Source organism: Streptopelia decaocto, assembly GCF_964273445.1.
Source record: "Streptopelia decaocto genome assembly, chromosome: 15".
NCBI lineage: Eukaryota > Metazoa > Chordata > Aves > Columbiformes > Columbidae > Streptopelia > Streptopelia decaocto.
Genome location: NC_138670.1, coordinates 13,520,142 through 13,663,413, shown reverse-complemented (window position 1 = coordinate 13,663,413; position 143,272 = coordinate 13,520,142). Strand labels below are relative to the sequence as shown.

At 49.0% G+C, this 143,272-nt stretch overlaps 1 protein-coding gene across 2 annotated transcripts; it reads left to right on the top strand.

The window, feature by feature from the left end:
• The first annotated feature begins 44,156 nt into the window (after window positions 1–44,156).
• On the top strand, window positions 44,157–129,526 carry RTN4R (reticulon 4 receptor). 2 transcript variants are annotated; one of them, XM_082066003.1, is made up of 2 exons: window positions 44,157–44,248; window positions 127,480–129,526. In XM_082066003.1, the coding sequence occupies exons 1-2, from the start codon at window positions 44,227–44,229 to the stop codon at window positions 128,907–128,909; spliced, it is 1,452 nt and encodes a 483-aa protein (XP_081922129.1). In that variant the 5' UTR covers window positions 44,157–44,226; the 3' UTR covers window positions 128,910–129,526. The 2 variants fall into 2 exon arrangements, with proteins under 2 accessions (XP_081922129.1, XP_081922130.1); XM_082066004.1 differs by lacking the exon at window positions 44,157–44,248 and adding an exon at window positions 122,497–122,571.
• The last annotated feature ends 13,746 nt before the right edge of the window (window positions 129,527–143,272 follow it).

Here is a 143,272-nt window from a genome sequence, read left to right as displayed (position 1 = left end):
ATCAACAGCAGGAAAATGCAGATCAGAGCCTTAGAAAATTCAGGTAAGGCTGTGGAAAGAAGCAGGCAGGTCTGGGATTCCACCTTGTCATACCTTGTATGCTAAAGGTACACAGGGCCCCTCTGAAGTCCCCAAGGGACTATGCCTGGGAAATTTATTTGGTTTCTCCCCTTCTTTCACAGTTTCACAGTTTCACAGTATGTTTGGGATTGGAAGGGACCTCAAAAGATCATCCAGTCCAATCCCCCTGCTGGAGCAGGAACGCCCAGGTGAGGTCGCACAGGAAGGTGTCCAGGCGGGTTTTGAATGTCTCCAGAGAAGGAGACTCCACAACCTCCCTGGGCAGCCTGTTCCAGTGCTCTGGCACCCTTACTGAGAAGAAGTTTTTTCTCAAATTTAAGTGGAACCTCTTGTGTTCCAGCTTGATCCCATTACCCCTTGTCCTATCATTGTTTGCCACCGAGAAGAGCCTGGCTCCATCCTCGTGGCACTCACCCTTTATATATTTATAAACATTAATAAGGTCACCCCTCAGTCTCCTCTTCTCCAAACTAAAGAGCCCCAGCTCCCTCAGCCTTTCTTCATAAGGGAGGTGCTCCACTCCCTTAATCATCTTTGTTGCCCTACGCTGGACCTCTTACCGTCCCCCATAGTGGAGACTGGTTGGGATTTCCTACAGCTCCTTCAGGCAGCTCAGGCAGGAGGATGAGGAGCTACATCCCCACCCCTCCAAAAGACACGGAGGAGAAATCACAGCCCTGTGTGTGCTTATTCCAGAGACCTCGTGGAGTCAGGAGTCAAACATAGTTAGCATTGCTGCACATTAGAGACAGTAATTTTCTCACAGAAAAGGTATTGCACCCAACATGAGGTAATTTATTTTGGATCTCGTTATGATGGATAAAGACAAATTAATCACCATGCTGAATGTTAGTGGTTGCCTAGGGACCCATGATCATGACCTGATTATATTTAATATGGGCAAAGAGAGAACAGTCCCAACCAATTCTATGTATCTATAGACATACACACGCACATCGTGCTTTAAAAAGACTCATTTCCCAAAGCTGGGGAAAATTATGAGTGGAATTAATTTGGAGGGAAATTGTAATACAAAAAAAAAAAAAAAAGTGAATGAAGATGGGAAGTTCTTTAATGAGAGCTTATTAGGTCATAATTTCACCTCAAAGAAAGAAGACAATTTTGCCTAGAAATCCACACTGATTTAGTAGCAAAATGAAGGAGGCTGTTAGAAATAAAAGTGCAACATGAAAAGAATAGAGAAAGGGAAAGAAGCCACAGCTTTTTGCAACAAGGAAAGGTAGGAAATTTATAAGGAAAATTGAAGACAACAAAAAAATTATCCATGGCTGGCAGGTCAGTGAACCACAAAGTGTTTCTGAAGTGGTTTAGGAACACAAGAAAACACAAGTAGACTCTTTCCCAAAAGGGAAGAGTTACAGGATTTCGACCTGTAACTGGTAATGTGGCAAAGCAGAGCTCAATCAATAGGATGCCTCTGCCCAGGAGTCCCACACTTGCTGCCTTGTGAAGCCTTGGCCCAGTGGCGGTAACTCTTGACTGGCTCTAGCAAAGGAAAAGACCCTGGAGATGTGGTAGATGGTAATGCTGGACAGTTGGGTGAGCAAAGCAAAGTGACCAAGGGACTCCAGGACAGCAACTTCCCTTCCGATGGAAATAATGGAGACAGACACATGGGATCTGAGTGCTCAGGGAATGGAGATGAAACCATATCCATAAATGGTTCTTGGTGAAGCTCATTTGTTAAGTAGGGCTTCACTTCGAGGTGGCATAAGCCAGCATTGCTGCTAAAAGAGGCAGTCTTGCCTACCTCACACCAGGATGTATGTTCCAGTCTGGTGGCATCCTTGTTGACACCAGGATTTGAGGCAAACTGGGTCAGTTTCATTCTACGTGAATTTGACCCGAGAGCTACAGCTGAGTGGTTTGTTTTAAGCCAGTTCAACTCCTCAGTCTGGCAAACTGTCTTTTTTTTTTTTTAAATTTGTCTTTCCAGGAGCAGAACTTACCTACATGAGCTTGATTTGTTTCTCAAACTGAGAGGGTTTAACATTTTCTTGGGTGTTTGATTTACTGTCACGCAGTATTTTGTTTAAAAAATAGCTCCACAGGCAGCAGAAATGATCACGCTTGGCTTCCTGTGGCTGCCTCCTGTGTGCTTCCTCATGTGTCTGGCAATTTGGTTGATCTCAGAATGAAGCCTCTCTCAGAAAAGCACCAATTTGGGTCTGTTTGCTCCAAGCTGGTTACATACATTGATGGTATTTGTAAGAACACACATAGTAGCTCTACCTCTCAGCTGAAGTTGACGGAAGGTGGCAACAGCGGGACGGACAGGCAGTAGTATCACATAATTCCTGCTTCCTTAGGAAACCTGGCTGAAATTAGCACCAAACTGTATCAGTCGAGCACTTGATAAATGGACTAAAAACTGGCTGACAGCTCTCACAATAAGAGTTCCTGGAAAATCAGACTTTCTGTAGATCAGGATATGGATTAGCACTTATTCAACACTTTCCCTCAAGATCTGGGGGCAAATAAAAAATACTTTAAGGCAGGTGGATTACAATGACAGTGGAAGCAATGGGCCATATCAGGATCATTACAGGGTGATGGGAGCCCCTTGTTGTTTGTGCCTTAAAAAGCAAAAAATGTGTTTTACTATGGCAAATTTACCAACAGCCAGGAGTTCAGATCAGCTCACTGCACCTTGGAAGGGAGATGTTGGGGTGATGATGTAGGTGTGATGCCAGAAGAGCTCATATGTTTATGGTCAAGCAATGGAGGATGCTCAGGAGGAGCAGGGAGGACATATCCTCTCTGCCTATGCCACTGGGGAGACTGGCACTGAAATACTCCTCTTCTGGTGCCCTGCTTGGAAGACCACTTGCCCTTTGGTGGGTAGCAGGATGCACAAACCTACCTGAGCCCTCAAGGAGTTATGGTTTCATGAACACTTCTTATTCCTGCTTGCTGTGTTTGGTTGGCTGTAATGACATATTTGGACATCATCTACATTTCTGTGTCTTCCCGACTGGCAGCATTATTTTTACCAAGGACACTTTCCAGCTGGTGTACCGAAGTAGTTTCAGGCTAAAAGAAGTAGCCTTACCCAGAACTTCTGCCAATTTCTCCTCTTCATCCCCTGTACATGGTCCACTACAACCAACTGACCCATCACAAAGTCTCCTATCCATTTTATGTATATCTTGTCTGGCCTGAAGGCAAACTTTTCCTGCTTCCATTCTGCCAATCTGCAAGTTGCTAACCTCTCAGGGACTGTGAGACCACATCTCCCTTCCTGCATGCCCTTCTGAAATGGCTCATCTCCCTCCTACAGTCAAACTACCACAAGACATGGGACATGACAGAAGTTTGGCTCTTGAACACTTTGTATTGTACAAATAATCCCAGCCCTTATGTTCTGGGGATTACAACATGGTTTATCATGCTCCTGACTGGGACATGTGGAGCAGGTAGTTCCTGACAGGTCCAACCACTGCCTTTCCCTCCAGAAGCCCATGAACTGGTGCCATGTGGCTGTCAGATCGCTGCCAGATCTGGAAGCAGTCGTGTGGACCCTGTGACAGACAGGTCTGGATCCTTACTGCTGGACCACTGCTAGTGAGGAGAGACCAGGACTAGAGCAGGTGAATGCTGGCAGAGCAAATGGCATTTGGCAGCGATGCAGTGTTGGAGAAGGGTGAGACAAGGTCCAAACTCATTGCCAGAAAGTGCATGGTTCCAGTTAACTGTGTGTGCTGTGGACATGGGGTTATGTGCAAAGAGAGATGTGAGCCATCAAGGCTTGGTGCCCTGGGTACCAGAAGTGAAGGTGGTTTGACACCTGCAAGAGGGCAAAGGATGGGAAAGTCACTGCTCACTGCAGTGGGGCTCAAGAATGATCCTTTTTCCTAGTGGGGTTTGAAGGTCCCTTCCAACCCAAATTATTCTGTGATTCTATGATTCGTGCACACAACCAACTTCGGGCCTGCCCTGCAAACATCAGTGTTTCTGTGCTCCATGAGCAGCAGCTTCGGGACATTTCAAGTGAAACAGTGCTTTATTCATGACCTTGTTGGCTTGAACCAACAGCTTTACCCCTCCGCCAGCTGCAGCACTGACTCTGCTGCCAGCCCTGGGCACGAGACCCAGATCGGTCACTCAGAGCCAATTTATTCTGAAATGGCAGAAATGCACAGGGGTGAGTTAGGCTGGAGCGTGGAGGGCTGAAAAATGCTTGAGCCGACCCTGCTCCCAGCTCATGCTGTGGGCTGAGTGGGAAGGAACAAGGACTGTGCCAAGGTAGGGATTTTCCCAAGCGCGCTGGCAAATTGTACTGAGCAGAGGTGGTGGAAACTTAGCCCATGCAGCCAAAGCTGCAAGCTGCTACAATGTCCAGGGTGAGACATGGGAGTTCCTGGGAGAGATGAGAGCCCTGGGTGCAGCCCATACATTTACCAGGTCAATCAGTGACACTCAACTTGGCTGATACATTCAAGCACACCAGTCTGGACCAGTTCACTTCCAGATGTAGTAGTCTGGAATGATCCAGAGAAGCTAAATCCCAAAGCTGGTTGAGACTAATCCTGAACACTCTGAAACCATCTGCAATCTACCAGTTTTGTTCAGCAGATGGTGATCACAGCTACTGCCTAAGCAGGAGCAGTAGGGCTGGTCAGGTTGGGGTTGTTTCTGGCAGTTCTGCAATATTGTCTTAGTCAATAGCTGACAAGATGCTGCAGGCTGTGAATTGCCAATAAAACATTAATGAGCATGTTAAAAACTACAGGGCTGAATTATTCAAAGTATGTGGATGGAGAGACAGCTCCCAGAACATGCAGACACACACACCTGCACCAGCACAGCTTGGGAGATGTTAGCAGTGGGTCCTGGAAGCTGGAGAACAGACCTCAGGGGACAAAAGACAAACCCTGTATTTGCCCTGTGGCTCAGGGTCTGCCTGCTTCCTCCAGGCTGTTCTTAAGCCTGAAGTCTCATTATGGGCAAAAGGGAAGGCACCATACATATAGAGCTAAGTCCAGTTAATATTTTGGCAGTCTAATTGTCCAAATCATCTAATTCATACGGAAAACCCCATTTAGTAATGTAATCAAAATTGTTATACAAAAAACTCCCCAATGTCTGTCTTTTTCTCTGGTGCTATGCTCACCCTTTCAGTGTCCCTCTGGGTCTAAGTGTACTTAGACCTGGCCCAGAGTGCCAGGCTTCCTCAGGCAGAGGTGGTGGGGTGTCACAGAGAGCCTCCAGCATCCTCAGTCCTTTGCTGGGAGAAGTCTAATGCTCATGGCGGGGTTTCTTCTTCCTTGGGAGGCCCCGGTGCTACTCTTTGGTGCTCCTTCCTCATCAACTGCCAGATACAGTTTGAAATCTGCACAGTAGTCTCCCACAGCCCCACTTAATGTAAAGGGTTCTATTTCATGGATTTGTTATGCCATTAATGTGTGTGATATGCACAGAGTTTAGCTAAAATGGTAATAGTTCTGTAATTCCTAGGCAGTTGTTAAAACAAGCTAAAATCAGCTCAGGCTAAGGCAAGACCAGACCAGTCCTGAGACTCCACACTGTTAGGTCAATAAAGCACCTTTGGCCTTCTACTAGGAATGAGAAAAATTATATTTACTGGGCTACTCTGCCATCATGATCAGACACACACACAAATTCATGTTACCATGACCTGGCTGCTAAATTTTGTGCCACAAATGGATTAATGTTTTTCAGCCTCAGGCTATATAGAGCACCTATTTCATTGGCATTATAGACCCCATGATGCCGTAGCTCCCTGCATTTCCCTGCAGGCACAGGCCTGGCATAGGGTGAGGCCAGGATGAGGGTGATCATCACCAGATCAGGATAGGATGCTGCTGAGCCCATTTTCCTGGCCAGTTCATGAGTGGTGGGCAGGGATCTGCGATCTCCTGGTTGCACCAGGCGCTGGCAGATTGCTGGGCACAAAGATGTGGATGTGAAATGTGCAGTTTTCTCTGCCTTCCCTTCTCTCCACCCTTCTTTCAGAAATTCCCTATAAATCTGGTTTAGATCCTTGCTCAGACTATTAATGCTCACTTCAAACCCTTTCTTTGAATTGTACAGTACTCCACACATCTTACGTTATAATATCCAGTTCATTTTCAGTCCTTACTGAAGACTGTCCACCCCTCCCTTTGTCAAATCAGAAAGACTGTCTGATAAAAGCGTGTGCCTTGTATCCTGAATAATCCTTTCCAGCAAAACACCCTGGCCCACCTGTGAACAATGGGCTCCAGTACGACACAGGGAAGCTCAGAATGCACCGGTCTTGTAGGCAATTCCTACTGAAAAGGGCCCTCAGCTTCCCACTTGCTCACGACAGAGCATGAATTTCAGAGGGGAGATGGAGGTTGCAGAATAAGCCCATTTCTTGTCAGCATGGCAATCTCTGAGTCATTGCACTCATTGCCGTCACCTGAGGACACTGACCCAAGAGCTCTGCTAGCTTGAGGGCTCCCAGGGATGCTCTGGGTGAGGTGAGTGAAGGATGCGCTTCCTTTTCTCCATGCCATGTTTGAACTGGCTGCAGTGCCTTTTCTGCACAGCTGCTCTTTCAAGTTGCTCCCAGTCTGCTTCAGGTGCTGATGGTGTCTGTCCACCACACAGCCTGGCTGGCAGCGCTGGCAGAGAGTATCGGGGCACAGGAGGGGCAGGAGGAGGGAGCCCACAGTGTGTCACACAATCACAGAATCACAGAGTGTCAGGGGTTGTAAGGGACCTGGAAAGCTCATCCAGTGCAATCCCCCCATGGAGCAGGAACACCCAGATGAGGTTACACAGGAAGGTGTCCAGGCGGGTTTGAATGTCTGCAGAGAAGGAGACTCCACAACCTCCCCGGGCAGCCTGGTCCAGTCTCTGCCACCCTCACCCCAAACAAGTTTCTTCTCAGATTCAAGTAGAACCTCTTGTGTTCCAGTTTGAACCCACTACCCCTTGTCCTATCACTGGTTGTCACTGAGAAGAGCCTGGCTCCACCTTTGTGACACTCATTCTTTCCATATTGATCCCCATGAATGAGTCCCCCCTCAGTCTCCTCTTGTCCAGCTCCAGAGCCCCAGCTCCCTCAGCCTTTCCTCACACGGGAGATGCTCCACTCCCTTCAGCATCTTGGTGGCTGCGCTGGACTCTCTCCAGCAGTTCCCTGTCCTGCTGGAACTGAGGGGCCACAACTGGACACAATATTCCAGGTGTGGTCTCCCCAGGGCAGAGCAGAGGGGCAGGAGAACTTCTCTGACCTACTGACCACCCCACTTCTAATCCACCCCAGGTACCATTGGCTTCCTGGCCACAAGGGCCCAGTGCTGGCTCATGGTCATCCTGCTGCCCCCGGGATCCCCAGGTCCCTGTCCCCTACACTGGTCTGTAATAGTGTCCTTGTGAACGAGTCGCAGACGAGGAGTGCACCAGCTCCCTGCCCTGCTGTTCCATGCTGTGCTGGGCTCAGCCCTGCTGCTGAGCCAGGCTTGTTCTGCCCAGCTCTGCCAGGCCGGCTCTGCCCCAGCTCTGCCAGGCCCTGTCCTCACCCGCTCCCTGCCAGGCTGAGGTGCAGGGGCAGACGGGGGCTGCACAGACAGCAAGTCATGCTAAGAGCCACTAAATTCAATTCTCTGTCTTAATTTCAGCTCCTGCGATGCTGAGGTGTGTGGATGTGCCATGCTTTTTGATTCAACTCCTTCTACAACCTTTTATTGGAGACAAGCACTCTATCACACTAAAAAAAAAAAACCCATATGCACCAGCAACATATCAGAAACACCATCAGGGAACAGACACCGTGGACGGTGGCTTTGAGACAAGCCTGTCTACAGCTCATTATCTGATTGCAATGAATGTGGGCAGCAGAGCTCTGAGACACTCGGCAGCTCCCTCACCAACTCCTGGCGTCCAAAACACTTGACTCAGGTCTCAGAAAACATTATGCTGTCCAAAAATAATGAGATTTTAAAAATTAATAAACTCCAGCTCTGTTTATTTGCCTTCTATTTTTTGGAGCTATTAGGAAGCATGTTTCCAGCTTTTCTCTGCAGTCACAAGTTTGGCTTTGATATGATTTTCATTCAAGACCAAGTGTCTTGTGTAATCCCCTGACTCCTGCAGCTGGAGCTGTAAGAAAAATAACAGCTCTCTGAGGACTGAATCATCAGAGCTGCCAACCCTGGCCAACCTTTTCACGTTGGTGAAGTAGTGATGGGGATGAGGATGCTCTTACGGACACTACTGACTTTGACTTGGAAACTAGTGAATTATTTTACCTGTAAATGCTTCCCCTGTGGGATTCATGATCCTTCCTGGGACACAGGGGTCTTTTTCTGCTCCTTAGCAAAATCCCAGGGCATAGTTCCCCATGATGGGAATGGTTCAGAGCATGAGCACCGTACCAACTTGCTGAGCAGTGTTTGAAGCTCTCACAGGGATGTCAGGAGGACCTGGCTGGTGCCATAGCTGTGCTTGCAGAGAGGGAACTGGCTTCTTTGCCTGTGATGGCAAAGCATGTCTATCTCTGCTGCCACCTTTGCTGCGTTGTAGGGCTTGGTCTGGGTAGGTGCTTGGGAACAGCCAAAACCGTCACTGATACTTGAAGCTTGATGAATTTCAGTAAGTTTAAACATGTACCCAGTGAATAACATCAAATTCACACTCATTTGTCCTTTGCTCTTCTTCCACTGACAGTTCATTTTCTTACAATGCCAGCGATGCTGCTGTGAAAACTGTTTCTCCAAGGCAGCAGAGCAGGACTGGCTCCACAGCTGTCCTTCTGTCTGTCCTTATGTCTTGTGTTGGATCCAGGTCCAATGTCTTCCAGAGTGTGCACCAATCCAAATGACATAATTTAGTTCATGCACTTCTCCTTCAGCCCCACGTAAGACAGATTTGATGAAAAGTGCAACAAGTGAATGGATTTTTTTTTTTCTGAAGGCTTAAGAAAATGAAAACAAGGGCTCAGTATTCTTTACTGAAAAATTTGTGCATGCTGATGCTCCCCAGTGTCCCGCTCTCTGTTTGTACTCAAGAAACAAAGAGGCTTGAGGGGAGAAGAGAGGTTGCTACCGTCGTGGAGAGCTCTGCATTCCCAAGGTATTAACAAGGGTGTTCACCAAGGCTCCAGGGCTCCTGACCAGTGATAGGACCACCGCAGACACGCACCTTGCCTGGGAGCAGGTCTGACTCATCCTGATCTGGATCAACTCCACAATCTCTGCACAGTCACTAGAGGAGAGACCTTAAAGAAGAGGATCTTCAGTAAATGTGAGTGTTTGTGCACATATTGGTTTCCTGTTTTGTATCTCTGGCAAACTGTGAAATTGAGGTTTGATCCATGCTTTGATGGATTAAAGTAACTTTCATTCATCTTTCACTTTGCCCTGCTGTGAGAATGATTTCTAGGTAATGTGGATTCCCACACACCAGCATGTGCCTCTGGGAGAAGAAAACCCAACATCAGACAGACCAGCTGACTTTCAAAGTGCAACTCACTGCAAGGCAGGCAGCTGGCCAGAGCTGAAGCACTTGGTCTGAGGTCTTCCAGAAAGCAGCGCTGGAAAACCAAGGGTTTATAAACTCCATAGATCTTGCTTCTTTATACTGAGACCAGCTGGGGTGGATGAGCAATGGTCACCCTCTCATCAGCTGACGGACACCTTGCTGAAGGACACATTTGCACAGGAAATTGTCATTAAAGAGCAGCTGAATCTTCAGTGGGTGCACTCTGGGCATCAGCAGGTTGCAGAGAAGGGTGCATACAGAGAGCTGCTCTATTGCGTGCTGTAGCCTGTGATGCAACCTGTTGCACTGAATATTATCAAGAGGAGCAGGAGAGGCTTGCACAGGTCTGTGTTGTGCAGGGGGAGTGCCAGAACAGAGAGACAAACCAGCGCTGACAGGTCACAATCTAGCAAGCTGAATCCTGCTTTTCTGCACCCCGAGCTGCCAGCTGAGCCCTGCACAGCGTGCAGTGTGCGGTGCCAGCCCCATCTTGCCTCACATTAAAAAAAAAAATGTAATTTATATCACAGCTCAAATCAGTGTCTTAAAGGCTGTATAGGTATCTATGTATACAATACATAAACACATACATATATGCATTACATAAATTATATACGAGTATACATAATAACTCTGTTTCAGATATATGTTATTTCAATGAGGGTGAAAAAGAACTTTCCCTTCTCCTTCTTATTTTGCAGCTGATCAAGAAAACGAGGCGGGCCCCTGTCCAGCACAACCGCTTTCACTCCATAATGAGCACGGTACATGGGGCAAGACCGGGCTGGCACCGCACACTGCACGCTGTGCAGGGCTCAGCTGGCAGCTCGGGGTGCAGAAAAGCAGGATTCAGCTTGCTAGATTGTGACCTGTCAGCGCTGGTTTGTCTCCCTGTCCTGGCACGTCCTCCTGCACACCACAGACCTGTGCAAGCCTCTCCTGCTCCTCTCACTAATATTCATTGTTCTCTACAATGTCAGTCATTCTTTAGGTGAAGAAACTGAGGGTATATAACAATGACATGCTGATACAGGGCAAGGTCAAACAATTATTGTTAAATATTTTAGAGAGGACTTCTTTTGAAGACAGCAGCTTTTCTTAGATTTTTTTTTTTTTTTGTTCCCTCCAGCAGTTTTTTTGTGGGCTATTTTTCATTGTTTTTTATTCATTTAGGTAAAGGGATTTTGGTGTTTTTCTGCTTCTTCTAACTCTCTTTTTATCTCTATTTTTCTATCTGCTTTATTTTTCTTAAATCCAGTTTGTTGCTTCTGTTTTCTTCCAGTATGAGTTTCTGCAGCTAACTGCTTCTGTTGGCTGTTTTCCCAGCTGATGGGTCCCTCATTAAAAGGGCTTGCACCAGTGGTCTGTAACTGCAGGGAGAGGCTGATGCCTCTCGTGGGGCTGGGAGTGATGGTGGGGTCCTGTATGGGAGGTGGATGCCAGCTGAGATGCTGATTTGGCAGATGAAGGAGCTGTGGGGGCAAGGAGCAGACTGCACTTGCAGGGAAGATGAACACGAGAGTGACAGGGTCTTTACAGGGATCTTAAAAAAATGAAAAAGCCTGAGGTCTGCGATGCAAAGGAGGAGGGAGAGCAAGGGGTGAGGCTAGAAGGACTTGTGGATAAAGATTTCCTTGATGGGGAAGACTGGACACTTCTGACTTTATACATCATGGGAAATGACTTTCCTCTGCTTGCTGATCGGTGTCAGCAAATTGGTGCAGATCCTCCATAGCCAAGGCAGGGGACCAAGCCCCATGAAAGGACATTTCATCCAGACCTGAACAAAGCATTCGGAGCAGGAGGAAGCAGCTGGTGTTGGTCATCACGGGTTCCCTCCTGTGCAGAATGGAGGCACACATCTGCTGACCCAAGCTATGACGTAGATTTGCAGGTTGGCGGTGACCTGGGTCTTGGGTGTTCTGGAGATGCTGCTGAGGCTTTTTTGGCCTTCAGACTCTTATGCCTTGTTGCAAATCAGTATGGACACAATTGTGCTGCCAAGGGATACCTGTAAGAAATCAAGAATGACTGTGGGACTGCAACGGTGAGATACAAGGTTTCCAGAAGAACAGCTTTCAGTAGCAGAGGGGCATCCAGTTAGGAATCTTGAGAAATCTCAACCCAGCTCAGTCTAAGGACAAGGCAGGATGTGTCAAGGGTGCCCAGAAAGCCAGCTGCTGGCAATGTCAGACTGCTCTCTACCTTCTTTAAAGGGTGAAAGAGATCAGAACAGGTCCCCAAGAACCGTAGAAAGCCTTCTGCCACAGGCAGTTTCTGAAGAGAGGACAAAGGAGAACCTGGGAACTGCAGGCTGGTCAGACTCACTTTGGTAGCCAGGACAAGTGAAGCAGGATGTATAGAAGGTGGAAGGACCTGGTGAAGTTTGCACCAGCTGCCTCCATCTCTGAGCTGAGCTGTATCTTCCAGAACTCCACTAGGGAGGCAGGGGAGGACTGAAATAGGGGAGCATGGACACAGCAGTAAGAGGGTAAATGGCACCACTGGCTTAGCCTGGCTCTGATATGAGAAAGAAGAAAGAACAAAGTACAAAGCCTTCAGTTTATAAGTACATATGATATCTCTAGGTGATGGAAAAGAACCATCTGGGATTTGTCAGAAACAAATCATTTCAAATTAAACCAATTTTTTTGACAGTAACTGGCCCAGTGGATAAAGAGAAGCAATAGATGTGAAATATATTGACTTCAAGGCTTTTAACACAGTGCAACAGGATGTTCTCTGAGCAAACTATGGAAATATACTCTAGATTTCTTAAGAGAATGGGGGTGCAAGTAGGTGAAGGGCTGTTCTCAGAGAGCTCCTGACAAGCTCTCTGTCAAACCAGGAGGGCTGTTCAGATACGTCTGTCCCGAGACTGATAGTTTTTTGACTTTTGATTTACAGGACAGAATTGAGAAGATGCTTCCACTCCTGCAAATAATGAATTAATCTCGGCTGGAATGAACAGCACAATCAAAACTAGAGTGGCCATGATAAAATGCAGAGATGGCCTGAAAACAGTTACCTAAAGGGTGGCTCAGGACAGGATGGAGTCAAGCTCTTTCCAGAGATGCATAATGAAGATTAGGATACAATGGTCATAAGTTGAGAAAATTGCAATTGAGAAAATTCCCACTGAACATAAGGAAAATATTCTTTGCCTTCAGGACCAGGGAAGTGGGATCTCCATCCTTGGAGACTGTCAAAACACATCTGTGTGAGGTGCTGAGAAACCTGGTCCAGGTTTCGTGTTAGCTCTGCTTGGGGCAGAAGAGTTAACTAAAGATTTCCAGGAGGCCACTTGCAACCTAAATCTTTCTAGTATTTTATAATAATGGTTTAGTTGGTTGTTTGCCAATATCGGCTGTTCTGAGCCAAAGCAATGACTGAAATTCTGAGAAACTCAGGGGGCAAAGAGAAGATAGGATGTGCAAAAGCCAAAGAAACTTCAGAGAAGCTGATACAGTAAACACCAGTGCATCTGAAAAGGAACAATCCTTCAGCCTAAACAGACTGGCTGCAGGTTTTAATTTCCCTCCCAATGGCTGTGATCTTGGTCGCTGCTCTTTAACTGACCTTATACAGCATCACTAAATAGTACCCCTCATTTGGAAGGCAATGGCTGACTGTAAATGAAATTGTTACCCTGTTAGGAGACATTATCTAGCCCACTTGCTAGTTTTCACAGCTGTGACTCTTTTAAGCTCTTTGACCTATTTGCATGACAAATACCATGAAGTTTTTTGAAATGCCCAGCTGTAGCCCTAGATTCCTCTTCTTCAAGGCTGTGTGTGGTTGGTTGGATAGCAAAAATTCTCTCCCTAGTTCTGCTTCTCCCAGGGATTAAGCAAAGAAATTATCAATAATGTTCAGGTATCTTTCAGGTTTTTTTGTTTTGTTGGGTTTTTTTTTTGTTTGTTTTGGTTTGGTTTTTCTTATTTGTTTGTTTTGTATTGTTGTTTGTTTGTTTGTTTCACAGTGTCCAGGGTTGTTCACAGGGACAATGTAAGAGGCAACAGAGTTCCTCAGTGAGCAGGATCACAGGCTGCAGCTGGGTTTGGAAAGGCTTCCTGGGAGGTACTTTGGACACAAGACCTTGTGATGTGACATCTCTGCAAGCTGGCCTCTCCACAAGGTGAGAAAAGCACAGATTCAACCAGCTGCACTTGTCTTTGGGCTGTGGAGCACAGGAGAGACCCTGGAGATGGGATAAGTGCAGAGGGGGAGGCAGGATGTGGTGGATGAGTCCTGTGCTCAGTGCACCAGACATGGCAAATTGGGTAGGCAGCCAGTCCTGCTCCTTCCAGTGGAAATCCCTGGTCAGCTCTCAAAGGGTTCCCTAGGGCACAGGCACAGCCGGCACTGCACCTTTTAGCAGCAGGATGGACAGAAATGCCCAAGTCTGTGAGATTTGTGATGTTGCTGAGCTGATGCCAGAGCCAGGCTGCCTGTGATCTCATCGACCCCCCATCTGGAGGGCCGATACAAAGGACCAAATGCTCTGACATGTCCTCCCAAGAGACAGGTGGCCTTGATCCCTCCAGGAATCCACCCTTCTCTCCCATCCTGCACATGAGGCTCCAGGTAGCCATTGTAAACTCCCTGCCCCATCAAGTAACAAATCCCTATTGAATGTCTTTTTTCTTTTTCAACTTCTCTCTTGCATTTGGCTAAAAAGACAAGAGAGAGTGAATTCCCCAAGGTCTCAAGTCAAATCATAGCTGAGGGCTTATCTCCATTTCCTTCCCAAAATTAACAGCAGTGAGATAAATCCTAGACTTACCCATTGTCTCCCATGTTTTCCAGGAGCAACAGAGATGCAACACCACTCCATCACCAGCCTGTCCCAGGGAGAGCTTGCATAGCATGCCCCTCACCAGGGCTCTCAAAGACAGCCCAGCTGGGACAGACTACAGCAGCATTTGTTTCTGGACTGCAGATTACAAAAGGTTCTTAGGAAGGTTTTGCTATGGAAGTTTTTCTAAATCTTTTGTATTCTGCTCAAATGGTGCTTTCCTCAGAGCAAAGCAAGCTCCCTCTCCCCCCAGAAAAGGAAAGGTCAGGCCAAGCCTCTGCACAGATGAAATCCCTGAAAGAGCTGGTTTCATTGTGCAGCTCAAATGCTGAATTTGCCTGACTAAGACACAACCATTCCTGCTGGTCTTTTGCACTGGTCCCAGGAGCTTACAGTGGATTGCCACTAATGGCAAGTGCTGTAAGAGAGCCTGAAGTCCTTGAAGGGAGCATTTCACTAGGGCTGCAGACCAGCAGACACCTCCTTTGCCTTAATTGCTTAATTAATACTCTGTGCAGGCATCCAGCAGCATGAAAGCAAGCAGGTGTGAGGTTGTGAGCTGCCCTGCGGAGCTCCTTCCCATTAACATTCACTTGGCTTTCTGCAGTGAGAAGCAAAAGAGCAGGGCAGATAAAGCGTAATTAAAGGGCCATTCATTCAAATGTTACATTTCCATCTACTCGAGTGCTATCAGGAAGGCTCTGGCCTGGCGCGGGGTGCCAGCATCTTGATTAAATTTTCAGCCGTGCCCACTTGGATGGGCTGGCAGGGACTGGGTCTGGGAATGATGCTGACCCAGATGGGACTGGGACAGTGTGGGAGCAGCCTCCTTCAAAACAGCCACCGAGGGGGAATTACAGACCTTGGAAGGGAAATGTGTGTGCAGAGAGAGAAGTTTAAGATGATTTTGTTCATTTGTGGACAAAAGTGTAGCTAGCCTTTATGCCTAATGAAATTAGTGCTGATGAGAGGAGTCACAGTAGCAGCCGGGCTGTGCACGGGCTCTTCTCCTGCAGCAGAGCTGTGATGGGCAGCCTGAGCTCCCCAGCTTCCCCTTGGTTCTGCTCTGCTCAGCATCCGTGGTGGGGATGGTGAAGGGACAACCTGTCCCTGCACAGAGCATCGCAGTGACACCCGAGGGGGCTGACAAAATCAGGGAGTGCACAGGGGAGTGTCTCTGTTGCTCATTCACACTGTATTATGTGCTGCCCACAAGCCTGGCAAAGGAAGGGGAGTACAACCCCCACATCCTCCATGGGGCAGAGAGGGGTCTGGCTGCCGGCCCACACTATTGCACCCCTGCAGCCAGTTCACGCTGGCTGCTGGCCCAGTTTCATCTCTCATGAGCAAGTTCCAGAAATACAGAATCACAGGATAGTTTGGGTTGGAGGGGACCTTCCCATGAGCAGGGACGTCTTCAACCAGATCAAGTTGCTCAGAGTCTGCTAATTGCAGACTCTAGTAATAACTGGAATAACTGTGGCCATCGCAGTGTCCTGGTGGCATCAGGCCCTGGGTTGCTGGAAAGCAAGGCTGGATTTCTCTGAAGCTGATCTGTTGGGGCATGTCCACATTGACTGTGTGCCACGTGTGTTTGCAGGTGTGATGGCTGAGGGTCGCAGCCCAGAAGACATCTTTGTGGACACAGCTGGCAACTGCCTGCGAATCTCCCCAAGCTGTCAAATCAGAAAGAAGTCCAAAAGTAAGCAAGCACCTGCCTGACTGTGTCAGGAGGCAGAAGAGCTGCAGTTGTTGATATTTTTTGCTGAATAAAAGACGCTGTGGGAGTTTTCCTACCTACAGAACATGTTTTCCCACCTACAGGCTACATTGCAGAGATGCAGTCAGTGACACATTGCTCCCTTGAGTCTCTGCTGTTCCAGGAGAAGCAGCCCCACACAGAGCTGGATTAGCAGCAAATGCCCAGTTGGCTTCTTCCCTGCTGTCAAACACAAGATCGACAATTTCTGCTTGGAAGTGGCAGAAGTCTCTTCCCTGGAGCTACCTGCCATAGGAAAATGCTGCCTGTCCTTTCCCTTCCCCACCTCCTGGGGACCGAAGAATTCCAGAGCCACCCTGGACCATCTGCAGGCACAGGCCTCCAGGAGATGGGCAGATTTCTTCTCACTGCCCATGGAGATAGCTGCCTGTAGGCCAGAACCCTGACTAAACCTGATGGGACTGGGTGTCCACTGCCAGCAGCAAGGAAAAACAACCTCTTTCTTGGCAGAGGCAAAGACATTCCTCTGTTTGCCTTAACACTCTCAAAAGGGGATGGGAATGTGGCAGACTTTGAGGAGCACAGAAAAGAACTCAAAGCTCTTAAATAACCATCTGATAGTGCGATGTGGAGGAAAAAGGATGTGTTTGCCTGTCATGTGGGCTGGTCATCTCCAAAAGCTGCCTGTGTTTTGTCTGCTGGAAATACCACCTCCTGCATTGGTGGCCTTGCTGCGTGTCCATGTCATCTGTGAGAAGGCTGACTTTCAGCGTAGCGTCACAGGCTGCCTGGATGCGGCCAGGAGCCCTTTTCCTGTGCGGGAGAGCACAAGGCTCCACACGACCGGCTGCAGGACAAGGACAGGGAGCAGCTGTCACAGGTCCAAGGGGACAGAGGGCACAGCAGTACTGAGTGGGAAAGCTGGTGAGAATGAATTCACTGAGAAATGCAGTGAAATTAGAAGAATATTTATAAATATTTGAGTTAAAAATAAAATAAAATAAAATAGCATATTCCAAACATCTTTCATTTTTATAATAATTGTTCCTTTTTTTTTTTTTCCTGAAAATATTTTCCACTGATTCCTTGTCTCATAACCTTATTTAGTCATGCCTGTCTAGCATGGGAGCACTGAATGGACGATGGAGCTTTCCTTGGAAATACTGAAGATGTTGCCACCCACAGCGGCATGGGCTGTCCTGCTTCCCGCTCCAAGCACAAGGCACATTTCTGCACTTTGCTCCCTCTGACAGAAGTGTAGACATAGCTTGGAAATACAGACGGTTTCTCCTTGAAATACCAGGCTACACAGTCTTCTGCTTTGGGACAGGATGACAAGACCAAACCTACTGCATTTCACATTGCCTAGTGCACTGCTGGAAGGTACACCAATATGATTGGGAAAGGGTCTGGTGTAGGATTCAGCAGAAACCAGAGCAGACACAAGGGCTGCAATGTCATTTCACAGCTTCAGCCACCTCCAGACACAACCACCAGGCAGAAAAAGACAGAAGAGCAAGATGTTGTTTTGCAAAGGTAGGGAGTGCTTCCACCCCTTCCTCAGCACGGGCCCATTAGCGCAAGGCCAGGACTAAGGCAGCCGTCACAGATCACTGTTCAAGGGTGGAATAAAACAAACGGGCACTGTCTCAAACCATGGCTGCCTGCCTGCAGCCATAGGGGTTTCCACAGGTGTTTGCAGATCCATGAGTTACATCTTCTCACATGTGTGCACACAGAGATTAAATGCTCTCAAGGACCCAACAGGCATCTTTGCTAGGATCAGGAATCCTGGCTGCTGCAGAACAAAAACAAATCAAAACTGTTGAAGGAAGAGGGGAGGGGGCAGCAGCGAGACAGAGAGCGGCAGACACGCAAATGGTATCTCAGAACTCCCATCACTTTGCACTTACAGAAGTGGCCTCTTGCAACAAAACAGATGGTTGTGCTCTGCTTTTGGAGGTGCTGGGGGAACAGGCAATCTGGGGCTAGACTGGGGGAACTGTGTCATCTCTCACTTGTGGTCACACTTGCATGGATAACTTTGCTTTGGTGGTGACCATCTCCCGCACCATGTCAGTTCCAGCACTCACTGCAGGGAAACATTTCCCATGACCCCCATATCCCTCAGTCCAAGTCAGGAAAGACCGTGGGGCCTCACTGCAGAGGAAGGCGTGCTGTGAAGCCAGTGAGCAGCTGCATGGTGCAGGGGCACTTTAGTCTTTGAAAAGGCTAGCCAGCTTCCAGGAAAGTCTTGGGCTCATTTATGTGACAAATCTGCCAAGGGGTATTCGCCAATACCAATGCCTTGGTGTGCCAACTGTTGTTGAAGAACATTACAAGGATCATCTGGTGCCTGAAAGCTCTCCTGAAAGAGAAGGAAGGGGTAGAGGGGAATGGAGCTATTTTCAAAAGCATCTTACTCCCATTGCTCTAGGTGAAAAGCTTTCTTGATGGTCTCACATCTAGCAGGTCAGTGTCCTGCAGAGGCCTTGGACCACAGACAAAATATGTGTTGTTTGGTCTAGATGGTGGAGAGTCTGGCTGTCATCTCCAGAGCTGGCTGAGCTTCTGCCAGACATCACTGGTTCTTTCGTGTCCTGCTCACACTCAAACCAGCTGGCTTCCCGCCAGCTCCCTTCTCTGCTAAACTCTCCATCTTGGAAATGTAGTATTAAGGACAAACATCTCCTGGTGCTGGTATAGAAAGCTGATGCAGCCACTTTAGGTAGCTGTGAGCTCAGAGCGGCATGAAATCCAGGCCTGTGACCCAGCTGCAGAGTGCTCATGGCCATGTTTGTTCCTCTGTGGATGGGCAAACAGCACACTCACACTTCTGGCTCCTCCTTTGACTGTTGCCTCTGGCTCTGAGGCAGCAGGTGAGCACATTCACACCCTCTCCTTGTGCTTGGGAGCAGATGTGGATCAACCCTTTGAGGTGTACATCTGTATGGTGATCTCCATCAGTGCTTCCTGATTCACAGACCTGAATGCTAGGCAAGTCAGTAACAGATGTAGCAGAGAGAAAATACCTCTCTTCTCTCTCCTCAGCATGTCCAGCTCCCCAGCCTTGCCAATGAATATCACAGCAGTCTCCTTTAGCTCCCCCCTGCCTTCCCACCAGCTCCGCTTTGCCACCTTAATTGCCCCTGTGCAAACCCAGCAGAACAGTATAGACCCTGTACAGACCTGGGACCTGTCACGCCAGTCCTGCAGCCCACCCTGGGGTGAGGGAAGCTTTCTGTTCTGATTCCTTTGGGATTCGACACCTCCACAAGCAGTCCAGGGGCAAACATGGACTTAATGACTTGAAGAGCAGAGATCAGTCTGGTGAATGGCAGAGGATACCAGGAGTTTACCAAAGACCTACTACAAAGTGACAGACAGGAGAGAAACTGCTACCCCAGCTCTGGAAGCTGCATGGCCACGGCAGCAGGGCAGGGTCCACCACTGAGGAGCAGGTCTGTGAGATGGGAGAGCATTGCTCTGGTTTTGCTCTACAGCTCCCAGGGCCCCAGCCAGCTCTGCAGCCTGGGTGAGCCCTGTGTTGAGCTGACATTCACAGAATCCCAGAATGTCAGGGGTTGGAAGGGACCTGCAAAGCTCATCCAGTGCAATCCCCCCATGGAGCAGGAACACCCAGATGAGGTTACACAGGAAGGTGTCCAGGTGGGTTGGAATGTCTGCAGAGAAGGAGACTCCACAACCCCCCTGGGCAGCCTGGGCCAGGCTCTGCCACCCTCACCATGGAGAAGTTTCTTCTCACATTTAAGTGGAACCTCCTGTGTTCCAGTTTGTACCCATTGTCCCTTGTCCTATCACTGGTTGTCACTGAGAAGAGCCTGGCTCCATCCTCCTGACACTCCCCCTTTCCATCTTGATCCCCATGAATGAGTCCCCCCTCAGTCTCCTCTTGTCCAGCTCCAGAGCCCCAGCTCCCTCAGCCTTTCCTCACACGGGAGATGCTCCACTCCCTGCAGCATCTTGGTGGCTGCGCTGGACTCTCTCCAGCAGTTCCCTGTCCTGCTGGAACTGAGGGGCCACAACTGGACACAATATTCCAGGTGTGGTCTCCTCAGGGCAGAGTAGAGGGGCAGGAGAACCTCTCTGACCTACTGACCACCCCCTTCTAATCCACCCCAGGTACCATTGGCCTTCCTGGCCACAAGGGCCCAGTGCTGGCTCATGGTCATCCTGTTGTCCTCAGGACCCCCAGGTCCCTTTCCCCTACACTGGTCTTTAACAGGTTGTTCCCCAACTTATACTGTCCCACTATTTCTGCACACCCAACTGCCCTCCTGCCTGCTTGGCATGTACTTAAAGCTGGGAGAGGCCTCATTGCCCTGTGATGGCCACACACAGCCCCTTTCTCTGCCAGTAACACCTGGAGCAAACAAGCATCACGTCTTTACAAATGCCCTTCAGGATAAGAGAACTGGATACATGTGATGCTCTTTCCTCCTGTTTCCTAAGTCCAGCTGCAACATATTGATTGAAGCCATGACCCTCCTGCCCCGAGCACCACTTATAATAAATACACAAGTGCTTCGAGTGTAAACGTATTCCCTCAAAGACCAAAGTTCTCAACTTGCTGAAGTGTTCCCCAAATAAAAAGCAGAGCAATAATGGGATGGATGAGTTTGCATCAGGCACAGTCAGCTTCGTAATGAACACCTAGGGAAGCATGAGCATGTTAAACAGGGCTCGCTTATGCTCTATGGGGTCACTATTACATGCCCTTCATTATCGGAAACTTGTAAAAGGCAGATGCCTCCGTCTAGTGTGAATTAAGAAAAAAAAAAAGACATGACATTTATGCTGCTCACGGCACTATCATTTGGAACCCAAAGAAGCATTCTTTCAGCAAGAACTTATAAAAATAATGAGCAGGTGACTCTCCTTGCAATTTCTTGACATTTATTCTGAATGTTCTTAACTGCCTCATTTCCCAGAGCACTGACAGTAGCACTCACCTGCTCCAAGCAGGTATATTTCTGAAGCTTTTCTTCCCGGTGTCAGACATCCCATGAAAACCCTCCAAGAATGAATCTGAATGGGCCAAAGATTTCTGGTTTGCATGCAAACCACCAGAAACCTTCAGCAGCTGTGAGACACACTGCAGATCCCCTGGTACATACCACATGTAGCCAACCCAGAACCTGGCTTAGAAAAACTCAACCCCAGACTCTGGGCAGTGTGTGGATTTCATCAAACTCATCGTTACAAAACATCTGTGGGCACCTAACATACTGAGTCTAGCCAGAAGGGAAAGGCTAATGCCAGAGACATCTGAGGGATTTAGTTGTGAAAAAATTACTTGGCTTTAAAACCTGGGTTTTTAGCAATGTTTAGATATGTATTTCCAGAACATCATATGGTAGATGGCCAAGCCAGAGAACCTCTAGATCCATCATTCTCTTCCTGGACCCACTACCAACACTCAACACAACCCCATCTTTGCTCTTGTATTGTGGCAGTCATTGACACAAGACCTCAACCCCTGGCAATTTGCTATTGCTTTGCCCACAGTGTCCCTAGGACTTTCTTCTTGTCTTTAAGTGGAGTCAAATATCTCCCAATTTGTCCAGCTGACCTCAAGGGCAGCTCTCAGCCTTGACCGTCCTCTTCAGACACCCTACTGCCCTACTCCACAGGCCTTCATTCCATCTCCCTCCTCACAAGCACTCACCTTGGACTACTTTCTTGTTGGATTATACATCAGGTCATGTCTCCAAATTCACTGGCAATTGCCTCCTAGGCAGTGACAGTGAATGGCTTGGGTTCTGGGTCCCAATTTGTTCTGAGATTTTTCCTATTAATGGAATCAGTTCAGATCCCTGTTGAGGTCAATTAAACTCTACTGCTGTAACACACAAAGGAGCCACCCTAAAACACACCCACATGGCCACCCAAGCCCCAGAACGTGCAAACTCTGAAGTGCTTTCCAGCCAGCAGGGCTGCCAAGGCTCTTTGCCAGGTGGGTGCATTAAATGCTTCATCCCAAGAACTTACCCCAAGACATTGTTCAGCATTGGTCAGCTGGCTCGCTATCAGATATTCCCACCCTACAACACCTTCCTCTGAAAGCCTGGGCTACCCTCATTCCTGCTTCAAGCTCACTAAAACACACCATGATAGCTCATCTTAAACCTTATTGCTCCTGAAACTCAGTCCTCAAAGCTTTCCCAACCTGCTCCCCTAGGAGGGCTCAGATCCAAACCCCCTGTGGTCAGTCTGCTGCTGCCCACCCTCTGCTAACCTCAAACTCGTGTCCCGTACTGCTGCCCCTGAGTGCTCTACACTTAGTCATGTCCCAAAAACACATCTGCTAGATAATAATCATCTACTCCTTGCTGAATTCTGTCTTAAAACTGCAGCCCAGTGAACTGTCCTGGAGTGCTCACACCAGGCTGTTCTATCCCACCAAGTTTATTTCGGCCTGTCTGAGTGAGAAGGAACCACAGCAGCCTCAGCACAGACCTGACCTAAGGGGAGAGAAAGCTGGCGTGGGGGAGAAGAAACGTGGTAAGAAATAGAAAAGAGGAAAGGAGGAGATAGATTTGTCAACAGGAAAGCTGAGGAACTGAAAATAGGGAATTGTGTATTAAAAGGAGGGCAAATGCAAAGAAAGGTGAAAGGGGAACACATTTACCTGTGAAACATTTGTAAAAAGGATCAGTTGGCAACAATGGAAATTTAGAAAATAATACAAGCAAGTAAGAAATAAAAATAATGAAACACAAAATAGTTCTTTGCAGTTGACAGTCATGAGACAGCTTGACTTTTTTTTCTCTGAAACTTTTCTAGAGGACAGAGTTTATCTTTTCAGTCATATTTGTTCCTGCTTCTTGAGTAGCTTCAGTGCTCAGAACTTTCTGTTTCCACAGTAAACACTGACAAAATCACAGAAAAGGGATCCCCCAGCTTCCTCCTTCTGCCCTTTGTACACTCTGTGGGTTTAGGGGAGAAAGTGGTGCAGTTTTCTACAGTTTTTGCTGTAATATACTAGATGATAAGGGACAACAGCAATGACAATATTCAGTGTTGATTCTCTCTTGGGTCCCCACAGATGCAGCAGGTGTTTGCTTTCAGAAATCATGTCTTTCCCTTTCTCTCCTCATCCCCTGGACAAATAATTCAGGGTGGTCGGACTAATCTGTGAGTGGGTGTGCACCCCCAGGGGGAGGTGGGTGTGCAGGTTGTTCCAAGCTCTGGTCACTCCTCCAGTGACAAGGACTCCTGTGTTGACCCAAAGTCTGTGCCCTGTTGACAAAGAACACCTTAGCCTGGAGGAAAGGAGGCTGAGGAGAGACTTCCTCCCTCTCTACAACTACCTGAAAGGAGGTTGGAGCACGGAGGGTGTTCGTCTCTTCTCCCAGGTAACAAATGACAGGACAAAAGGAAATGGCCTCAAGTTGCACCAGGGGAGGTTTAGATTGAATATTAGGAAAAAAACTAAGCAAGGAAAGGGCTGTTGGGCATTGGAACAGGCTGCCCAGGGCGGTGGTGGAGTCACCATCCCTGGAGGGGTTTCATAGAATCATAGAATTATAGAATGTCCTCAGTTGGAAGGACCCACAAGGATCATCGAGTCCAGCTCCTGTCCCTGCACAGGACAACCCTACAGTTCACACCGTGTGTCTGAGGACGCTGTCCAGTCTCTTCTTGAATAGAAACAGATGCAGAGATGAGGTTCACAGGGACATGGTTTAGCGGCAGAGTTAGGTTAACGGTTGAACTCAATGACCTCGAGGGTCTTTTCCAATGAAAATGATTCTATTCTATGAGTCTATCCTACATTCCCCCAAAGCAGAGCTGACCACCGGGGAGATGTTTCTTCTGATGTGTCTGGCGGGGGTGGAAGCCTTGCTCTGGTGCCCCCCAGCCAGTTCTCATGGATCGAGCTGCTTTGCTGTACACGGCTGCTGATGGTCCAGCAAACAGGCTGCTCAGCTGCCGTGCTGCTCCGGAGCAAGAAATGAGGTGTTCAGCAGTTCCTGCACAGCACAGCGGAGAGGCGGTGACCTGAGTCATCGGTGTAATTTGTTCCACTTGGGACACTGGAGGCTCAGTCACTCAGCCGGGATCCCTCCCAGGGAGGAGCAGGATCCTGTGCCCTGCCAGGTCATGGACTCCAATTTGCATCAAAATTTACAGACTTACTGTATGCTTGTGAAAATGAAATGGTCCTCTAGCATTTACAGAACCATGGGTTTTTTTTTGTCAAGTTTAATATTATTCTGAATATTTCATTAGTATTTAGGATTGTAGGATCACTTCGTTGTGGAATGTACTCCTAGTTTCTTGCACAGAAATGGGAGATGCATAGATTTTGAAGGGTAAATACAATTTTTCTTTGCTATTTACCCAGAATTTTTCTGTTTGCCTTGTAAAAGCCTGGGAAACCTGAGAGTTCAAAAATTATTTTTAAAAAGGTCCTAAAAAATTAGGAACCTGACTTAAAAATAGTTAGATTATTTTTCAGAGACTGTTGCAAATTTCCTCGAGTACAGATTTTTTTTTTCTTCTGTCCTCTTTTCCTCATTCCTGCGACTTAGCCCTTCTGCCTTGACAAAAGATAAAGCAACTCCCCAATAGCCACAAACATCTGTAAATTTAACTCCAAGCTGTTCGGACTATTTGTAGTAATTGTGTTGACCCTCCTGATGGCGGCAACCAGGGCCCCTGAAGCAGAAAATGAGCAGCATGTCTGCACCACGCACCAGCTGGGGACTCGTTTCTGTGTGAGCCTGTGGAGGTCCTGAGTCCGTCTGGGATGACGAGGCCAGAACATAAAAGCTTCCTATCTGGAGACCATCCTGGATGCTGCTCCACTCCCTTCTTTCCAGACTAATGGTTGCTTTTTCTCACATCTAAGAAGTCCCCTAAATGCAGGAGCTGAGGCTTGGGCCCATATTTGCAAACTTATTTCAATTAATATCGGTCCAATTAGCTTCAAACATAAAGGGTTGTATTTTCTTTTTCCTGTCATTTTATGAATTTTCAATTATATTCCCAGTGGCATAATTTGCCCACAACTCTGTTGACTACTGGAAGGCATCTCAGGCAACATAGTCAGTGCTTCTTTCTCCCGAATTGCACAGTAAACAGCCCATTACAGTCACAGCTCAAACCAGTGCAAGGAAAAATCCTCCCAGTGCTTGCTATGCCAGGCTTGGGCACTTGCTCAGGTGGCAGCTGGCAGGTGGTTCCTGCTGGCGGCAAGGGTGCCAGCCGCTGAGCAGGGCTATTTGAGAGGAGCCTGAGGGTCACGCAGAAGAGCAGGACACCCAGCAGAGAAGTTGTGTCCCCATGGCTCCTTGTGCTGTCCCCTGCAGACTGACCACAGGAGTGAGGTGCTCCCCTCCCTTGGGTCCGTGGTCTTCTGAGCTGGGTGGGCATGTGCTGTCCATGTCTGACAGACAACAGCGGTGGCAGCGCCAGCTTTTCTTGGCTTTGACTCTCCCTGCAGCTCTCTGCTGCTACCATCAAGCCATCAGATGACAGCTGTCCAAAGGGCCTCAAAGTCATGTGCTTAGGTGGAGGCAATGCTTGTTTTTGCTCATTTGGGGCTCTGCCTTTGCCCCCTGCCATTAGGACATTTGACAGTCCAGTCTTCGGGGTTTTATAATAAGCCTTGTTCTAAAGAGCAAACCCCCAGAAGTTTTAGAAGAGTGGTGAGAAACAGCTGGCATCCCCTGGCTCCAGTCTCTGGAACTGCCCCAAATCTACCACAGTTCCTGCCATGTACTCTGGATACTGCTGGAGATCCTGGGTGACCTCAGCTGGTTTCAGGTTGGCTGGGTTGTTTATTATCAGAGCCAACCTGGTCCCTCCATTTCCCCTGCTCAGGATGTCACAGATGGTCAGACGTGCGGTGCAGGATCCATTGCCAGTGCAGGGCTGGTGCCTGGCAAAGTGGAGCAGCTGAGCAGGGAAACGCAGGATGCTTTCCCAGCTGGGAATCCAGTCTCACAAAGCATCCCTGAGATGCAGAAGGGAAAATGCAGGTATCCGATCCACTGCCAGTGGAAATCATAGCACAGGAGAAGCTGTTAGTGGGATGCACAGAGACAATGTCCTGCTTGGCACCATGAGGAGAAACAAGCCTCTGTGGGAGAAAGTCCAAAAACACAGAGAGTTCATAGCAGGGTCTAACTGCCCTCCACATCACTGGAGTGACCGTGTTGTAATGGGAGCTGCTCTTCCATGGAAATATAATTATCTGTTGTAGATAAATTAAATCCACTAATCCCTTAAATATGTTCATTCTTTATCTCAAGATGGCATGTTCTAAATGTGCACAATTTGGATCTTCACTGAGCTTCTCTTTGGCAGTACCAGGGGTGATGCTGCAGGTGAGATGCAGATATCCAGTGTGAGAATGGCGCAGTTGCTGTGACCCGGGGAGGACACACTGTGTGGCACTATGAACCAGCGTGCCACTGTAACACACTTTGCATCATTGCATGTGATGTGTGATTGTGGTTAAGTGCAGAGAGTTTGTATCTACACATTAGATTATTTATGAAGACTTCTTTTTTTTTACATATGGTTTCCTTTGTGCTGGACAGCTGTGGGGGAAAGCCTCACTAAGTTTGCTTAACCTCTGCACAGCTGTTTGCACCAATGTGCTGCTTCTGCTACTCGGTGTATCTATGGCAGTTGGATCTCTCTGCTCAAGCCTTTGTGCTCTGGGCATGGTTGCCCAGAGCATCCTCCTTTCCACATTTCAGCTCCAACTGCAATGAGTAAAGCCTCCACTGAGCCTTCATTGTTTTCTTGCCCTTAGTACACTCCACGGGCTTCATCCCCAGCTGTGCTCTGGGTGCATTTGTTCTTGGGTGTATTATGCAACCTGACTCTGAAAGGAATTGGTAGGAGATACCCTGTGCTGGGTTGTTGGTGCTCACACTGAGTTGGATAAACTCTCATCTCTTGCTTTGGTGACTGACAGTCTCTTCAGTTAAGTTTGCCATGAGGTGCTTTACTAGTTCATAAATGGCTGTTTCAAATAACACAGTTACTGAATGCTTCGGATTAGACCAGACAGCTTTTGGGTGGTGGTGGTGAGTTATGTTCTGGTTTAAAAATCACAGAATCACAGAATGTCAGGGGTTGGAAGGGACCTGCAAAGCTCATCCAGTGCAATCCCCCCATGGAGCAGGAACACCCAGATGAGGTTACACAGGAAGGTGTCCAGGCGGGTTGGAATGTCTGCACAGAAGGAGACTCCACAACCTCCCTGGGCAGCCTGGGCCAGGCTCTGGCACCCTCACTGGGAAGAAGTTTCTTCTCAGATTTAAGTGGAACCTCCTGTGTTCCAGTTTGAATGCATTGCCCCTTGTCCTATCACTGGTTGTCACCGAGAAGAGCCTGGCTCCATCCTCTTGACACTCTCCCTTTATATATCTGTAAACATTAATGAGGTCACCCCTCAGTCTCCTCTTCTCCAAGCTAAAGACACCCAGCCAAGACTACTTATGACAGAAAGGTAAGACAGACTGCTTTTCCTAGACAAATTCCTATACTCATTTCTATTTCCCGAAGCAGCTGAGAACTCTGCAGAGGAACCACAAGCTCTTGTTAAAACAAACAGGGAGTGTCCTGAGCCTGGAGTCCATCTGAGGCAGCACAGCCTCGCAAGAAGGGTTTTTTCTGCCCCAAGGATTCTCAGCATGGGCTGTCTCTGGAGATCAGAAGACCAGCAGAAACATGGGTGATGGTGCCATACCTGGAATGGGGTGCCATCGGGAGCCTTGGGGTGCTACCAGAGGTAGCTCACCATCAGGGATGAGCAGCCTACAGCAATACAACCTCCTTGGCTTGTTCTCTGGACTGCTGCACGGGAATTGTACCTTTTAATAGCTAAGAAGCCTTGTTGACTCTCTGCCCAAAGCTTCAATGAAGGAGGCTCCATCTTTCCGCTGTACCATCTTTGACAAATCAATACTGTCTGGGCATTGGAGATCCCCAGTAGATGAAGTGCTAATTATTAATTTAATAGTCAGAATAAAAATCTCTCAGGTCATAAAGATAAAGGCACCTCCGCCTCAAAGGTGAATACAGCAGAAAGCAGAAAGATGAGTAGATTAATAGAGCTAATATATCACCAAAGAGCTATACCATCTTAACAGTTTTTCCGAAAATGCTGAAGGCACCTCTTAGCCCTTTCTCTTATTTGGGTACTGTCTACATTTGGTTTCTTAGATCCAGCAGCTTTGTTGTGAAGCAAAAATTTATTGTGAGGGAGAATGTTAACAGCAAAAGTTCAAGTGATATGGTCAAAAATCTGTTTCCACTCTTCTTGGAAAGCCCATGCAAAAATACATACATATGTAGAAACAAAGCTAAGAAATACATCACTTGGAACCAGAAAACTAAAGCTAAAAGCTGTGGTTGCTCTGCATCTCAATCCAGATGCCTTGACTAAGGTTTTATTTTGCATTAGTGCATTATTTAGCAGCTAAAACATAACGGAAGATGTAAGCTGCAATGCCTAACGCAGCCTCAGAGAGGCCTGGTCTGGCAGCATTTACAGTGCTGTGCATGCAGACCAGCCACCTGGAAAGCTTACTCCAGATTTAATGAATCACCAAAAAACTAAGGCATACCTGCGCATGACATTAGAGATCCTGAACATGTGAACAGAGTGAGAAGGGACAGCCCAGACCTACATGAGTATTTTCGCTGTGTAAAGTCTTAGCCATGTATGGCGTGAAGCCCCCAGTGGAATCCCGAAAGCATTTTCTGTCTGTCCTTCCTGCATCTGAAACTCCCCCTGCAGAAGAAACTCCTTCTGCTGACACCTGATGTCCTTCTCTCCACGCTGCACTTCCCTCAGGAGCCGAGGTCTTCTGCAAAATGATCCCAAAGCAAAGTACCACCTACTGAACAGGGGAACAAATACCAGTGCTCCAACACGTCCTATCCGTGCTCACCTGGAAGAACCACAAACAGCCTCCATCCCTACACTCTCTGGCTCTCACCCTGACCATGACTGTGTAGTCATGGCTGTTGAGGAAAACCAGAGCCCCTGCACTTGGTTTTCAGTGCCTGGCATCTTCCCAGCCAGCCAAGAGCACCGGTGTTCCTGCAGTGTCTAGATGTGATGGTGAACTGAGCCACCAGTGCCAGAGCAAGACACACCAGTGTCCAGAGAGGAGGCATTGCTGGGCTCTACACCTGAACAGGTGAAAGGCACCAAGAGATTTTCTTTTGCATATTTAGCCCCTGAAATCTCTGTTCCCTGTCCGCTGGGCGTCAGGGCTGCCTGAGCTCTCCCAGCGCTGTCAGGCAAATAAAACAGCAGTGGCTGCAGTTGTGGATATTGATGTGTGCCTGTATTCATAGCTCCATAAAGCTATTTTATGGTGATATAATAACCCTAAATATAGGATGTATTGGCAACAGAGAGTTAGCAATTCTAAGTGGTATATCTATAGTGAAATAAATGCCTCCCAGTTATCAATAGAGGAGCTTGATGGAGTCAAGTAAACAGCCACTTTTCAATACTTCTCTCTGCTGCAGATTCACGAGGTATCAATATATCTATTGGAGTCCTTTGTGAGTATGACATAAATCCAGGCGTTTGTTTCCTAGGAACAAATGCTTTATTATTAGCAAATTGTAAAGCGGGGTCTAGGCACTTTGCTAACAAGTGCACGATCTGCAATTCTAATGGCAGTTCATCTCCCATCTCACATACACATGCACTCACACACACACGCCCCTCCAGTAAACACCTCTGTGGGAGTGATTAGTATCTTCTGATGACTGATAGCCAAGCTTTCTTCTCCCGCTTACACTGCCAGTTCAGCTGCTGAAAATAAGATTTGCAGTTGCTCCAGGCCTGGCAAAGGAACACGTGGAAGAGCTGGGCAACATTCTCCATGCAGAGAGTGGCAGTGGAGCATTTTGACATTTTGCCAGGTTTCCTGAAAAAGGAAGGGAAAAAAAAAATCCATTTCCATGGGTCCTTTTCTGTTCATTGTTATTAAAAGTGAATGGGTAGCTGTGTTTGTCAGGAGCCGCAAGCCAGAACGGCTGCTCATCACTCACGCAGTACAGAGGACAGACAAAGCCTGGCTGGGAGATGGACGTGGATGTCCTTCGGGGCTCTCCAAATGAGCCCACCTGCATTACCTGCTTGCAGTCTGGACACCCAAAATGACCTATCTGGGAAACCCCACAGGACAAGACTTCACATCTGGGCGGTAGCCACCATCATTTGTCAGCAGTTCCGGGAACTTCCCCCAGTCCCACTCCACTTTCACAAGTGCCCTTCAACTGGAGCCAGTAGGAAAACCCACTCGGTCCTTCTTATCCCTGTAAAGTGGAACTGGCCCAGGAGGTTGACACAAGATCCTGCCAGTGGATGCTGAGGGGTGTGCCATCTACTGTTTTTCTCTTTTCCCAAGGTATCACTATCCTTGGTGTGGAGGACAATCCAACTATGAGCTCTGCAGCAGCTCATCAGATACTCTATGTAATTTGTAAGGGAAAAAATGCTCTTGTGACCAGGAGTTGAAGGGCTGGTGGGATAATATTCAATGTGACTTAAAAAGACTTTCCTTCCTCCTGGAGCTCATCTTCCCTCTCCAGCAACATGCAGACTGCGGGGCTGTCATTTCAGGGACACTGAAGAAGTGTGGTTTGCAAAGCTTTCATACTCACAGCAGCTCCTTGAGAGCACTGCAGAAAGGCACCTACCACCCACTCCTCTTAGAGAACAGCAAACACATCCAGATATTTGAAAACTACCTTTGTAAAGCTTTGAAACAGTTTCTCAAGTAAATTTTGATAAACCTATCAGTGATTTTCCTCACTCTGGAACAATTTCATGTATTTCAGAGCACATTATCACACATGCACAGGAAGGTACCCTTCAGAGATGACTTCTCAGTTGCATTTGTGTGACATCAAGTTGTCTATGTGATTCACAGACCCTCTGGAGCCAGAAGAAGAGAACAGCACCAAGGTCTGTCCAGATATCAAAGGTCCTTCCACACCCAAGCAGTGGTGCAAGAACTTCCCAGCCTGCAGTTTTCCAGTGCACATGACTGACAGCCCTTCTCCACAAGGTATCTGTTAGGCCAGATCAGAGATGTTTGCCATGAAAACAGCTGTGGAAGGTTGAGGAGTGTTTACATGAGGACTTCCCCTGTTGCTTTGGTGGGAACTCAGCCAGGGTTAGTGTGGGCGAGACAACAAACAAGACCCAGATTAACCGCTGGGCAACCTGCTTAGTCCTGTGGACCTGCCCTCTTCCAACTTCGATGTAATTAGTTGCACAAGAGGAGCTAAAGATGGATGAGATTCATCCTCATACAGGCTCCTTCACGGATGCAATTGTTGTCCTTGGCCGCTTGCAGCTATGGGACTGCAGCAGAGGTGAAAACTGAACCAAGTGCCACAAAAGGAAGAGGCAGGACTGTGAAGTGTGGGAAAGGCATTGGGGTGGGTGTGTTAGCCAAAGGGGTCAGATGGGCTCTGTGCTTTGGGAGGAACGAGGAGTCAGCACCAAGTCCTTCCCTTCTCCCATGGCAGTAGCAGGGAGCAGACCTCCACCTCCATGGTCCCAGGTGTATCCATTGTGGGGTCTTGTGCCCCCAGGGCAGCTCCTCTCACCAGATGTGATGGCACAGGAGCAGAGGTAGATCCTCCCCCCAACACTCAGGGAAGGAGCTTCTTCTGTGCTGAGATGCTGAGGCTTTCCACAGAGCCCTCCCACTCCTCACTGCTCTCCTTTGCATACCAGCTTCTGCAGGGGTGGCTGGGGGTGACAAGGGCTGGTCTCCTCCACACTGGCCCTGCTCCTGTACTGCTCTCCTGCTCTCCTGCTCGCTGTGAGATGCAGCTCCGGCCATGGACAGTCCCAGGACCACATTCCTCTGCTCCAAGCTAATTCACAGGGAAGGTGCCTTCAGCCGTGCTCGTCATCTCCAAGATGCCCAGGACAGCAGCCCATTTTAACACTGCCTCCTGCCTCCAGCCCGTCTACCGCTGCTTCAGCTTGTGCCGAAGCCAAACCTGCAGTGTTGAGCAAACATAGTAAAAGTGGTTATTTCCATCAGACTGTGGGCAAAGCTGCTGCCCTGCAGGTACCACTCACGGGAGAAAAGAAGACAAAGTTGCAGCTCCTGCAGCATGGAAATGCTCAGGGCTGTCTTGCCTGGTACTTGCAGCTGTCTCTCAGCCTTGTGCCCTGCGGCTGGTGGCTTTACTTGGTGTCCCCATCCTCACACAGGTCAACACACACACACACACGATCCATGCCAGGCACCTGGAGACCTCATGCCAAGCTACTGAAAATGCTGTGCTTTGAAGGAACAGAGGCAAACAGCAGAGCAGAAAGCAATGTCCTGCCCTCATCCTGCCATCCCTTCTGCTCTGGGAAGGCCAAATGCAATTCCCGTTGTCACCGCACAGATGGCGTTGAGCTGTGCTCTGCAGTTGCTGTGTATGGCTGAGCAGAGCAGCACGCCCGCATGTGCATGGGTTTGTAAGGCCAGATACATATACATTTATAAATGAAATGTTATGTTTTGATAGTGATCAGCTATCAGTGATTTGAATGGTTTCTCTCTGTTTCATGCTCAGCTCTGCTGTGCTTAGAATTCACTTCACCGCTGTCACCCAGGGCTGTCTTCTGCTGCTTCACATCTCTCCTTTTTATTCCCTCTAATAAGGCGATATCATTTGTACCTCTGTACCCTGCTTAAGTGCAGTGATGTATCTCGCCTTTGTGCTGCTCACACCATGTGCCTGCACTGATGCTCTCTTGCTTTCTCCGCGGCAGCATGGTTGGATCGCCAGCACCCTGCCACGCTCCATTTTCTCTGCCAGCTCCCCCCAGGTCTGGCCCACTGTTTCCTTGAAACTTGTCCTGTACTTTACTTTGAATGCAGCAGGGAGTCAGAATTACGCCCACTGTTCCCTTCTATTCTTGGCCCTCTGCTTCCCTCACCTCCCAACCAAAATCTGTTCGCCTTCTGAAAATGGCTTATATTTTCTGACTATGAGAAAGCATCTCTCCCACGGGGGTTGCGGTGCCGTTGGCTGTCACACTCCGGAGCCAAGCAGCCAGGGCAGGGTCTGTGCTCTTCCCCTCCCTGACCCCTCTCTCCAGACATGCTCAAGAGGCAAGTGGCTGATCTGCCTTGTGGCAGCAGGTTTTGTGGCTCCTCCAATCACTGTTGCATTTATGGCTTGCTTTATGCCAGCATTGCTAAATTTACTGGAGTTGTCACCAGGAATTATTGGTGTGTCCGTATTTCTCTCCTTTAACGCTTGTGATTGCTGGGTGAGGCGGAACATGCTATTTGTCCCCTTTCCAAACAACGTCTCTGTCGAATCAACAAGAACAGATTACTCATCTGCTGCAGGAAGCTAATTGCAAACAATTGTAAAACAAAATATTATTTAATTGCAAAGTAATGGACAGCACTGTCTCTGTGCCATATGGCACCCTAGTTCAAACATGGCCTGATCTGGCCACCTGAACACAGCCCTTGTGCAAACCCTCTCCCACTCGCTTAAGGGGTATTCACCTAATGGAGCATTTTCCTTATCAAGGCAGAACAGAGTGATGTTGTTCACAGTCCAAGGAGAGCACCTGCAATGCCAGAGTAGGGTGACTTGCATCTGAGGAAAAGCAAGAAGCCCCAGGCTCACATCAAGGCACAGCTGTAGCATCTGCACCAGCTCACCAGAGCTTCTGAACTTCTGCCTGCAGCATGGGAGTGAGGTGCTCTCTAGTGCTTTGAGATCTCTGGAACAAAAAAAAAAGCCAAAACAGCATCCTTGAGTTGCACATTTTATGATCCTTAGCCAAGGGGCAACACAAACATCAGGAGTGAGAGCAAGGAGGAGCATCATGGAGGCAACTGGAACATCAAGAAGGAACAATATTTCTGATCCTTCAGTTCAGCAGGGTTTTGCTGGAGATGAGGTTTGCATGTCTCATTCTCACAGCATCCTCCAGTACTCATGGATGGACCTCACCTCTTATGATGCACTGTGACATCTACCCTTGACAAGCAGCTAGCATGGTGTGAGTGTCCCTGTGTGTCTTTACCTGGCCAAGAACGGTCAGCATGGCCTCGAGGAGTCTAGTTTTATAGGAGATGGGAACAAGAGACGTTGGTTCACAATTCTTACTGCTGCTGCTAGGTCTCTAAATCGAGCAGCTGGTTTTCAGATAGTCAAATTTTCAATGAGAACTGATTTCCATGGGACGCTGAGTCTTCCCACAGAGAAGCATTATGTTTACCTCCAGCCTTCTGTCTTTTCCTGAAAACCACTTTCTTTAGGAAACTACGTGGGCACTTTATTTTTCCTGGGGGCACACTATGCAAGAACAGGCTTTTAGTCATCTCTTCAGTCTCTTAACTGAGATATGAAAGAACTGATGACTGAGTGGTCACCAGATCAGTGGGGTTCACAAGGTGGCTTAACGATAGGACATCTTCTAGGCTCAGGTCACTGCCAAGACCATCACCTCTCTCTCACTGTACATGGCAGGGTTTTTTTTTCCCAAATGCTCACTTCCATGAGTTCTCCTTGCCACTTCTCCATTTACCCCTGTGAATCAGGCACCCAAAACTTCACCTGCCTTTTGTCAAGAGAGCCAAGCCATTGCCTTGGCAACGACATTTGTAAAGTCTTCGTTAAGAGCTGGTTAACAATGTTGCCAGCATTTTCTTTGGGTTACTTCTTAAAGCTGAAATGGTCTTTGCAAAGACTCAATAGCTTCAGCACACATCTTCTCCAAAAAAGTGGTGGTCCAGAGCAGCAATAATACAACAGTAGTCCTGTTGGCTTGGTGATTAGTGTTAGCTGGGCTGAGATAGGCAGCTCCGAAAGGACAAACACTGGCATTTGGGGAGATCATGGTACTTTCGAACAATAGTTGCCAAAATGGATCAAGGACAAATCCACCAGATTTGAGCTCTCTTTGCAAGTATTACTGTAGTTCCTCAAATACAGAGCAACTTTTAGGACAGAAAAAAGGTTTGAAAAAGTCCAGCTTGCTGCAGATTCTATCCAGGTGATGTCTGGGGTCACGTTTAATCTAAAACCTTCATATATTGTAAGCAATACATTGATCCTCAAGTCTTCTGCCCAGTTTGGCATGATCAGGGACAGAAAATTCTGCTCTGAACTTTGCTCTTCCACATGTCTGCTCAACGTCCCTCACACTATGGTTTCAGGAAAATGCACACAATAATTTTGTTTAATTGTTTGAGTCTAACAAAAACAGACAATAGTGCCTCACACCTGTGAAACACCTTAATGCACTCCAGTCCAGTCTGTTGTTTTACATGATGAGTTTTGAAGACTTGTGATTGCACTACAGTTTTTAGATAACAGAAGATCCATCCTGTGGCATCTGAAGATCCATGGGGCACCAACAGTCAAAATGACAAAGCTGCTTAAGCCTGGTCTGTCCCAGCTGAAGGTCCTGCATAGGGGGACTCATAAACAGCTCAAGACACTTCAAAGGGAGCAATCTTTGCAGATGACTGAACAAATAATCACTGCCATATCCCAGCTTCCTATCTTGCACCTTCCTCCAGCTCCATATGTTTCTCTTTACCATGTACAGTTTTTCTGCGCTTTAGCCAGTTTCTCATGCATCAAGGCATGCCAAGCCCTAAACTCATCAGAAAGAATGCATGGACATGGGACACTGAATCCCTCATGCCATTCAAACACAACTTGCTCATAGTCCTCATCGCCTGGGCAGTCTGCCTGAAGTCAGTGGTGTTTGTTTGGTCAGAGGTGCCCTCAGGAAAGCTCAAACTGCTCTTAGGGAACTCATTCTTCTTAAGGGCAAATTTCTTCTCCCAAGGCTGTTTGGAGGATTTCCAAAAGATGGCTGGGTGCAGTTCCTGGTTCAACACACGGATGGGCTCCAGCATCCAACACACATGATGGGCACATCTCTATGTCCCACACGGTTTGGTCCAGCTTGCAGTTATAATTTGCCTCCAGGCTGGCCTGCTCCTTCATCCCTCATCGGTTGGGCTCTCCTTCCCCCCCAACTCTCCATCCCACCTCTGTTTTGTTTCCTGCTCCAGGGCAATTCCCGTTCCTCCATCTCTCTCTGATGATGTCAGCAGGGAGAGGGGAAGAGTACAATTTTTGGCCTGGAATAGCCTCACCTTCAGTGTCTCTGGACAACCCATGAAGTTAGTTCATGTTTGGTAGCAAATCCACATTAGTTGGCACGGACAAGGGCTGGCCAAGTGGTGACAGTTCACCCCTCTCTGCCTCACCATCATTGTGTCTGCCCCCAGCACAGCACTGCTTATGGTACAGGAGCATCCCTGGAAATCTCTGCAGGCCCTGGAGGATTTCAAGTTAAGACATGAGATGGGAGAGTAATCTGAAATGAATAATTTATTTTGGTGAATTTTCTTTCCTTCTGTTTACAGATTGTCTAGGAGCAGATTGCAGCTTTCGCACCTCAATTCATTATTGGAAACTATTTGCAGATAGTTCCCGGTCTGCAACTCATTTGCTAACTCTGTTGGGAGTACTGCAGATATGAAATCAGAGCTGTTTTGATTGGTCATGTGGTACTGCCATGCTCTCATTCCTCCATGAAAAGTATGTGACGTTAAGAATCAGGCTGTAAGGGCAGATGCTCCTAGTCACGAATTAGATGTTCATTTTCTGCCAGTGCTCTCCAGTAGCCCTTCTGTGTGTCCCTACAACTGCCCCTGACAGGACACTCATCAACATCAAGAGAGTAGGAGTCAGCCTTAAAAAAAAAAAAAAGAGTAACTCCTTCTCATCTTAAACAGAAAAACAAACAAAAAACAAAAAAAAGCCCAAACCAAGTGGGAGAAACCATCTCTAGTAACTCAAGGCAGAGAAACAATATGCAGCAACATCCATCCAGGATTGGCACCGTCATAGTGGGGACACTGTCAGCTTGGAGGAAAATAAAAAGCTGACCTCTTTAAAGAATATATGAGCTACAGCCCACACTATCAGTGTGCTGTACCTGGGAACAGCAGAGCTCCTGACAGGCAGAACTGTGACCAGTTACAGGACCTGGAAGGTCACCCAACCTGAATCATACTGGTGTGGCTGTGATGGAGCTGCCATTCTTCAGCTTCTGCACTGGAGACTCTTCCCACTCCTTGGGCACTGTGTTCAACATGTGTCCTGGTGGTCCAGGGAAAGCCACAGAGTATGTGCAGGATCTGGTCACCAGGTCTTACTGAAGGGACACTGGGAGGGGTTACCACCCCAAATACCTGCTTGTTTTGGATGCTTTGCTCTTCTGGAGGATTGGCATTCATACAGGTGTGGATGAGAGCTGACAGAGAGCAGCAGTGCAGAAATGGAGAGGCCATGACTGTTGGGCTCTTCTGGGCCATACCATGCCAGTTCAAACCAGCCCTCATTCACTCTGCAGTCAACACACATGGGGAGCACAGGGGTCCCCTGCTTCACTTCCATGGAGGAGCAGGTTTTACCCTTGGTCCGTGTTTGGACTTTTGCTGCCCTCTTCCCACACCCCTTGTTTCAGTCTGATGCTGATGAGATTCTCCTACCCTCACATGGTCCATGCAGTCATGAATCTTATCCAGTTCATCATTTGGAAGGAAAAAAAAAAACATTCAGCTCAGAAATCCAGGGGGCAAATCTACCCCTTGAGCTGTTAATAAGGCCAAACACTTGGATGCAGATCCTTTCTCAGCAGAGCCTATAAGTATCCAGAGCCATCCTGGAGTACCATGCTTTGAATCAAGAATCTGACCAGGAAGACACTGAAGAAACCTCTTAGGGCTTTGTGTTTCCCCTTCTTCAAAGTTCATTTAGCATCTTTTACTGTTCCCAGTTGCTTCACAGTCAGTGCAGAGTGAGCTCAGGGCAGCTGCAAGACATGTGCAAGCTCTCATCCAGTTAAGTCCCCCTAAGGCTTGAAACTGAGCAGCTTTCTGCAAGGGATGTCTGAATAAATCTATGGTCCTTCCTGCATCGCCCCATGATGCTCTGAAGGATTCTTGGTGCATCCCAATCTCAGCAGCACCGCGAGGACCAGGTGGGAACCTTTTACTGCGTGAAGAGAGGGGATTGATGTGTCAGGACGAAGCGAGTGCTGAGATGATTTACAGGAACAACTTGTCCAAGCCGACCCTATTTCTCAGGCAGAAGAGGCCTGAAATCTGAGAGAAATCACGAAGCAGAAGCTATGAGGCTCATAATTCACCTTTCTGGGAGAGGCAGCATCCGTGGGGAACCGCTGGCTGTGCAGGAGGTGGATGCACTGACAGAGGGGAAGCTTTTCTCACTCTGCCTTGCTCATCCAGGCTCTGCAAGGCTCTGGTGCAGTTTTTCATGGCAATAGGAGCAGAACAGCACATAAGAACAACACAGACATTTAGTGCCTTTTCCTGAACTAACGTGATATGGTAATGAGCTGAGACAATAGACAGAGATGGAATGACATGCCTGCTGTAGCGGGGTGGATGGTTCAAGCCAGTAAAAGCTCACACCTCTCTTTGCAAAGGAGTCTAGGAGCAGCCAGCCATGCTTCAGTCTTCTGCTTACTGGGCTCTCCCCACAGCGTGATGTTTGCTCATGCAGCCATCTGGGGCATTCTGGTACCCAGCACACATTGCTCAGTGGGATATCCTACCGCAGGAGACAAATCAGACCTGATGTGTAACCTGGGACTGTTTATATAGATGTATGTGTATTTATATATGTATTTGATGTGCTGATAGGATGATCCAATATTCATGGTAGTCTTGTCTGCTGGAAGTATCACTCTGTCAACATGCAATTATCTGTCCACCAGTGTGCACCAGTTCAAGTCTTGAAAATGGAGCAGTATCTACTTCGGGTATCTAGTTAAATCATGCCAGTACAGCATAGTTCATCCTCATGTGTGCAAACCTGGCCAAGGAGCTTTGCTGATGTAGAGCTGCCCTGTGCCTCCATGTTTGGCCCATCTGCAGGGGATGTGTTTCAGCTGCTGAAAATGTCCAGGAGAGACCCATGATCTATGTGCCCTTCGTGTAAGACAATAGGTATAATATATAAACTATGTCAATAGACCCAGTGTTGGTGGGGTTGGGGAGCCCTTTCAAATTTGTATTCGAGGGTCTGAACCATTGCATGCCCATGCCTGTCCTCAGAGCAGGTGAAAACTACTTCAAGATAAGGTCTTCTTGGATCTCCAGAAGGATGACTTGTCCAGGGGTCCAGAGGAATCCTTATCTAGTGGAGCAGGTAATATTCCCTGACCTGCTGATTGCCTGTGCTGCATTATGCACCACGTGCTCAAGTCTGCTCCTGTCTCCTGCAAGCACAGGCAGTTCCAGCCCTGTCCCAGGCACAGCAGCAAACCAGCTGCTCCTTTAGTGCCCTTTTTTCTGCCTCCTTGTTCCTCCAAAAGGTATTTCCATTGGTCTTCTTATCAGCACCGAGTACAGCATCCAAGGAAAAATATGCAGGCAAAAACTCAGAAAAGTACAGCCACCTAGAAGAACTTAGCTGAAAGGAAAAATCACTAAAAGTGAACTGGTCTTGTTTTTAACAAAACCAGGACAGATGCTCACATCCACATGTGACACAGGACAGATGCAGTCACAAGGCAGTGGGGAAGAACAGTACAAAAGCTTTATGGGGGTAAAATTTTGGGATTCAGGAGTTAGGAATCAACTCCATTAGGTCTTATTCTAAAAAAGAGGTGGGCGTGAGCATGACAAAGGGCAATGGTTTCCCATTTTATGTGCCCTCTCTACCTCTCTGCATCCACCTCCCTCTTCCACCTTCTCTTCAGCACCCTTAGACCAAGGAATGTGCCCCAAACGCATGTTAAAGCCACTCTGCTCACAAAGGAGGGTTAGAGAGAGCAAGTCAACAGTTGACACTTTGCAAACAAGACTCACAACCTAAAGGAAGAGAATTGATCTAAGTGTGATTAAGCATTAGGTAAAGACGAACATGTAATTATCCAGTCAAAGCAAGGTGTCTCTTGATCTCAGTGAATGCTGGCTCCTTTCCAAGCTGCAAATGAGCTGCACAGAATTACTCACGCTATAATTGCAAGCTACCTTAGATCCCTCAGGAGAGGGATCCTGACTCCTACTTGGGAGACTCCTTCTCCTTCACCCAGTCCTTACTAGACAATGCTCAGATGTGTTGGGAAATGGAAAGCACAAATGTCCAATGTGAAGGAACAGGAGGAGAGCCAGTCTCCTGTACCTTGTAACATAAGCTTAGAAATCCAGCTGGTGCGAGGGCACCCACCATACTGTAAAGCACCACTTTGCATGCCAAGGTCACAGCTACCATGTTATTTCATGATGACCTGTATGTAACAAACTTTTGGGTCTGAAACCAGCCTGAAGTGGTGCAGAAATCTGCAAGAAAAGTCAGTCGCAGCCCTCTACAGATGTGTTCTCTCCATTTCAAGATTAACCTTTCAGAAATGTCAGCCAAACAGCCACACACAGCCAGCTGCCTTCCTGGTAGAACCTGTAATTTTCAGCCTTGTGACTGTAGCTTCAGTTAACTCCTTCATTGCTTGTGTTCACCTTCCAGCCCTCTCCCAGACAATTCCAGCTCCAGAGTCCTTTTATCTGCAGTGATTCTCTGCATGTCGGTGACCTCTCTCTCCTGATGAACCACTTGGGATGACCAAGTCAGAGGGCACTACTGAAACACGAGTGCTTGAAGTGTTTAAAAGTGAGGAGGAGCATATTCCTTACCTGTGGTACCTGGACTGTCACCGCAGAAAGAGCAGGGCATGATAGGATCATCCCCCCTCCCCAGAGGATGTCCACAAATAACACAAGGTGTGCTGCCAGCTGATTGCATCAGAATGCTTCTTGTCCCAGATCTCACCTTTCCTTTACCCCTGACACCCCCAGACATCCCTCACATTGAGCAGGTCTGCCACAGACTGGCCCAAGCATCCAAAAGAGACAGCTGTGTTCAAAGCCACAGTCCCATCTGAGGGTCCCAGCCTTTGACCTTGTGGGCACAGTGCTCCCTCAGCAGCAGGTTCATTAAGTGCTGCCTTGGGCTGTGCGTACAGGACTTGCAGAGAAGAGGGAGGCTGTGTGGTGCCAAGCTCTAGCACATGCAGGGGTGCAGCACACGATGGTTAGGGTGCAGGTATGGATACAGAATGGGCAAGGACGCAGCTGGAGAACGCCCTTATACAGAGCACATAGAGGCAACAATGCACGCAAGGCAAAAGGAATAGAGAGGTAAGTGTATGCTTAAGTTGGGATGCAATTAGGCATGAAGTCTGGAGGTATGGGAAGGAAGAGAACTAGGGAATCATCCCTGCACTCCTGCATTCTGTAGGGGCAGAAAGACAGTGCTCAGAGGAACAGGTATCCCCCTGCCTTCCCCAAGTGTCATCTCCTGTGTCACGGAATGTCCAGGGAATGAAGGAGAGGGGATCAAGGCATTAGGCTATATCTTTACATCTGGACCATGTTAGAGTGTGTCTATGTGGCTACAGTTCTCATGGATTATTTTCAGATGGGATTTCAAAGGTGGATGACTGCAAGTGGAAACTCTAGCAGAAGAAGTGGGAACCGGAACCGTCAGTGGCTGAGCAGTCTGGTGCAGGGGAGGGCGCACTGTCTGACAGGGTGAAAAGGCTTACAAGATTTGTAACGCAAGGTAACAAGGTGATGCATAATCGAACAGGCTTATTTGCACCCCTCTTCATGACCTGAACTCTCTGGGCTCAGTCAAACAGAAGACAGTAAACCATAGCCCTCATAACTCCTCCTTGATGCTTCCTCCCTAGCCTGGCTCCTGTGACACATCACGCTCTGAGACAAGCTCTGGAGGTAGCTGCCCCCAGACCCCCCACATGCCTAGTCCTGTCACCAGCACAGATGTGTGGGCATTCCTCAAAGCACATCCTGCTTCCAGCTGTTCCCCAGCAAGTCTCCAATATATAAGCTTCCAAGAAATGCATGTTATTGCATGAGAATGGGACTGCATTTACAATTGTTCTGCCCTATACTGAGAAAAGTTGGATTTGTCTCTTTTGTGATGGTGGCACTGAGGGTCCTGAAAGATTTGCAGGTAAGGCAGGTCCTGCCCTGACGCCCCGATCCCAACTTGGGGCCAATTCCAGAGCTCTGCCAGCTGCAGCCCTCCTGCTCTGGTCCTGGAAGCTCTGCATCTCAGCACTGCTCCAGCACACTGTATCTACTGATCTACCTATATATCCTAACAACAGCCTTTTCCCTGCTCTACTCTTACACTTCGGTTGTGGATGACTGATAAAATGTCAGCAAAAGATATCTAGAAGACATCTGGAAGCCATATCTCCTTGGTACCTTCGGACAGCTGAGGCCGTTTGCATAATTAAAGCCCACACTTGGTAAACTACTTCCATCTGGCTCAAATGTCCAGTTAGGCCTTCCTTTGGTTGCATTTCTTTTCCATAGTTTATTGGGGTGTCAGCATGAAGTACCCCCAAGATTTTTGGGTGAGATTAGATGGGTTGTTGTCCATAGGAGAAATGGTTTCCTGGCTCATCTTGGAACAACACCTACACATAAAGATGCAAACTGGGTAGGCCTTCAAGAGATGTGGTTATGACACAAGCCCCGAGTGTTGCTCTGGAGATGGTCAATATTAGGGGGATAAGCCATAAGAGAGGAATGAATGTTGAATAGCATATGCGTACAAAGATTTATACACGTATCTGACAGCAGTTTGAAACCCCTCACTAGCAGGGACAGAGCCACCATGTCTTCCTGATCAAGATGTTCGGCTTTCTCTGGCACCATCCTTCCCTCCTCCCTTCCCCACCGAGCAAATGAGTTCACTTAATAAAAATCCCTCTTTCTGCTTTTCAGGACAACTGCAGATGGGAGCTGCCTATGCAGTGAGCACTTGTCCGCTGCAGGACAGGGAAGGAGGGAAGCCTACGGGAGGGCTGAGGAGGATGGGAAAGCCAGCTTCACTCCGAGTCATCTATAACCACTGTATACCTCATGCTTTTTGGGTAAACTGAGGTAAGCTATTGTCCTTCCTGTACACGGGAGGGTGATCCCAAACGAGCAGGGGTGGGAGGTGGTGAGAGGGCTCAGACATGCAAGATGGGAGGATGAGTTCTCTCTTTCGGACAGGCCTCTGTCTTTACCAGGCTTCCCCCGGGAAGGCAGAAGCAGAACCTGGCGATGGGGCCTCGCCAGTGCAGCGGGCAGAGACACGGCGGTTTCAGGTGTCTCCGGCCACCTCCCCAGAGAGCAGCCCAGCTCCCGGGGACCGCAGCAGGGGAAAAACCACCCGCCGAGGCCTCCAGCACCCGGGTGCCCCCCGGGACCGCCAGAACTGGGCAGCCCCCGGGGACCCCGCAGCGCGCCGGGCCGGGCCGTGCGGGCGCGGCTGCCGCGGGAGGCGGAGGGGAGCGGGCCGGCCCGATGCCCGCAGCCGTCCCGGCATCCCTATCCCCGGCTTCCTTTAGGTGGCACCTCTCCTCCAGGAATGAGCCGCCCGGAGCCGCCCGGCCCCTCGCAGCCCTGCCCGGGCCGCGTCCGCGCACCACGGGGGCTCTGCCGCGGAGCTGCCGCCGTCGGAGCGGCCCCTGCGCGCTCCGTCTGCCCCCGGCGCGGCCCCTCCCTCCATCCATCCCGTGCCCGTCTCCCCTGTCCTCCCTCTCACTCCTCCAGCCAGTAAATCCGATCTAGGCTGATTCCTCTCACGTCAAACCACATGATCCCATAAAACATTCATCGCCTCTCCATCCTTCGCTCGCTCGCTTCCCGGGATACAGTGCAGCAGGCTCCGCGCTCCCCGCCGCCGCCGCCGGCTCTGCCGCCGCGGGATCCGCCGCAGCCCCGGCCCCGTGCGTGCGGCGGGCGGGAGGGAGGAAGGAAGGACGGAGGGAGGAGGCAGACAGGCAGGCAGGGAGGGGGAGCCTCGCCTGGATGCTGACTCCAGCTCGGGGGCTGCTCATTCCCCCGATGAGCGAGAGCGCCGGCACAGGGAGAGCCCCCTCCCCGTGCGCCGCCGCTCCGCGCTCGGGCTGAAGTTTTGCACGAGGATCTGCCCCACTTTCGCAAGGATTGTACCGCTGCCGTTCGACTTTGCGCCTCCAGACGTGCCTTCCCCGACCCCTAAGATGAAGAGGGCGATAGCTGAAGGTAGGTGCATCCCCGTCGCCGTCCGCCCCCCCCGCCCCCCGCCGGCGCTCCCCCGCTCCCGGGGGGCGGCAGGGCAGGGCAAGGCGGCCACGTCCCCAGCTTCGCACCGGACCGGGAACTTCCCTCGCTGCAACTTTTTTTTTCCGCCAGGTCTCGTCGCGGGGGAGAGGGGCCGGGCCCCGGGCCCTGGGCTGGGCCGGGCTGAGCGGGGCCGGCGGGGGCCGAGCGCTCGGCCCGGGAAAGGATACGGGGAGGGCGCGGGGGGAACGGGAGCGCCGCGTCTGCAGGAGCGGAGGAGAGGCGAGGCCGGAGGGGGAGCGAGCACGGGGCTGCGCGCCGGCACGGCACGGCACGGCACGGCACGGCACGGCACGGCACGGCACGGCACGGCTCCGGCCGCGGAGCAAGGTAGCGGGATGGAAGGAAAACAGCGGGCTTAGCCCCCTCCAGCCTCAGCCCCGCGGGGGGACCGATCAGCCACCCCCTGCCTCGGCTCGGCCTTGGGGTGCCCGGGCTCCTCCCGAAGTTGGAGCAGGCAAAGTGCCGCCGGGAGAAGCGGCATGCCGCGCTCTCGAGCCCGCATCCCGCGGGGGAGCGAAGCTGCTGCCCCGGCAGAGGGGGCCCGAACCGCAGCTCCCGCGGGGAGCGAGAGGGGATGCGGAGAACCCGGCTTTCCCCCCGCTCCCAGCCCGGCTGGCGGGGGAGCCCCGGCTCCCGAGCCCGGCGGAGGAGCCCCGGTCCGGCTGCCTGCGGGTGCCTCAGGCCGGGATAGTTTGCGGAGGCTCCGGGCGCCCCGGGGGGACGGCGATTACCGGGATGCGACGGGTGCGCCCCGCAGCGCCCCTCCCTCGGGGTCTCCCCTGCTGCTTCTCAGCCCGCTAGTCCTTTAGCCAGAGGATGGAAGAGCTGGGAGTTCAGAGGGGGACCCCACATCTGCTGGCCCCAGCGGGGGAAAGGCACAGAGCATGTGGCGGGGCCGGCCTGGCAGAGCCTCCTCAGGCTGAAAATAACCCTTTTTCATCTGCTTTGGCAGCCCTAGCGATAGTCTTTGCTTCTCAGCTCCCGGTGTGGAGGGATGGGGCTGGGTCAGTGTTGGCAGCAGCACCCGCGGGCTGCGGCTGCTGTTAGAGCTGCCCCGCTGTACGGTCATGCCCTTTTGCAGTTGTTCTGGGTGAAACCCAAAATAAAGACCTACATTTGGAGAAACACATGCTCTCACGCTGCAGGTTCAGACCACTTGGAGAAGCATGTGCCACCCAGGTGTGTTTGCTGGAAACCCAGCCCATGGGTTGCAGTTTTTAAGTTGAGTGATCAACCCATTGTAGAAGCTCCACCGCTGTCCAGGCTGCTGGTCAAAGGAGTGTTTGGCATTCAGAGCCTCTTGCTGCACGGAGTCTTTTTCTGTGTGTGCCATCCCCAGCTTGCTTCCTCTCTCTATCAGTGACACAAATATAATCTTCTTTTTTTTTTTTTTTTTCTTTCTTTTTTGGAGGGCACTCTGGCTGATTTATTTGTGATGATCAAAGGACAGATCCAAGCTCTGATCCAAATGGCACACCGCCTCCTTTAGAGAGTTTGTTATTTTTAATTCTGAAATAGCCAATTTATTTCTGTTTAGGAAACACCTTGGGAGCAGGTTGCAGTGATGCCTTTTCCTGTGGGCCCTTAGGGGATACTGATATCTCAGCATCCATTTACTATGTGCTGCAGCGTAGCCTGGTGCATGGTCACCCGTTGATTTGAACCCAGTGGTTGTGTGCTTGTGCACAGACTCACGGTGCCAAGCTGGTGGTGCAGGCTGTGTGTCTACCGTGATGCTGTAGGACGATGTCAGCTGTGCAGAGCAGCATGCAGGTGATGGGTGTGGTACAGTCACCCAGGATAGTCCCTCCTGCGCTGTTCGCGATCCTGCAGCACAGCACTTTCTCTACACTGTGACATTCCCGGCTGCTACCAGCATCATGTGAAACAACGCAGAAGATAATGAAATATAAATACGGTGTTACAACAGCTTTATTTATAGAAGAAGGCTTTGAGGGGTTTGGGTTTGAATAGTTTTTTTTTTTCCTGCAGTTTATGAATTGCTCCTGTGAGAGGCTGGGTAGCCTGGATTGCTGGTAGGTGTGACTGTAAAGTCCTTACGAACCTTGGGAAATCATGTTTAGGTGACTGACCATCCTGCTGTATCTGGACTACATTTCCCACTATGAGATGCCAGGATGCTTCAAGTGCCTTGTAAGCCACAAATAGCCACCAGGGGCAGATCGACAGGTAGAGCTTTCACCTGGTGTTCTCAGCACTTACTGCCTTATTAACACAATTAATTTATATTGAAAGAGGTTTTTCCATGTTTATTTTTTTTTTTTATAAAATCTATTAAAAACAAAAACAAAACCACCCAAAACAAATGCAAAACCTTGTAATACGAGAACCTGACCAGCCTCAGAGACTACCTGATATAAGAGCAGTTCTTTCTTTTTCTTGAGAGAAGACACCATTCATCTGTGTATTATTTTATATTTCCTTTCTGTATAATGTTCATTTGTATCAAGGGGCTGCAGCATTTCCTGGGCTGGTTCCCCCTTCCCCATCACACAGCACATACCTCAGACCGACGTTCTGTGGGACCATCAAGGGGTATGTTTGGAGAGGTTTTCTGAAGAGGAATATCATGGCAAAAAGCTGTAGGTGCTATTGCAAGCTCCATGCCTGGGCTCTGTGTCTGCAAATGTCATTGTGTCGGTGCTGGTTCTGTGATGTGTTCCCTACTAAGAGCACTAGAGAAGGCTGGTCCAGAAAATAACCTAATTAGAAACAGCGAGAAAGCCACCGCTGCTCTCTGAACTGCTGTGGCTTGTGGGCAGCATGTGCCTGTGCTGCTCACCACTAGCACGGGGAGCACGGCAGTCCTGTCATAACAAGCCACATCCTTCATTAATTACCTCCATCCCATGTTCAGATGCTCTTGGCTTTGCTTGAGTAAAATCCTCCTGGGAGCCTCTGCAGAAGACCGTAAGTGTGAAGCAGATGGTGGTGGGAAGGAGCAAGAGGAGGAAAAGGGCAGTTTGCTACACGACTGAGATGCCTCCCTCTGCTTTCATCTGCTACCTGCCCTGTTCAGGAGACTCATAAGGAGAAGGCAGGGAATGGTTGCCCATCCATACACTTGGCCCAGTGGCTCACTGGAAGCTGGCCGGGGGTGTGGGGCTCCACAACTGACATCCCCACAGATGTCTTGATTACTCTGTGCCAATCAGTGTGCTAATAATGAGGGCCTTGGGTCTGTGTAATCTTTTTCTGATGCCAGCAATGACTTTGGCCATTAAGCCTTCCAAAGGAATAAGCAAAATCTGCAAAATGCAGCAGGACCTATGTGAATTTTCCACCCTCTTTGGCTCAGAATCAGGAAGGAAGACTGTGAGATGGGGGCAGGAAAGGGGAGGGATACTCTAAAGGCAGCTCTTGGGCACGCTGCTGTGCACCCTGCATGCACGGTGACCATGGCTGTGGGGAGCCGTTGCCTACCCTGGAAAACACAGTGTCTTCCTTCTCTTCCCATCCTCCTGAGCCTTGAGAGGGAAAATCAGTTGAGCCAGAGCCTCAGCACACAGCAGGACAAGGAAGATTGCGAAGAGCTGAGCTCTAATCTCCGCTCTGAGCCTGCACATGGCTGCTGTGCCAGTTGCTCACGCAGCTCGGCGGGTGCATCCCGGAGGAGAGGCTGGAGCTGCAGCCCTGGTGCAGGATTCATGCGGTGCAGGATTCACCCGGTGCAGGATTCACCCTGCGCATCCAGCTGGAGGCGGGACCGAGAGAAGAAGAAAGGAGTCCTCTAATTAGGTGTGCATTCTCTTCCCCTTGGATTTGTGATGCTTTCTGCTGCTGTCACCTTCATTAAGACATATCTTTGAGTGCCAAGCTCCTCTTTTGATGTTCCTAAAGAGGTTTTTTATTTTTTTTTTATGCAGGAGGCACGCACACAGTGGAATAGGAGTATCCTGTACCACTGCAAAGAGGTGCTATAAGAGGCAGCGTCACAGTATGGTGCCTGCAAGGGCTGGGAATTGCACAAGGGCTTCTCCCTCCTGTCCATGCAGAAAGCTTTGTGCTGTGTCCTGGAGCCAGATGGATCTCTCTGGGATTTGTGAGTAACAAGGTTTCAGGGCTTCTCCATTACAGATGCACGCAGAGGTGTGGGAGGGAGGAGGGAGGCTTGTGATCTACAAAGCCCAGCCTCTCCTCCCCTTTCATGCTTGTGGTTGCAACTCTTGGAGGTTTCCAGAGACTGAGAGAAAAGGGAGACAGCTGTACTGAAAAGACACCATCAGCAAAAAGAAGCAAAGGCTGGATCCTTCCATGTTTGTGCAGAAATGCCAAAGCAATTCATAGAGGCTTTGCTAAAATGGGCAAACTCACCTCAGCCTGCTCTGGTATTTCATTATGGCTATTGGGATGCACAGCAGCATGAGTTTTGGGTGGATGATTATTCATTATAGTGGTGTTCAGTGATGATATGTAGGCTCAGAACAGAGTGCCATGAAAGTGACACAGATATTTCCTATGGGGTGTGTGCAGCATGCCTGGATATAAGGCAGAACACACCTGGGTGGGGTGTTGTGCAGACTCTGTCCATACTTACTTCGCCCTTAGAGAACTGGAAGTCAGGGCTTCTGGAGTTCGGTCTTGGTCCTGCTTCTTGTATCCTTGAGCAGGTCGATGAGCCTTTCTGTGATTTAGTTTCAGCTTTTCCAGCCCTAACACTGGGAGAGCGATGCTGAGTTATCTCCTGAGGGACCCAGAATATGCTTAAAGGTCAGTCCAGAGCTAAAACGTGCAGGTCTGTGCAATTGCCAATCACTTCTTTAGCAGTGACACAGTGTCAAGGGACAAGACTGATGATGTTCTCCTTAGGGGTGTTGCTGCATCAACAGCAGGTTTGTCTCTCCAGCCTGGATTGCCTTCGTCACAACCTTTGCATTGTAGCTTGGATCAATAGCACCAGCAGATTTTACAGTATTTTTTGTCTCTCAAGTCTCTGCTCCTGGAATCAGGAGATTAGAAAGGCACGAGCATTTTATTTTGTAGCCTTCCTGGTCATCAAGAAAAGCAGAAGCATTACACAAACATGTGCAAAACACTAAGGAAGTTGGAAGCAAGAAAGTACTACCATACTGTGATTTTTAGTGCAGTTCTTGGTAGCTCACTATGAGGCATTAGCCTGATGACTGGCCAGCAGCCGGCTGCAGCCCTTCTCCCCAGGCAGCCAGCAGTGCAGGATCCTCTACACAGGTCAGGCAAGGCAGGGGTTACAGAATATTTGCTTTCATAAGATCATAGAACAGTTTGGAACAGACATCTGGAGGTATCTAATCAACGTCCTGCTCAAAGCACAGCTAATTTAAAAGGTAGGTCAAGCTGCTCAGAGGTTTGTTCTGTCAACTTTTGAGTATCTCCAAGGGTGGAAATATCCTCTCCTCCTCCATAGCTTCTTGGCCTGCCTGGCCAAGGCTGCTCAAACCCTTTGTCACTTGGCCTAGGTCAGAACCATGAGTGGCTCTTGTCCCTTTGGTATGGTCGAGGTGTCTCTGGTCCATCACTAGCCATGGCCATGGTGGAGCAGGAGTGATGGTGCACATAGTGCCTGGGTCCATGCTTGATGGAAGTAGATGGTTGTCCCTGTGAGTTCAGGAGCAGGCACTGAGGGAGATGCTGTGGAGGACCTGAGAGTGGGGTCACGGTCTGGGTCCCTGGCAGGAGCACTGGAGAAAGCACAACACTTCCAGACATTCCTGCCTTGCACCTGTGTGTTTGCTTTCCTGACTGCCTTTGCAGGTGAAGCCCTTGGATATATTTTCTGTGTACTGGTTACAGGTCTCCCAGCATGGTGTCCCACATCAATGTTAGTTAAAGCAGAGTTTCCCAGGAACTCATTAGTTCTCGAACACAGTCTGGGCTGGAAGCCTTTCCTGGACACCGGGTAGTGGCAGAGACCTCTCTGAAGACATGGTTTATAATGGCCAAATACCAGAATCCTGGAGGTGCTTGTGGGAAGGACCCTCTGGAGGGTCCAGACTCCCACCCTCAGCAGGACTATTGCTAACGCAGATCAGGTCTGCTGACACTTTCTCTAGCCAAGCTTTGGAAACCTCCAATGATGAAGACTTGCTGGCCTTTCCCAGAGCTGGAGCTGATTAAGAAGCTTTACCTGATGTCTGAACCAAACCTCCCAAGCTGCAGTTCTTGGCTATGGCTTCTTGCTGTGTCATCTGGCCTCACAAATGCTTATTTGGCTCTGTCACCCTTATAACTGCCTTTGAGTAGCTGTAGGCTGCAAATGGATTTCCACTTCACGTCCTCTTTGCCAGACCCAACCAACCCAACTCACTTTACCTGAGTAGGACATATACTGTAGGCTTCTGATCGTCTAGCTCACCCTCCACTGGACCTTTTTGGTTTCCCCACATTAATTTTGGATTCAAGGGTCCACAACTGGGCACAGTATTTGAGGTGCAGCCTCCACAGTCCTGACCAAAGAGGGGCAGGAACTTCCACCACTCTGCTGCCCACGCTCCTCCTAGCACAGCGCAGGGCATAGTTACTGTATTCATGGTAAGACCAACCATTTGTTCATACTCACCTTGTTGTCCACCAGGCCATTTACAGCTCACAGTTTTCAGGCTGGTATTGATGAATGGGGTTATTCTGCCCCAGGTGCAGAACTTCATGCACTTCTTGTACCAAGTGAGTGATTCTTAATACTATTCCTCTTTCACTCATTCAAAAAGCTTGGTAAACAGGTAAACAGATGCCTAACTGCAAATGAGTTTATTTATTTACTGTACTGAAGTGTAATTTAGCATTGAGTTAGAAGCATTTGAAGAAGTTCAAGGTTCCCATCCTGTGCTTGGCTTCTCCAAATCACCCTGCTGAGTGGTCCCCCATGCTGCTGCCCAAGTTCCACCATGGGCAGCTAAGGAGAAGCTAGTCCTTGACATGAGTTGTCTTCCTTCCACCATCAACATCCTCAGGTGATCAAAGTCCTTTTGTCGAATGATGCTCGTTTTACTGCTTACTTCCTGGAGTTGACTCAGAAAAACTTTCTTGTCCAGCATATCTGTACTTTATCCAAGGTCTCTATGAAGATCTGGAGAATCTTTATTGTCAGCTATGCTTTGATCCCCATCCACAGCTGCAATTGCACATGGAGATTAAAAAAAGACCCATAGAAAGCAAATGCAAATGCACCAGTACAGGGGGGTTCACTGCCTGGGTGGGAGTGTGCAGCCCATCACAGCTTTGCTCCATCTCGTGGGAGTTCGGCACATCCCTCAGATGGCTCTTTGAGCCTTGTTGCCTTTTTAACAGTTGTGCTTTCTTTTATCTCTCTGTGTTGCACCTTCTGCTGGAAACAAAGGAATGTTTGCATTCAAATTTGATGCTTTCTTTTCTTCCCTGAGTGCATGGGATAATTACAGTGCCTTGTGTGGACTCGTAATAATTGATCACTTATTAGTGATAATTATAATTTACACAACGGGCTAGGAAGAAGGGGCATTTCTATGGTAGAAGTGACGTTCCAAGATAACAGTTTGGAATTGCTTGCTGATGTGTCAGGTCATCTCCTGTGTGCTGCTCATTGGGGAAAACTGGTTAACTTTTTTTTTCTTTTTCTGTTAAGAACAAATCTTTTGCAAGAACCATCTGGCTGCTAAATTCTTTTCCTGAAGCTGTGCAGTTTGCTGGGAGTTCATTTGTGTCTTTAGCTACTAAAGAGAAAGTAAAAGTGACTGATTAGTCTAAGACTGAGACCATTCACATCAAAGTGACAGATTTTGTGAGCTGGATTTGGGAAAGTGTTTAAAACTGGTGTGTTTTCATTAAATTTTGAAGGCTGTGGGCAGAACTATGCTCCCGGCACTCCAGCACCACTCTCAGCTCTGCACCCTACATCGTTATGTCAGAGTGAATTGTGTGGCTGTTAACATTTGTGTGTGCTTGTTTGATGACTTTAAATATTGATTTTAATTGTGTGTCTTTCTTATGGCTGTGAGTGATGATCAGAGCCACATACGACACCCCATGTGCACAACACAGCAATGTGCGCAGGGAAGGGATCAGAACTCAGTCTCACTCTAAAGCAGAATGGAGGAGGGAAAGGAAAGGAAAAATCTTTGGAGGCCATAAATTCATCCTTCCCTGCTTCCAGGCACTGCAGGGGGCTTGGTCGGAGAGATGGCATCAGCTGCTGGGCACGTAGGGATTTCAGAAGCCTTTTGCGAGTGCTGGTGTCAGCCTGTGAAGGCCACGTGCTCTCCTCTGACAAAAGGCATCTTTTGAAATCCCCAGAGCAAATAGTGGGTTTGTTAACACTGTGTCTCTGCAGGGAAAAGTAATCACCTGGAACCACCAGGACCTTTAGCCCTTGCACGTCTCCATGGTATCCGTGTGTTTTGAGGGGTGGTGGGATGCGGCCAGGGAGCAAACCCCTCTCCCTGGGCACAGGTCCCTTCCCGAACACATGCATCCAACGTGGACCTGGCCGTGATTAATGCTTCCCGTGCAAGCATGGTTAGCATTGGCTTTACACTAGAGGGCTGTCTGTCCCTTTCCCTTCAGAGAAAAGGCACGAGTCTGTGGCGCTGCCAACGCTCTTGTCATTCATGGTGTCCACACAATGTGACAGCGGCCGGCTTTGTCAGGTGGGTAACGGCGATGCGGGTTTGTATTTACTGCTCACCGCCTCCCTTTGTGCCACACAGGAACACCCGTGTCCTGGTCTGGAGGGCGCTTTGAAGCTGTTTGTCTCGAGTTACATGAAGCCTCTCTAGTTTTCTCTGTCCTCCTGCACAGGTCAGCAGCCTTTTTGCAAGAACCAGCAGGCTTCAAACTGGCGGTTGTCTTCCTCTCCTGTTCATTCAGACCACTTTTGCTGTCAGGACTAATAGCACCGAGCATTAGCACAGAAGCTTGGTCTGTGAGAGTGGCATCTCCGCTGCTGCCCTGTGCTTGCAGCCCTGGGCATTTGTAGATCCAAGCTCTGGAGTGCACCCCGGTGGGCTGGGAATGGCTACTCTGAGGGCAGGAGGAGGGTCTTCGGTGTCCTAGGGATCAAAGAGATTTGGCAGCTTTTGTTCCATAAGCTCAGGTGGGGCGGCTTCCTCTGTCTCTTCTGCTAACAGCAGGGCTGGGACCTTTGTGGGGACCTTGGCCACCACGAAGGCCAATTGCTTCAGGTCTTCTCAGGCAGTCATACCACAGGTTTGTGGTATGTCCCCACTCACCTTCATCCAGACTGGCTTTAACTCAGGTGAAGATGAAACCAGCTGAGGTTTGCCTCCACTTAACAAACTTGATTTGAATTCAGACCTTTCCTTAAAGTGGTATGGCTGCCCGGAGAGGTGCAACCACAAACACAAGCCCGCAGTGACTTTCAAGTGTGTTGTGCCAGCTGCATTCAGGACATTTGTTTCCATTCCTGGATGCCTTTGCAGTCAATGTTTGGCTTGGTTTGAGCAGAACTGGTGTTGAGAGCAGCGAAGTCCCTCAGATTTGCCAGCAAGGGTCTGGTTGAGTGAGCAGGGCTGGAGGTGTGGGAACATGTTGAAGTGGCCGGGAGCCAAGGCAGGGGGCACAGAGGGAGGGAGCGCGGTGCTGGACATGCTCTGGGGCTGCGTCTTGCACACACTGAAGCACAGCCATTGCTTCTTTGTCAGCAGCTGTTTTATCAAGCCCTGGGACTTCTCTCCCTCCTTCTTTTCTCAATTTGCAGCTAATATATCCTGAAGGGAGGGGGGAATTAATAATTGTAATAACAGCAGCTCACAGTCCTGAGCAGAAGCATTATCTACATGCATAGTGATGGATGGTGAGGACTGCTCTGCCACAAGGAAGCTGGACATGGATGTGGCCTGTTGAACTTGCTCTCCATCCATGAGAATCCATGGGCTGGGATGGCAGCTGCTGCCAGATGTGAGGTTAAAGGGGATTGGCAGTGGGAGCAGACTGAGATCTGGTGTCACCTGAACTCAGGGCAGGGATGTCCCTGGGCTGAGCATCAGGGATGACCCATTTGCTGCTCAGGTCTCAGCTGCTGCGGGCAGGCATCGCCTTGCTGTCTCTGCTTCTGGCCCCTCTCCTGCTGCAGGTGGGCAGGAGGGCATTGCCCAACTCCTGATATCACACATCTGCCTTGCCTTTTTGCTCTGGCCCTGCTCATGTCCCTACCATTCCTCTGCAGACTTTGCCCTGGGGTCTCCATGGAGCACGTAAAGGTCTGCAGAGCAGCACAGCTCTTTCCAGAGACCAACAGCCGTGCATGACCAGCATGGGATTTTGGTGTGAGAAGGCAGCGTGCTGATGCTGCTGGTCCCTGCCTATGGTGTGGGACATTCCCATACCCAGACTGGTGTGCGGGGCAGTTTGGGAAGTCCTGGGGAGCTGAGCTGCATCGCTCCAGACACATTTGAACTGCTCTGTGGAGACCGACAGCTACCGAATCCCGCACTTGGCTGGTTCAATTTCAATCCACAAAATTAATTTTAGGCCCTCTGGGTGAGACAGCATTAGCAAAGGGATTCTGCCAGACAAGCCTGTCCGGGCATTATGGGGGTGTTAGTTCTCGCAAGCTTTGACATGTTGTCTTTAAGCCTCAATTTCTGACATCGTCTGGTGAAGTGAGACTAGAGATGGGGCTTGGAGGAAGAGCCTGGCCAAAGCCCTGTGGCTTGCACCTAAGACTGGAATAGGTAACACCTTTGGGTTTGATGTTATCCACAGGATAGATGAGCTGTCTCTCCAGGTCTTTTCAGGAACAGCCATTTCTGACACAACATGCTGTTTGCTGCTGGGGCACTGGCTGTGGTCCAAGGGATATCACAGAATCACAGGCTGGCTGGGGTTGGAAGGGACCTCTGGAGATCATTCAGTCCAACCCCTGCTCACGCAGGGTCACAGAGCAGATCACACAGGTGGGTCCAGGTGGTTTGAATGTCTCAGAGAAGGAGACTCCACACCCGCTCTGGGCAGCCTGGGCCAGGCTCTGGCACCTCCCAGCAAACAAGTTTCTGCTCATGTTCACATGGAGCCTCCTGTGTTTCAGTCTGTGGCCGTTGCCCCTCACCCTGGCATTGGGCACCACGGAACAGAGTCTGGTCCATCCTCTGACACCCACCCTGAGCTATTGATCCATTGATCAGATCCCTCTCAGCTTCTCTTCTCCAGCTCAACAGCCCCAGCTCTCTCAGTGTCTCCTCATCACAAAGATGCTCCAGACCCCTCAGCATCTTCGTAGCTCTGATGCAGTGTCTGGAAATGAGTGATTGTTCAAACTGTGTCCCCACGTCAGTGGGCACTATTCCCATTTTCCTGAGGCTGCATCCTCTCTGGTGTGCAGCAGGGTGGTCCCGAGTCTTGGGAAGGGGCTCTGCGTGGGGCAGCATTGCTGCTGTGCCTGGGCTCTGCTCTCTAGCTCAGGGAGTGTTGTCATGTCTGAATCACAGTCCCTTTTCTCCCAGGCTGGGAGGAGCACCAAGGGAGCAGCACAGCCAAAGAGAGACGTTTATGTGAGTGGCACAGTAAATGAATCTGAGCTACCTCCTGGGAACCAACCCAGAAGAGACTGACTTTGCTTGGCCATGGCTTTCCAGTGGGAAGTTCTCTTGTTTTGCTGTATTTATTTTTGGCTTTCCTAGAGTTTCGCTAGGCTTACAATTAATCCTAAGCTTCTGGGTGGCCAGCTGGGTTGTGGGGACAAATTCTTCAAAGCAATTTGCTTGGTCGTTTCCTGAGGACCTTGTATTTACTATGAGCTTGGGAGAGCTTGACCTGGGTCCAGATGGGGCATCTGCAGACACCGTTTTTGGTGGACAAAAGATAGAGAATATATATCCATCACTGTAGCCTGCACGGGCAAGCAATTGGAGAAGCTGCTTATTACTCTCCCATCAGACGGATGGGGAATTTTCTCTCCCTTGGGAGAGCTGGCAGCCAGTGTCTTGCTCATGGGAGCTGGCACGTGGGGAAGGGACCAGCTGTGTGTTGCTGTGTGCATGGGCTGGTGGCAAGCTGGCACGGTGCGTGATGCATGGGTGTTAGAGCTGAGCTTGCTTCTCAGCCAGGTGCACCTCGCAAGTTTTTATTGTCCTGAGGATCCCCCAGAACAGACTTTGCCTGCTCTTGCCTTGCCGCCTGTGTAGCATTGTGTGAAGTGTCTCGGGATCGTGCTGTGATGGATGGGCTGCAGGACTGGCAGGCACTGAGAGGAGCTGTGCTGGGCTCCTCAGGACTCCCTGCACTGCACGGTCTCTGCTTTCGATGCTGGAGGGGGATCCCAACCCTCTGACGTATTTGGTGCCTGCCTTTTGAGCTTGTTTCATTGGCAAACACCCAGCGAGTGCCAGCCAAGGCAGCTCTCTATGTGCTGTGGACTTGTTTCCTTGCCTGCGCCCTCTTTCCTCCTCTTGCTGCAGCTGAGATGGAGCCTTGGGAAGTGTTTGAGCTGTGTTGGTTTTGGCTACATTTCTGAGCCTTTCTAGTTTGCTCCTGTTATCCTAAAATGAAGGTTTCGTTGCTGCTCATCTGGGCATGACTCCCTTGCCGTGCATATTTGTGCCCAGTTTGCTGCTCATAAAGACACCCCGCAAGGCATAGGCTGAATGTGGGGAAATTGCTGATGTCAAGACAAGTTTGGGGTTTGCTCTGCTCCGTGAGTGCTGGTGGGAGGTGGGTGTAGTTGAGTTTGGGCGTCTGCTGCTGTCTGCTGCAATGCAGACAATGCACAGGCCACAAGCAGAGCACGGAGCCCAGCTCTGCTGGTGACCTGCCAACAGGTGAATGATTTAGTGTGTGACATACAGAGAACACGGGCCAGTGGCTCCCACCACCTTGTGTGAACAAGACATGTTGTCCCTCCTGATAAATCCTCATCACCATCTTGTGGTCCTTCTGTCTGGGAGGAGGATGACAGTCACAGAATCACAGGATCACAGAATGTCAGGGGTTGGAAGGGCCCTGGAAAGCTCATCCAGTGCAATCCCCCCATGGAGCAGGAACACCCAGATGAGGTTACACAGCAAGGTGTCCAGGCGGGTTGGAATGTCTGCAGAGAAGGAGACTCCACAACCCCCCCAGGGCAGCCTGGGCCAGGCTCTGCCACCCTCACCGGGAACAAGTTTCTTCTCAAATTTAAATGGAACCTCCTGTGCTTCAGTTTATACCCATTGCCCCTTGTCTTATCATTAGTTGTCACTGAGAAGAGCCTGGCTCCATCCTCGTGTCTACCTGTCCCTTGCCTGTTCCCACATGTTCAGAAGAGACCAAGTTCAGACTGAACATCACCGAGGAGGAGATCGGGCAAACTGGTGGCCAGCAGTAGTGCAGGTACCAGGTTCCAGCCCGGGGAACACAGCACTGGACTGCTAAAAAGACATGTGAGCTCTCCCTGCGTGCAGAGCTGGGTCAGAGCAGGTGTTTGCTGCTCTCTCTGAACCTGAGAGTTACTGTGAATTAAAAAAATGAGCCTGACATTTGGCACCAGGAGACGTGGGAAGTGATAATGGGAGAGAGGGCTATAATGGCACAGGAATCTCAGTATGATGGGAGCTAAATGACACACTAAGGAAAATTGCACCTCGTCGTGAGTGTCAAAATGAAGAAAAGGAGCTGAACAGTGTTTTCAAGTGCACCCCAACAGCTCCTGTAAAAGATCCTTGACCCATCTCTAGCTCAGGCTGGCGTCAGCCTGCCAGAGCAACTCGCATGATCCCCAGACTCCCCTCCCGCTTCCCCCAAACCTCTCGTGCTTGGGAAGGGTGAAGTGATGGGTGTCATTATTTGGCCAAGTGCACTCTCAAACAGCCTTGCAGGGGGCCCCGAGCTGTTTCTGGATCGTGAGGCTGTACACATGGTTGTAAGAACAAAATGCCCATCCCAGCATGGGGATGTGGTTGGATGCATGATAATGTGTGTGTGTGGGGCTGTGTAAGCAGAAGCCATACGTGTGTTTGGTTACTCAAGAAGGGCATGGTGAGTGCTGCACAAGGGGCTGCCTTTGTTCCTACCATGGGCTGGAGGTGAAAATCATCGCTGGATGAGCACACGGCTTGGGAAGGAGAAGACGCTGCAGCTTGCTGTCTTTTAAGAAATGGGAAAACCAGAGAAACGGAACAAAAATAATTGAACAAATGGCTGTACTGAACGCAAGCTGATGACAGGCTCTGCCAAGCACCTGGGCAGCGGTCTGCATTGCTGTCTGTTGCTGAGCCCTGTGTCATCTGGTGGTGTTGGAGCTGACGAGGCAAGAGGCTCAGTGCTGAGAAAAGCAGAGCAGAGCAGAGCTGCCTGTCCTCTCTGCCTGCTGGGTGCTGGGGGAGCTGCATCCCACTGCACGTCTCAGTGGGGAGCTCCGGCAGCCAGAACAGGAGCATGTGTGAAAGGGGATAAAATTGGATGTGGAGAAAATGAAAGGTCTGTACATAAATGAGTGGTGCCTCCTCCCTCGGAAAGTCATGGTTCCTTCCACCTCCGTCTCTCCAAAAAGAACTAAATTAGTGAGGACACAAAGAAAGTTTGACATGAAGAGAGCTCAACAGCGCTGGAGCTGCTTGATGTCAGAGAAATGGAAAAGATGGGCCAGTATAGAGCAGAAAGCACAGTGACAAATGGCATAGGAGGATAGCTTGGCTATTGCTTCTGATACAACAGCCAGATGGCAACACACTGAAAAGCGTAGGAGGAGAGTGTTTCACTAGCAGGAGAGTCCTCCGGAGCTGCCTCCCACGAAGTCCTGCTGAAAGTCCATGGAAGGTGCAGCAAGGGCCATGTATTTCTATTTTCAGGAAAAGATCCAGCAATGCCAACCTGCAGGCTCTCCCGGCTCCTGGCAGGGATGGAGGAGAGCTGAGGCTATGAGATAACCCTGCTGCCTGCAGAAATGAGGAGAGGGGCCATCACCAGCCAGAGCAGCCCCTTCTGGAAAAGCAGCAGCTGGTGCCACTGGCCTTGTCAATTTCCCTCTTTATACCCTGTTTTCTCCTCACCTGACAGTTCTGCGTGCAGGTGGATGCTCACAACCTGCTCCCTCTTCAAGCATTGCCACCTTAGTTTCTTGCTTCAGAGGAGCTTGCTAAGGAGATGAGAGAGTGTATTGTTCTTCAAAGCATAGCACCAACATCTGGAGGTGCAGAAACAAGGCCTGGGAAACAAAAGGTGGTAGGTAAACACGAATACTGAATAACACACATTTAACAATGGTGGATATGCGTTGCTCAATGTACCAAAGGGCTGATGCTGAGCTACGTGGGATTGCTGAGCTGGGAAACTGGTACTGCAGGTGGTCCTGTGCTCACACTTTGGGGAAGCCCCCTGTTTCTCCCACCATATGTGCTGCCAAAGAGTTCCTCCCTGCATTTTAGTTGCTTGTGGCTGATCCTGAGCCCTCTCCCACTGAGAGCCCTCCTGACTGCAGCTTTGCTTCTGCTTAGCTGAAGCCAACCCTTCCCTGTTGGGTGATTCACTGGCGGCTTGTTCATTTGAATTTGTAACAGTCCTTCTGCACACACTATAAAGAGTATTTAATGTGCAGCATTTTGCTGAGCCTGTAGTCTTTGGAGCTTTCTGTTGAGACTCTTTGTGGCCTCCCTGGACTCATTATTGGAGTGATACAGTCCCAGGCACACTGTTGAAAGCAGATGCCATGCTAGTTAACACAGAAGTGCCTCCATTGCTTCTTCCCAGGATGCGTGCAGTCCTGGCCGTTCCTCAGATGGGGTACTGGAGGCAACGCTGGCTTCCCGCTTGGTGCCCTGGGCTGCTCTACAGATGGGTGGCTAAAACTTCATTCTTTCCACTGCTTGTGGTCCTTGGGTTTGCTTCCTTTCAAAACTAAAGGAGAAGCTGCATGGTGCCACCCGAAATGAGTCCCTTGGCCCTGGTGGGCACAGGGTGTTTGTGGTCCCTGTGCAGCAGGTTGGCAGCAGTTCATCCTGAACGACTGTATGGCTCTTTAGAGCAGCACCGGGAAATATGCAAATTTAACCTTTGAATTAACTGTGCTGTTCTTTTTCTGGGAAATGTCACTTGGGGCATCAAGCTGGGATCACCTGGTCTCAGGAGGGCAGTGGGTGTCCGTGGCAGATGGTCTGTCTCTGGGGATGCATCTGGACGGCCCAGAGGATGGGACGCTGGGTGTCCAGGGAGACTTTGGGTGCTCCCTGTGAGCAGAAGCTGCTGTGCCCGGGAAGTGTTGGGAGCTCACATGCTCTGCCTTGCTGTCAGCAGAAACCACCCCAAACTGATGTGATTGATGTGATGTGATGGGTGGAACATGCTTCGGCGACTTGACCTGGCTCCTGAGTGACGTAAGGAGGGTTATGTCCCCATCGCTGGCGCTAGGCAGGGGAGCTGTCAGCAGTGACACCTCTCACAGCAGTGAGAGGGCCTCGTGGGAGCCAGTGCCAGGGACGGCTCCTCTGCCTCAAGGGAGGGCAGTGCTCACAGGGTCGGATCCAGACGATGCTGCTACGGCAGGAGCTTGGGTGGATGTGCAGCAGATGAATATCTGAAGGGAATCCCAGCTGTCAAAGCTAGCAGTGAACGATACAACGGTTTTAGCTCAGGCCAGAGGTTAAGATGAAGGGTTGAGGCTACAGGCTGCCCTGGGAAGTATCTATGGAGCAAAGCAAAGGTGCGATGGCAGTGCGGGCAAGAGTGACTGTATGAAGAACATGGATTTCAGCACAGGTGAATAAGCAAAGACTGTGTCAACATCCCTGGAGGGCTTTGTCCTGGTTGCTGGACTATCCATGTCTAAGCCTTTCCTGCCACATCAGCTCTGTTGCTTTTATGAGCTACTGCCAGCACAGATATGCCTATCTCTGCAGCGTTTCCACCATACTTATGTGGGCTGTGCCAGCTTCAAGTGTGGCTTTGCCAGGGCAGAATATACCTGAAGAGGAATGTGAGTGGCTCTGACTTTGTGGCACTGGTGCAGAGTGTTCCCTGCAGCTTTTTGCAGAATTATTACAGTTGCCAGTTCAGATCTGTCTTTGTTTAGGACAAATGCTTCAGGATCAGCAGAGCAGGAGCTCTCGAAGAACAAGCCAAGGTGTGTAGCTGGGCTCTCCTCCAGGACCCTCTGATAACAGCCAGTGTGGGCAGCTCCAGGCTAGCAAGACCCTGAAATAACTGAGCGGAGAGCAGCCTGCCTTCACAAGCATCCCTAAAAATAGCGAGGCAGGATGTCCATGTGATGGGCTTCAGTAGGAAAATAGATTCATTTCCCAGCTCCCAGAGGGGTTTTTGGAAACAACAGAGAGTAAATAAAGGTTTTGAAAGTGATGACGAATACCTTGGAGGTGCCCTTCCAAGCAGCTTTAACTGTTGAGATTACACTCACATATTCAATGGCTCTGGAAGGGGACTGTGAGGCCCTGGAGATCTCCAGATCTAGCGTGCTTTTATTTGCTTGGATGCTAATTAAGAGAATGTCAAAGCTCTGCTATGTATTCTGCAACTCCCTGTAAATTCAGATAAGACCCATTACAAATCCATCACAAGGTGTTTTAAAATCTCCCTAATTAATAAACAACCAGCACAGCAGTCTCTGGGCTTTGAGCACTGCAGAGGAACGACAGGGGTGGACACCAAGTTGTGGAGCAATGAGGTGAGGTGGGGACGATACTGCCCCCTCAGTGCTCATCCCCCAGGGGCAAAGCAGCACAGCGAAGGAAGTTGTGGAAAGCTCTGCAGAGGAAAGATGCTGGTCCCACAGCTGATAGCTGAGGGCTTGAGCTACTGCCAGAGCCCTTCATTTCCCTGGGGCTGCTTGGGGACCAAAAAAGCATCAGTCTTTGTCTTGGCAATGTGGATGGAAAGATGAGAGCACTGCAGGGACGGATTTCCCTGTCCTGTGCAACTTGAGAGTGTATGGCCAATGACAGGTGTCACCCAAGGGACACTAGGCCAAACCCCTGTGGCAAGAAGAGGACCCTGTGCCAGATGTGGCCAGAAAAGAAAGCCCGCCCCAAGGCTACGCAGGCTTTCCAGGCTGAAAGATGCTGGATTAATTACACAAAGAAGAATAGCTCCAAATGGAGATGGGAATTAGGGTGTTATCACCTCACAACAATGGCTTGCATGGAGCATGTTTCTTATCTGAACTTCCCCAAAGCCTGGATGAGCGCCTTGACTACTAGTGCAGCTTTGGACTTTGTGCTCCTTGAGCAGAAGTACTTTCCTGCTCCAGAGACCCTCCTGCTCCAGAAACCCCTTCCTGATGAAGTTTTTATGAAACTAGCACTAATGTGTGGAGCTTCCACAATATTCACATTTTCTGATTAAAAAAATCACTTCTCAGAAGGGGAGTCCTCCCTTGCCTGAAGAGAAAGAACATTGGGGTTTGAGCTGCAGGTGTGGTTAATACACAGATGCAAGAAGGAGATGGGTTTCTGGATAGGGAACTCAAGGCCCAAGTTGCAGTGGGTTTATGTCCCTAGAAAGCTATGCAAAGAATTGCTCTACTTACAGATGGAATGGTTCAAGGAAATCTCGTGGATTGTCCTTTCAGGGAACTTGGTGCCATCCTCATCTGGGTGTTCCTGCTCTGGTGGGGGGATTGGACTAGAAGATCTTTCGAGGTCTCTTCCAATCCCTAACATTCTGTGATTCTGTGAACTTAGGTCCTGGGAACAGGGGCTTTATCATCCACTTCTCCTCTGAGACCTGGCGAGGAAGGTCCACAGGCTTTCTGAGTGACATGCAGCAGTTTCCTTTCCTTTGTCTCCACATCTTTTTGCAATACTTCACTGAAGAATATTTCCATTTCAAGATGCATTTCCTCCCCCAGATCTGGATGCTGTACTGATGTCACCCAATTCTCTGATATGCTGCCTCTGGGAATATAGCATTTGAATTCACATTACTGTGCCCAGACCTTCGGGAGAAGTGTCAGACCAGGACAGACCTACTTCTCTGCCCCTCTTCTGCATCTTTCTCTTCTACCAGACAGGCTGGTCTTTTCTGGTCTCCACTGTCTTTAGGACATCAAGGGCAATAGCTAAGAGGGACATGGCATTACTACTGGGTGGGAGTGAAGCCAGTAAATGGAGGTAACCTGCTCTTACTAAAGATATCTCAATTCAAGTGTTGGCACTGATGGTGCAGTTTCTTCAGGAGCAAGAAGGAAGTTGTGTCCCTTGCTTGGTGGGTTCAGAGGTCTGAATGTCCCTGACAAAGTTTATTACTTGGCTGATCCTGATAATGTGATGTTTGAGCCCATTGTGAAACATGCCTTGTCCAAACTGCCTTTCACTCCCTGCGGTACTCCCAATTTGTGTCAGTCGAGGGTTGATGAGCCGATGTGTGTGACAAGCGTCTGGGTGCTGCACTCACAAATCAGCAGGGCTGCAGAACTCACTAGACAAAGATGCAGAATCTAAATATTCCTCAGATAGCATCTTAAAGCCCTGACAGGCTCCAGATAGATGGTTTCCATAACAGACTCCATTCTCCACCTGCCCTGGGGCAGAAATACTGATCTGTTTTCTGCTGGCTGTGCCAGCAGACTGTTCATCTCCTCGTGAACCCAATGGTTCCTTCCTCCTGGCACCTGTACCCTCTCCTGACCATTCCCTGTCCCGGGTGAGCATGTGTTCTGCTGCCAGCTCTCCTGGCCCCACGGCGTCTTGCAGGGCAGCTCCAACAGCCACAAGTTTGTCCCTTAGAGACAGAGGTTGGGACCTTGGAGTCTGGCCTGAAAATAGCAAAGTACGTACAATAGCTGTGTCTCTGTAAAAACAAATCTGTCTGGCTTTGGGCTTCACTGTCTAGATGGACAGCGGTCCAGCTGGAAAGAAGCAGGAGGTTCATGCAGTGGTGACACTCACAGGTACCACTCCAGCTGTGCTGACTTGGCCGTCTCCAGCTGTTCCCGAGGCAGCCGTGCAACCCGCTGAGTGCCCATGTCCCCTACCCCTAGCAAGGGGACCCTGGGAGGTCACCCCAGCCCACCTCCTTCGTTACCTATGCTAAAGGCACCACTGTCTATTGTAAATCCCTTTCCAGGGAGGGTGACAGGTCCAGTGTCAGTGACCCAAGACTGGGACACTCGCTGTGCTTGAGAGCTGTGCTGTGGCCTCACTGCAACTGCAGCAGCATCAGAGGGATGGAGGAGGGGTGGCAGAGGGCTTTGCACAGGGGCTGCACATGCTGATGGGGCTTTCACAGATAAAGCACTCCACAGTGTCCTGGCACTGGGTGATGCTGCCACGCTGTCTAAGAAATTATTTGAGCAGCCTGTGGCCAGCCAGGCAGGTAGGAGCATCTCTTGCTCCAGCTGCAGCTCAAGGGCTGTCTGAGGAGTGCTGGGGCAGCCATTAAACCTGGGACAGCAGAGGATGCACAGGTTGGAACAGGGAGTGCAGGGTCCTGTCTGGAAAGCTCTGGCTCCTGGATGTGCCTCGGGCTGGCAAGAGGACCTGGATGTGCTCCAGAGCAAGCTGGGGGAAGCCAGACCCTGGGCAGGGCCAGAGACTCTCCATCCCATGTGCTTTGCTTCCTATGTGCTTTGCTGCTTTAAAAGTCTGTCTAGAAGTTGGATGATCACCCATACAACCTCAGAGGTTGGCTGTGCCACCAGGGCACCCTGTACAAGCCAAAGTTGTTTCTTGGACATGCATCCAGCATCAGAAGCTGTGGGGATGAAGGGGTGTCTGTCCCTATTCCCATCTTCTTCACGCTGCATTGCTTGGCTCCAGAGATAGTCTGCTTCTTCATGTCTGCTGTGTGATATCTGATCTGTGCGTAGTATCAGCAGGTCCTCTGCTGTTTGAAGAGACGTGGGGCTGCTTAGTTAAAACCATGAATACTAATTGCTTATCCTTGTGCAACTGTCACATTCATCTGAATTCAGAGAATCCCAGAATGTCAGGGGTTGGAAGGGACCTCAAAAGCTCATCCAGTCCAATCCCCCCGCCGAGGCAGGAACACCCAGATGAGGTTACACAGGAAGGTGTCCAGGCAGGTTTGAATGTCTGCACAGAAGGAGACTCCACAACCTCCCTGGGCAGCCTGGGCCAGGCTCTGCCACCCTCACCACGAAGAAGTTTCTTCTCATCTTTAAGTGGAACCTCCTGTGTTCCAGTTTGCACCAGTTACCCCTTGTCCTATCACTGGTTGTCACCCAGAAGAGCCTGGCTCCATCCTCCTGACACTCACCCTTTATATATCTGTAAACATTAATGAGGTCACCCCTCAGTCTCCTCTTGTCCAGCTCCAGAGCCCCAGCTCCCTCAGCCTTTCCTCACACGGGAGATGCTCCACTCCCTTCAGCATCTTGGTGGCTGCGCTGGACTCTCTCCAGCAGTTCCCTGTCCTGCTGGAACTGAGGGGCCACAACTGGACACAATATTCCAGGTGTGGTCTCCCCAGGGCAGAGTAGAGGGGCAGGAGAACCTCTCTGACCTACTGACCACCCCCTTCTAATCCACCCCAGGTACCATTGGCCTTCCTGGCCACAAGGGCCCCGTGCTGGCTCATGGTCATCCTGTTGTTCCCAGGACTCCCAGGTCCCTTTCCCCTACACTGCTCAGTTGCCACAGAACTGTCTTGCACCTCCAGAGACAAAGGACCTCAGTGGTGGCCAAGCTACATGTGACACAGCCCAGTCCTGGCAGAGAGCAGGGTAACGTGTTCAGTTGAGATGGTGGCTGGGTTTGCACCAGGAGTGTGTGGAGTCTTTGCAGCCACCCTGCCCCTGGGGCTGGCTGGTGCCTGGGAGGAGAACAGGGTGCTGTGCCTGCTGCTGTACCTGTAAGCCATCAAAGGCATTGTGGGTGAAGTAATTCTTCTGGCATTCACCTGAGGACGAACAGGTGATGATGGAGCCAACTCCTGGCTCATCTGTGCAGTGGGAGCTTTGTGGGGAAGTTCTTGCATATGTTGTGTGTTGGGGTGCAGACATGGGGACGTTTGTAACTTCTGTGCCACAGCCCGCGTGTGCACAGTAGGACTGTTAGGTCTCCTGTATTTGACAATATATTGTGGTTGCACATATCCAGAGCTGGAAGACATTTTAGGTGAGAGCTGCAACTGCAACAGAGCCTTCTGTGCTCTGGGGTATAAGCAATTCTTCCAAAATTCATTTAAGAGCAAACGTGTGAGCTGCTTGTGCACATGTCTAACTGCAGCTGTAAAGGAGAGCAACAGAGATTTCAAATGGCACTGCCTGTTTTACCATTTCAGGAAGAAGTGTGTCTTATTATAATTGCCTTGCTTATTTGGAAGAAAAAACCCACTGTAGTTACTAGAAATTCAATATAGAAATTACCAGTTACTACCCTCTGTAGACTAATTTTGAGGGTAGAAGAAGAATGAGGAATTTAATGCACACTATAATGAATGTCAATCTTCTCTCCTAATGAATAGGAATCACAGTTTGCTGCACATTGTAGGGAAATGAAAAGCATCCAAAGTTCAATTCACTTTTTTTTCTTCTTTTTTTCTTTTTGAGAGAGATAATATGGTGCACAGCAGATGGGAACATTCATTTGTGAATGCTAAGGATTTTTATCTCTCACTGTACAAGTCAAGCTTTTCCTTCAACTGAGCTTTGTAAAATTTCCTATACAAGCCAAGGCATGATGCCGTTTACAGAGATGGATCCTTGAGAGCAAAGTGGTTTTTTGTTTTGGTTTGATTTTTTTTTGCCTTCCTCCTGTAGCAAATCATCCAGACAATTAAAAGCAGAGATGACCCAGCTTGTGCTTGATATATGCTTGCTATTCTCAGCTGTGGCTTTACCTGCTGCATTTGCAGGGGAGTGTGTGTGTGGGTGTGACTCTTGTGTAATTAGGTCCCTTGGAGGGGGCACAAGCCCCATCCTATCACAGCACATGAAGGTGTCACCTCTGCTTCTTCCTGAGCTGCTCCCCTTGCCAAAGGATGCAGCCAAAGGATGAGTTTGCAGCAAGAGCTTTAAATTTGACAAGGCTGATGCAGTTAGCATGGAACAACCTTGTTCCTGGGTGAGGAGACTGTGCAAGAATTTGTGTTGATTAGCAAGGAGATAGTGGACTCTTCTCCATGGTCCGGGTCTGTGGTCCACAGGACCTTGATTTGAGAGCCCTGAGAGTCGTATCTCTGAAGGAGCAGGGCATCTTGAACTCACAAGGGGCAGGATGTCTGTGGAGCAGTGGAGCCCATCCTTGTCCCTGCATGTCCCCGTTGGTCTTGTTTTCTCAGAAGCTGTGTCATTGTGGAAGAACCACCATCCGGTGTGGTTCAAAGGACCTCCTGTTTGTGATCTCAGTTAAGCCAGGATGGATTTCTATGTGCCTTTCTCTATGGCTCCATTAATGTCATAGCTAGCTTGGAACCAGTTTTAGGAGACCTTGCTGCAGCCTGTGGCTAAAGGCCAGCAGCTGGCTGTTGTGACTGGCAGCAGAGGACCTGGTGGACATTTCTGGTTGTGGGGCCAAGGCCCTCAAGGCCTCTGTATGGTGCAGCTGGGATGGCTGAACAGGTCTTGCTTGTTATTATTTCTAAACAATGGTGGGTCATTGCTAGTGGTCCTCTGGCTTGTTAAGAGTAATTCCCTGAGCCTGGATGGCCTTTAGGCAGTAACTGCATTTTCAGATTTCTCCTTGTATGTCTCAGGGTTTTGAAGTCACAGCACCTGTCTGCATGGGAGAACCATGCTCACCTGAGGACCAAGCCAAGCCCCATCCTGGCCTGGGGGGACACCAGTGGAGAGTGCCTTAAGGGCACAGACCCGTGTTACAGCTAAGCTGATGAACTAAGAGCTGCAGAAAGGACCTGTGCCTGCCCTCTGCACTCTGTATTTATTTCTTATAGTTCCTTGAGCTGAACTGCCTCAATAGTCTCAGGTAAGAACTTTATGAGAAACAACCCTCTCAGATGACCCATTGGTCAGCCTTGCAGGTGGGGCAGTGCACGCTGACCTGCTCTGAGGGTTGTGGTTTGGCAGGTGGGACCATGTTCCTGCCTGTTCCCCTGTCCCAAGCCTTGCAGTGCAGCCTATGGTGGGCCAGACTGGGCCAATGCTGCCAGTGCAGTCTACCTGCTAAGCCAGTGCTAACTCTGCACTCTGAGACCTTTCTGTGGGAAAAGCCAGACCTTGTGGAGTGGTGTCTATGCAGGAGTCTTGAGCAGAGGCTCATGAGAAGGACACTGAAGACTATGGTTCAGGTCCTTTGCTCAACCTTGTCTCTGCTTGACAATGTGCAGATCTTTGTAGAGGCTATTAGTCTGATCTTTTTCTCCCTCTCCTCTGCATGGACAGTGATTCATGAGGGTATGGCTGGCTGTGATGTGGATTGCTTCTTGTATGCTGCGAATTTATGCTATTGAAGGTGGTTTTAAGGAATGAGCTATGTGCTGCGGTCACAAGCTGGAAGGTCTGAGATGGTCCTGAACTCTATGAAGGTCCCTTCCACAAAATCCCATGGTGTATGTCTCCTGCTCATTTTGTGAACCCCCTTAGGCTTGAGAAAGACAGAGCTAAATATTTTTTCTGGCACTAATTCTACCTGTCTTCTGCTTGAAGGCTGTGATTTCCTTGGTTTACCCAGGCAGCTGCTCAGTGACCTGGATTTGCTGGACCAAATAGTAGGGGAAAGAGGCTTTGGGATGTATGTGAGGGTTGGGGGTACAGGGGTTCTCCCCCTGCAGATACAAGCACCCAGGGCTTAGGTGTGAAAGGGTGTGTGGTGTGTGGGCACAACAAGGGAGAAGGGGAATTTTTAGGGGCACCTGGGGGGCGTTGCTGAGAACTTGGTGCCATCAATCCAGGGCTGAGTCCCATGAAACATCCCTGGAATAGATGTGCCAGCAGAGCCTGGTTAACCCCTGTGCCAGCCCAGTGTGCAGGTGCAGACCTCAGAGGAGGAGCTGGCTTGCAGGGCCACAGGAGCCCCTGTGGAAACTGCTTTGGGGGCTGGAGGAGAGGGACGGCGGCTCCCACCAGGCAGAGATACTCCACACAGGGCTAGAGAGGTTCCTTGCTGATGTGGTCCTGGGGATCCGGAAGGTGGTTTTCCGTCTCTTTTCTCTCATGTACAAATACAAACTCCAGCTGAGCAGATCCCGGCCCTGTGCCAGACGAGTTTAGAGTTCCACTGTTTTAAAATATTTATTAATGTGAAGATGTAGTTAGCACTTAAGCTGAGGCAATACAGTAGAAGTCTTTTTGTTGGAATGGAAGTTAGTGATGCTGAAAAGCCATTAAGCTGTAAATATAAACTATATTAAGTGCTCAGTAGCAGCCTTAAATATCCCTTTGTTGGTTGCTTTTCTTCTGCAAGGCAGAGTGTCTGTTGAGGGGATTACTCACTGCTATCGCTCCGCAGCTTGCCCAGCTCTGCCCGAGAGCTTTGAGAGGGGCATGAATGGCTTTGCAGATGAGATTTCCTGAGCAGCACAGCACAGCGCTGGGTTTTCAGTGACTGGTTATTGAACAGAGCGATGGCAGAGCAGCTCTGCTCCCCCTGGAGAGGCTGTGCTGGGATGCTGCGGGTGTCTGCAAGGCCTGGGCTCCCAACTACAGACTAGTGCCTCGTTTCTCTCTCCTTGGTTCCTGGCATGTTGCAGCAGCTGCTTGCTTGCCCTCCTGTCTGGCAGATTCCAAGCTTTGGACATGAACTGGCAATGTGCGTTCACAGCCCAAAGACCGATCGCACCCTGGGCTGCATCCCCAGCCCTGTGGGCAGCAGGTTTGGGGGGATCCTGCCCCTCTGCCCCACTCTGGTGAGACCCCCCTGCAGTGCTGGTCCAGCTCTGGGTCCTCAGCACAGGACACACATGGACCTGCTGGAGCCACAGAAATGATCCAAGGCTGGAACAGCCCTGCTAGGAGGACAGGCTGAGAGAGTTGGGGTGCTCAGCTGGAGAAGAGAAGCTCTGGGGAGACCTTAGTGTGGCCTTTTGGGACTCAAAAGGGGCCCATAAGAAAGATGGGGACAGACGTTTAAGCAGGGCCTGTTGTGACAGGACAAGGGGTGACGGTTTTAAACTAAAGGAGGGAGATTCAGGCTGGACATGAGGAAGAAATTGTTACCCCTGAGGGTGGTGAGAGCCTGGCCCAGGTTGGCCAGAGACGTGGTGGCTGAACCATCCCTGGAGACATCCCAGGCCAGGCTGGACGGGGCTCTGAGCAACCTGAGCTGGTGAAGATGTCCCTGCTCATGGCATGGGGGGGTTGTACTAGGTGAGCTTTTAAGGTCCCTTCCAACCCAAACCATTCTATGATTTTATGATTCTGTGATCCCAGGCTCTGTTCCCACCTTGCCCTGCAGGCACCAACACCAGGACAGGGTAAGTCCATGCAGAAGGAGGGCTCTGAATGAGATCCTGCACTGCCTATATGAGTGCAGCCCATGGACAGGACTCACATTCAGCCTGTGCTGAGGAGCTTCTTCCCATCCAAATGGGCTCTTTGCCTAGAATGGGATCAGCTCTGATCCTCTCGTCCTTGTGGATAAGTCAGAAGAGATGGGCTTTTCTCAGAAAGTGCTGGCAGAGCTCAATGAGAGTGTCTTTTGTAATCACACTGGCTCTGAGCCTTCCCCTGTCTCCTCCTTCTGTGCAGGCTACGCATGGTGAGAGCAAGAAGGGGAGGAATGGGGTGATGGTGGCCATCCTCGGTGGTCTGTGGGTCATGACTGTGCTCAGCTCTTCTGCTGCTGCATTTTAACCCTCCTGTGTGCCTGGTCCCTGCTGCCATGCCAGCCCAGCTCTGCTGCCCGGAGCTTCACAAACCTTGTAATTTCTGCCTGAGCAGGGGCTTGGCTCTTCCTTGGACCTTCATCCCAGTAGCTGGTTTTAACTGTGTTACCCCAGCCAAAAGGGCTGTCTGTGCAGCCTGTTCTGTGTCCTTCACAACCATGGACCTTCTCTGCACCCTTCTCAGCCCTCCCATGGACCCTCTGACAACAGGGCACCCTGTGAAGCAAAGGGAGGCAGCCTGGCCGTGCAGACCCTGCCTGCATCCACTGTTTGGCCATGTCTTTTTGTGCTCCCAGCCCAACAGTGACACTTGATTTAGTAAACTCCCCGTACCCGAGAGAGCTTATATTTCAATATTTAAGACCAACCTGAATATAGATTGCAAAAATAAGAAACCTTCACTCTGGCTGCTGAGAGCACAAAGCTATATGGATTTCTTAGGCAATTAAATTTTACATAATAGTATAACTAGATTGTGTAAATTTAAAGAGCACCTGGAATATACAGGCATATTCTGAAATTTCTAATCCCATATTTCAGCCCTAGACCATTAATCTGTCACATTTCTTGCCTCTATTTCTTTTCTATCCACACTGCTTCAGAGTTGGGCTATTGCTGGTATATGCAGCTTTTCTACATTTACCTTTATCTCCTGTTCTGTCAGGTGCTTCTCCCCTATGCAGTGGGCATGAGCACCCTCTCTTCAGATCTTGTGCTTGCTATTGTGTTTTGGTTTGTTTTTTTTTTTTTTTCAGGAGAATGGAACGTAGCTTCTCAACATAGCTTGTCACTTTGCGTCTACCTTGCTGGGAAGCAGTCCTGCAGCAGAGCTGGGACAGATGCTTGGGGATGGGAGCACCATTGGCAGGCACAGCACACACCTTCCTGGGAGGAGGGGCTGCAGCCTTGTGACACAATCACATGTGGAGCTGGTGTGCTGCTGGGGGGCATGGGCTGGGTAATAGAGGGGATAAGCAGGTGAGGGTGGGCAGGTCACAAGAACCCACATCACAGAAACCTCTGACAAAACCCACTTGCTCACTTCCTGCTGTCTCTGCTGCCTGGCTGCTTGGTGGCTGAATGTCACCACCATGCGTGCAACCATGTCTCCAATTTGCATACCCTCCTGTGCCCTTCAGAGCTCCCTGAACACCCTGCAGACCTCTGGGTATTGTAAGTAAAGGTGGTTGCTTCCCCTGGTGACTGCAAATGCCCAGTTGGGCCGTGGTCCATGCAAGGTCTGTGTCCTCCCCTTTGCACCAATCCCTGTGTAGCACCTGCCACCTGCCAGCAGCACCTGAGCTGGGATGATGCTGCAGAGCCCCGTCATCCCTAGCCTCTGGGCCCAACCATGACTTCTTGATTCTTCCCATCCCAGCTGTCTGTTCCCTGCCAGCCTGGCTGCTGGCTTGCCCTTGGGACATGCTGGAGCGTGTAATCCCCTTTCCATTGCACAGCTAATTCTGGTGTGCTGGCCTGTTCCCTGCTGCTCTCATCCCTGTGCTTACCCCTAAGCTGCTTTCCTGGGTCAGGCTGGGAGCAGCAATATTTCTGCTTGTTCAGAAAGAGCTCAGAGCAGGAGGGTGCTCTGTGCCTGTGTGGAGGTCTGTGAGTGTGAGCTGACTCCAGGAACTAGAACTATTGGTTATTCTTGATGATTTAAGGCTTGAGAGGCAGCCAGTGGGATCTGGCCCCTGAGCCTGGGGAGAATTGTGGGGAACATCTGGATGTTTTTTGCCTTCCCCAGCGTGGTGTTAGTGGCTGTGGATGTCTCTCCTTCACGGGGGCCCTCTCCTGCCTGGCATTAAAAATTCCTTGTTGACAAACAGTTCTAAACAGCCCAGCTATATGAATCCTGCTGCTCTGAGGGCTCAACAGGCTGCATGGCCAGTGAGGAGACTGCTTTGGCAGGCTGATACCCCAGGGACAGTCTGCATTTATTTGTGCAGTTGCAGGTTTTCTCCCAACTGTTTCCCTTTTGGGTCAGGCAGATTATTCCCTTTACTCATCACAAGACCATCCCCCCCAGCTCTCCAAATGGACCCTTGCGATTTTATTTGGGGTTGCAGATGCTCAGATCTGTTGGAAACAGTGGCTGGTGTCGTTTTGTGCATTGCTTGCGGGAAACCAATGTTCAGCAGTAGACTTTATTCTAGCAAAACAAAGGGCTGAAGTCGTGGTTATAAAGTTGGAGGCTGTTTGCCAGAAGATCATAAAACAAACATGAATTGCAGGTCATATCTGTTGTTAAACCTCACCCCTTGTTTCTCCTGTGCCTTGGATAGCTGGACAAGTTGGCAATCTCACCCCTTTGGCACCAAGCTGCCATGGGAGGTCTTGCCATGGTAGCAGTGCAGTACAGCTCCTGCTCCATACCCTCTTCCTGGGATTAATACAGCTGTTTTTGGTGGGAATTGTGTCTGTAGAAGCACTGGACATGATGGGGGCCTGACTTCGGTTTGGTACTCTGGCTGCTTGTAAAATGCTCATGTTATTTAAACGAAGAGACCCTGTCAATGACCAAGGGAACTGAAACCCTGCTCAGCTTCATCTAAAATAGGTCACAGGCTGAAATGATCGTGCAATGTCTCTGCCAGGCATTTCTGGGAAAAGCCTGTGGGGTAGCTCTGAATTAAAGGATCTTAAAGGATCTTCAAAATGCTTTGGCTTTTTTTTCCCTTCTCTGCTGGGGCAGGAGAAAGGTGCCAGCCTGGGTTGGCTGCAGCCCCGTCCCTGAGGTGCTTCTGGGGGCTCTGGGGAACAGGACACATGGGACAGCAGGTCCAGGAGGCCGTGACACACATCCTACGATGCATCCAGATGTCTCTGTGGGCTCAGGGTCTTTCCAGCCCTTTGCAATGAACCTTCATTCAGCTTCAGCTGAAACTGCATCTACCTCTGGGAGCTCATTTGAAATCCAGCCGGAGGGAAAAGGGGAAAAAAATATAATTGACCTGTTTTTGTTTGCCTGTGTGCAGAATCCAGGCTCCTTTGCTGCTTTAAGGTCCTGGCCTAGATTGTAAAAGACAGATTATTTTCACATGCAATTGTTGGGGAATAAAGACAGGTCTGGAACATTAATTTGCTCCTTGTTGTTGGTGAAAGAACCAGGGGGTTTTGGAGCCTGGTCGCTCTGTGATCAAGACAGGTAGGTTTGTGTTGTTTTATTTTTAAAACAAAGTTGGAGGGATCTACTTTGCAGAGCAAAACGAGAAAGAATGGAAGAAAATATGTGAATGCCACCTCTGGAGAGCGTTAAAAGTCTGAGTACTTCTGAGATGCTTTAGAAATTCAGAGCTGACCTTGCTCACTTTGTTTAAAAAAATAAAAAATAAATAAAATACCCCTGTCCCCCCATCTGCAACGTTCTTTGTGTGGACTTCAGAAAGACTCTGAAATGCGCTGGCTGCTGAATAAATTATAAACACACTTCCTCTGGTAGCACACTTGTTTCAGGCTGCACATCCAAAAGCAAATTAAATACTCTTCGGTGTAATTTCAAATGGAGCTGTTTGCTTCATTTTGAAGATTGTGTATTCAAATTATTTATCTTTTTCTCAGGCTGCTCAGGAGGGGGCTATCTCTGGCGGAGAGCCTGGATGCAGCGCGGGCTAGAGGGATGCGCAGGTGTGAGATGGTGTGTGCCGAGCAAGGACCGCTCCTCCTGCCTCGGGCTGCTTGTGTTTGGAGAGGGCTCAGGAGGCAAATGTTTAAATCATGCTGCTTTTTAAAGCAAGGAGAGCCCAGGTCCCGTGCTCCCCAGTGCTTCCCTTGCAAGACAGGGGTGCAGCACAGAGATGCTGCTGTGTGTCTCCACAGCACAGGGGTTGTGCTGTAGGGAGCCAGGCCTGTTAAACAAGCTCTTCTTGGCTGCTGTACTTTGCAAGAAGCCTGGAAATGGCTCAGCAAAGAATTGGGAAGTTCTTGCCAGAGTGGTCCGTAAGGAACCTCACTGGAGGGACGTGCATTTCACAGCCAAGCACCTCCTCAGTGGGATGGAACACTTAGAAGCAGGGTGACATTGTCCCTGTGCCTTCTCAGGGCCCCAATCTGCCCACAGCTGCACGGAAAGGTGATGCTTCATTTCTGAGTTTGCTGAGCATGGAGGAGCAGTGCTGGACACCTCTGAGCCGTGTGTGAGGCTTTCTGGGAGCCCAGGAGTGTGAAATGCTTGGAGGAAAGTGGGTCCAGGGCTGCTCTAACTGCTCTAATTCTCCACGGGCGACAGGAGAGTCAATAACCGAACATTCATACATTAAATTATGTAAGGATATAATAGCACTTTATGTCATAGAGCAATCCAAACTGCACTTCATCACCCCTTCTGCTGGCCTCCTGCCTGCAGACTGGATGCATGGCATGTCAGTGCCAGTCTGTGTCTGTCCCCAGCATGAGCTATCAGCTCAGTTTCAGAAAAGGCTTTAAGTATATTTGAAACATAAAGGGGAACAGAATCCCCTTGTATCTTCCCCATGAGCAGAGTCCAGTCAGAAATATTACAGATTGATCCGTATTTTATCTGAGAAGGAGGATGGCTTCTTAACATCATTAAGTGGTGACCTTTAAAACTCATATTCTCCTGCCAGCCAGATCAGGCAATGGATGGAGCAGAGACGGATGGCGGTGGTGGGGAACAAAATCAATTGTTTGCTGAGATCAGTGCGTGTGTGTTTTCAGTGGTGTGGAGGTCCCTGGGCCACTGTTCACCGCCTCTTTCTACACATTTCTTTTTTACAGCAGAATAAATTCTGTTTGGTCCCCAAGATGAATTTTCAGAGTCATATGTCATGTTTTACAAGGGGCTGACAGCACAAATTGGGGGAGAATAATGGTGCCCAGCCCTAACTCACCTCAATGACTTTATTAGATTTCTCATCCAGAAGCAGATGAGCAGGCTGGGTTCTTGGGGCTGTTTTCTGTTGGGAAGCTTATCTGCTTAGTTTCAGCTTTAAATTTTGGAATGTGTTAACGCTCTGCCTGGATGTGGCTATGAGACGTGCTGTGTGGCAGCACCAGAGCCAGGCGTGAGGCTGCTCATGGGGAGCACACAGTGGCTTTACAGCTGGCTGCTCCAGCTGTAGATCTGGGTTCTGTCCTCTTCACCCGTTGTGTCACCTGCCTGTAGCTTGGGAAGGAGAAGGTGTCAATCCCATGCGGATCTGGGCAGGCCTGCCTTGAACACTCCAGGTTTATGACAGCCCACGGCAGCACGGCAATGGGAGTCTGCTGTGTCCTGCCCCGCAGCTGGTCATGTGTGTTTTAAGATCATGCACGTACATTGCTGGTGCTGTGAAAACGAGACCTCCTCAAAGCAGAAAGCTGGATCACAGCTGGCAAGTGTTGTGGCAGCGCATGGCAGTGCAGTCCTGCCTGGCACAGGACATTTGTCACCTGAGCACTTGCAGATGATCTGGGAGGCCAGCTGTCTGTTGATGTGTGGATTGTGACTTGTCCCCGAGTTGTGTTTGCTGCAGCCTTGGAATCCTCATGCAGCCAAGATCTGCATCTCTGCTGGGATAGCAACTTAAGACCCATGGCAGCACAACCCCCCAGGAGTGCCTGTACCCCTCTGCTCCCCCCAGCCTGGTGAGCCCAGCCTTCCAGGGGGGCAAATCAACCTTACATGCCATATGTTTGGAGGGCTCAGTCTGCTGTGTTCCCACAGACTTGGGCTCATGTAGGCTAAGGTGGGTTCTGTAGAAGTGGGCCTGGCTCCCACGCTTCTGCTCACAGCCTCACACAGCGCCTGGCAGCAGGAGAAATGCCCCAAGGGAAGGAAAGAGTAAAGTGAGAAGGAAATATGTGAAGTCTCGTGTAGAAGGGGTGTATCGCTGTGAGGGATTTCTGCTGCCCCGGGGCAGTGGGTGACCCGTGGGTTGTGTTCCCATGGGACTCTGGTCAGAAGCGTCACTCCTGCCAGCAGCCTGGAGCGGGATCCAGTGAGCTAAATCCCAGTTTGGTGTTTCCATTTCTGTCGCCTGCAACCCTGGAGGTCCCAGAGCAGCCTGAAGCATCTGTGTGGGCAGCAAGGATGCGGTTTGGGATGTGGGGGTGGAGGGGAGGATGAGACAGGGCAGAGTGAGCTGGGGCAGTGTTGGTGGGGTGAGATTCAGCTGTATGGCCGGATCCTGAGCACCGACACATGGGAGTCATGTCTGGTGGAAGAACAGGCTCTGTGCTAGGCCAGAGCTGCCTCCGCTCCTGCCAAGACACAGTGCAGAGTCACTACAGGGTAACATGCTTCCAAAGATGAGCAGGGAAGTGCTGCATCATTTTTATAGCCCTCTTCTTTGACCTCTGAGAGGTGATGGAGAGGACTTGGTGCTCATTCCCATGCATTTGGTGGAGCAGCAGTTTGTTGTTCCACAATGAGACAGTTGCTCATCCAAGCTAGAGGCACAGGGACAGTGGCAGAAAGGAGCTGCATTGAAAGGAAGGCGACAGAACTTAGGGGCAGCAGAAGTGGCACAGAGACCAGCTTTGGTCTCCCATCTGAGGACAGAAATTGGGGTTCTGCCCAAGCCCTGAGCAAATACAGCCATTGGCAAGGCTGCTCCGTGTCCCTGAGCTGGGATGTGATTGCTCCTGCCCTGGGCCACGGTCTACCAGGGAAGTTAGGACAGAGTACTTGCGTCTTTGGTGAGGATCTGCCTGACTTTGGGATGTCTTTGCAAAGCTCAGACAGCCCTTAAAGCAGAAGGTTACCCTAATTTATAGTCCCTGAATTTATGGGAGGTATATATCAAGGGAGGCTGTAATAGCTTTCATGTGGCCCATCAGCAGAATGTGGCCCATCAGACTGTCCTGAAGTCGCTAGGAGCAGGGACAGCAGTGGGATCATTTGCCAATGTAGCTGCTTTAACTCTTTCATGTCCGGAGCTGGGAAGAGGCAATCCTGCTGCTGCCTCGCAGCGGCGTTGCAGCTTGCTCCGTGCACTGCTGGTGAGCAGATGTCGGGTCTGTGCTGGGAAGCAGCAGAGGTGGTATCCAAAGCTGCTTGGCTTCTAGCAATGGGTGGGGAACTTAAGAAGTGGAGATTTCCCAAAGCTTCTCCAATGCAGCACGTGGGGCCAGAAGTCTCTGCAACTCCCAACAGACTCCCTGCCCTGACTGGGAGACTTTCTTGCAGATGCCCCGTCCCACCCATTCTCTGTGCTCATATCCCCCACCATGGGCATGTTTGCCCTTCCTGACTCTCTTTGCATCCATATGCAGAGCTAGTATTGCTGTTGCTGGGCTCTCTCTGCCTATTGCCCCAGCACTGGGGACATGCCCCAAGTTGTCCCTTCAGCCAGCATCATTTCTCGGTGCTCCTACCTGTGAAAATGGCTTCAGTCTCCCTTGGTTTGTCTGACTTGAGCAGAAAGCTGAAACAGCATGTGAGCTCCTGTTTTGCTCCCCACAGCTCTTCTAAGCAGAGAGTGGGAATAAAGCTGTGGGGTTTGATCTGTGCTGCTTTCTTTCCCTGGCGCAGTGCCCCATTGCTCCCATCCAGAGCTGCCCCAAGTGATGCCCTGACTGTTGAGGTGACCTAGGCAGAAGAGAGCTGAGCTGCTGGTAGGTTGAATCTCTCTTTGCTTTATGTAGCAGGAATGCAGGGTCCTGAGTGTCAGCCCCATTTGTAGCATGCACCAGATCATTCATATCTGGAAGTTATCTGGGAGCAGCAGTAGGCAGCCTCGAGCTCAGGGGTGAGAAATGTCTCCTCTGGGTTGTGTCTGGTAGTGCTGGGGCTGGGAGAGCTGCACGGACTGAGCTGAGCTGGAGCAGACTGTATTCCCTGCAGAGGGACCAGCAGAATAACTCCCTTTCTGACTCATTCCCGAGGCTGCAGGCAGGGCCTGAAGCAGCTGTTGGGTGCTGAGGCACTAGAAGGAGCGGGGAAGGGAAGGGTGCGAGTGTCCGGGGGTGTAAGCAGGGTCCCAGACACTGGGTGCTGCATCCATCAGCACTACCAGCCCCACGCAAGGTTGAGAGCATGAGCCTTCCTCATGCATCCCAAAAAGCATAAGTGGCTGGAGCATCTCAGCTGCCTGAACCTCTGCTCTTACTGTGCAGACTCTTGAAAACAGGAGGAATCATTTGGGTTTTCCTTATGGAAAGTGTGGGGCAGGCTGAGCCCTTTGCAATCCAGCTGATGCCACCAGCTGCAGCTGCACCTTTAGGGCTGCTTTGCTGTGGGCGTAGGTGGTTACAAAGCTGCTATTCCTGGGGCCCAGGCTCTAGCATCCTTCTTCCTCCTCTGCAGTCCCTGTGTTGCCCACTCTGGAAGCTGGCATTGCTGCTAGATGATGTTCTGCTTCTTTAGCAGTTCAAGAGCTTCAGCAGTTACAAAAACTTCTCTTTAAAAATTCATGCTGTTCTGTATCATGTTAAATATTTATTCTTAAGGAACAATGCGTTCCCCCCTCCCCCATTCTGCTATGATACCTATTTTGCATATGAGCTGATTAATAATTAAGCATCTACATTTATTTTGACTAACAGAAGATGTGCTCCAGCCAATTGGATGCCTATTGTGTTCTGCTGAGCTGTGAATTCACCTTCCTCCTTCAGACTGAGCGATCCTCTCGGGTCGTGTTTTGCAGCACTCCCATGCTGGGAAGCCACTTTGGCCATGGCCAGTCCTGGGCCACCTTCATGTCTATAATGGTGCAGGGTCCAGGCTCACCTGGTCATGGAGATGGCTGTAGGATTTTCCCTTCCGTTTACACCCAGCAGGAAGCCAAGGTGGTTTCTTCAGCTACAGCTGTGTTTTCTCCCTGCCTTGTAACTTTGCTGTCATCAGTTAAGACAGTGCATTTTTTCTGATGGAGAGGTTTCCTTTGGGCTTGGACAGGAAAAGATCGGTGCTGCTCTGGCCAGGCAGCCAGCGTAGCCCATGGCAGTGGTGAACGCCTGGGTGTAAACTTTAACCTGTACTGAAGCAGGAAACGGGGGAAGAGAGACGGCATCTGGAATATTGTGTCCAGTTGTGGCCCCTCAGTTCCAGCAGGACAGGGGACTGCTGGAGAGAGTCCAGCGCAGCCACCAAGATGCTGAAGGGAGTGGAGCATCTCCCGTGTGAGGAAAGGCTGAGGGAGCTGGGGCTCTGGAGCTGGAGAAGACTGAGGGGTGACTCATTCCTGGGGATCAATATGGAAAGGGGGAGTGTCAGGAGGATGGAGCCAGGCTCTTCTGGTGACAACCAGTGATAGGACAAGGGGTAATGGGTGCAAACTGGAACACAGGAGGTTCCACTTAAATAGGAGAAGAAACTTCTTCATGGTGAGGGTGGCAGAGCCTGGCCCAGGCTGCCCAGGGAGGTTGTGGAGTCTTCTTCTCTGCAGACATTCCAACCCGCCTGGACACCTTCCTGTGTAACCTCATCTGGATGTTCCTGCCCCAGCAGGGGGATTGGACTGGATGAGCTTTTGAGGTCCCTTCCAATCCCTGACATTCTGTGATTCTGTGATTCTGTGAAGATATTGAGCAACCTGGCCCAATGTCAGCCATGTCCCACCTGGCTCGAGCACAGAGCTGCTGCTGAACCACTGAACATCTCTGTGATAAACACGGGATGGTGGCATGAGATCTCAGAGGACAGTCTCCTCTGGCACAGCTTTGAGCTCCTGTGACCCCCTCTGGGGAAGCCACTGCTGAAACTGAGACCCAAACTCCCTATAAATATTTCCCCAGCATGGAAGGGGAGACCTGTGTCCTTGAAACAGGGACCTGGTCTGGTCACGGCAACAGGGCTGCTTAGTCCCTTACTCTACTGGATGCACACTCCTTTGGAAGCGGTTGGTGGGTCCATCTCTGTAACTGGAGCCTCCCTGCATAGAATTTTGTGCAAGAGGGATGCGTAGTGTCTACAGCTTACTGTGGCTGGGCACACAGCAACGGGACCTCAGCAAACCTGTGCAGGTGGTGCGTATGAGTCCCCTGACAGGCATGGGGCCCTTACCCTGAAAATCCGTCTCCAGGAGACAAGGGGTAACTGGAGAAAAATAACTTTCAGCAACCTGGGACCGGTCCTGCTGCAGGGGCAGCTGCCACTCCGGCACTGCTAAGCTCAGGAACAAGGGTTGAGGGAAGGGCTGACACAAGGGCAAACTGTACCCTAGGATTATGAGGAATTAATTCTGATAAGAAAACTGGATTACTATTCAGGAGAGATACTGAAAAAAACAGCATTTGTATCCTGTGGGAGATTTCAGTGTTAGCCCCCTCGTCTCTCCGCCCCAGGTTTCCCAAATAAGAACAAAAATAACCCTTAATTTTTCCCACGGAAATACAATGCTGGCTGCTTTGAAAACATGGGAATGTCTTGTTTTCTGTAATTCCCAAGTAGAGTAATGTATTCTCTTTTCACCAATAAAAATGAAGCTACAGGATCCATTTTGGAATAGATGTTTGAGTGTTCGGGCAACGAGGATATTAAAGCAAATTGTGTTGAGGTGTTTGTTTAGGGAGCTCTGGCAAAACAGATGTGATTCAGGAGTGCTGCATTATCTAAATGCTCTGTCAAAAGCATCTCAACTGGGTCAGCCCTTTAGACTGGAATTACAAAATGAAGAGCCTGCGCAAGACTGAGATTTACTAAAGCACATGGTGCAGATTCACATGAAATCTTTGTCTCAGGCTGAGTTTTAACAGCCTGGGTTGTAAGCGCTGTCATAAAGAGCGAAGATTGCCCAGGGGGCTGTGAACAGTGGGTGGCGATGGGGAATGGCAGAGCACAGAGTGGGGCGTTGGGGCTGTGCGTGGGGCACGGGGGACGCGCACGGCAATTGGTGTTTCTTATTTAACAGCTTCATTAGCGAACTGGAGGCAGGCACACACAGCATGGTAATGAAAGGCGCAGATGGTGCTAAACCGGGAGGTGTTGCAAACAACAGTTCAGCGTGCGACGCAGAGCGCCTGGGAGAGGCTGCAAAATCAGGCACAAAAGGGTGATGCTCAGCTCAGGAACAAGTGGCCCAGGACAAAAATGGCCCAGGGCAAAGCTGACAATGAAACAGCAATGAAGGCCAAGGCAAGAGTGTGCTCAGGTTGGGTGGAAGGTTTCATTTGCCACATGGTGCACATGCTACAGAACCCTCCTTCCCTCCTGGAGCAGGGGGAAGCTGTGTGCAACACTTTGTCTCACTGGCCACACTGAGTTCAGGGCATGGTTAACAGCAAAATCCTGAAAACCTGGGAGCAGAGAGGGCAGCAGGCCCTGGGGAGAAGTAGCTGTGTGCTCTTTGCATTGCTGGGGTTGCTATGTGCCCCTGCATGAGTGTGCATGTTATAATCTGCTTTTAGGAGGGGAAGGGACCATGAACTCGCTTTGAAAGAGCCAGTTTTGGTGGTGTCAGGCACTGACTGTATGATACAGGGCTGTAGGATCATCTTGAGGACCTGAAGCTGGGGCATCTAACTAAAGAGTCACAAGTGTTAAGTGCAGCCTGGGCCTGCTATGTTGCAGGGACTGGCTGCCATGTCACTCACATCAGTCAAACGAGGCTGTTTACTATGGGGCTTTGCTGAAAGAGAGATGCGCATTGGTTTATAATTATACCGTAAATAATAGTTTCTGCAATATTACGTATTTCTAAGTCTATATCCGAAGAAAGTTCCAAAGTTTGGGGAATACTTTCAGTGCATTCTGTGTAGTCACTTCTATAACTTCTTCAACTGGAATTCCTTTAATTTTGGCAATATATTCTGCAACAATGTAAATATTTTTTGGTTCATTTCTCATCTGTTTTTCAGGCCCTGGAGCAGGAGGGTCAGTTTCTAAGTGGGGTCCCTCAGACATGTGGTGGGAGAACAGGAAATACTTGCAAGGGCAGGTCCAGAGCCTTGTCTGCCTCTATGCCAAGGCTGTGTGTATCAGCAAGAGCTCTCTAAGAGAGCAAGAACTCGTGTTTCGCACTGGTAAGGCTCAGGAGTGATGCACTGCGGGCTGGTACAGGCCTTCGGCCCTGCTATACCTGCAAAATTGAGTGTGGGAATGCAGCTTGTATTCTGGACACTCTGACTTTGAAGGCACCAGTAGGTGGAAGAGTGCTGTTTCCCTCTGCTGTTCGTGGTTGTGGTTAATCACTGTGACTCATTTCTAATTTGAATTCTCTGGCTGTAACCTTAAGCCACTGGATCTTGCTTTGCCGTTCTCTGCTAGATTAAAGAGCCTTTGAGTACCCTGTAGCTTTCTTCCCTGAAAGTGCTTGGGTGCTGTTATCAGGTCACTTCCTTAGCTTCCCTTTAGAGGAGAGGCAGACCATGTGTCTTCAACCTCACACCATTTTTCCTGGCTGTTGGTGTTGTTTTAGGGTCTTTGCCACTGCTCCCCCTCTTCACTGGGAGTTGATCCCCCAGCTTGTTCCTCTCTCTGACTCACTTGGGATGGTTTTGCACTGGAGCAACACTGCAGTCCTGCCTTCTTTGTGTTGCGGTATGGGCCAATTCCCTCCTGGATTTGCAGAGGCCACCGATCTGTGATGACATTTATTGCTGGCGTTCAACTCCAGCACTTGTGACGAGCTATGACACTGTCTGAATGCTGCTGTTTTGATGAGCAGTTATTGTTTTGGACATGCCCTGGAAGATTTGCAGGCCTAGGGAACAGGGAGAGCTGGATCTGGTCTGTTTGGACATGGACAATGAAGTTTTGTTTCACTTTATTCCTCTCTGTGAGAAGCTGTCTGGCCCTGTGCCAGCCACTCTCCCATCCCACCCTCTGCCTGGACAGCAGCCTCTCTCCCTCCTTCCTCTGCAGTTATCGGCCGCTCAATGCCAGCGCTGGGTGCACAGGATGGAGATTTCAACCCTCTTTCCTCCCAACCTGGAAGGAGGCCATGCCTGCAGCCTCCACTCTCTCACTGGGATTTCAAGGTGTAGCTAATGCCTGGGCCCAGGCCTTAAAAGAAGGTAGTTGAAATGGTTAAAATAGAGCATCTTCCTTATGAAGAAAGGCTGGAGGAGCTGGGTCACTTTAGCTTGGAGAAGAGGAGACTGAGGGGCAACCTCATTAATGTTTATAAATATATAAAGGGTCAGTGTCAGGAGGATGGACCCAGGCTCTACTCGGTGACAACCAGTGATAGGACAAGGGGCAATGAGTATAAAATGGAACACAGGAGGTTCCATTTAAATTTGAGAAGAAACTTGTTCCCGGTGAGGGTGGCAGAGCCTGGCCCAGGCTGCCCAGGGGGGTTGTGGAGTCTCCTTCTCTGCAGACATTCCAACCCGCCTGGACACCTTCCTGTGTAACCTCATCTGGGTGTTCCTGCTCCATGGGGGGATTGCACTGGATGAGCTTTCCAGGTCCCTTCAACCCCTGACATTCTGGGATTCTGTAGTTAAAATAGAGATGAACTGGCTTTAGTCATACACATCCTTTCTCTCCAAAGGGAGGGAAATATTATTCTCCAGAAGAGGTCAGAAAGAAGACATGTCAGGGCCATTGACCTGGTTTTGTTAAAAACATGTTTCTCTTTTAGTGAATTTGCCTGTCAGCTAAAGCCTTCGTACTAGCTGCATTTTCCTGGAAAGCCAGATACATATTTTGGTAAACATAGCAGTGGAATGCAAAGTTATTGATGACGATGGATGCACCTCTTGCGAGAGGGGCAGCGAGAAACAGGTGACCAAGAAACTGACAAACAGAGTATAACATCCCATTCATGTGAATACCTCATATAAAAGTGGGAGATCATGAGGATCTCGTCCCTTTTCCTTATAGACGACATTAGGAGAAGACCTTGCTAGTCACCCCTGTGAACTGAGGCCTAGTGAGAGACTGAATCCAGCTCCGGTTGGCTGCAGAGTCCAGTCCAGGACTTTGGGTGCCGGCGCTGCAGTTGCTGGGACTTTCAAGATTGGTTTTGTATATTTTGTGTTATTTTCTCTGTTCTTATTAGTAGTATTAGTAAAACATTTTTAATTTTTCTAATTCTCTTCTCTCTGTCCTTCTTTCTCTCCCAATCGCCTGTCCTTAGCAGGAAGGGGGGAGAGGAAGGGGCTAAAGAGGGAAGCGGGGGGGAGAGGAGGTTAACAATACATCTGCCACGGTTCTATTGTCACCCCACAATCAAAACCTCGACAGCCATATACCTCCTAAGAGAGCTGGAGACTATGGCCAAACCAGGGGACCAAGCCAGCAAGACAATGACCCTGCACGCTGGCACTGTGCATCCCTGACAGTCCTGCTGGGCTGCGTCTCCTCCTAATAGCCCAGCGTCTCAGCTTATTTGTCCTGCTGGCAGAGAAAAGCCAGCTGAGACTAGGATGATGAGGATAATAGAATAACATGCCAATGTCAAGGGAGAGCAGCACCAAGACTTGGACCAGGACTGACCTGGGACCTGCCTCCAACTTGCAGGGACCAGGGTTTGCCCTGGCATGTGCTCAGCCACCTACTGCTCCCTCCCAAGCCAGTTGTCACTCCTCAGTTTTGTTCTTGGAGCGTGACTGCCCTTTCCTCTGCCACGTGGACTGCAGGATCAGACTGATGGGTTAGCAGGTCCCCCTGTTTTGTTTCATCACTGGGAGCTCTGGTAGGTGCAGGAGAATTTCCCAGTAGCCTGCTGGACATGGTTATCCTGGGATGTTGATCGAGAACCATGAGTCCTTCACTGGCCCTGCATTCATGGCAGTGACAGTTTTAATTGCCAGTTTTAAGTAGTGGGTGCCTAAATTGCAGAATCATAGAAGGAACTGCACACATGGCATAAAGCAAAGGCAGATTTACATGTGCACAGAAGTTTGTCCCTCTTCTTTCCCTGCCCTGCAAGTCTGTCTCATGGAAATCCCTCTGGTTCTGCTGATTCTTCCTCCTTTGTTCACACTGTGCTCCCTGAGTTCTGCAGAAATGCTCCCTTTCACTGCAAAAACACGGGCAAAGTGAAAAATCTGTATTTTCGTAGCACTTGGAGTGGGGAAGTGGAACATATGAGCAGGGTTGGAGGTGATCAACACCACTTCTTTGGCTCAGGACCATTTGCTGAGATTTCAGATGCTGTCTGTAGCAAACATCAGTGAGTGGACGACCTACCCTTGGCCTCCCAGGAAGGCCAGGACCCCTGCCTGTTACCTGACCCTCCCTCTGCTGCCATTGTCCTCCCTAGCCAGCAGTGGACAGGCTGGGCTGCAGTTCCCTGTCTGCAGGGGGTGAGCAGAGGCATGAAGGTGCAGAGGTGATGGCTTTGCAGACATCTGAATGGAGGCAAAACCAGGGCAGCTGGGCAAGTGTTTGATTTTAGACCAAATGGGCTCAGATTATATAAAACCTCCATCCCAGGGGGAATGACACCCACACACCCACAGTCCACCCATAAGAGGTTGGTGCTACTGTCCTCCTACACTGAGCTTCTTGCTACCTATCTCCTTCCCAAGGCACATGGTGACTCTGAGCTTTACCTGCCCTGCTGTCCATGTCCCTATGTAGATGGTCCCATGTTGAGCTCTCCCCATTGTCCCCATCAACAAGGGGAGCAGCAGTGAGTAGAGGCACCAACAACATCGTGGCTGGTGCAGAAAGCATCAGTGAACCTGAGCTCAGCTGGAGGGATCTCAGGTCCATATCTCCCTTCACCAGGAGCTTGTTCCTACTCCAGCTGACAGATGCTTGGGTCTGCACAATACCTCCAAGCAGGCACTGCTTGCTCTTCTCCTTTTCAGTACTCAGCAACACTTTCTGCAGAAGTTTACCCCTCCACAGAGTCTGCAACACACATTTCAGGCATTTCCATGAGTTTCAGGCAAAGCCAGGCCAGGGCTATGCCAGCAGCAAAGCTCTCCTAGACAACGTATAGGAAGACTAATATAATAACTCCTTCCTCTCCTATTCTCTGCATCAAGCTTGTCTCCTGGGAAAGTCCCCTCTTTAAATAGCAGGCTGAGTGTTTTTAGGTTGCAGAGTGGTTTTGCAAAGAATTACATCAAGGACTCTTAGTGCTCGACCTTTCTCATCTTGCTGCAATTTCTGAGTGTGAGGCTTAGGCTGTGAAATGGCTGGAAACGCCACTGACCCCACACAGCCCATTCTCCTCAGCAGAGACCAGAGCTGCAGCTGCCTCCCAGCAACCTGCCCTGCCATCCACAACTGGTGCTTGTGATGGGGCTCATGGAGACCAGGACCAGCCTTTGCATGGGTCGTGCCAGTGAAAAGTGCTGTGCCTCCTGGGAGGGCTGTCAGACCACAGCCCCAACACATGGTTCCTACCATGTTGCTGTGCTTGTGCGGCTTCTACTCTGGGAAGACACAGCATGATGGTGCTGGCTGGGGTGCACTGCTGTTTTAAGGTTTGGGTCTGTATGTTCCTCTGGCTGAAGTCAGCTGAGCCAAGTGGCACTAGGAATGCAGACAGTGTGAGCTGGAGGAGGCAGAAGGCACTCTGAGGGATTCCAAACCAGGGGACAAGGTCACACCAACACCATGCAGGAGATCAGACCTGGGACAGGCTTCTTTCCCGTGGTCATCTTCAGAGGGTCTTGCACAGAGCTGTGGATCCCATGCCCACCATGTCTACACCAACCCCAGCTCCGATACCTGTCTTTGAGTTGGCTGCCTGCTGGAGTGGCTCACGACTGCTAAGGCCCACATGGAAGACAACACCTGAGTGAAAAGGGCTCTTCAGGCTGGTGTGAAGAGGCTAGATAAGGGTTGGTGTCAGGAGCTGGAGCTAAAGTCCGTCTTGTTTCATGAGAACAGCACCTTCTGTGCCAAGGCGGGTGGCAGGTCTGGTGTCACTGGAGGGTTCAGTGGACAGGTTTTGCATTTCTCTCTTGGTCAGCTCTGAGCTTGAAACAGAATTAAATCCAGATAGTGTTATTGTCTCTGCAATTCAGGAGGTTGGAGAACATGGTTGTCTCCTAGGCCTTTCCAGACAGCGACTGTGAACTAGGAAGGGATGCTGCCTTGGGGAGGGTTTATTCACCCTTTAGTTCCCTAACCTATCTCCTGCATGGCCAGATCCCTCTGCTCACCCCACAGAATCACAGAATCATTTGGGTTGGAAGAGACCCTCAAGATCATCGAGTTCAACCGTTAACCCAACTCTGGCACTAAACCATATCTCTAAGAAACATGACACATACATTTGCTGGATATCAGTGACCAAGCTTCTGGACTCCATCCCTTGCCCTGCAGAGGATCGCAGGTGACTGCAGGTCTAGAGGAGGAAGATTCTCAGTAAAGGCACGTGAATTGCCCCCAACACTGTTTGTAACCTTGCTGGAGGATCTGGTCCAAATGAGCACAGATCTGCTTCAAACCCAGCACTGCAGAGGAGGGCCAATGTGTGTGTGAAACAGCAGTGACTGAGCTGTGGCCAGGGGCTGTTATGTGCAGAGAAATCAGGGTAAGCACAAAGCAATTGAGGAAAAAAAAAAAAAAGACATTTTTAAAATTTAAATTAGTTTTATTTCTTTTCATGTTGTGGATCTGCGGTTTCTTTTCCTCTTACAGGCTTGTGCTGCTAAAGTGGTTGTTTTGTGCTTGTTTCTTTAATTAGTTTCTCAGCAGTTTCCCAGCTTTTCCATAGAGACTTTCTTCTGAAGAAGTTTATTTTTTAAGGTTAGTCCTTAAAATGCTCATCCATATTGAAAAGCAGTGCCAAAGCCCAAGGAAAAACTTTGCTGTAGGAATGATACAGACACATTTGCTGAGCAACAAACTCAGCTTTCTGATGCACTGAGGAGTCTCTCAGCGAGAGAGCCAAGGGCCTTTAATTTGACCGTATTCCATCATCAGAGTTTGCAGGTTTATTGGGACTTTGTCTCCTCAAGCAGTTAAATGCTTTAGAAAAGCCTTCGTAATTCCCTGCGGCTGGGAGCATGAGGCTAATTTTATACCACTTTGTTTGGAAATGTCAACTTGCGTGTACAAGAATTTTACAGCAACTTTGTTCGTGCATTGAAAACTGAGATCGCTTTTTAATGTTAACAAGGAATCAATTTGTTTTGAATGCGCAAAGATTTTATGCCACTAAGAGAGAAGATTTTTTAATATATATGTAATAAGCCCATGGTATTGCCCGTGTTTTGAATAATCCATATCTATCTTGTTGTCCTGCCTCAGAAAAGATGCTGTAGTAAAGGAAAAGCCTGTGTGAAGGACAGCCAGGATGACCAGAGGTACAGATAGGTCTTGGATGGGGAAGGACCTGTGTAGAGGTTGTTACACTTTTAGAGACCTTTTTCACAAAGGTCTCCAAAGCAATGGATGGGGCAGGGCAGATGGGCAGACAGTAATTAGTCGCTATTTTTAACACTGGCAGCACTCAGTAAAGTGATGAGTCTGGAGTCTCAGAGCTCATCCATCACTTCTGGAAATCTTTGCCCCAGGATGCTGTGGGAGTCAAAAGAAAGTGTGAGTTTAAAGAGAGGAAAGGCAAACTGGATTTCCAGGATCCATTGGTGGCCATAAAGTGGATGGATTTTGGAATTCTCCAAGCCACTGACTGTAACCTCTGACAGTGTGTCAGCGGAAGTGTTATCATGTTCCTGTCCTGTTCCTCCTACTCTTACCAAAGTGGAGGCTGCTGGCTGTGCCAGAGACAGGATGAAAGCTCTGATGATCTTTGTCCTGGTTCAATATGCCAGGTCTTGTATAAAAAAAAAAAAAAAATATATATATATATATATATAGTAAAAAGGGTTCACAGGATCAACTAAGACCCAGAATCAGAGCTGTTTCAGCATTGCAAGAACAGGGTTTTAACTTTTAGAAGCTTGAGATCTTTTATCTGTCTTTTCAATTTTTTTAACAGTTTTCTACAATCACAATAAAGCATCCCATGGTGATTTTTTTTTCTGGTTGGTTTATTCTGTGTTTGTGCCTGTGAAAATCCACAGTACATTGGTGCCAACTGCTTAGTTTTCAAAGACAGACAGACCATGCAGCTGCTTGGTGAAACGTATATAAATCACACAGCGAACATAAGTAGCGTAAAACATTGCAAATATTCTGAAACAGGATGAATTATTTTTAAACAAAAGCTCCCAAATAATAGTTGAATTGGCTTTCCTAGTTTGTTGAGCTCTGATCTATCAGAAGGAAGTTTTGCTGTGAGTGTGATGGGAACGGCAACTCACTCTGTGTCCAGGCTGCAGGGCCCTGGCTGTCTCCTCCCAAGGACATTTATAGTCACGACATCTGATGTTACCAGTTGACAAACGCCTCTTGGAAGATGGTGACAAGTGTCTGCCCCAGATCTCCAGACTCATTGTGTGTGCTGGGGCAGGAGCTGGTCTGACTGGATCACCAAGTGCCTTTAGCAAGACACCATCACCATGGGACCGCTTGGCCTGGAGGTCACACCTGCCTCTTGATGGGGGTTAAAAGAATAAAAGTTTGGCTGATTTCACTAAATACAAAGGGATCGTCCTAATGTCAGCCTTCATGGTTAAAAGATGGGGGTTAAAAGAATAAAAGTTTGGCTGATTTCACTAAATACAAAGGGATCGTCCCAATGTCAGCCTTCATAATCCCATTACAAAGAGTTAACAGAACATATCACATAGGTGACACCAACCAGCAAACCCAGCTCTGTTCCTCGCTCTCAATCTGGATGAATCCCTCTGGCCTCTGCTCCACCACAACCACCCATCCCAGCATGTCCTCCTGGACACAATGGGAGTGGAGACACCAGGAGCCTGACTGGGCTGGCAAGATCCAAAGATGTCCTGGGGACATCCACACCACAGACATCATATCAAGGATCTTTTTATTCAGCTACTGTTGGAGCTTCCTTATATTGGGGTCTTGACAGTAGCCATTGAGCATCTGCAGGCCCACTAACAAAGTGCTCTTAAACTGATTTGGGAAGAAACCTCTTTGATGAACAAAAAGGTACCCTTAAGTGCTGATTTTCAACCCATTTACCTCTTCTTGCAAGAGGTAATTGAACTTCAGTCATAAGAACATATTGTGACAGTTTGCAGGTTACACACCACAGGAGGTCCTTGGTGTCCTCTTGCAGTTTGAACTGGCATTTCCCTCTCCTTACCGACACATCCTGCAACAGGGAGGTTTACGGTACTTCACAAAGAACTTACAATAAGAGTATTTCAGGAATCATTGTTTATTTGATATTCATGACAACTCTGGAATTCAAATCAAGTTGCAACAAATGAGCACACAAGTGGTTACTGTGTTATTACACAATGTCTAAATTACCTTCCTAGAACTCTTACTTTTCATAGTTTCATAGTCCCCTCATTACAAAGCTCTGGTGTTGTCTTATAGCACTGTACTTCAACACTCACCCTGATTTTTATTTCCACACATTTCCTCAGTGCCTCCACCAAGAATGTGTTATCCCCTCACCTCAACTTGCCACAGTTTGAGCAGGAATGTGGTATGCTGATCTCTCCCAGGTTTCTGACCCAGGTCAGCAAATAGCTTGACATCTCCAACATCTTGGAGTGCCCCCGGGATTTAGCAAGTCAAATCTGTCATTTGGATACAAAGTGTCATGGTCTTTAGGATATGTGTAGATATCTGTACAAGTGATCTCAGCAAATTCTTGGTCTACACATCACCTTCTTAATTCCCAGGCCCAGCAAAGCCTGGTATGAATGTTGGGCCATTCTCTCACCTCCTTGATCTCCTGTAAGCAGCTACCACCTTGCTACAAGACCTTCAGGATTCTGTTCTCCTTCTTGTCCCCAAACACACCAGGCTGGGTATGAGCCCTTTGTTCAGGGCTTCCTGATGTGTCACCAATGGAGACGGCACCCTCTGATGCCAGTGTTTGCATTCTCCAAACCAGTGCTTGCATCATGGTGCTTGTGATTAATACTGGGTTGAGAGGTGTTAGAAGATGCTCACCTACTCTGTCCCTGCAGTTACCTACATGTGCCGGTCCCTTCCAGAGGTCCAACCTATCATTTGCCAAAGCAAAGAGTAAAAGAGCAGGTGTCTTTAGCTTAAACTGGGCAGAGAAGAACCTAATGAAATTAAACAAGGGCAAGTGTAGGGTCCTGCACCTGGGGAGGAATAACCCTAGGCACCAGTACAGGCTGGGGTTGACCTGCTGGAAAGCAGCTCTGCAGAGAAGGACTTGGGAGTTCTGGTTGACAACAGGGTGACCATGAGCCACCAATGTCCCCTTGTGGCCAAGAGGCCAATGGTACCTGGGCTGCATTAGGAAGAGCAGCAGGTTGAGAGAAGTTCCTGCCCCTCTACTCTGTCCTGATGAATCCACATCTGCTGTACTGGGTCCAGTTCTGGGCTCCCCAGTTTAAGAAGAACAAGGAATTACTGGGGGAAATCCAATGGAGAACTACAAAGATGCCAAGGGGTCTGGAGCATCTTTCTGACAAGAACAGACTGAGAGAGCTGGGGCTGTTGAGCTGGAGAAGAGAAGCTGAGAGGGATCTGATCAATGGATCAATATCTCAGGGTGGGTGTCAGAGGATGGACCAGACTCTGTTCAGTGGTGCCCAACACCAGGGTGAGGGGCAACGGGCACAGACTGAAACACAGGAGGCTCCATCTGAACATGAGCAGAAACTTGTTTGCTGGGAGGTGCCAGAGCCTGGCCCAGGCTGCCCAGAGCGGGTGTGGAGTCTCCTTCTCTGAGACATTCAAACCTGCCTGGACACATTCCTGTGTGATCTGCTCTGGTCACCCTACATTAGCAAGTGGGTTGGACTAGATGATCTCCAAAGGTCCCTTCCAACCCCAAACATTTCATGATTATGTGATTCTGTAATCCTTTGAAAAGTAAATCAAGTAAAAGCTGTGTTTATGGCACCAAAACTTTGCTGCCTTCTTCTAGACCACTCTTCTCTGGAAGCTGGAATGGCACACAAACCTAATCAAGATTTAATTCAGCCTGTGACTTGGGCATGATCTCTGTACTTTGTTATGCAGCCCTTTCCCTTCCCCAGGAGACAGTGACACTTTTACTACAAGCCATCTGCCACCCCTGTGTGCATCTCAGCATGGGACCAATTCCAGCTAGTTGGATGTGGTGGAGTTGCTGCACAGGCAGGGGCCACGTCTTGGCTACTTTTTATTGCTTGAACATGCATTTGTTCTATCAGGTGGTGTGGAGAAGGAGCAGCTGTAATGTACCCCTGTCCCCAGTTCCACTGTGCCCTGCTGACCCTGGGAGAGAGTCAACCCTTCCCTGTGCTCCTGCGGATGATGGGTGCATGGTCTGTCCTGGGTTTGCAATGTGGGTGGAGGTGCCTGACTAAGAGTTCTGGACACCTCTCTCTGCACTTGCTCAAGCTTGGATAACATTTTTTGCAGTCCCCCAAGCTTGCACTTAAATAATTTACAGCAGATTACCAACACATTTATACGTGCTATGACACCTCCCAAGCACTGCTTGTTTTCTGCCTTGCTGAAGCATTATGCAAAACACTCATGACAGCATTTAGGCTGGGGCTTTTACTCTGGGCTGCTGCCAGGGACCCTGTGGTGTCACAGGTTTATCCCTTCCCCTTGCCCTTGAGCAAAAGCCTTGGGATGCCTGAAGGTTCACCTGTCAGGTGAAAAGCAGCTCTGCAGAGAAGGACTTGGGAGTTCTGGTTGACGACAGGTTGACTGTGAGTCAACAATGTGCCCTTGTGGCCAAGAAGGCCAACAGTACCCTGTGGTGCACTTAGAAGAGTGTGATCAGCATGTCGAGGAAGGTTGTTTCTCTCCCTCTGCCCTGGTGAGGCCACATCTGGAGTCTGTGTCTAGTTCTGGGATGCCCAGTTTAAGAAGGACAAGGAATTACTGGAGGGAGTCCAGCGGCAGGCTACGAAGATGATTAAGGTCCTAGAGCACCTGTCATATGAAGAGTGACTGGGAGACCTGAGTGTGTTCAGCCTGGAGAACAGAAGCTGAGAGGGGATCTCATCAATGTTTATAAGTATGTCAGGGTGGGTGTCAGAGGATGGACCAGACATTCAAACCCGCCTGGACACCTCCCTGTGTGATCTGCTCTGGGGAACCTGCTTTAGCAGGTGGGTTGGACTGTATGATCTCCAGAGGTCCCTTCCAACCCCAACCTTTCTATGATTCTGTGATTCACCCACCTCCCTCCCTTGCAGTGTTAGCACTGGGCACACAAGGATGTGGACCCAGGTGTGGCAGCCCCTGGTCATGAGGAGATGGAGCTCCCTGGAAGGCAGCAGAAGCCAAGGGGGTGCATTTCCCCCTCTGCTGGTGTACCTCACCATGGAGAAGGTGCTCTTCCCTCGTGCGAGCTGCAAAATCCATCTTCCTGGTGCTGAACCTTGTCCTTGGGTGTGAAGGGCTCAATACGATGTGCTGGCATTGCAGCACCCAGCTCTCTGTGTTGACACAGGCTCCTGGGGGAACAGCATCAATACTAGGTGGATATTAATACTAACATGAAGAGACAGAACCATTGTTTACCTTGCTTTTGTTAATCAGTTTGTTTCCATTCGTGATCCCAAAATGAAATTAAAAGGCTCTGTTTACATTGCTGAATTATCATCTGCTTCAGCAGGTAAAGCACTTTGGCAGAGAATTAATGGAGCCGCGGACAGATTTGTGTCAAAAATATGTGCATATTTTCCCACTGAAGGATTTGTTTGAAATGAGCTGGATTCTCATGCCTTTGTGTTTAAATAAAACATCATCCACCAGCCGCCCACACGTGCTGCTGGGGTGCTGTGGCCCTGAAACAAGTTCACCTTTAAAACAGCTGAGTTGAAGGCTTTTCCTGTGCTAGATTCAAAGGCGATTTTCCAAAACGAAAGATGGCCTTGGAGGGTGGCTTAAGGATTCAGAATATGCTTGAAGGAAAAAGCCAGTCCTGATGCCAAAGAAAGACAGGAGAATGTGCACAGGGGTTCAGTTTGTCCTCAAGAGCTTGTGCTAAATTGTGCTGGGGGGGGAGGATGGGTATTTCTGTCTCAACAGCAAGAGCCAAATTGTCTTCTCTGATGCCGCAGTGCAACCCAGCACAGAATGGGGCCCTTGCACCTGCCTCAGAAGGCTGAAAAATCCAATTCTGATCATTTTTGCTCCAGCAGCACTAAATTTATAACCCAGCACAAGGTAGACAAGATCTAAAAAACAATTTAGCAAAAAATAGCCTCTGCAACTAAAAATTAATGCTTCGAACGGCCTAAATGAAGCTTGAAAATAGCTTTTTTTTCTGCTCCAACCGATGATTCACGTGCCTATTTGCAAACAATTCAAATGCAGTAAATTGAGAGGAAATATAAATCAGGTTCCTAAGTGAAGCTGCATAAATCCAATAAATGATTGATGAGAGAATCCTGTTTTAAGACGCTGCTGTCTGTCTCCAGTGCTGAGGCAGAAGATAATGGGGCCTTTGCTTCTTTGGGCCATGTCAAATGAAGCGAGTTTGCGCTGACCTCTGATCCCCACTCAAGGTCAGATGCAGCTTTCTCTCTCCACCTGGCCAAGCTGCCCAAAAAGAGAGCTGCAAAATCAGGCAGTGCTCACCCAGGGACCTGGCAGAGATCCTTACAGCCTCTTCCCCAATGAGGAGGGGAATGGACTCACCAGCTGTGCTGCAGAAAAGCCAGAGCTTGCAGTGTAGCCCTGCAAAAGTGGCCCCAAGGAATTTTGGCCACTGTCATGGACTCGCTCCTACAGTGCACCAAAAGCAGGGCTCAGGCCAGCCAGGAGCCCTGCATCTCCACCTGGTTTCAGGGCAAATTTTGGCTCTGCAGTAAGACCATACAACGCTCCTCTGCTCTTATGGCAGTTCTGGGACTGGACGTGCCATGGTGAGAAGCTCTTGTCCCATTTGTGCTTTCTGCTGCTCTCTGCATGCGGGGATGTGTGTTCTGGCACAGGGGAGGTCTCAGCTCTGATCCTGGAGTGCAACTTCCATGACAAGGGAGCCTGAAGGGTGGCTGGAGTTGGCGTGTTCCCAGAGCTGGTAACTGTGGCAGAGAATGGGAGTGCAGAGACCTGAAGACATACCCAAAAATCTACCCGAGAATTACCCAAGTCCAGCCGAGGCTCCTGCGTGCTGCAGGCTATCCCGGGGCTGCTGGTGCAGTGCGGCATCCAAACCTTTGCTTGGAGGAAATAACCCACTGTACGTGGGAGCTGTTCATCAGGAAGGGGATTGTGGCCAGAACAGGTTTCTCATAGGAAGTTCTTGGTTTTCATTCCTTGTTTTCCATGTGAGCAGCAGCTCCAGTGACTGTGTGGGGTGCTGGGAGGTGGGTGCTTTTGCCCTGCACTGGTCCTGGCACAGAACCACCCATGCGATGTGCAGGACAGACAGATGGCAGAGCCTGAGACTCCGAGACAGCAGCTCCTGATCGGGTGACTGTACCAGACTCTTCCCAGTGATGAGACCAAACTCTGTTCAGTGGTGCCCAACAGCAGGCACAACAGGGTGAGGGCCAACAGGCAGAGACTGAAACACAGGAGGTTCCATCTGAATATGAGAAACATCTTTCCTTTGAGGTGCCAGGGCCTGGCCCAGGCTGCCCAGAGCAGGTGTGGAGTCTCCTTCTCTGAGACATTCAAACTCGCCTGGACTGACCCCATGTGATCTGCTCTGTGACCCTGCATGAGCAGGGAATTGGACTAGATGGTCTCCAGGGGTTCCTTCCAACCCCAACCATTCTGTGATTGATTCTGTGATTCTGTGATTCTGTGACTGATGTGAGCACTGAGCCCATGGTGAGTGATGAGTCTTTAACACACCAGCACCTCACTTAGCAAACTCCTGAGGGAAACTGTCTGAGAAATGGAGGGGTTCAGGGTACACCATCCAGCGTCCAGCGGCCTGCCTCCAGCACAGAGCTGGTGCTAGAGTATTCCAACTCCCCTGAAGGGCCGGTTGCTTGTCCTGCTTGGATTGAACAACTCTGCAGGCATTTGCAAACCAAGCTGTGTCACATGCTGCTGATGCAGCCCGGAGGGCTGGCAGTCACGAGCAGCTTTTTCCATCCACAGACTGATGGGTGCATTGGGATAAACCTCATATGAGTTGCTCTGCAGCTCTAGAGTGGAGTATGATACTTCTGGGTGCCATCTTTCCCGTCACTTCTAGGGATGGAGAACCTGAGAAACAGCAGGATCCTGGGAAACACAGAGGTCCCCCACTGTTCCTGCTTTGAGTTTTGTCAGCTTGGGTTGTAGCAGAGCAGATCACCCCTGAACAGACTTTGCATTTCACCTCAACCATTGCCCTCATCCTGCCCCACCATCAGGCTGCCAAAAATGTGAAGGAAGATGAACGGTTTGCTTAAGGAGGCAGCAGGGCACCCAGCAACATGATGCTCAGGCTGACAAGGTACTGTGAAGAACTTTCATCAAAAAACAGAGCCATGTGGTTCCCCGCTTTGCACTGGGGTTGGGATGTTCAAGCCCTTTTTTCTGCACCTGACAGGTCAAGACATCTGCCACCAGCTCCTGCTTCCAGGCAGCCTGGTATAAATCTGCATCACGGGAATGAGGTGGCTTGTCTCCGCTCCAGGTTGTTCCTGTTTGGATTTGGCTCTGACACAGTTTTCATGAAAAATTTATTTTGTGAGAAAATGAATTTTCAATCAAACCAGGCATTTCTGCATAAAATACTGTTTGCATTGACATTTTCCATTTTTTTTTTTTCCATGATACACTTCCCTTCCTTTCTTCTCCCACCCTCTTCCAAAGAGACAGGCACAAAAATAATTCAGAAACGGTGTTAATTTTTCAATGGAAGTGTCTGGGTTTAGGTAATGGAGGGCTGCTTATTTTCAGAGAAAATCAAATATCTTTCATCAAAACAGAAGAAAAGTCAATTTTCAGAAGTGAAACCAACAGCTGATAATGTAGTGGGGAAATTATAACTATCTGATGAATACTTTGCAGAGGGAAATTGGGGTCTATAACTGGCCAGTCTGTGGCACAGCAGGAGGGTGCTGTGTCCCACCCAGGAGAGGTGGGAGGACAACAATGTCAGTGGCTTCAGGTTCCTCCTCTTGCTCATGGCCAAAAGCCCAGGATGACCTTTTCCCTGATGGGACTCACTGTGACCACCCTCCTGCTCTCAGCAGACTCTGCCCAGTTCTGCTTCTGATCCTAATGAGGCTGGATCAGGCACCAAATTAACCTGCTCTGGTGATAAACAACATGTTGTGCACAGGAACAAGGAGGCCGTGCTGGGGTCCTGGGGGACACCTGTTCTGTAATGGAGCTGATTTCTATGCACCCCACATGAGCTGAGGAGATTTCCAGCCCCCACTGTATTCAGTTTCTTTCTGCCCTATTTCTGCCTGGCCCATTGACGGGCTGAGTAAGGCTCAGCTTCCTAAAAGCTCCATGTGACAAAAGTCAAAGGCTTCATCAAGCCATGATGGACCCACTCTGCATCCACCTGGTCAAAAGGGAGCATCGGAGCATCCATCCTTCAGCAGGGGCTGCAGGTCCTGCATCCTTTGGGTGTTTGGCTTGGCTGATGCAGGGCTTGGGGCCAGCACCGGGGAGCCCAGTGCCTGGGCTGTGGCCAGAGGGAAAGGTCTTTTGGGGATCCCCAGCTGTCCTTGCTGAAGTTATCTGCTGATAATTCATAATCTGTGACCCCACAACAGCCCTGATCTGGCTTTTCATTCCCACTCCCTGAGGTGGCTCATCCTGGGAGCAAAAGGTGCTGGTGCAAGAGCGGGGCCATAGGTATGTAGGGCAGCTGAAGGTTTCAAGGCACTGTACTCTACTGCATGGGGGATCCTGCTGGAGCCCTTTAAAGGAGCAGAGCTACCTCTGGAGAGGCCTGGGTGAGATTCACCCTGACAGCTGTGGCTGGCAGCTGGCTAGGCACGCAGCCTTGGGAAATTTGTGCCATTTTCCAGCTCTTGCTCTTTTGCAGGACTAGCAGAAATTCTCAGTGTAGAGACATTTGTCAATTTGCATAATTAAAGCACTGCAAACTCATCCAGATTCACAGATCCCTGCGCTGGCTCCCCTGAGACTCACCACTTCTCTCCCATGAATTATTTATTGGCAGCGCTGTTTCAAACAGGCCCCTTTGTCTGCAGCGTTTGCTCCAGATTTCATCTCTCCCGGGCAGAGACGATGCTGTGGTCCTCGGAGGCAGAGTGTGGGGAAAGGAACAACTCCATTTGCCACAGCCTTTCCTTTTACTCTGCCCATCACGTGAGAACAAGGGAACTCCTGCAAAACCGTGGGGGCTGCCTGTGGAGAGGAGCTGAAGGAAATGACTGTGCAAGCAGCAGAGATTCCCATGGAGCTGCCTGTAGCAGGGCAGCTGCAGCCTACGGCCAGGGCCAGGGTCTCCACACCGCTTCACACCTCTGGGTACATTATCAGCAGGGGCTCGGGGTGCCCAGGTATCCCTGCGTGGGATGTGGGGGCTTTGCGTGGGCTGTGATACCTCTCCAGCCCTGTGTGCTGTGGGGAAGCGAAGGGGCAGCCTGTGAGCAGCTCTCCTGTGTGCTCCCCACCTCCTGGGTCTCTTTGCCTCTAGTGAGAGCATCCATTATCTTGCTTGCTTGCCAGAAACGACATTTCCCCACTTCAGGCACACAAAAAACAGCCAACACAAGAGAGAACACCAGAGAGACAGAGGAAGACAGGAGCAAGTGGTAAGTACACAGAGACCTTGCTCATGTTTGCAGGGTTTCCCTGACAGAGCTGAGTGTGTGCTTGTAAATCCCACATCAGAGAAGTACAAATATTTGTGCTGCGGAAACACTTTCAATGAAGTCCTGGAGCTCCTCTTTTCAATTTGTTCTAGCCTTTCAGAGGCCTGTTTGCTTCTTGGTCCATGGGAGCCCTGCAGACAGGAAAGCTAACCCCTGAACACCCGAATGCTGCAGCTCCTTCCTTGTGTTGTGGCTGTGATGGCTCCATCCACAGCACCAGGAGCTCAGTGCTGCCCAGCAAAGATGGGCAAAGATGCAGCTGCTTTCCCTGCATTTCCCAGCAGTGTCTGAAGATCAGAGTGGGGGCCAAAGCAAGAGTGAAATAAAAACATAGCGAGCCCAGTGCTGAGTAAATCAGAATAAGTTCAGGTGTCAGCCTCTGCGTATAGCTTTGCTAAAGTGGTGCAAAATGATCTGAGGAAGAAGCAGGAGAACATGGGATGGTGCTGGGGTGAGGACTGGTCCAGCGAGACCAGAGCTGTGCTCTCCAGTCTGATACGCTGGACGGACGTGACACCCGGGACCTGGTGAGGGAGTTTGCAGTTGCAAATTCAGCCCTAAAAAGTTGCAGTCTGCCAAAATTATAGATGCTTGTGCAGCTCTCATCCTCTCCCCACCCATGAATATGTATGTATAGCGATGTGGCTTTTAATAACATAAGCACTTGCTATTTGATCTCCTGGAGCTGTGCCAACCCCGAGGCTGCCGGGGGAGGGAAAGACAGTAGTGGGGATGAGCTGGAGGTGCAGGGGTTGGGTTCAGGTGGGAGGTTTGTGGTGCTTTGCCATCACGGGCCCTTTCACCACCCACTGGGCAGGGCTGGGGAGGCTCCTGGTGATGCTGGTGGTGGCTTCACTGGATGTACAGTGGGAGGGTTCGAACTGGGAGGCTGGAGCGTTTATTCTGGAGAGTCCCAGCTCCAGCAGCGCTCATCAAAAGGTGTGATCACGCCTGCAGCAGCAAGGCCCACATGTGTAATTTTCAGCTCCTATCCTCTTCGTTAAATCAGACGAGGTGAGAAATGGTACAATGCAGTTGGGGGCTATTGTGAAAAACCTCTGCAAAGGATTTTCACAGTGTGATGGAAGCTAGAATATTCATCTGGGCTTCTTAGTTTTTATTTATTTATTTATTTATTTATTTTCCTGAAGACTGCTGTTGCTGATGTATTATTTATACAGCAGGAAATTAGACTCTGAGGACTCAAGTATTCTTCAAATAAGCTTCCTAATTCTGTCAATTAAGAATGCACAGGCTGCTGGGTCTCTGGCTTTGGAAGAGATGCAGAGGAGTGAAAGCTGCCCCTGGTCATTGCTCTGATGTTCCTCATTGACAGCACACTACCGATATTTGCGCTGGAGGAAAAAGATCTTGGTCCCAAAATCAAACAGATGAGATGCCAGGAGCATTATGTACAGCAGCTCTTCCTGATTCCAGTGGGACAAATAACTTCCCTGTGCTCTGGCAGGAGAATACTGGAGCCCTGAATGTGCGCTCTTTCGTTGTTGTGTTCTGTAATGAAATCTGGTGCTTTTCATTGCTGTTAACAAATGGCTGCCAAAGCTTGGAGATCACTGTTAAGAGTTAGGGGTCATTTGCTCTCTAATTAATGCAGTAATTCTTCATGTGCTCCCGGTGTAGTTCTAGAGCAAATTACTTGACATGTAATTAATACATGAAAGAATACCTTCCCTCCTTTACAGCCTTCCCTTAACAATGGGCATTTGTAAATGGGTTTGGAAGTCCATTCCTGCACCAGGGCATGGGGATTTGTTCCAGTCATCGATGAGGTCTTGGGCACAGGGCTGCAGGACAGGCTGTTCTCACCTCCCAGGGGAAAGGGAATGCCATGGGGCAGAGGAACGGAGGGAGCAGCCCGTCCCCAGAATGCAGCTGGGCACAGTGCCACACCATGAGCTGCTGGCACCAAGCTGGGAAACAGTGTTCTCTTCTACCTGCAAAATGGTCAACCCTGATCTGTGACTGAAGATGTTCATTTTGTAGCCAGGAAAAAGCAACGGGGGGTTGAGGTGATTCTTGCCAGCACATTTACAAATGCTTTGGTGCATTTTCTGCACAGGGATGTCAGGCGCAGGAAGAGCTAAACGCTTGTCCTCCCTGCAGTGTAGTGAGACCTCTCAGAGGACAATCCCTTTGCTCCTTCTTGTCTCTTATGGGCTGGACAACATCCCTTCTACTGCCTCACAAGCACTGTGTGCTCTCCGGCTGAGGGAAGGAGGTTTATGGCTGCAGCACAGTTTTTCTTTTTTTCCTTTGCTACAATTTTAATGTCCACCGCAAATGCAGATCTCTCCATCTGGAGGAGGAATAAATGCCTGCACTGTTTGCTCTGCGTAGATGTGATAACTCATTCTGGAGGACAGGGACACATCGCTCTGTGCAGCTCTTGCAGGAGTCGTGCTGAAGGGTTCTGGGGACAGGACTGTCACTGCACTGAACACTGTCACTGCTGCAGGTCAGGGCCAGACGGGTGACCCCTCTGCTCCTGGGCTGCTCTTCAGTGTTGCCTGCCAAGGACCAGTCCAGAAATGAATTGATTCCTATGTGCCCCGGGAGCATGTGCCTGGCCCCTGTGCAGGCAGAGATGACACCACCACCCTCCAGCTCTTCCCAATCCCCAAAGCCTTGCGGATGGCACCAGTGTGACAGACCTGCACACACCCTGTGTGAAGTGAGCTCTAGAACCCTGGTCACAGAGACGAAGAGAAATAATTTCTCTTGCTTTCTGTAACCCTTATGTCTTACTCTCCTTCGTCAGTTAAACAAGTTTTCTCTCACAGCCCTCTGTAATGCCACCCCTTTGTTGAAAACCTTAGCTCCTGGCAGCGTGGGTTTAATTTGTAAAGTGGTTTATAGTCATGATGGCCATGGAAAAAGATTAAATAATTCACCCATTTGGATTCACACAGCAGAACCACAAATCAATGGATCCACAACACTGATTAGCTGTGAGAAATGTTGTATGCAGTTTTAGTGCTTGTGCATCACATGGACTTGTCCATGGGGAGCTGGATGTGGGAAGTGTCCTTTGCACCGATTTCCATGCAGCCAGAGCCCAAAACGCTTATGCTCCTGTGCAAGCAGCTTCACATGAGAAACAGGGATACTGGAGGGTGAGTGTGGCCCCTGTGCTACTTTCGTGGTTGCTGTAGGATGGTAGAGCATTGATGGTCCAGTCTCAGCTTCCCTGGTAGCACAGAGCATGACTGCCATCAGGCAGGTTGGTGCAAAGCAGAGCTGAGAATAGCTTTGATGATGAGGGTGTCCCACCCTTCTTAATCCCGAGGCTTTGGCAATACCCAACCCTTCCCCAGGTACTTTCCAGAATTTGGCTCTTAATTCCATGTGTTCCTGGCACTTGCTTTCTGTTTTCCTGCCTGCCTTTGGGTGCATTGCTCTTGGACATCTCCAATCTCATGTCCTCTGGCTCCCACACTGTCTCGTCCTTCCATGCCTGCTTTGAGGTTACGGTGCCTTCAATTCAGTTTTGCCCTTGTGCTGGTTTCTACCTCCCCTTCTCAGCAATTCACGTGGGCCAAGAGCAGCAGATCCTTCCTCTGTGCACAGCATGTCCCACCACTGACCCTTGGATGCTGCATGAAACCAACAAACCGATAAATAGGGAGCAAGACTCAGCTCTGAATCGTGAAGGTTTTAACTCATGTATTGAGTTAGAGAGAGAAAAGCTGCCAGCAGGCACTCACTAGCAGACTATTTCTGCTTTGAAGAAGCTCATGAAATATAAACCACACATGGCATTAGATTTCTCCCTGTCCTTTATGCTTATGGGGGAATAAATGCTTTTCTTTTCAGCTCCAGTGAATGCAGGGCTGAGCCTCTCCATCTGAAAACGCTGGGTTTGCTATGGAAACCAGTCCCTGTTATGACAGCTCTCCAGTCCTCATCCAGGGAGGAATGAGAGACAAGGCTCCTGGGTTGGAAACAATGAACACGATAGAGGCACCGATCCTCTTCTGCACCTCGCTGGGGCAAGCGTGCAATAGCGTGGCTGGTCTTGCTCTCAGTTCGGGAACACAGTGATGGGGAAGGGAACTCAATGTGGGGAAGGAAGCACAGCAGAGAGCTCCCCATTCTGCTAATTTCTAAACTGGTCCTTTTCTTCTCTTGCTATTTCTATCTTCTGTTCTTCTTCTTTTTCAGTCCTTCCAGATAGGAACATGTAGAAATTTAAGCCACAGTGTTTTAAAGGGGCAGCACACTTACAAAACAAGGATATACGTGGTTAAGAGTTCGTATTCTGTTGGATTTTTCCCACTTTTCTACTTTTTGCCAGGAGACAGAGCATTGCAGGGACCTGTCAGCTGACTCCTGGGGATGACTGTGTGCTGTGGGTGAACACAAAGAGCAGGACAGCCCAGAAGGGCACTTGCCTCTCATTCTGGGACATCTCTATCACAGGCACGATGCTCAGCTGAGATGCTGTGCAGTGATCAGGAATGAAGGATGGAAGCCATCGGGGGTTTTCCTGCACATATTACTCAGACCCTGCCTCTGCTTCCAAGGCTGCCCATAGCCAAGCAGCTATCTGCAGACCAGGAGGCATCTGGGAGGAGGGAACATAAAGTAGAACATATGTCCTGGGGAAAGACGTACCATGCTCAGGGTCCACAAAAGCTCTCACTTGAAGGCCCTTGCAGGAGGTGTCACTTCAAAAAAGACAGTTCATCCAAATATGGATGAGTACATCTGATCTGGTCATCCAGTGACATTTATTGACCAAATTGAATGTCTGCATCTAAGAAAGTCATCTTTGTGTTCTTTACAGTCAACAGAGTCCAGAGAATGACAATTCTCTTTCTAAACAACTGTACTTGCTCAGCTGAATTGTGCCGCAGAGTCTGTTGCCCAGACTGATCAGTTCCCCTCCCCTAAATCAGAGCAGTGAAACACAACTGCAAACATCATCTAACCTCTGGGATCTGTGGTACACAGCAAAGCCATACTTGGATTGGAGCTGGGCCTTAAAGATGGGGGGAAACAGAATCTTGTAAGATTTATGGCTGCCACAGATCATCTCCAGGCAATTTTTTGGGTGTCCCTGGCCTCACATTCTCCACAATAACCTTCCAGCCAGTGCCAGCATCGCTGTGCGGGCAGGAGAGCCGCTGCTGCTTCTGCAGCTGACACCAGGTCTGTAAATCACTGCAGCCCCTCCTGCCTGCCTGGCCTCCCCAGGAGTGCTTAAATCAACTCTAAATGAGCTCTTTTAAGGAAATGCAGGCAATCAGTGTTGAATTATTGTAAGGCACAAGGGTTTTCTTAAAAGCGATGAGCAACTTATTGGCCCTCTAGACCCCAGAAGGCACAGCCTATTAAATCAAAACCCGCAGGTCGGACGAAGCATCGGCTCTGCTGCGCTTCCTCGAGCAGAGGCTGCACCGGTGGGTTATTCGCATCTTCCTCCCTCCCTGATGTCCTTTCTAACCATCCTCTTTAATATTATCCCTGTGCACTCTGCTCCATCCTTTCAAACTGATTTTTGCTAACTGGTTTTTGGTCTGAGGCTTTGGCTGGTTTTGAGACCTTTGAGCTCTTTCAAAACTACACTGGTTGGAACCACAGGAGGCCAGCTAAAATCAGGAAAATCCTGGAGAAGGGTACCATGTTGATGAGGAAAAGGGCATCACTTTCTTCAGGAGGGTGCCACGATTTCTGAGGCTTCCATTGATCCTTTCCTCATTCACCATGTTTGCAAACAGCAGCTACAAGCCTCAGCTTTGAATAGGGAAGGAAATTCTCAGAAAACACACAGCTTGGGACATTTCATTCACCTACTTCTTTTTGAGGCTTGGGGAGATAGATGAATTACCATTTTCATCTTCTTTGCTAGGAAAAAAAAATAATTAGCATTAGAAAGAAAGCTGTGATGAACTCCTGAATCCAAAAGCTAGGACTTCAAAAAAATTGCTAAATATCTTAAGATCAGTGTTAAAATCCTGAACCTTAGCAAGACCTGCAGCACGTGAGCACCCACACGTGTCCCTGCTTTTGGCAGCACGTCTGAGGCTCAGGATGGGCTCCTGCCCCTTTACTGAGCTGTACAAGTGAGAGCGGCAATGGGATCAGAGCAGCCGGCATTTAATGTGAAGGCAAGATACTCATCATCAGTCTCATCCACTAATTTCCATGTTGTGCAGTGGCAGTGAGTGACAGCTCTATAATCTCACTTGGGGAAGTCCTTGTATGGGTCATATTCTGCCAAGGAAACCACAGGTAATGTTTTGACCTCCTTCTTTAAATTCCCCTGGTTTAAAAGCATTTCAGAGTTCCCTCTTGGCTTGTCTGTAATGTTGGTGTCAAGGGAGTCCTGATAATGTGTCATCCCCCAAAATATTTTACCTGCAGATGAGAGCTGTTTTGATTTCTGAGAGTCTGGGGCATTTTTAGGTGCAGAAGGGACTGGAGCTCAGCACTGGGAAGAGGATGCAGTAGCCATCACAGTGCACAGTTTGGCAACTGTTTGGAAAATGATGTCTTGGGAGAAAAGGATGGCAAGCCCTGGATGACCTCCCTCTCTCTCTGTAGCCTGATGTCTTTTTAATCAAGCATTTATTAATTATTTCTCAACATGAAGCATGCCATATTTGGTGTCTAACCTTGCAGACACTTCTCTGGCACTGGTTTCTCTACCAACACCAGCTCCCTCGCCTGCAGTGTGCTGAGCAATATGATCCCGCTGTGTAATAGGACAGAGCAGTTATCCCTGCTGTTTAGAAGATGTGGCATCCACATGCTGCAGTGTTAGAGCTTTGTAGGTACTCAGTGGACATGAAAAGTTCTGAAGTTAGTGAATCTTATAACTTTACTCAGTCTGGGGTGTGGGAGATGTGTTCCCACGGGACAGTGACATGGGGCTGCAGCACCCAGCCTGCACCCAGCACTCCATGCATTTTTGTGCAGGATGTTCCTCTCCCCTACAGCTCTGACTGTGAGGGCAGACATAATCTTCATCGTCTGTGTCAATCCCACTGGCACCCACCTGCTGCTGCGGATTTGGGATACCTCTTAAAATCAGACCGGCAAGGAATGAACTCCAAGTAACTGATGGTAGCTTGAGGGTGAAGGTTGCCTATGCTTCTGCCATCAAGGGTGACAGAGAGGTTTAGGAGCCAAGACTGAGACAGAAAGCCCCTTGGTGCATGCTGCCTGGCCTCCTGGCTTTCAACAGCCACCCCCGAGTGATGTACTGTCACTGAGGGAGAGGAGCGCTGCTCTGCAGGTTTTGCTTTTGCACCCAGATGCAGCCAGCAGTGCCAGGATCCAAAGGGACCAAACAGAGGACAGCATGAGCTTATTGCCCGAGCACACAGCAGGAGAGGGAGCCCTATTTCCTCATCCCTCCTCAGTGGAGCATTTCTGGTTTTTAATTCCCAGATGTGTCACGTCAAATACAAAAGCAGTCCCCTGAGCAGGTACTGAAATAGACCTTTTCACTTCTGCTTTCTGTCCTGGTCTCAGGTTCATCTCCTGCCTCTTTCTTTGTAAGCTTTCGTTGTATTTGTCATGGCAGACCCATGCTCAATACATTTCATTTTTCAGTCCTTCCTGCTAAGGTTACTGATCCAGCCCTTCAGCATGTTCATCGGTTCCTCTTGAAACCACTTGGATGTGGTTGTGATCTGGAGAGTTCAGATGGCTGAAGCTGCCCCCCTTTCTCTGGATTCTCCCACCAGCCATTGAAATGCTGCTTGGTGATGCACAAGTATAGCTTAAAGACTGTGAATTTGCCAGTGAGGTGCAGGTAGACACTTTCAAGTTGCACAGGGCAACAGGTCTATGAAGGAGCCTCTCCTTGTGCTGTGATGCTTCTACATCAACATCGTTATTATGAATTGGTGTCTTTTGCTGGAAATTTATGATTTATAACCTGCATATGGGACCTGCTGCCAGGATGTATGTGACTTGGACCAGCCCTGAGTAGCTGCTGAGGAATGGGTCTAATCTCTGGACAGGTGTGCAGGGCCACCACTTTGCTCTGGGACCTCGCCAATTTTCATTGCCTGTTTAGACAGTCTGTGTGAAAAGCATCATCTTGTGACATTGTAATGAGAGCTTTACCTGGTCATCTTAAGAGGGACATTCTTGGTTGTTAAAAACATACGATTGATACAGAGGGGCTTTGCTTTCCACCTTTTTAAGTAGTCTTTCCGTTTCCCTAGGATCTCTCTCATGTTCTGTCCACCAACTCACTGTTGTTAAAGGTGTCTAAAAATATATAGTACTCCTTCTATGCAAGAATATCTCAATTCACTTCTTCATTTTTGCTTAGTTAGGCAGGCCATCAACATCTGCTTTTGCTTGGAAAGTGCTGCATTTGGCCACCCTCTCTAATTAATTTCTTCCAGAGTCCAGCCTGGCATACGAGTGCTGTGAACGTGACTGGGATGGCACTGGGAGCAGTGACTTGGTTGTTTCCAGTCAGACTGGATTTCTGTAGCCAACGTGCACTCATTGTAATCTAAAGTTGTTTTCTCTTTCTAATGTCAGAGTCACTGGAGGGGCCATGCTCTAAAATGTCAGACTATTTGTACTTTCTTTTGGGGATAACAGGTCAGTGACTTCATCTCAAGTTCAGCTCAGACCATTTCTCTTAAAGGTTGGTCCGTCTTGATGTCACATCAGTGCTCTCATTAGTTTGAATTTCATGCAAATATGATTTGAAATATTCTCAATGCTCTTAGACAAAGCTATGACACCTTTCCTCGACTTTGCATGCTATTTCAGATAGTCCACAGAAGCAGGGTGATGGATAGCAAATTTACACCAGGGTCCAGCTGACCTCTTACAAGAAGGGTGGGTGAGGAAAATGCAGAAGAGCCAGAGGTGATGATGTGCCCCTTTAGGAGTCATGTCACTGGGGTGGAAGGTGGGGTGGGACCTTCTGCTCCATCAAAGCCAATTCAATATGTTCTTTAAAGTACCACACATTCAAAAATGCTGATTTCATGCCTCCTGTGTATCATTTGTCTCCTCTGCTGAATTGCTTGTGTCTGGATGTGATCTGATCAGTAGTTACACAATCTGTATTCAAATGAGTGGTCAGTAGCTGACAAGTATTTATTTTCCTATCTATCTATCTATCTATCTATCTATCTATCTATCTATCTATCTATCTATCTAATTTTTTTTCCTAAATCAGGACCCTACATCAGCCATTTACTAATTTCTGCAAGGCTCTGCAATTCTCAGATGCACCAAAGCTTAGAAGTATCTTAACAGAATCTTATAAGTCCCTTGTTGCAAGTGCTTTTCAGTTCTTTCTCTTTCTCATTTAGATTTTCTTCCCAGTCTCTTGTAAATGTCTTTCAGACATGGGCCTCCCCGGTATTGTGATTATCAGGAATGGCTGAACTCCCCTCCAGGCATGAGGGCTCCTGTGGTTCTGGCAGCTGTGAGTCTGCTCCACCCAACATGCAGAAATTATTTTGCCAGTAGTAGAGAAATTGCTTTCGTTTTGTGCATTAATGCTACTATCAAGTGTTAACATTTTTTCAGAGATCATCATTTTGCCTTGTCTCTGCTCTTCAGTAGCAGTTTTAAGTAATCAGACTTCCACATTTGCCTTGAATATCTTCTCCCTCTTTTTTGAAGTTGCTCCCTTTAGAAATGGTTTTAAGGACACTTAGTCTCCCTCTTTCTCAAAGAGTTTTGAGTCACATTTGCTTCTACTCTGGAGAGGAATTTCTCGTGTGTCAGGGGACCTGACTTTCACAGACCACTCACTGCAGCTGGGTTAAATTTGCAGATTTCACTGAAGTTCTGACTTGCGTGTGGAGCAGAGCTGGGGGGGAACATTTATTACCATCTGTCGTGACCTGGGAGTAGTTATATCTCTGAAAGGTGATATTTTTATGTCCCTCTCTTTGCAAACATTTATTGGATCTCCTGAAAATTCTCTTTTTGTGGAGAACCCAACATCCTTCCCTTCTCTGGCATAAGGATGACAAAAAGGAGGCCCAATAACATTGACCTCCAGTGATGGCTTTACATCCAGATGCTCTGCTCCAACCTAATGCAGAATTTGAGTTGGGGCTATTTTATCCAGAAAGATTTTTGTTTTATTTTTCTTCCAGCTCTCTGCAAACAACCTGCCTAGGGTTGACCTGGCATGTGTTTGGTTCACTGGCTCTCTGCAGCTCTGTCTTCTTGCGGGTGCCAGCCTGACTACATGGGGTAGCCTGCCATTGCACAACTCATTTCTGAGGTTCAGATTTCAAATACAGAGGATGGACAACATGTTTTCCCCTGCGGTCTTTCCATATCTATTTGTTGATGAATCTCGCTATAGAGCCTGGTATGACAGTTGCTCTTCCTTCTGCTCAGTTGATTTGCTGTATTTTTCCCGGATTCTGCAGCCCTTAGGACACACAATTAAGACATTTCAGCCTATGCACAGAGCTGGTCCTCCAAGTTCACCTGTGGGTAATGCTCTTTCTCTCACCTCTTCCATAAGTTTCTTGGTATTTTGGTTAAGCAAGAACATCAGACCCTAAGAGCTGTTGTAACGGCGATCAATAATAACAATTGTATTCTTTCTGATAGTCTCTGGGAGCCCCAGGCAAGAACTAACATTTGGCAATGCAAGCACAGAGCAAAAATTCACTCCCAAGTAAACCACCTTCCCTGCACTCATTATCAGCCATCATCTTGCAGCTCTCTGGCAGCTCCTCAGATATGGCTCTTTTATCTATAGCCTTTCCCCTTCACACTGATTAATTGGAAGGCTGATCATTTTCTCCAGAAGTAGCTACATTTTTCTAGCCTATATCAATCTGCTATTTTTTTCCACAACCCTCCCTTGTCATTTATCTATACCTACTAATGCTGAAAGCTTCTCCAGCTCAGTAGGGGCAAATTTAATTAACCTTCTATTTTCTCCCATTCTCATCTAGATCATTAATGAGAGTGTCTAATGAGTCTGGGCCTAATGGTGGTCCCCATGGCCTATCACAGCACATGTCCTCCTCTTGGTGTATCAACCAGTTAACGTTAAGCTTCAGTTGGGATCTTTCATTGAGTGGTAGTCATTCTTCCAATCCAGTAGGAATTGCTGTTTCATGTGTCATGTCAGGTGTGAGCTGATTGATGCTGTGGTGTGTGTCACCCATCAACCCGCTTTGCCCAGCCAACAGGAGATGAAGGTGCAAGTATCTGCCTCAGGTCAGGCATTGAGACAATAATGACAGCCAGGTCTCTCACCACACTGGGCTTCTGGATGAAATGGTTATACACCAACGGGCCCCCCTGCAAGAGTCTCCATGCTCAGTTGGCCAAGCGAACACCTGCATGCTGAGGTCCGTCAACACATGGAGGTGGATGCATGTACCCTTGTGCTCACAAGTGGCACAAAAATCCATGTGCCGTCAGCTTCGCAGGCAGCTGAATTGGAAAACTGCAGTTGCATTTTTGGTGCTGACAGCTCTTGGAGAGGTTTGCCACTGCAACATGTACCCTTGTCCCAGAGACCAGCCACTGTTGGTGTTTCACAGAATCACAGAATCCCAGAATGTCAGGGGTTGGAAGGGACCTCAAAAGCTCACCCAGTGCAATCCCCCCGCCGGAGCAGAAACACCCAGATGAGGTTACACAGGAAGGTGTCCAGGCGGGTTGGAATGTCTCCAGAGTAGGGGACTCCACAATCTCCCTGGGCAGCCTGGTCCAGTGTTCTGTTACTCTTACTGAGAAGAAGTTTCTTCTCAAATTTAAGTGGAACCTCTTGTGTTCCAGTTTGAACCCATTACCCCTTGTCCTGTCACTGGTTGTCACCCAGAAGAGCCTGGCTCCATCCTCCTGACACTCACCCTTTCCATCTTGATCCCCATGAATGAGTCACCCCTCAGTCTCCTCTTGTCCAGCTCCACAGCCCCAGCTCCCTCAGCCTTTCCTCACACGGGAGATGCTCCACTCCCTGCAGCATCTTGGTGGCTGCGCTGGACTCTCTCCAGCAGTTCCCTGTCCTGCTGGAACTGAGGGGCCACAACTGGACACAATATTCCAGGTGTGGTCTCACCAGGGCAGAGTAGAGGGGAAGGGGAACCTCTCTCGACGTACTGACCACCCCCTTCTAATACACCCACCTTGCTGCTCTCTAGCCAGAGAGGAGAGGATGCTGCGCTGTGGGAACCGGCCAGAGTCCCTGAGAAGATGAACGGAAGGACATTGAACTTATTTGATTTCAATTCACGAGGTGATTTTCAAAAAACACCGTCATCAGACACCCCCACCCTCTAGCCCGTCACAGGAAAACCCCAAAGGGACATTCCAAATCTAGGATTAGCTGGTTCCCTGATAATAGCCTCTGGGCACCAGCAGCTAACACGAGGGCTAAGAGGCATGCGTCACCTTCAGCAGGATTTAAACACGTAAGAAGAGAAAGAAATAGCTGCTGGATTTTAACATTAGCAAATGTCAAACCATACATTAGGGAATGGGGAAAAAAAATGTAAGGTGACCTCCAGAGTGCCAAGAAAAGACCTGGAATATTTTCATAATAAAGGGGATTTAAGGATTCAGAAAGCATTATCTTAAGGATGGGGATCGCATGGTGGCTTCTGCAAAGGGGGCTGTTTCCTGGGAAGAATAAAGATCCAGAGGGTACTTTATCAATGCAAGACCCATGTGAAGCCACTAGCTGAAGCCACCAGCTAAACCCAGCAGCACACATGCCTGGAGATAGGGGGAGTGTGGATGGCTATGGGGCAGGACAGAGACCTCCCCAGCAGCTGTGCCCTGCAGAAGTGCAGAATGGTGAGCAAAGGGGAGAGCAAAGCTTGGCTCAGGGCAGAGGAAGACTCGGGTTTGTGACAGTATGAAGAAGAAAGGCTGCTTTGTGTTGACGGCTTGGAGAGGGATGCAGGCAGGAGATGCTGTGTATACACATCAGCAGAGATCAAGCGATGTGAAGTCAAGAAGAGGTTGCCCTCCTTTGGAAAATGCATAGGCTGGGTCCTCAAAAGCACTGGGAGGACACCCTTCCCTGAGGTGACATTTTATCTGCCAGTGCAGATTTTTTCTGAAGTTTCCTCTATTCTCACTCAGACTTTGTTTTGTGTGCTTTCCCCAGTTGCTTGGTGTGTTGAGCTGCTGCTGCTTGTTGCACGATGCTATCACATTGTGCCTGTTTAACCAAGCTGTCCAACAAGGGAAGCAGGTTTGGACTGTTTTCTTACCAAAGATGGAGGTGAAGAGGATGTCACCCCAAATGACATCTTAGAAGGAAAATAGCAAGGCAGAGGCCAAGGGTGTTGAAGCAGAAATGGCAGCATCTAAATCCTGGGTGGAAGAAGGTTTTCACGAGGATGTAAGTAGTAAAGCAGGAGCCTTTCTGGCTCTCTGTAATCAAGATGAGATTGTCTGAGTTTCCTTAATGCTACATTTCTGAAAAACTCCCTAGGGGAGGGAAGGCACAGGCAGAAGCAGTGGAAGAAAAGGACAATCTGAAATTCCTAAATTTGTTCCGAAGTATTAATGGTTTCCCTGTGTGATATCCCTGATCTGATTCCCTGCACGGGGCTGGAGTTTGCTGGGCTGAGCTGGTTTGCAGAGCAGTTTTTTGTGGAGTTGCGGTTTTGGGAGGTGATAGCACTGAAGGGGTTTGTAGGCCAAGGCTGGCACAAAACACGCTTTTTGGAAACGTGTTGTCTGGATGGTGCCCGCTGGAACTGGCAGGATTTGTTTTCCTTGTCCTTGCTCCTGTCAGAAGTGGCACAAGCTATTTTTCATGGAGAAAGAAGAGTTTGCTTCCACTTTAACAGGGAAAAGAGAGCAGGGGAAATTGAGGAGTCATTTTTCTCTGTCTTCAAATCCACAAGATTTGCCTTTCCTTGGTTTGCATCAGGTGACAGAAATCCTGAAGAAAGTAACAATGAATATGGTGGGTTGAGATCTTTCCAGGCTGGAAGAGGTGGGATATTCTGCTTGTAAATGTATATGTTTCCTATGAAGTGTCATTTTGATACTTGATATTATTGCTCCTAACCTCAGGGGTATCCTGCAGGTTTGAGTTTCCTAGGTGCATTTTTGTGATTCTGATGTAATTTCTATTCACAATTTGACCAATTTCTTCCTTTTTTTCACTTCAGTTAATTCCTTTGATGACATGACTCACATTTCCCCCAGATCAGCAGTTGGTCCTTGGTCCCCCTCCCAGTGATGAGGGAGGTAAATTAAACAAATAAAGATGGCAAATAAAATGGAAAAAAAGTTCACTTAGTATCATGAAAAATTAATAGCCACTTAGTATTAGGGGAAATTAGTCCGGTTGCACGAAAACTGCTCTGCATGGAGTGACTGAACGGCAGGGTGTGAAGTCTGTGTCCCTGTGGAGATTTGCAGGTCCTGGCTATAGGATGAAGATTGCCTTCAATAAGCTTGGTGGTTTGATTCTTTTAATTAAGTAATATGCTTCAGGGGCTGAAGCAAAATGTGTTGCTACAACATCCCTTTCTCAGACAAGGCAAGCGGTGGGACAGCAATATCTTGGCTGCTGTGGAGGACTAAGGAAAGGTTATTGGTTTGACAGGAGGGTGGTAGAGTGGTGTAACTATCCAATTCTGGAGAAAAATGAGTCTCACAGAGCCAGTGCTAATGAAATCCTTTGTTTTCTCTGAAATGATCTTGAGTGCTTAAGCAACTTGCCTACAGAGGCTGTGAAGTAGCATCTTTGGAGAGGGATGCTCAACTGAGGTGAGACATCATCCAGCAGGAGCAGTTTATGGACAGTGACAGTAATCCGGCTGTGGATGGATGTGCAAGCCTCTTCCTTTGGAGTGTGCACGGGAGCACTGTCAAAATTAGCTGACAAGGTCTCAGTTTCCTAACAATATCAGAAAAACAGGGGGTCCCAGAGACAGGAACAGCCAGTGCCCACCACTGGCAGAAAGAGCAAGAGGGAAAGCCCAGGAGGTAAGGAGAGGTTTGTCTGTTCGATCTCGGTGCTGCCGGAGAAAAAGGAAATGTTAACATAGCTAAAGATCAAAGGCATAAAAATATAATTTCAATCAGTACATTTCCCAGAAAGTATTCTTAAACCAAGTCAAGTTCTAAATTTTTTCTGATTTTGTTTTTAAAGATATTGCTGTCACTATTATTTATTAACTATATTGCCACAACGAGAACAAACCCCAGGCATGGATTAATGTCCTGGTGTATTAGATGTGGACAAAAAACCTCTCAGTCTCCGCTCATGTATCTGGATTTTCGTAATATATTTAAACTTATGTCAGGCACTTGATTTTCTTGGTTGAAAATACACTCTCTGTTGAATCAATGGACAGTTATTAAATGGATTAAGAAACAGGCAGCTGAAAGCTCTCAAAACGTGATTGTTGTTGGAGGATCACTGGCAGACAAGCTGCTTGCACAGTACCTTTGCTGGATTCAGCTTTCACCTGGGTGTATTGCACTGTTTTCATGAATGATCCAGAAAATATATATAAATTAGTTGCCTGTAAAGTTTGCAGCTGGCTCAAATTTTGCCATGATAAATAATAGTGAAGGCAAGTCTCTAATGCAGAGCAATTGCAATTGCTTGGTAGACTGGCAACAGTGAAACAACATGAATTTTAATACAGCTAAATGCTTGGTCATCCATCTCAGAGCGCAGAATGTAGGCCACTCTGTCAGACTGGGAGACTGCCTGCTCAAGGGCAGCGACTCTAAAATTGATTTAAGGGCCATATTGGATAACAGGTGATTATGAACATTTAATGCCCTGTAGTGGTGAAATGGATGAACATGATCTCTGGATGAAGAGAGGGAAGCCAAAGTCTGAACAGGGATTTTTTATCCACTTTGATTAAAAAGCAGGAAGGTACTGCAATCTGCTGTAGCTGTAATGAGACCCAAAGGCTGGAAACTGAACTGAGGGCTTTCAGCATGGAAATGTGCAAACCTGGGGACAGACTTTTCAGCAGGACATCTTGTGACTACCACAAGGGGTGATGATTTTAAATAGAGGAGAGATTCAATCTAGACATGAGGAAGGAATTTTTACAGTGGGGGTGGTGAGAGCCTGTCCCAGGCTGCCCAGGGAGGTGGTGGATGAACCATCCCTGGAGACATCCCAGGCCAGGCTGGACGGGGCTCTGAGCAACCTGAGCTGGTGAAGATGTCCCTGCTCATGGCAGGGGGGGCACTGGGGGAGCTGGGAAGGTCCCTTCAACACAGACTATTCTGTGAATCTATGAAGTTCCTGGTGGTATAGTATGTGGTCTCTGATTTCAGGGGGTGTATCTGTTGTCAGCAGCTGCTGCCGTCTGTGGGGTTCAAGCCTCACCTTGGCTGTAGGCTGGGATCCTTTCCCCATTGCTCGCTTCCTGGTTTCCAAGAAAACAGGAAGGTGTATCATTAACGTCCTGTTGTATTCTTGTTTAACTTGACTTCACAGTCTGCACATCTCAGAGAAATATGTTTATAGACTTGTGGGTGTTGCGTTTCTTATCTGGCGAGAGTGGATGAGAGAGCTGCAGAAGGGCAGGCAAGCATGTCTAATGCTGAAACTGCGAAGGAGACAAAGCCGACACCCGATAAAGACAGCGGCGGTTGAATTTGCACACTTATTAAAAATCAGTCCCAGCTTTTATCTGGGAATGAAAGAACGAGCATGTGAACGAAGCGGGGATGCGTGCCAGGGAGCTGGGAGGGATGCCAAGGGAGATGGGGAAAGAAGGTGGGGGGGGCATGGTCAGACTGGGCTTCTGTCCCACCACATAGATGGGGGGTCCAGGTGTCAAGGGAGTGCCAGAAATGCCCTGTGTCTGCACCACAGAGCTTGCTGTATGGCAGCTTCATGGTAGAGACTTGACGTTTCATTGCATGGCTCTGCTACTCTACCATCCCCATCCATGGGGTGGTGTGGAGGGCTCTGATCATCCAGGCTCAGAAAGAAGAACATTAAGTTGTGAGCAGGGCAGAGAAATACCATCTTCAGTCACACACAAGCATCTGCTTTCATGTTTTCATTTCTAGTTGCTCTTTGAAGAAGTGGTTGTGCCTAAAGTTGAAATTAAAACGCTCTACCTCTCCCCATCCCACTTGTGTTGCCCAAGGTGTTATCTCCTGAGCTGTTTCTTCAACTGCAAGGTTGTCTGTGTCCATGCAGACAACAAAACCAAGGTCCTGGGAAATTTTTGGGGCAACTTTTCTTTCCAGGCTCTTTCCTAGACTTCATTCCTCCACTCCACATTATCTGCAGATGCTGGGTCTGTGAGCAAAAGCTGAGATAAGTGTCATTTTAGAGGAAAACCGAGAAAAATGTTGCCTAGTGTAGTGGGGCACTTCCAGTGCTGAAGAAGTGGGGGTGGGATTGGCAGCTGCCAGGTGGGGTGCAGTCCCAGATGGCTGGGGGAAGCAGGTGTAAATGCCATCTGGAGCTTTACCTCTCCTTTCTGTGAGTCACTCGCACGCAGACCTGTCACCAGTGCCAGGTTTGGATATGCAGGAAACTCTGCTTCTTAGTAATGATGTTTTGAAACATTCCTGAGATAACTTTGGGTTCCATGGGAGAGCTAAGGCATCTCAGGAACCAGAGTTTACTTCCTTTGGACACCTGTTTGTCCCTGATTTTTTACAAATATGGCACAGCTAATAGTAACTTCTGTAGGAGCTAGTTGTGATTCACAATGTATATTTTCTCACTTCATTCTTCACAGTGTGAGGATTGAATGGTGGCAATATCATAGATGATCCTGTTTATGCAATGTGCTGGGTGCATCCCACCCAGATAAGACGGAAATGAGGATTGTGACTACATATGATGCTCTCACCCAGTGTGCTGGGGACCAGTCGCAGCTTCTTTCAGCCTCCTTTCTCAAGCAACCTGGGATCTGCCAGGATTTACTGGACTAGGTATGGATTTTGGTCATATGACACTTTGCAAAAGGCAATGAGGCAGGGACAGCTGTGATAATACCGACCATCAGTGGCCATGACTTGGAAAAAAGACAGATGTAACATTTCTCCCCAGGTGTGAGGAAGGAGCATCCTCTCTGGGCACTGTGCTCTGTCTGGCCAAACTCAGCGTAGTACCGTTGCAGCTTTGTGTGGTGGATTAGGATCACAACAGTTATCCAGAGTGGTTGTCCAAGGTGAATTAATGACAGGTGGATTTGGAGAGTTCAACTTGTACGTGCAGGCTCTCCTGGATGTCTGCATACCTTTGTTCTGCTGGCTCTCCTGCAGAAAACCTACAGCTTTCCTGCCCATCCTCTTCCTTCTCCCTGCTCATTCCTGCTCACTGTCCCCAGGGGTGGTGCTCCAAATGCTCGTTCCAGGCCAATTGCTTTCACCTTCCCTTTGGGCACTGGGCATTTTCTGCCCAGACCTCTTGCCTCTCATCTGATTTCCACATCAGATAACTGCCTTGGACTTCTGGCTTTGTCACATACAGTCCCCTGCATTGAATATCTGCATGAGATTTTTGCCTCTCCTCCAGCTCTTGCCATTGTATTTGGTAACGGGCACGGTATTGTGTCAAACTCGCCTGCTCAGAGCCAGATCCCTACAACTCAGTTCCAGAAGGACAGGGAACTGCTGGAGAGAGTCCAGCGCAGCCACCAAGATGCTGAAGGGAGTGGAGCATCTCCCGTGTGAGGAAAGGCTGAGGGAGCTGGGGCTCTGGAGCTGGACAAGAGGAGACTGAGCGGTGACTCATTCATGGGGATCAAGATGGAAAGGGGGAGTGTCAGGAGGATGGAGCCAGGCTCTTCTGGTGACAACTAGTGATAGGACAAGGGGCAATGGGTGCAAACTGGAACACAGGAGGTTCCACTTAAATTTGAGAAGAAACTTCTTCTCAGTAAGGGTAACAGAACACTGGAATAGGCTGCCCAGGGGGGTTGTGGAGTCTTCTTCTCTGCAGACGTTCCAACCCGCCTGGACACCTTCCTGTGTAACCTCATCTGGGTGTTCCTGCTCCATGGGGGGACTGCACTGGATGAGCTTTCCAGGTCCCTTCCAATCCCTGACATTCTGTGATTCTGTGATTCTGTGAACTACCACAGTGCAGAGGGTGCAGAGGCTGATGCTGAGATGGGGCTGGGGAAGGGACCTTTGTGGTGTCACACTGGTGGAGGGGCCACTAGAGAGGGCCAGGCGCAAGGCAAAACCAAGACTGCATTATGTCTTTAGGAGAGCTGAACATGACCGTGGCTATTCCAGCACTAACTAACCACATATGATCACATCCTGAAAGGGGACACACTTGTGCATACAGTGGGGAAACCCGCTTGCCTCTGAGGAATGAAAAAGGGGTATTGTGAGAGCTTGCATGGGCCAGCAACATCTGGGACCTGCACTATCTGCATGGAAAGGACCAGGGCTGAACACTATCAGGGCTTAGACTGAATGGTATAAAGCCACATAAGAAGATTTTTCGATGGTTCTCCATTATTTTACTTTAAGGTCATAAACTTTTCCCTTTAAAAGGTCATGAGCTTTTGCCTTCCAGATCTGGGATAAATAGTTGGAATAGGACAGATGGAAAACATACAGATTTATTATGTCTTACATCAGAATAACTGAAAATTCTGCCTCTGCTGATAGAATTGGCAGAGATGTAGTCCCACCAGGTGAGACGGCAGAGCAGAGCTGGCAAGAGCACTCATTGAAGAATGGCCTAGGATATCCACAGGATTTTACTATGCCTGTGCATAGGAGCAGTGATAACTAGGTCAGCTTTTTAATGCCTGAGAGAATAACCTCATATCAAAGACGCAAGGAAAGTTTATTCCTCTTTTTATGTAAACCATTTTAAGGAGCATCTTTAACCTGTGTTGACAGGTAGGGATTACCACGTCCTTATTCCTGTGAACTACTGCTGCAGCTTGGCTTGCTGGATCAGGAAGATGTCACTGCTACAACCAGCTTACATTTTAAGATTTGGGCACAACAGTGAACTGTGATAATATTTCTGCTTGAAGGAAAGTGGATATTTGTGCCCATGATTTGTTACAGCAAGGGGTTTCACGGTAAAATTCATAACCACAGACTAGATGGCAGATGCAATTCAGCATTTATAAATACAAAGTAATGTACACTGGCAAACAGCCCAGACCCTTACCTAAACAAACACAATGATGGGCTCTAAATGAGCTATTGCCACTCACGAAAGTGATCATAGGGACTTTGAGGAGGGCTCTCTCAAGCTCAGCTTGATGCTGAACAATGGCAGGTAGAGCGCAGGAGCAGAGACACCTGAACCTCTGCAGAGTCCATAATTCCAATGCATCCCGGCTATCGTCCTCCCACCCCAACAGTGAAGTGGACCTGGAAAAGATGCAGATAAGTACAGCAAAAATGTCTGCAGTAGCGTTCATAGGACTCGGAGAAAACCTGAGAGAGTGGGAAGGAGGCTTCATAGCCTGTAAAGGAGACAGGGAAATTCTGCCTCAGGCAGGCCCTGAGCCACTGTTTGCCTGGAGCCTGGAGAAGATGCCAAGGCACCGCTCACACTGTTTAGGATTGCCTTTCCATACATGTCTGCTCCTGACCACTGTGTCCACCCAGCCCAAATGGGCCCCATCTCACTCAGGGCAGCTCTTATGTTCTGGTTTAATAACAAGGGCTTTTCTCTTTATCATTTCCTGTCCTCACAGGGCATTGCTAGGTTATAATAATTGATATCAGTGTTATTGTTATACATGGACCTAATGACTCCCCTATTTAAATCCCTTGATAATTTCCCCTATGAAGGTTTCTCGTGACCTTTTCTTTGAGACTCTTTCACACCTCCATGGCTTGCAGCAAGCCTTTGAAATTCAGCAGGAGGAAAACCCTCTGGCTAGAGAAGATTTTTTTCTTTTTCTTTTTTTTTTTTTTTTGCTTCTCATCAAATTAATATTCAAATTGGCTGAAATATAAACTGTTAACTATCACCTTTTCCTTTATCTCCCTGATGTTGCTGAGGCAAGTGCTGGCAAACCACCAAAAGTATAACCCTGCCCAAATGTTGTTAGGCTAAACCAATGCTGCTGCCAAAATTCTGGGTGTGCTGGAGAGCCCCTGGCAGGGATGGGGAGCAGCGCCGGCCGGGAGCTGCTTTGGCACATCCCGGTGAATGGATGGAGCTGCCCTGGTTAAGGTTTGTGCTGCACTCAGCTCACGTAATGAGTCATGTATTTCAGCCCTAAGCGATGCTGAAGAATCAGCACGCAAACCTCTCTGGAGATTTGTGAGGATGGATTCTAAGAATTGCACATGATATAACTCGTTTTCACCTTCTTCCCTTAAAAATATCCCTGCAATATTAAGTCCAAAAATCACATTAAGGGACTATGATTTAGGTGGAAAAGATGAACACCTAGAAGTTAGGAAATGGCACATCGATTGTCTCCATCCCCTGCCTGGATGCATTACGGAAATGACCTTTCATTTCTGACTGCATATGGTATTTTTCCTGCTGAAATCTTGTCTCGTTCAGGGTTGGATGTACCAAAGAGCTGGACTGAGGCTGTACTGTTAAAGGGAATGAAGAGCACTGCAGTCCCAAAGGTTAATGGATCTGGGTGCAGTCCAGAGCATGTGGGATCAGAGACTGTACCTATAGAACTTAAGGGTGGGGTTCAGGTGCCTAAATATTGCTGCCTGCTGCCATTTTTATGGCACCCAGCTCCAGCTGCTGGAAGAGCAGACGTGTCCTAGAGGAGCTGTGCCAAACCTGCCAGCACTCATTTTGGTGTCTCAGACCTTCAAGTGTGTATAAAGGAGAATTAGCCACATATTTTTAGGCAGACGGGATCTGGCACTGGCACAAGATGTGGGTGTTTTGGTGTGAGCTGGGACCCTGAGCTCCAGCAGCAGCTGTGGAGATGGAGCTGACCCAGTCAGCTGGGCCTGAGGAGCAATTCAGCATCCCAGAGCAGGCACAGAGCTGTGGTCAGCTTGCTCGCTCCCATGACCCCACTGACTGTTCACCTGGAGAACGGTACCTGACACCCCAATATCCCCATGGAGCTGCAGATATGCCACAAGACCTGCAGCAGCCCCAAATTTTTCTTCTGCAGCTGTCTGCCAGGTGGATGCCCAAGGTTGTTTGCATGGCAATGAGCACCTGTGTGCCGAGACCTGCTCTGTTTGTACCTGCTCCAGGTCCTCAGTTCTCCAGAGCTGAAACACTGGGTGCTTCTACCGGTGCTTGTGTGGTAGCAGAGCATCACTCCTCTCTTCTTCTCACCCTAAAGCTGCACCATCATGAACCAGCCTTCCTCTGCAGCAGGGGGAGGAGGCAGCAGAGGGGAGGGAGACTCTCACCTGTGGTGAGACTAGTCCAAACCAATTCTCCTTCCTCATTCACCTCTCAATTCACCTTCGACTTGAAATGCATAAAAGTGCTGCCCTCTTCCTTTTGGCAAATACAGGCCACAGGGCAAAGCAGGAGACACTGAAGCTGCTTTGCAGAATGTCTCTCAAAGCCATGTGCTGAATTTCAAACAATATCAGTTCAGAACAGGGAATTAAGCAGCTATCATGCTTCCATACTATAAACAAAGACAAAATGCTGTGTGCATCAGCAAAAGGCTTTGTATTGTAAAGTACTCCCTTTATGTCCAACCAGGAGAGAATTCAAATGATTATTGACCCTTCACTGTAGGAAAGCCGCATTATAATATCTCCAAATCAATAGAGACAAGTGCAGAGCGGCAGAGAAAGGCCACGGCTCTGCAAACTGCAGAAAATTGCATTTTGCTTTGCCCTCTTAAAAAGTTTGCAAAGCATCTATTAGAGGCCCCCAGAGCCTTTTCTTTCTAATTGCCATGTTTGACAATGCGATCGCACAGGGGACTAGCGGAAAGACGGATAATGGACCCACTTTAATTGCTTCCCAGTTCCATGAGTCATAACACTTCTGAGATGGCAAAGGGGAAGTGCGGCACTTTGACTGGAGGAGGTTTCTGGCTTTTAAGAAAGCTCTGGAGGAACAAATGCAAAACTCAAAGCCAAAGTCTTGAAGGAACTGAAGGTTCCAGGTACTGGATTTTCTTTCATCTTTCGCTTTTGACTGGAACTACCCAGTTAAGTTTTAATCATGTTCTGGAAGGGGTAGGAATGGCTTTCGTCTAAGAGATGAGGGAACGGATGTCACTCCCAAGACCCATTTTCTCAGGAATAGGCACTAAGGATGAGCCCTGCAGATGGAAGAGTTCATTAGGTGATGGAGGGTCTGTCATCAGTCGGTCGGCAGTGGTGGTGGGAGCATGCTGTCTATGCAGAGCTCCACATGGAGTTATCTGGCATGTCAAGGGAGGGAGGCTGTAGGTCCCCACTGGGGGATGAGCTTGGCATGTATTTCTGGGAAAAGGTACACAGTGGACCTCCTGACCTAATTCCTGTGACACCAGTGAATATCTCCTGTATTTCTAGCCTAAGGGCAGGGTGTGTTTCTCCTGGAAAATAAAGGAGCCTGCAGCCAGACCTGGACCCAGTGCTCCAGGAGAACAAGAGATGGTGTTTGCCTGCACAAACAGGCTGCAGAGTAGCTGGGCTCTTCCTGCACGGGTCCTCTGGATTCTTGTGTTCATCTGCACTCAACCAAGTCTTTGACCTTTCTGCTCAGGGCATCACCCACTGGGACCCCTCAGCATCACGGATCCCTGGTGCCTCCTAAGAGGAGCAGGAGCCACGACACTCACACTAATCCTGGCAAGTTTTAAGCTGTGTCTGAGATATTTTTCTGGCCACCCTCTGGTGTGACTTATCCTTCCCCTCTGCTTTGTGCCAAGGGAAACAAGCTGCAGTGTGTGTTCAGGACAGTGTACAGGCTCTGGGCGCTGCCAAGTTGTGTCCCAGGCTCTCTGGGGGTGGACTGGTTTGCCTGGGTGCTGCCTTCACCTCAGCTGGACAAGCCCTGGGACATGGTGGTTGTGAAGGAGGGCGGGAAAGTGGAAAAGACAAAGTCATCAAAGAGGGGAGGAACAAGGGCAGGTGGCCGTAAAGATAGAAGAAGGTGGAGAGCGGGTTTGGTGCCAGAGTGCCTGACTGATGAGTGTTGGGGTTGCATTATGGCCCCAGCTCTGGGCAGGAGCACAGGGCTCAGTGTGGTGATGCTGCACACCACACTGCAGTGCTTGGCTCAACGTGAAGGGGTTTGGCCCCAAAATAGGTGTCTGTTCCCAACCGATGGACTCCAACCCCAGGGACACAGGGCAGTGATACCATTGTCCTGTCTCGATCTTGCAGGACTTGGTAAGTAAGAGATTACCTGAAAATACGGGGATGTATTCCAGGTGGACAGGAACAAACTCTGCTGTGCTTCAAACCATCCTAAATCTGTGCAGCTGTGTTAAGGTGGCTTGATGCCAGGTCTTAGAAACCTTCTTGTCCCAGGACACTACCTTGTTCTCAGGCCTGTCCTAAAGTGGCCACTTGGCACCTGGTCAGAAAAAGCAAGGTAATATTTGCCTGGAATTGTACGGATGAAACTATCCTGGTACAAGGTCTGGGTAGCTTGTGGCCCTTGGTGGTCACTGTGCTCTGAGACACACTGCACACAAGGCACATTTACAAGTTGAACAGCAGTGATGGAGAAGCTCCTTGGAGGAGCAGGGGAAGGCCAAGGCATGGTCGCTCCAGTCTCTGCCACACCATGGCCCCGTCTGGCTTGGGAAGAAAGTGTCTGCAGCATCACTGTGACTTCCCAAGGCTGCCTGTGGACTGCACCCACTCCTGTACTTGCTTCAGACTCTCTGGTTGCTGCTGGGTGCTGAGCTTTGTCATTGATTGGTCAGGACATGGTTGAGCTGCACGGCAGGAAACTAACTGGAAAAAAGCTTTGGGGGATGATTGACAGTAACTGTCTCTGGTGGAGCTAATCTGAGCAGCTCATAAACACCAGGTCCCTAATTAAAGCGCACAGGCTATCCCTGTCTGTAATTAATTTCCCTGTGCTGCTCCACTGGCAGCCATCTCTCTGTGCCACGGGCTCACTGTTCCCGGCAGCCTCAGGGGCATCAGCAGCAGTAGAATAAAAGCCCAGGTCCAGAGAGGAGCAGGATCTGCCCATTCCCTTCTGCTCCTCTCTGCTGGGGAGAAGCTGAGGTGCCTCCAGCTCTGCAGACACCCAGGGTCTGGGACGGGACCGTGCTGCCCAGCCCCAGCAGCTCTGTCCACAGCAAAGGGCTGGTGAGTGCTCGGGGCACAAGCGATCGAGCGATCCAGAGGTTCAGGAACAAGGCTATCAGGATGGGGTAGCACAGGGCAGGGTGGTATTTCATATGCAAGGCTTGTTCTCTGCAGGCTGCTTCTTGTTCTCTCTTTCTCTTCCTGTGTATACATGTATTTATTATGCACTTGCCTCCCCTGGATGGAGCTGGAACAGGAGTGTCGTCGTGATTCCTCTCCCATAGAAATGGTTCTTCATTATCACTCTGCTGTGAGCATGTCACATATTTATAAGGCATGTGGGATGCGTCTGGACTGTGGCTGTATTTTCTGAGTTGGCTGTAGACTTGCAGTGTTGCCAGCAGCTGGGAAGAGCCATGGAGCCCACAGCGTTGTCTGCAGTCTGAGCACTGTGTAGTGAGGTGAATCCCACTGCTCTGGTGCCACCCTGGCCCCCACCATCTGAATCATGGAACTGAAGAAAGAGGCTCCAGAAAGTCGTATTTCTCTGGGTTCAGGTTTTCATTATCAGCTGGAGATGAATCGTGCTGGTCAGAGAGTTGCCAGCATTGTTTTAATTTCCCAGGAGGCTCCTTTTGGTGTGACATGTCTGCAGGAGGAGATTTCAGTTGTCTCGTGTTTCTTTGCTCCATACAATGGGACGTGATATGTCAAAACATGACAAGCCAGCCAGAATGTGTCATAATACTGCACTCAACACACTGCCTTCCAGGGATGCTCAGCAGCTAATAATATCAGGCTCAAATTATCTCTGCATGCTGAGCTGTTATTTTTTTCTCCCATGTGGACTATGATGTATAGGACTCTTCTGCCTATATTGGACTGTTGGATCACCACAGATTTATTTAGCTTCACAGAGTGAATTGTTTTGTCTAGAGTGAAACTTAGGCCTGAGATCCCAGCCTGTTATTGCAGAAGAGAGCAACTTTCCCGCCTTGTCTTCTCCAATACCTTTGTTATTGCTTCAGTAAACAGTTTGGTGAGATTTCCGTATGATTTCCTCCTTTATTGTTGGCGTTTTGAAGTTGCTACTTTGACACAGAGATTATGTGATTCCATTAGCTCCATGATTGCCTTTCAGGCTTTTCTGTGAGATGCAGCTGCTGTCTCCAGGATTTGGCCCCGCGGGAGCCGGTGTCGCTGCACTGTGCATGCGTGGCTGGAAGCCACCAGGAGCTCTCCCGTCTCCTCACTTTGCCCCAGTCTACGTCATTGTCTCTTTCTGCTTGACTTTTTGAACTCTGCTATTTTACCTTAAGGTGTAATGAGGCATCAACACTCCTGAACAGCATTTTCAGTCTTTCAAGGAAGGAAAAAACCTCCCACAACAGCAAAGAGGGAAAGCCGCTGTTGTCCCTGGGCTGGGGATCCCAGCGATGGGGACAAACGTGTCTTTTTGCCAGAGGTGCTGTGATGAGCTGGGAGGGAGACACACATCTCCCAGCTCACACGTAGAGCCTCCCCCTGCTACAGTTACTGCCCGTTCATTTTCACTACCATATGTGGTTTAGAGGAAGCAATCTAATTACTTGCTGTTAATTGCTGGTAAAGGATTGCTGAAACTGCCTCTCCTTCCCCACCATGGGTAGGAAACAGCAGGTCTCTCTGCAGGTCTCTCAGCTGGAGGTTCAGTCTGGTGCTCCCTCCCAGGTCCCCTTTCAGAAGATGGTGCTGGCTCTGCCCATCCCTGCCCACCTTATGGGTCCTTTCCTAGCAGCCCAGCTGGTGAATTTAGTGAATCAAAAGGCTTCCTTGTGACTCCTGTGCTGTCCAGCTCCTGAGGAAGCAGGTGATCATCTCCGTGAACAAGTGTTCCTCTCAGAGGAACACTTGTTGGGCTGCCTGCATGCTTAGGACACACAAAACCTTCCTCTACCTTGCAGACTTTGAGGAATCCCCGAATCAAGCATTGCATATTATTTCCTCCAGCAACAGTACTTGTCTCTGTGGAAAAACTTATCATTTTCTGCTCTTCCTCAGTGACTGCATGGATTCAAAGGGAAAAAATGGGAGAGAGGAAGGGAAGCAAGAATATGTGGTTTAAAGGTTTAACTGAGAGAAGGAAAGGATGCTCTTGGTCCTAAGACTTCCACAGGCAGGTCTGACCTGTAAGTTATTCTGGGAATCCATCGGAGTTATTCCTTACAGGAAGACCAAATCAGTCAGAAATTGCTCATAGAAACTGACAAAAGTGTCTTAAATTTTGAGTGCAACCTGTGAGTCCCTGCCTGTTTTGGAGAGTTGTTCAATGATCCTGAGAAGCAGGGAGCCGGTGGCAGGGTTGCCTTGTATAGTCCTGTGGCTGGAGGCATCAGCCACAGCTGGGCAGATGCTTTCCCATGGGTTGAACTGTGCTAAATGTGCCTGTGGCAAAGACAAATGCCCCCAGGGAGACACCTCCTTTGCTCGTTGGTAAGTTCCTTGGAACAGGTCTTGTGTTAGATGTGCATCCAGGGCCCACAACGCAAATACGTAATGATGATCTGAAGTCGTAGTCAGAGGCCTCCCAAGTGTGAAAGGATGAGGAATTGCTCAGACTTTGTCACTACAAGTGCATATTGATTTTAGCAATTGTGCTGAGTTGTTGAGCATTTTTTAATTCTGCATTTTAATTGTCTGGCTTCCCTGGCATATTTTGTTTGTGGTTAGTGGCAACACACTTAGAAGGGTGATTTTCAGGCTCGTCTATTAGTTGCAAAGAAAAGTGCTCTCCGATGACCCTGGCTAATTTGCATACTATTTTTGTTATCCTTTAGGAAGCAAACTGCTGATTTTGGTGCTTTGCTTGAACATCCAGTCAGAAGTGGAGTCTTGCCCTGGGGTGTGTGTATGCTACAGTGAACCGAAGATTACAATAAGTTGTCAGCAGCAAGGACTGACAGCAATCCCCATTGAGATACCCATCCAGAGCCAGCGCATCTTCTTGCACAACAACAAGATAACCCTTGTGAGGTCCACCAGCTTCACCTCCTGTCGCAACATGACAATTCTTTGGATCCACTCCAACAACATCAGCCTCATTGAGCCTGGAGCCTTCTATGGGCTCAACAAACTGGAGGAGTTAGATCTCAGTGACAACACGAACCTGAAATCTATCAACCCTATCACTTTCCGGGGTCTTGTTCACCTCCACACCTTACACCTGGATCGCTGTGGGCTCTTAGAGCTCTCCACAGGGCTTTTTCGAGGGTTGTTCTCATTGCAATATCTCTACCTTCAGGATAATAATTTGCAGAACCTGTTGGATGACACCTTCATAGATCTCGCAAACCTCACCTACCTGTTTTTGCATGGTAACAAAATCAAAAGCTTGTCAGAGAACGTCTTTCGTGGGCTAATCAACCTTGACCGGCTGCTTCTGCACCAGAACAGGGTCAGCGTGGTTCACCGCCGGTCTTTTCACGACCTTGGGAAAGTGATGACCTTGTATCTGTTTAACAACAACCTGACCGTGCTCACGGGGGAGACCATGGCTCCTCTGGTGTCCCTCCAGTATCTGCGCTTGAATGGCAACCAGTGGATCTGTGACTGCCAGGCTCGGTCTCTCTGGAATTGGTTTAAGCAGTTTAAAGGATCGTCTTCAGAGCTGGAGTGCCACCTTCCCCCCCGCCTGGCAGGGAGAGACCTCAAAAGGCTGCAGAGCGCTGACTTGGAAGGATGCATCGACTCTTTCAACCAGATACGAACAAGCGTTTTTAGCACTAAGACCAGATCTGGTAAACTGCCAACTGGCATGCCCCCTTTCGGTTCGCATGATGGTTCCTCCAAGTGCTGCCAGCCAGAAACAGATAAATCTTTTATTTATGAAGCTAAAGGCAAAGCAGGTCCTTCTTCCCACAGCAGCCGGCCATCCTCCAACAACCCTCTCAAGGACAAGGAGAACATGTCCAAAACCAAGTACGTTGAGACAGACCCTTCCAAAAATGGCAGCAACAAGCAGATAAACGATTCCCCATTTGGGACCTTCCCCAGCATTGTAGACCCTCCACTGACCAAGTTGAAACCAGAATTTCTAGAGCCTATCGAACCTTCCACAGTCCCAACCAAAAAGAGGCAGGGCTGCTCAAAAAAGAACAGATCAAAGGCCCAGTGCCGCCTCACCCAGCAAGGAAACAGCTCCACGTTACAGCTCAGCCTAAGCCTTTTGATCCCCTCCTTGGTGTGGAGCTTACTGTTATTCTGCTAAAATTAACTCTTTTCCTGGGTTGATGACACTTTAATACTAGACTTTTGCTGACCTCCGTAAATGTTGCAAACAAAGCAAAACTACCATCCACCCTGAGAAAGCTTTGTTACACAAAACTTAACTGGATGCCTTTATAAAAAAACAAAAACAAACAAAAACAAAAAAACCCCAACAAACAAAAAAGACAAACACCAAGATGTACATAATTTATTTGTCCTGAAACCTGTGAATTATACCTTTGGTCTTCGGAACTGCACTTGCCCACAAAGCAGCTTTTGCTACAGCAGATGGTAAAGAAATATGGTTTATTTACAGGAAAAAAAAAAAAAAAAGTGTAAGAAATGCTCTGAAAAGAATGTCTAAAATCTGTTTGTAACTCGACATCACACTGAAAAATATTGCAGGTTCCCATTTGCAGAGGTAATGAATTTGATGCTGTTTTAATCCTATGTTTTTGAATATTGCAGTTTTTCTGTATTCATTCCATCACACCATGTTTACGGGCAGCATTTGTTAAAGAATGCTACCTTTTCCTTCACAAGATTGCAGTATATATAGATATGCATTTTATTTTACTTGTGTACAAGTATACAAAAAAATATAAAATAAAGATTTCTTTTTCCTAAATGGTTGTCATCTGCAAGGGGTGAAGTATGCTGACCAGCTAAAATGCTGAAAAATTAAAAGTGTGTTGAGTAATCCCTGAACTGAAGGGAGGTAGAGCGTTTAACATGACAGTAATAAATAAGATATAGTCGGCAGGGTTATGCAATCTTTAACTGCTGGCAACAAAGGGTTTCCTTGCACGAAACATGTTCTGTTAATGCTCCCATTTCCGTTCAAACTGTCCCATCCACTTACTCAACATCATTCATATTTCAGGATGCTCAGAACAGCAGGAAATATTAGCCCAGCCCCTTGGAGCTGTGAATCCAGGTCGCACGTAGAGGAACGTTAGCGAGCAATACCAAGAAGATGGGCAGGGCCACTTGTCTTCTGATACGAATATAAAACTGGACTCAGCTCTGTGATTAATGGACCAGAAGGTAATTCCAGAGTGAATCAGCGTTCAGGCTCAGATTTATGAAAGTGGGTATATCTCCCCAAGGACACAGCCCCTGGCCTTGCAGCTCAGGCTGGCTGTGCTGGAGACCTGGTGTCCATCCCCGGCTGTGCCACCAGTGCTTCATGGAGTCACTGTGCATGTGACTTCGTCTTCTATATGACCCCCTTCTTTGACCTTGGGATGCTATGAAAATAAAACCAATGTTGTCTGGGGGGCCCTCTAGCACACAGTGGGCCATGAAACACCTGCCCTGATCTGGCCGTGTACTCCTTGTACCACAAACAGCCCCACTGTGACTCTGGATGTGCTCTGGGTTATGGCAGGATTGCTCAGAGAGTTTGCCATGAGGTTGCTTTTCCTTATTAAACTATAGATTTTCTTCTGTGCTGCTCTCTTTAGGAAGACTGCTGAGCTACTGAGGTCTCTGGGTGCAAAGCCAGCCTGTCACAGGCAGGTGGCATGTGGTGTGGGACAGAGAAGAGCAAGAGCAGTGTCATGGGTGTACCAAGGTGCTGGGAAAATGCAGCAGAAGACTATGTGTGCAAGTCAGGCTGAGGGTGTCCAAGCTGCACCGGCACCATTGGGGTTCACAACACTGGGACCGGAGCTCAGCTTCACAGAACAAGCACACATGAAGATGGGAGGGACCTCACAAGCCAGGAGTGAAGGACATCAGCAGTGCCATGAATGCCAGCCTTGGTCTGGGCTTGATGGTTGACGAGGAGGGAACAGCGACCATGGGAAGGAACAGAGGAGAATGCTTGGGTGGCTCATGTCCTAGAACGACCTTGATGCTGTAAGTTGGGCAACCAGCATGGCAGTATCTGAAACCCACCTGCAACAACTTCGTGGGGTACTTTCTACCTCTGCCATAGCCAGTTTCCACCCATGTGAATGACATGTAGGACAGTGCCCAAACTGTTCCATTTGTGGTCTGTCTCCTCCAAATCCATCACCAGGGCTGCAAAAAGGATGTGGCATAGACTGGTACTGGTGAGCAGCTCAGTCTTTGCGCTGAGATGAGACTGATCTGCCAGTACCAGCTGTGTTGCTGGGCAGGAGATGCTGTGCAGCATGGCCCTGGGATCCCAGCAGATCTGACTGCTGACATCCCAGCTCCAGGACCAGCATCAGCCTCTGCAGAGAAGCCATGTGTGTTTCTGTGCAAATACATTGTCCTGCCCAAAAGACAAAGCAAAAAGTGCTAGGAGTGCTAACTGCCTCGGTAAGCCAGACATACCCTTGAGAATCCTGATAGGCATCAGGGTGTGTGTGTCCAGTTTGTGTGCATGATAATCCACACAGACAGGTGAATGATCAGTACATTACCAGCTGCTTTCTGCCATACTGACCAGGACTACCTCTTCATGTCAGTGCTGAGGGATTTTCTGAGATCCAGCATGCTGCAGGCTGGCTTTGCTACTCATACAAAAGCATCATTCATGGTCTTGATGCATTCAAATCGAATCTACACCTGAAGCTGGAGCACAGTAGCAGGGAGCAACTTAGCCTGCCGTGGGGTCAGCACCACTCCAAAGCTCATAGAACAGCCAGAGGAGGAATTGTTGGATGCTGTGATAGGATGCCATGGAAAGCCCCTTTTTGGTCATAGTCTCAAGGCACACTGCGTGTCTCCCTTGTGCAGTAGTTAGTGAATCTTGTGGTAAAAAGTTTTGGACCAATGGTCACAAGTCTATGGGCATGAGGAAACCAGACAAAGTGGCAAAAAACAGGATGAGCTTGAGTAGAAAAAAAAAAAAAAAAAAAAAGAAAGAAAAAAAAAATAAGACAACAACTGTGTGTTGTGGAATTTCCTCACAGCAACTAAATTGGCCCTGAACAGAGCTGAGATCTGGGCTTGTCCACGACCAAATCAGTATCACGGGGAGTTTGGCTTTGATGGTCCCTGTGGGTAACACAAAGCAGACCAGCGCATTACTGTCACTTATCCTGAATGGACTAGGAGTCACTTTATGCCAACCCAGTGACACTCTTCCTGCTTTCTAGAGCTTGACTCTGCTGTGTTTTCAGTGGCTCCTAGGACTATATATTGGCCACAAGCCCAGAAGAGTCTCTTGTGATAATTTCCTAGATTTCCTGCTGTCCAGATGCCAATTTCTGTATTTACAGGCACTAGAAGGCCATTTGAATGACAAATTATTGAAGAGGGTGATGCAGTGGACAGCAGGAACACCTGCAGGAGGTTGGAAGAGGCAGAGTAAGCTCTGGTATTGGTGAGGGTAGAGAGGGTTTGAAGACTTAAAAGGAAGGCAGTTTCTCTTCTGCTTTGTGCTTTGCCAGGGCTGACACAAGTTTTCCAGATATTCCTAGACCTATTTTACACTCACATGTCACTGAGTTAAATGGGATTTACCCAGCAGTGCTCAGGACCTTGTTGACTGTTACCCATCTCATGATACTTTTCCTCTCTTCCTTTCTCACTGTGCAAGTCGCAGACAATTTTCTGCTCACGTCCTTGATGCCAGGAGTGAAATCAAATAAACAAAGTCAACAACAAGGAGCCAGAACTGGCTGGATGAAGGATGCAGCCCAGACTGTCCTTGGAAGAATGAACTCCCCACCACAGAGCACACTACTGCACAACTCAGCACGTTGTGTCCCCTGACCCTTGTCACCATGCAGACCCTTGATAATGCAGTGCACCCTATTGAAGATGCAGTATGAACAGAGACCTCTAGGCAGTGGTGGAAAGACATTGTGTTTGTGCCCTTCTCTGACAGTATTTGCCTCCACAGACCCACACTTATCCTTTGCTGCCAGCTCCACACCTGTCCTTGTAACAAGCAGGAACAGAACCAATAGAGAAACACTTTTTCCAGGTTTTCAGGTCTACCTGTAAGCACCGCCGGGCTCCAAGGTAGCCAAGGAGGTAATTCTGCCCCCACTTTGTCATGGTGACCTGTGAAATGTATTTATCCTCTTCCTCCTCCCTCCATCTTCCCATCCTCATGCAGAGGGCAGAGAGACTGGTCTGCACCTCTGCCTGTGGATGAGGAAGTGGAGTCCAAAAGCGTGTGTCCCTAGGTGGTGATTTGTCCCATCTCAAATGAGGTGCTTGACACAGATATGATGAGCCTCACTCCAGAGGAGCCGATCTTTCTAACATGCTGCCAAGTTTCGACATCTGAGATGGACACATTTTATATAAAAGTGATTTCGTTAAACTGGTCTTGAAAGCTTTCTTTTTCTTTTTTAATGGATAACTGATTCATTGAGATCAAAACTTTATACAGGGGTACTGTGGCGTTGATGCCATTTCCATCAGCAAGACCTGTTCAGTCAGAGCCAGGGAGGAATAGAGGGTAATTCAGTGTGAAAGAAACGCCACTAATGGCCTGGTTCATAAGAAATCTTAGATGTTGGTTCTAAAGGACTTAGCTGCTCTATCACATGCAGCTCAGGCAGTTCTAGTGTAAGCGGTGGTGTCCTGAGGATTCATCACCTTCCCCATCCAAAGCCCTTCCAAACCCTCAAAAGATTAACTTGCTTGGGTTTGTGCATTTGAAGTCTCTCACGGATGAGGTCTGTAACTCATTGCTACAGCTGCTGAATCAGCCTGGCTGGAAACACATCACCAGATCATCAGGAAAGGCTGCAAGCAGGACAAGACCAGCCAAAATTGACCATGTCCTGGCACTGGACCTGGTATCTTTGTTCTCTGTCCGCTGTGCACAGCAGATCGTGTTCCCAACGGTGTTTCAGAAAATCAATTTGCTGTGTACAGGGGGTGTAGGAGAAGAACATTATCCTTAGGGAGACAAGCTCAAGCAGAGCTAGTGGCCTGTCTTGGCTTCAGACTTCAGGAAACTACAGTTGCTTCAAATGTGTTTGTGGCAGCTTCTTTCCTCCTGTTTTGCCCCTGTTTTACTGGATATGAAATGACACACAAGTTGCCTTTGCCTCTGCTGCCCTTCCCCTGGGACAGGGGACTCCCATTTCTAAACTCCAGACAGAATCACTGTGACTGCTAAAAACCATTACTCAGGGTCCCAAACTGAGATTGGCTAAAATACATACCTCTTCTTAATGAAGCTTATCTGGGTTCTGCTTACCTGCATGCTTGGAGAGTATGTTTCCAAGCTTTTCTCATCTGAGGCCGAAATTTCCCCACTCCTCCTCTGGGTCGGGGACTGGAACCTGCTTCTGCCAACAGTGCCTGTGAGGACAAGTACCTGCCAGTAACCCTGGCCCTGGGCTGCAGGCATCTCTGCCCCATCCTTCCCCAACAGGTCACCGAAGATCATGGGGCAAATGCCCACCTGCCTGTGACTCCACAGGCCTGAGATCTCTGCTCCTACATAGGACATCCTAAACCTCATGGGGAAAGTGGTGTTTCCCCATCTCTCTGCTCTGACATGGAAAAGATTAACTGAGCTCCTGGATTTTGCTGTGATGCATGGAAATAACAAAGCCTGGAAGGTTTTCTAAGTGCAAGCTGTGTTTCTGGATTAGGTCCATATCATTAGATTTGAGAGATGGGGGTGGACAGAAGAACAGGGGAAGGCAAAAGAGGGAAAGATTTCTTGGGGGTGGTATCAGACCATGGTGACACAATTGCTGATGGGAAGCTCTGGAGATACCATGAACTTCAGACACAATCATGGTGAGGGCAAGGAGTCTGTGAAATTATGTGGAGACCTTCCCTATAAAGCCAAGTCCAAACATTTGAATCCGGCTAGGGAAAGAAACACTAATTAGAGACCCCTTGATTTGTGCTGTAACTAGGGCACTGCATGGGAAAATGCTGAGGCAGATGAGACTTAATGGAATCGCTTCCCAGGGCATCTATAAATAGGGAAAATGGAGACTTGGCAAAGGACAGGCATGATGAAAATAAAGATCTACACTGCCCACTCACTGAACGATGAGGCACTTCAAATCTTGAAATGACCCACCTTCAGCGCAGTTTGAAAGACTTGTTCTAGGTCAGCAGGTACCAAAAAGGCCCAGCTGTCATCAAGCATAAAAACAGTAACACCTTTTGGGATTAAATCATAGCTTTTGATAGGCTGCCACACTCCACATGGCACCAACACAGGCGCGCTAGCTGGGATGAGTCACGGGTTGGGCTTCTTCACAGTGTTTCGGTTGTGGGTGGTTCCATCTGCAGTGGTTTACTTGTGTCAGGGTCCATCTGCAGTGGTTTATTCATGGGTCGGATCTGCTGGCAGCGGTTTGCTCATGGCTCAGCTCCTTTGTGGTGGTGCGGTTGCACCTGGCTCCCACTTACATTTGTTGTTCTGTGGCTGGTTTTGAGTATTATCGCTTGGATTTAATGCAGAAAGGGAAAGATTGCAAAATCTGGTTTGAAGAGGGAGTGCTGGACTTTGCCATGTGGGTAGTTAGCTAACACTTTATGTCAGTGAAGCTACACGTATTGGCTGGTTCCGGTCAGGGCACTTTAACCCGGCACTCCTGCAACTCACTGCATGCGTGTCTGCTGCTGCCCGAGCTGTGAGATGCTGCTCTGCTTTCTGAACATGCTTCTCTACTGCAGTTGGATCCAGCACCTCTAGAGAAGGACCAGGATCTTCATGATGTGGACAGCTGATGTGGTCCTGCCTGTCCCTGGGGCAGGCCACCAGGAGCATGGCAGCATCTCTCACCAGGTCTGCTGAATGACACCTCCCATCACCCCAATGGGATGGGCATCAGGATCGTCCCTGCTGCCCATGAGCAGAAAAACACATTATGCACCAGTGTGTCCATGTCTGGGAGGAGCAGCGTGACATCTTTCTTTAACAGCACCCACCATGAACAGTCCACAAATAAACATGCAACTGCCTCCCCCAGACCCCCATATATCAGCCTCTCCATCACTTCCTTGCTCTGCTTGAGGACCTCTGTGTTTAGCCTCTGAGCCTTGGGGTAAAGCAACAGAAATGGCTCTGGCTGAGCTGCAATTTCCAGCAGTATCACCAACACAATATGAGACCTCGGGTGAGTCACTTAACCTCTTTCCCAGCGCCCATCTGGGTGTGGAGGGGCTGGTGGTAGGACACTGTGCTGGGTCTTCACACACATCCAGGCTTCTCTGTCAGCAGGTGAAGAGCAGGATGCTCAACTGCTTTTTGTTTTTACTGGAGTGGGCTGACTGAGGACTCTTATTTAGCTGCATGCTTGCTAAACAAGGGCAGAGCTGCTCTTTTCTCCCACAGTATTTCCATTCAAACCACAGCAACTGTGGCAGCAGGAGCAGCTGATCCCATGGAATATTTATAAGCTGTTTGCAGAAATGTCAAGAAGAGCCAGTGGTTGTATTAACTCACTCTCAGAGCAGCAGTCTCAGAAAGTTATCTTATGTGATTCTTAGTCAAAGTGCTTTATGTAATAGTTATAAGTGCTTACAAATCCCAGTGACGTTTTCTTGTTTCTTGACAAACAGCCATTCAGTGTCCTGACATTGAGACAGGAATCAATCACTTTTACTCATTCATTAACTGTCTCCATCCTCCTGTCCGCCCCACAGTGAAATTAACACCAAGTTACGTGGAAGGTTCAGTCACTTCCTGCATGACAATTAGAGACCGAGATCAAACATGATGCAGCAAGGCTGGATAACAGGCATGCACCTCACCCAGCTATGTCATATGAATTTCAAGTTGACTCCCAGATACTGGGACTAAATGTTCCCATTTGCTTTGGGTAGTAAAAGTTGAAATTTCAGCAAGGTTTCCAAGCAATAATATTAAATTCTGTATTTTGCTAAATCCTTTTTTTTTCTTTCCCCACCAACCCTCCCTTGGTGTCAGACTGACCTTGCCAGGACAGCAGAGATGAGGCTGGTGGGGATGAGGTTGGTGGGGATGAGGCTGATGGGGATGAAGTGTGTTGAAGGGAAAGCAACTTGAAGTCTTCCAAACAAGGAGTTTTGGGAATGTCTTGGTATGCAGACCTAAATTCTGTGAGTTATGGGTGGGAATGGAAAGCACACTGGGATGCTTGATTTCATATGTTTTGAGGTCATGTGTCACTTTCAGGAGTGTTTCCAGCAATGGCAGCTCACTGGAGGGGTTCAACATCAAGGTCCTCTGGACTCCATGCGGAGTGGTGTTGTGTTTGGTTGGACCTGGAAGGTGCTTTGGTCTTTGACCAGATTGTTCTTGGCCAACTTTTGTAACCTGGAGATGTCAGGGACACTTAGGTGCAGTGAGAGGAGAATTTGGCTTCTGATTTTTTTCCACCCTTGGAATATATTACTTATTTCCACAAGAGTTGGGATCTTTAAACAATTTCAGAGATTATTTCCAACCACTGGGTGAAACAGGGGTCATTCCAGAAGGAATAGGTGTTTGTGGGGAAAAAAATCAGTTTTCTCCTTCCATAGAAGTGAAATCCTGGGAAGGATTTCTCTTGTGACACACAGGCATCCCGTTTTCCTTTATGTGTTTCTATATCACCAGTGCAGCTCAGGGTGCTGAGTTATTTAGCAGCCATTTACAGGCCTCACTAGGCTTGTTTGGGGTCTCCATCCAAACTGTGGGCCTTGGAGCTCTATTTATGTTCAGCCTTGTGCTTCAGTCCCCGTTGGAGCCATGCTGGAGGAGCACTAGTCTATAGCTCAGCCATAGCCATGTTCCTGCCTGGCTATGGAGCCTGCTCTCTGGAACCCAGGTATGGGCTGATTTCATGGCTTGACCTTGGACCTGTCTCAACACTATGGGCCAGCCTGGTGATCACTGGACCTGGTCCTGACCTCTGGATTGACTTCTTGGCTTCATCTTGGACCTGCCTTCTTGCTGTGACATTGCTTTATGATGTGGACTCTTGATTGGACGTGGCCACCTGCTCCTGGTCTTGTTTCCCCACTCAGGTCCTGTGGCTGGTGGGGCCCCTTCCAGCCATGGAAGGATCCCACTCAGCTACTGGATTGCCTTCCCTAGGGAGCAGCCCTGATCTTGCTGCTCCCTGACACACCTCATGAAATTGTAAACCTTACAGATACCAGCTGTATGATGACAAGGGCCCAGCAGAACAAAGGGCAACCCATATGGCCTGAAGCTTGTCTAAGATATGACCCCAGCCTTCTCCAGAGTCACTACATTTTGCTGCTTGCAAAACCTTTTGTGGGGCTGGAATAAAGCATATATGTATAAGGGGTGTCTAGTCAAGCTTTATACTTTCCAGGTTCTTTCTGGTTTGCTTGAAAAAAATGAGGAGGAGGGTGGGCTTCAAACCATGTACCAAAGACTGAAAAGAAAGCATCTGGTGTGCCCAGGGGTTGTCATAGTGAAGCTGAGTGACACATAATAATGATGAATTCAGAAACTTTCACCTTGATTTCCCTGCCTATTTGAGCTTTGAAGTGAGCCTCTAATATTATGTTAGCAGTTTATTGTGTGTGCTTCATTAAAAATACATCACAGACTTTTTTGAGCTAGAAGGGACGCAAATTAGGTCACCGAGTCCAGCCTCCTGCTGTTCTGCCAGGACTCTGATCTTGCTAATGACTCCAGCCCAGCCCTGACAGGTGCTCGTCTGGCTGCCAATTGAAGCTCTTGGCTGACAGGAGGGAAACAGGCTCCATCCGAGATTATTTCACTTTTTAAAAAGTTTCCAGCTTCTTGTTAAAAGGGTTTTTATTTCATGTTCCAGTACACCAGCCTGGCTGGTGCTTGAACTGCAGGGAAAGCAGCTTTGTCTCCTCTGATGTGTTGGAGCTCCCCTCCGTGCTTTGAGCCAGGCAGATTCAGCCACCACTGTCACCGTGGAGCAATGCAGGCGTAGGCAGGTGCAACACAGGAGCTGCTCACCACTGGGAGCTCTTCTCAAATGTGTCTCCACAGTTGAGGCCGTGCTGGTGGGAAGGAAAAGATGCAACACAGACAGGATGGCTCCAGGACCCTGGTTGCAGTGGTCTTTTCTTCATGGTCTGTCCCCAGCCCTTTCCAAGCTTTGTTTTCCCCCATGTCAGTCCCCTGTAGTTCCCTTGGCCTCTCCTTTGGGATAGTGGTGCAGGCAAGACCTGAGTGAACAGCAGGAAAATGTGCCAAGGGAGGTTTAGGTTGAATATTAGGAAAAGGTTCTTCACCCAGAGGGTGCTGGAGCACTGGAACAGGCTCCCCAGGGAGGTGTCATGGCCCCAAGCCTGACACTATTCAAGAAAAGCCTAGACAACACCTTCAGACACATGGTGTGAATTTAGGGGTTGTCCTGTGCAAGGACAAAAGTTGGACTCAATGATCCTTGTGAGCCCCTTCCAACTCAGGACATTCTATGATTCTATAAGATGGAAGCCTCAGCACTACTCAGGAAAGAAGAATCCTCTTGCATTGAGTTCTGCAGTGTTAGAAATGTAGGGTTTGCCTCAAACTCTTTGTCAACCTAAGCTGCAGGACATATGATCTGAGAAACACTGGGGCAGACTTACATGAACATACTGGTAGGCTAACATCTTATTGTCCCCTTGGGCTGACTCTATGGATTGGTGCATCTCTTGAGGTTTGGTGGGACCTTGGAATCACACAGTTTACTTCCAGGTTGCTGTTATTGAGCCCCATGTAGCCTTGTGTCTTCCTGCCAGTGGGGGCTAATGTGGACAGCCAAGGAGGCTGGCCCTCATGTGAACTCAACAACTACCTCACCTAACACTATAGGTATGTTCATGGAAGAGCAATGAGATCCATCAACTCTATCCACTCTCCTGTGGACAGCCCAGGAACTCTGTGCACCAGCTTCTGCAAAACTGAGACAAACTGCAGCTGCCAGGTGCTCCATGGTGTGCATCTGTGCCAACTCTCAACAACTTGGGAAATGCATCTGAGATGTCTCCTAGTGAAGAAGAGTCTGACCCAGCACTTGCTGCTCCTAGAACAAGTGGTTTGGCCAGGGTCGGCATGATGCTGGGTGGATCTGGGGAAGAGACAGCACGAAAAATGCAGGGGAGGGACCAGTTGTTTTTGGCCTGAAAGACCATCATGCCACAGCATTGTTGTGCCTTGAATTGAGGTCTACAAGCAAAGTTTCTTCTTGTGGGGAGATATCTGAGCACATGCCTCTTCTGGGAGCCTGGGGACCCCTCACTTATTACCTGTGCAGCAGGACCTGGAAAGTCCAGGCAACCTGATCTGGCTTTCGCTGGAATTTGAAGCTGAAGAGACTGATTCCAGCCTGAAGATGCTCCTGGGTTTTTCTCAGGCTCCATGTCTCGTCCAGGGGAAGGAAAGCACAGACCTTCGTTAGCTGTAATGACTGTCTGTCTTGGGTTGGAGCCACAGGCCCCAGGCTGTGCGGTGCTTGGCAGAGTGCTGTGCTGAGCAGTCTAGCGTGACCTAAAAAAACCTCTTAATGTGGTGTGTGTTCATTTTGAAAGGGGCAATGGTCTTATCTAATCACAAACCACATCCTTCAGCACCAGAGCCACTGCAGCCAAGTTAACTCAATTAGTAAATCACCATGCTGAGCTATTTAGAGACAGTTTTTAATGTCTCTAGCAACAGGAGGATAATAATATAAAAACAAAGTGCACTATTACGCTGTGATGGGATAACTGGCATCCCTCTCCACCCCTGCAGGGCCTTTGTAAAGCAGCACTGTTATATGGGGCTTTCTTATTCCCATGGAGGACCTCTTCCTAGACCCATTCCCTGGAGCTGCTTCTTTGTCATCTCTGCAGCCTCAGAGAAACTCACACATTTTCAAAGTATGCTAGTTTGAGAGAGTATGTGGTGGGATTTCTTTTTTCTTCCCCCAACAATCTTATTTTAAGTCTGTCCTCCCCCTGTTCCCTCCTCCAGGTCTGTTTTGCCTTGTGTTAATCCACTTGAGATCTGGACACTTGCACTTAGAGATGGTGTCTCCTGTTTTGTGGGCCTGTAGGCTGCCTGGAGGACCATTTGGCTGCTCCTGCCCTGAAGAGGACTATCTGCAGGAACTGAGTCCTGGGACTGCACTGGCCGTAGGAGGCTCACCAGGCAACTGGGACCAGTCCCTGGAAGAACGTTTGCACTGTAAGACCCAGGACCATGCTGCTGGCCTGGCAGTCTACTGTGTTAGGACTCCTGGGATCTTTTCCATCCCTTTCAGGACTCCTGGGACCTTTTCCATTCTTTTCCACAACCTGCAACAGTAAAACCTAGCCAAAGCAGAGAGGTTAGCAGATCACTAGCCCCTCATGTCACCAGAGTTATGAAGAAAAGCAGAGCTCCTCTGCAGTACTTCTCTTCCAGACCTCAGTCTCTCTAGGAAAGGCTCAGCCCGATATTGTCATTACTTATGGGAGAAACGGAGGCTCTGAGTGGGTAAAATGTCCCAGGTGGTCTTAAAGTGTGATAGCAGAAGGGGGATTTATACATAAACTGCTGAATTATCATCCTTAGCTGACCAACAATCAGCATCTTTCCCCAAAAAAGGCTGAAAAATTATTTTCACTTATATACAGTTTCCTCTTTGCATTTAGTCTCATGTTTCAGTAACAGCGGCATTTAGCAGGTCTGAGTCAATTTTGGAGATGCTCATTTCCTCCGCACAAAGTGGGCAGCTGTACCTGGAAAGCCTGGCTTGAAGAGTGACCTTGCGGTAAGGTGATGCTCCATCAAAAGCCATGGAAATAGGAAGACCAGGGCTGCCCCTCCATGCAGCCTTGCTGCAGACTCCTTACAAGCATGCCTTCAAATGATGCTAAATGATCTCACAGTTTTCCCACATGGCTTCACCCCACTCAACCTGGAGAACACTCGAGGTGGAATGGCTGCTCTGTTCTCCTCTCCTTGGGCATGGCTCAATGTGTGGCCTGTTTCACCCAGCCAGCTCTGCATATGGCAATATAAATGGCCTGGTTTTTATTGCTATGGTATCGGAACACTTCCCAGCTGGTTTTGAATGTTTTCAAGACCTTTGTAATATAGGGAGATTGTTTTAACACCATGGTAAACAGCTTTTTCCAGGTGTTTAGAGATCAGGTAATTTGAAGGACAGAATTTGGTGCTGCTGCCCTCCCATGCACACAAAACACACATGGGATTTGACTTTTCAGAGCAGCAAACTTCCAGAAAGTCACTCTCAACCTCTTCTGTTTTAGCAAACAAAATTTCTATGATTTGACTGCTTTGAGGATGCCATGCAGGTTAAAAAAAAAAGGGGGCCGGGGCGGGGGCAATATTTCTATTCTTCATCTTCCCAAATATCTAGTGAACAGGCAGCATTTCTCAGCCACATCTAATGAGAGTGGTATAAATGGTACCAAGATATAAATAATCTTTGAGGGATTAAGTGGTCAAAAGAGTTTGGACCCAACAGAAATGTCAGTGTTTTTCCACTATTTTTTTTTCTCCTCCTCAGCAGGGCTAAAAAGAGGAAAACTGTGTGTTCAACGCACACACAAAAAATCTGCGAAACTGATTCTATTTCAGGTTTGTACAGTGGAAGAAGAAGCCTGGAAATAGCAGCCTACACTTAGGCACAGGTCCCTGAGAGAGCTGGTTGGACACTATCTCCTTTCCCCCAGCCCAGCCCTGGGGCTCTGCTGAGAACAAGGAACACGGGTCTGGTCCCTTCTCTGCTTAGATCCCTCAGGAGAGCAATCTCATTGCTGACCAGCCAGGGGAGAGGGATGCTGGAGGCAAAATAAAGGTCCCAAGGCACCTCCCCTGCTCCTTCTTATGCTGCACGATGGGCTTGTTGTGAAGTCCCTGAGATCACAGAATCCTAGAATGTGAGGGGTTGGAAGGGACCTGGAAAGCTCATCCAGTGCAATACCCCCATGGAGCAGGAACACCCAGATGAGGTTACACAGGAAGGTGTCAGGCGGGTTGGAATGTCTGCAGAGAAGGAGACTCCACAACCTCCCTGGGCAGCCTGGTCCAGGCTCTGCCACCCTCACCGGGAAGAAGTTTCTTCTCAAATTTAAGTGGAACCTCTTGTGTTCCAGTTTGCACCCATTGCCCCTTGTCCTGTCACTAGTTGTCACCGAGAAGAGCCTGGCTCCATCCTCCTGACTCTCCCCCTTTCCATCTTGATCCCCATGAATGAGTCACCCCTCAGTCTCCTCTTGGCCAGTTCCAGAGCCCCAGCTCCCTCAGCCTTTCCTCACACGGGAGATGCTCCACTCCTTCCTCCATAGGGGTCGTTGTCCCCAGGCAACAGCATCATGTGAGGCTTTTCCCAGGTGTGCTTTGCTGCAAAGGGTGATCTCTGTGAGTTGTGACTAAACAAGCCCAGCCATATCTGGGGAGTGCTGCAGCACCTTGTCCTGACCTTGTTCTTAATACATAACCAAGTGGCTGTGGCTTTCCCACCAGGTGTAAACATGGGTCTTGCACTCGTACCCCACAGTGAT

What these genes read in the sequence shown, in the direction of transcription:
- RTN4R (XM_082066003.1), top strand. Translation starts at nt 44,227, where the DNA reads ATGAAGAGGGCGATAGCTGAAG. An exon ending in GAAGAGGGCGATAGCTGAAG is followed by an intron (nt 44,249 to 127,479) that starts GTAGGTGCATCC and finishes GTTATCCTTTAG; the next exon opens with GAAGCAAACTGCTGATTTTG.